General features: G+C 41.8%; 2 protein-coding genes across 4 annotated transcripts; one reads left to right on the top strand and one right to left on the bottom strand.

Annotated features, from left to right (window-relative positions):
• Positions 1 to 36,008: 36,008 nt before the first annotated feature.
• LOC136718534 (deleted in malignant brain tumors 1 protein) lies at positions 36,009 to 112,062 on the bottom strand. Its single transcript, XM_066696285.1, has 53 exons — positions 112,045 to 112,062; positions 110,782 to 111,133; positions 107,740 to 108,087; positions 105,442 to 105,756; positions 104,898 to 104,930; positions 104,615 to 104,653; positions 103,012 to 103,326; positions 101,563 to 101,865; positions 100,906 to 100,977; positions 99,986 to 100,306; positions 99,638 to 99,655; positions 99,164 to 99,307; positions 98,629 to 98,727; positions 98,103 to 98,174; positions 97,725 to 97,811; positions 97,405 to 97,476; positions 97,050 to 97,136; positions 96,562 to 96,690; positions 86,029 to 86,340; positions 75,986 to 76,333; positions 73,704 to 74,018; positions 73,160 to 73,192; positions 72,877 to 72,915; positions 71,274 to 71,588; positions 69,829 to 70,131; positions 69,173 to 69,244; positions 68,253 to 68,573; positions 67,902 to 67,922; positions 67,773 to 67,817; positions 67,428 to 67,571; positions 66,893 to 66,991; positions 66,365 to 66,436; positions 65,987 to 66,073; positions 65,667 to 65,738; positions 65,312 to 65,398; positions 64,783 to 64,952; positions 55,023 to 55,068; positions 54,336 to 54,634; positions 47,318 to 47,678; positions 46,099 to 46,413; positions 45,419 to 45,457; positions 40,729 to 41,043; positions 40,037 to 40,330; positions 39,882 to 39,950; positions 39,486 to 39,803; positions 39,163 to 39,201; positions 38,770 to 38,898; positions 38,558 to 38,656; positions 38,279 to 38,350; positions 37,893 to 37,979; positions 37,573 to 37,644; positions 37,218 to 37,304; positions 36,009 to 36,858 (listed from the first exon to the last, which is right to left on the bottom strand). Exons 1-53 carry the CDS (start codon positions 112,060 to 112,062, stop codon positions 36,683 to 36,685), a joined length of 8,496 nt encoding a protein of 2,831 aa, XP_066552382.1. The 3' UTR covers positions 36,009 to 36,682.
• Positions 112,063 to 120,167: 8,105 nt separating this feature from the next.
• On the top strand, positions 120,168 to 126,484 carry LOC136718228 (GTPase IMAP family member 4). 3 transcript variants are annotated; one of them, XM_066695898.1, is made up of 5 exons: positions 120,168 to 120,477; positions 122,012 to 122,795; positions 123,279 to 124,193; positions 125,143 to 125,358; positions 125,632 to 125,815. In XM_066695898.1, exons 2-5 carry the CDS (start codon positions 122,762 to 122,764, stop codon positions 125,661 to 125,663), a joined length of 1,197 nt encoding a protein of 398 aa, XP_066551995.1. In that variant the 5' UTR covers positions 120,168 to 120,477; positions 122,012 to 122,761; the 3' UTR covers positions 125,664 to 125,815. The 3 variants fall into 3 exon arrangements, with proteins under 3 accessions (XP_066551995.1, XP_066551993.1, XP_066551994.1); XM_066695896.1 differs by lacking the exon at positions 125,632 to 125,815 and adding an exon at positions 125,822 to 126,484 and having other exon boundaries at positions 120,170 to 120,477; XM_066695897.1 differs by lacking the exon at positions 125,632 to 125,815 and adding an exon at positions 125,822 to 126,484 and having other exon boundaries at positions 120,170 to 120,518.
• Positions 126,485 to 144,179: the final 17,695 nt, after the last annotated feature.

The raw sequence follows: 144,179 nt of genomic DNA, 5'->3' as shown, positions 1-144,179 counted from the left end.
TTGATTTGGCCCCCGTGTTCGTCCTCCCTTTGGATCTGTGTATTTGTTCATTATGGTTTTATCCGGGGTATTTGTCATGGCCCGGTCTTCAGTGATTGTGGTCCCAGCACTAAATCTGTATGATTTCACAGCATTGTCCGTGACCCCTCTGTGTCCCACTGCTCGCTCCTCTCAGCGCACTATGTTGCGATTCCGCAGCACTTTCTACCCCCAGATCCTAGACCAACAAGGGGGGCTCATAACACTGTCTAGCAACACACCTGCAGTTCATTATCAAGTGATCAACCACGACCACCGTCACAATTCATGGATAGATATTGAACAATCAGAGTGTTCAGAGATCTGTATAGGTGACCTCCCAATTATGACCAAATCCATTAAAACATCCTTGCTTTAAAAATATGCCTCTCTCTACAACTCTGACAGCTTGACGGAAAATAAATACACTAATTATACCATGGCACCCTGTAGATTTACACCTATATTTTACAATCCAAGTTCTTGATAAATAAAACACCCATTACTTCTACAATATGGAAACAAAAAGGCATCACTCATTTACATCACATTTGATCCAGAAGTATGGTATCAGTAAAGAACAGGATTTAGCATATTTACAAAGAAGACACACCGAGTGTCTGCTTTTTTCTGCAGCTCTTCACAATGGCATTCATTCTGGATTGTCGCATCCCAGTCTCTCAACATTATGTTCACTAGGTGACCTCTCAGATATCAACACATTATACCAATCTCATTCCTGTGTCTCTAACTATCGCCAAGAAATCAATGCTATTGAACTGGAAAACAAACAAACAAACCTCAATACTACACACTGGCAGAATCTAATGACAGATACATCTCATCAGGAAACATGTCTGCACTCCACACATCTCAGATTAGAAATGTTCAATACAACCTGGACACCTGCAGTTTTATATGTGAATGTATCCCTAGATTAATGCCACAAACCCAAGTATGATCATATCAAATAACACAATAAAACAGACCACACAACGCAACACACAAACAAAACGATACGGGTGTATTTCCCTCCTGACTATTCCCAGTTTCCTCCAGCAGATGGCAGTGTTACCCTCGTTTAGTTCCGCTCCCTCCAGACTTGCAGTAAATCAACGAGTCATTTGATTGATTGATTGATTGATGAGCCCACCTGTCTCTCATCACCCGCACATCAGCGCAGATCCAAAGCACAGCGATCATTTTAAAAGCGATATTGAAGAAGCTGCTCTCCAGAGATTGTGCCAGGATTTGGGAGAGTCATTCAGTTGTTGATCAAAAATATACTCATATATCATGTTATATTTAATTTATTTCATCTCATTACTAGACTATATTCAGTATAGGATACAGATGTGTGCATACAATAATAATAAGGTAATATGCTGTGGCCTTTGGTTTGCTAATGATGTAGCCAGCCTGCTGCTGCCACTTTATTGTGACCAGATTGACAATAAGATCCCTACAGACATATGTAAATAAGTAACACTTCTCTAATTAAGATCATGTCCATTTTAACAAGACATGAGTCCAGTGTCATGAGTTTGTGGTGCAGTCAGTTCTGCTGAAGTATTGGGAGGTGGGATCAATGTTTTATGCCAAGATCAGTGAAAGTCAGTCTGACGTTAATGGAGAGAATCTGTGTCTCCTACCTGAACAGATAACTCCGGCATCCACGGTGTGAGGGAACACAAACTTGACTTCAGTTGATCCACAGTCCCTCAGCGCAGACTCTGTCCCACGACAGGAAACCTCATCCAGCAGCACTGATCCAGACCCGCCTCCAAAGTGAGCCCAGCCTGGTGCTGATACAGCAGATCCACAGCCCAGCTGTCTGCACACCACTGCGGCATCATTGACATCCCAGCTAGAACTATAAACTGTCCCCCACTGTCCTTTGTGATGGACCTCCAGTGTCCCAGCACAGGGACTTCCACCCTTCACCAGCCTCACAGCATCACTGCCTGCAGAGAGAGGAGAGAGAGTCACAGGCGGCCAGGGCTGTAAAGCAGCGAAGTACAAATCCTGAGAGGCAGCAGTAGCGGCTTGTTTTGAAAGATAGAGCCGCCCTCGCTTCAGAGCGTCTCCAAAGCCACGCCCCCTCCATCACACATGCGCACACACACAGAGCGGAGTCTCAGCGCCAGGAGGAGAGACGTGCGGGTGGAATCGATCGCAGCAGTTTTGGATTATCGCATGTCTCACTCATAGGTTACACATTACAATAATAACGAACGTAAACATCTTATTTACGGTTATTATGTTTTTAAAAATAGTAGCTGCGGCTCGCTCTGCACAGCGTCAAGGTTCCCGCGCTGATGACGTCTGATTGTCTGCGCGAACAAGTTGCGCGGCGGTATGCAAATACAGATTGACCGACAGGAAGGACATCCTATCATTACATTCGGACCGAATACAATGATTGGTCGATCCTTTTTTAGTCCTCTCCCTTCCACAGAAGATATGAGATATGAGATATATATATATATTTTACATTTAGACCACTTAAATTATTGATTGCTATCAGGATGTGAAGAGACGTTCAACCAGTATAACAAAAAAAAGTTTTCTGGCAAAGATTGCATACTCTACCTTTAAGTACATTTTTCGAGTATCTGTAGTTTACTTAGTATTTTTTATTAGTGGCTACTTTTACTTTTACTCCACTACATTTACCAACAAAATAATGTACTTTTTACTCCATTACATTTACCAACAAAATAATGTACTTTTTCTCCACTACATTTCCCACAGACGACTTGTTACTGTTATTATAATAGCAGAGAGGAATTACATACATATACGTGCAATTAAATGTTTCAGGTTTGCGAGAGACTTGTGACCAATCACGCTGTTTCATAATGAGCAGCGCTGCAGTGAGCCAATCAGTGAGCCGGACCCGCGGCACAGACCCGCCCCTCTGTCGTCATTGGCGCATCAGCTGTTGTTTTCCTGGTCAGAGACGGACTCGAACCCGCGGCCGGAGCGGAGACCCGCACTGAGACACACGCTGTGACCTCAGAGCAGCTCTCTGTTGCTGCAGCCCCAGCAGAGAGAGTATTGATTGCTCTGACATGCAGTTTTTGCGCATTCAGAGGCTGTTTGGGGGTTGAAAGTGATGACATTACATATTAACTGTATTATTCACTTTATGATTTAAATACAGTTGTATATGAGAAAAGGTCCCGAAATCATGTCCATGGTGATGTTTACACTTTATATATATATATAATCAATATAAAATGTGATGTTACGCACGCCATCTTAAACGACGTTTGTTTTTTATAATGAATAAATGATCTTGTAGCCGCACTCTCACATATTAGGTATTTAGCCCTGATGATCACACAGCAGTGTGGAAAGGCGTTGTTATTCAATGAAATGAAACTTTTGTAAAACGAGTACTTTTTCATGATATATTTTGCCTTATTTGGGTCAGCAGCTCATGGCAGTGAAGACGCTGCAGTGCACGGATGATTTCAGTTATATTCACATACAGGCCGTATGGAGCCGCTGCCCCTTTTCATTGCCCTGTCGTTTTTTCCTAAGTGCCCCTGTGTCCCGACCCCCCGGGACCGAAGTGCCCCTTCGTTTGTTTCAGCCACTGCCCCCCCGCCAGCCTGTGCGCCTCACTGTTCAGAGATGGATCATTTTGAGTTTGAGATTCAAACCCAGTGCAATAGATTACATTATAACAAATGTGATCACTACAGGGTACACATTTTATATTGTTTATTTTGTTTTATATTATTATACAGATGTGTGGGATATATGTATATGTGTGTGTGTGTGTGTGTGTGTGAACAGTGTGTTTGCTAAGAAAAACAAATTATTTATATAAACCCCCAATGTTACCCTTTGTTAATACTGAATACACATGAAAGTAATATCCAGATATGAGCCTAATAACATTTCTTTTTGTCGGACTTTGTTTTCTTGAACATAAAATTGAGTAAAAATACCTTGATCATTTATGGAAAATAAAATGTTGGATTAAAACATCAAATGAATCTCTTGTGTGCCCCCTTCATGAGGCTCACACACAAACACTTCCACTTTATTACTAAAATTTACTTTTACTTTTGGTACTATAAAGCCCTATAAAACGTCATGTCTAAAGGACCCCATTCCTCCACAGACAGTGTGAAGAGGAACCTCATGACTGAACAGAGACGCCTCTCAGCACCCAATATTACATCACTGAGAGACACACAGCACCCTCGGGACATGCTGACGCTTCATTAACTAGGTCTTACCTTACTTTCTGTCCTTTAGTTATATGGATTTCTGTATATTTTTATTGATCACATTATTGGTTGTGCTTGCTCCTGTAAGATATTATTTGTTAGAATGTATTTTTCTATGGGAAATTCTATACCATCTGGTTTGGCAGAGGAAACAGACTTCCTTCCTTTTATCTAAGTTCCCTGGTAGCCACTGGTAGCCCCATGTAACCTTATCTGTATGTCCAGAAGACCAAACTGTTACCTGTCTTCTGATTGGCTCCTAGCCAAATTCCAAAGGACCCCAGACTTCCAAATTACATTCGCATAAAGCACCTAAGTCATGGTGGTGGGAAAATGTGACTGGTTGAAAGGAAACCTTATAAAAGGGAAAACAAAGAGAAGTTCAGAGAAGAGACAACAAGACAAGACAGAGCAGGAGAGGAGAGAGAGAGAGAGAGAGAGACACCGCTTCCTGCCTGACCAGATTGACCTAAGCTGTCCTGTGAGAGGACAAAGGAGAAATCAGGTATTATCTGTTTCTTACTGTAATCCAGCAGAAGCTTAAAATTACTTATTTTCAGTTATATAATTGGATGATATTTTTTTTTTTTGTCATAAATAAATGATTATTGCACATCTGTGACTTGACCGCATCTTCCCTCTAAAAAGAATCTTAAAAGAGAAACCAATTGATTCAGTTCAGTAGAGAAATCATTCAAGAAGGTATGGGTTTCGCTCCAACTGATATTAACTGTTTGGTGAAGTTACCTGGCAAAAAGGAGGAATTTGATGTTAGTTTTAGGACTAGTCACTTGTTAGATTTGTGTCACTGGAAGTATATCCAGGAGAATAAACAAGGAATATGGGCAGGGTTCAGGATTACTATCCTATCGGACGCACAGTATAAGATGACTACCATACAGTTTTTTAGTGAGACTGTTTCAGATGAGGATGTTGATACTTGGTTAAGGAGACATTATGGCCTGCTCAAGAGGGTATGGAAGATATGGGATGAAGACGTAATATGGGGAGGAGCGTGGAAATGTCAAATACGATTGAGAATGGATCCCCAAATTAAGGGGAAGGTGTGCCATTTACCCAATACCATACAAATTGGAGAAAACAGGGGTATGATTTTTTTCGAAAGGATGCCAAGATTATGTAGACGTTCCCAGGCAGGTGATCATGTGATAGCTAACTGTACTGCAGTGATTTGTAATAACTGCAGAGGGCAACATAAGACACAAGGTTGTACAGGAGAAATACGCTGTAACCTGTGTGGGACAGATGGTCATACATTTAGGACCTGTCCCAAGTCGTATGCTAATAAAATGAAGCAAGCTTTAGTGGAACAAGCTGAATCAGACCAGGAGTAAAAGAAGACCATCTGCCAGGGAAGGAGGTGTATAGGGGAGAAGAAGAGCAGGGCCATGTTATGGCTCAAGAGACATCTATACCAGGAGATAACCTCAGAAGACAGACTGGTGACACTGAGGAGTAGGCCTGGAAGATAATAAGGGGAAAGAAAAGAACTAGAGAAAATAAGAACGTAGAGGCTGACGGAGAGACTATTCCATCAATAAAGAACAACATCTCTATCTCTCAGAAGAGGGTTAATCAAGATCCCTCTAGAGGTAAGATCACCTTCTGCTCTCTCCCACTAGTAAGAGCTACAGGTGAGGAGGAAGGTTACAGCACCAAAAGCAGACCTAGAAGTATCTAATCAGACCCTTATCAAGATGATTTCAACCAATCTGCCACCTACCAATAGAGAAGAGAGTAATCCCCCCAAAATGGGGGAAGAAGTAATAAACAGCTTAATTGAGACTGTCTCACCAAAGAGAGCCAGCGCCCCCTCCATCAGCGGACGGAGAGAACCTGGAAGGCCAGTTGAAGGTCTGCAGTTGGAGGGAATATTAGACCAAGCCCTAGCCAAGATAAAAGAATGGAGGAACATCACTCCATCTGAACCATCTAATCTAACTGTAGTGGCACAGTCTAATAGTGTACAGAACATACAAATTGAATCCAGAGAGAAAAAGACTATTCAAGATCTATGTCCCATTATCCCTACTATTGTTGCCAGTGTAATCTTAGCCAAAAGTGACAATAAGGAGACCATAAAAGTGGTATTTTTCAGGCCGAACCTCCAAGTGTTCCATACTTGGAGGAAAAGGATGTAGAAAAGTTCACAGAATTAACAGGGGCGAGAGCCTCCTGCCCTGAAGAGGAGCAGTTAAAAAGGTAAAAAGAAAAAGATAGTTAAGGTAAAACACCCCCCTATACTCCCTCCCGATAATCGTCCAGATTTAAGACCGGTATATGATGAAAACAATGAAATATGGTTTTATGTAAGTATAGACAGAGGGAGCTGAAACTGCTACCCCTATAGAGAGAAAAGAGTAATAATGTTGTGAACCTTTCAGAAATTAGCAAAACCCTACCTAGGAATATAAATAATGTGAAGACTAAGGCAATTATACCTGTGCTCCCGGACTGGCCTTGTGTTTCTTTCCCCTGTCTCTGCAGGTTTGCGAGACCTTCGATGCCGGCTGAAGATGCCGGAGAGGGTAGCAGCCTGCAGGGAGGGGGAGGACTGTTGGTTGAAATGGACGTCAGTTTGGAATAAGGACAGAATCCAGAAGACATGGATAACTGCACAGATAAGGAGGAACAAATACTCTTATTGGACTGAAGGACTGTTGTGATCTCTTTTGATGATAATTTAGTATAATTGATGATTTGTTATTGATAATGTACACCTGTGTGTTATTTTAAGTGATGAAAATGTAGAATATATTAAAAACAGTATTATTCCAGATATAGTAAATTCTTAAAAATATTATATTTGTTTAAATAAATACTTTAAATAAATGCAAATTCTCCATTTCGAACAATAAATATGTATTGATATGTATACTCTCCTGTAGCAATCTGGGAGTTGTAATTCTGTTAGATTCAACTAAAGCTTTTACGATTAACAAAATCAAGCTACAAGTTGATACATTAACAAAACGAACATGAATTAAAATAATTGCTGAGAAAAAAAAAACCTTAGACATATTTGTATAATGTTAGATCTCCAAAAAAATATTGTTAATGGTATTCTTTACAAAAACAAATGCAATTTTTAAAAGAATCCTGTTATCAGATATGCAGGAAATCAGAATTAAAATACTTCACAAATAAAATATACTGACATCAAAATTAACTGCGCTCTTTGAATAACCAGGGCTTTCACAGTCCTGAATTAAACTTTTTCATTCATCTAACGTTTTAAATTTTCATTAGTCACAAAAACTTAAGAATAAGATTGTATTAATCCCCTCAGGGAAATTAATTTGTCTAATAATAACAAAATATTTGATTTTAATTTAATTACCAATAGGAAATGAACAACGAATTTAGATCTGTTTCATGTGGACACAGTTAAATATTTTAAGTATTTTAATTTCTACAAATACATTTTTAGTGCTATTTTAAATCAGGAGTTATTCCAGTGTAATAGTTATACTTTAAAATGCAACAGCATCAGACTAGCACAATGAATAGAAGCGTCTCTCCACTAGAAATGCGCTGTACTGAAGACCATGTGCTGTGCAGAGGGCAGCTGAAAGGGTCAATGACTGTCTGGACACTTTGTAATATTTTGGACAACAGTTTACACTCAATACTGATGGAATTGTATGGTTGAAAACTGTATTTTTATCAACACATTAATATACCATGTCAGAGTGGAAAACACCATTGAGACAAATAGGAATGGCATGTCATTCTGCAGGTGATTATTATTATTATTATTATTATTATACATTCCAATCATATTGTAATCCATGACTGCACTGCTATCTGGCCTACAGCCGTGTTCTTGCACAGGGTGACATGAAAGATTCAATTAATGCTATGATATTTATTATAGTCTAGAGAAAACATTATGCAATTTTTAAAGCAATATTATTATAGTTATTATTAGTAATAATCACTTTTATTTCACATTCAACTGCAATTGTTTTACAAACCCAATACACATGCAACACTAATGTCAGATATTCAGTCACTCAAATGTATCCATTGATTTTATACGTTTTTAGTACATGAAGTGCTATCAATTTAATATCCCCAGTAGCCCTCTTAATAATAAAATATAATGACCACAAAAGTAATTGTGCACTTCACAAAGAACCTACAAAACTGTATAAGAAAGATCCATAGCATTTCATCCTGAAATTAAACTTTATCCTTCACCTAACCTTTTATATTTTCAGCAGCCACAAAAAGTAGAACTTAATTAAATCAATTTTAATAATTGTATAGAATTAATATCACAACTTCTGACTGACTTTCATATTCTCAGTATGGATTAGTACACAGTATACTATGTATTGAGACAAAGCAAAACCATGCATTTAAAGTATCACAGATTTTTATCATTACTGATTATGTTAGTATTATTATCAGTTTTCATGTATTATTTTAAAATCCACAGAGACATACATCACACAAAACAATGTTTAAAATTCCACAGTTTCTGATTACAAATAGTACTGCTTGTATTGTATTGTATTGTATAGTGCTGTCTCTGTATTTAATCTCCACAAAAGTGACACTTAAAACATAATGCAGTTATGTGTTCAATACATATAATAATAAAATATGTGATACTAGCTGGTATAAGTGCTGTCTGGAGTCACTGTTCATTCTCCTCTGTTCCCTGAACAGCTGGACTGCCCCCCTGCCCCAGACCATGAGCCCCGGCCCCCGGCTCCCAGTCTCTGAGTGAATCACTGCCTCATCTGTACGAGCTGGAGAGGAGGAAGACTGAGACACTTACTGGCTGTTGTGTGCAGAACCAGGACAGCCAGAGAGAAGATGGACAGGCAGCTCTCCATTGTAGACAGGACAGACGAACCCTCCTCTGAACGCAGCTGAGACCCCTGCCTTCACCCCTGAGCGCACAGGGCAACTGAGCTGCTGCTCCACAGCCCGGACCCCCAGCAGAAACACAGCCCCCCGCCCCGCCAATCACACACAGCATTGCCTTTTCAGACTGACAGCAGGAAACTTTCACACAGGTATGATGACAAATCAAATGGGGCCATTTCAGTTTTGTCCAAATACATCGATAACACATCACTGTTTCTTCTCAGGACGCCTCCTTCACCCTGAAGACGCCACCCAGCAGAGAGGAGACGCGCAGCACCGAGGACAGGGAGGGGTTTTCTCTTTAATAAAGGAGACAGAAAAGCAGCTGCAGAGAGAAGTGCTGCAGTGTGCAAAATGAGTCAGTTAATAAGAGGGATCTGACGTTTATAGTAAAACTAACAAAAACACGGAGGAAAACACTGATTTAGTATATTCTACTTTAATCATTTCATTTACAACTGAAAACTATAACATTTCAATGCTTTGTTTTTGTTGTTCTCCTTAAATGAATGACCACAATAACTATCATATGTGCATACAAAACTATAATTAATAGTGAAATACATTGCAAGGTTCTCCATTATTTAGGGGGGTTCAATTGCACTGTGTTTCAAAGAATGTGTTTAAATGAATATAAACCTGTGGGGTTCAGCACAGGACACAAGAGTCATGAATCAGCTCATCTACAGGAGAGTGCTGGAGTCCATCCTTCACAGAGAGGAACTTCCTCACATCCACACCTGATCACTGTAACACTATTGACTGCGTCCTCTAGTGTCCAAGAGATGCCACTGCCAGCACTGCTATGAAATGTGCTCTTTTTGTGTATATTTACCCCAACTGCGCCTCTGGCCCCTTCCTGACTCCACACAGCCAGCTCTGCCCCAGTGGTGCTGAAGTGTAGACGGGCTCCCCTGCTAATCCTGAAGAAGCCCCTGTGAGGAGCAGCTGGACCCTCTCCAGCTCAGCCCACAGACAACACTGCAGGAGGAACCAGGGGCTCTGCAGCCATGAGGCCTTGTGTTGAACAGGCAGGGAATGAGGCAGAGCTACTGCTACCAGCCACCAGTACCTGGGGGGCTCTTAGTGTGATATGGGTCCACTTATTTAAACTTTAATTATTTTGCACTTTGACTTTGTTTTTACTCTTTGTAAATATTGATTGAGGTGTCTGGAGTGTCTGTAATGAAGGCCGCCTTGTATACCTGTGCAGGTCTGTAAAAGAAGCCTATCCAGACAACATCCTTTCAGCAAGAGAAGAGAAGTCAGCACAAAAAGATGGCGAGGGAAATAGACAGCAATCTGTGAGGCAGAGCCGATCTCCCCTGTGAAATGAAGTCATCCTGGTGATCATCTCCCCTCAGATAATCCTACTCTCACCTTGATGAATGGTGGCCACTGTCAGTCCCTCTTCCTGCTGCTTTCCATTTCGTTTGTAGTTCCCACTGTCCCTGCTGTTGATCCAGTGTCGCTCTCTTGAGGTCTTGGAGAGGAGGCCTGCTGTATCTGATTTACTCTGTTTGAATGAGTTGTTTAACACTGGGATTCACTTTTCCTTTTATGTTTTTGTATCTTTACCTCAGATACACCTCCAAACCCTTTCTGAACCACTCAAGCCTAACACACCTTTCCTGATTTACTTCAGGCTTCTATTTCTAGCTCAATCAGATGCCCCTCTTCAGTATAAGTGTGTGAATAATGCTTCTGCTTCATCTGTGCACTAGCAGAAAGTGGCCACATCCAAGGATAATTTGCTGCTGTCTTATACAAGGTGTGATGGCCATGCAGAGCTCCTGTGTGTCTTGTCCAGGATGAGCAACACATCATTCGTCCATGGCTTGTGTGAAGCTGTGAGCAGTGGCTGGACTGGACTGGGCTGGGCTGGGCTGGGCTGGGATAAGGTCTGTATGTTCAGCAGAGGGATTGCAATCTCTCCACACAGCAGTGGCTCCGGTGGCTGGCCAGGCATCTGCAGGACAGTGTGGTGACTCAGGGTGGCACTGAAACTGCATAGCCAGTACAGCAGTGTTGTGTCAATGTAGGTTTATTAAACATTAACTACTCTATACTATATTCTGTCACTAAAGGCAGAAAGAAAAAGTGTATTTCTTCAGCTGTATTATGAGCCTGGTTGATAGAAGCACTTATGGACGTGCTCAAATGTATTGATACCCTTACAGCTCATTGAAATAATGCATCATTCCTCCCGAAAAGTGATGAAAAGCTATTGCATCATGTATACTTGCATGCCTTTGGTATGCCATAGAATAAAGCAAAGAAGCTGTGAAAAGAGATTCATTATTTGTCATTCTACAAAAATATTCTAAAATGGCCTGGACACATTTGTTGGTACCCCTTAGAAAAGATAATAAATAATTGGATTATAGTGATATTCAAAACGAATTAGTTTCTATCATTAGTATCACACGTCTCCAATCTTGTAATCAGTCATTCAGCCTATTTAAATGGAGGAAAGTAGTCACTGTGCCGTTTGGTATCATTGTGTGCTCCACACTGAACATGGACCAGAGAAAGCAAAGGAGAGAGTTGTCAAGGAAAGAAAGAAAATTATAGATAAGCATAGTAAAGGTAAAGGCTACAAGACCATCTCCAAGCAGCTTGATGTTCCTGTGACAACAGTTGTGAATATTATTAAGTTCAACTCCATGGAACTGTAGCCAACCTATGGAGCTTCCATGGATGAAAACTTTTGAAAGAAAAACATAGAAAAGCCAGACTGGATATTGACAAGCCACAATCCTTCTGGGAGTCAAAACTGGTGCTTTTTGGCGAGTCACATCAGCTCTATGTTCACAGATGAAAAAATGAAGCTTTCAAAGAAAAGAACACCATACCTACAGTGAACCATGGAGGAGGCTTGGTTATGTTTTGGGGCTGCATTGCTGCGCCTGGCACAGGGTGCCTTGAATCTGCGCAGGGCACAATGAAATCTCAAGACTATTAAGGCATTCTGGAGCAAAACGTCCTGCCCAGTGTCAGAAAGCTCTGTCTCAGTCGCAGGTCATGGGTCCTCCAGCAGGATAATGACCCAAAACACACAGCTAAAAGCACCCAAGAATGGATAAGAACAAAACATTGGACTGTTCTGAAGTGGCCTTCTGTGAGTCCTGATCTGAATCCTATCGAACATCTATGGAAAGAGCTGAAACTTGCAGCCTGGAGAAGGAACCTATCAAACCTGAGACAGCTGGAGCAGTTTGCTCAGGAAGAGTGGGGCAGACTACCTGTTAACAGGTGCAGAAGTCTCATTGAGAGCTACAGAAAATGTTTGATTGCAGTGATTGCCTCTAAAGGCATTCTTGTCCATGCCATTTTCATGTGTTTTATTATTTACAATATTATGTTGAAAAACAAAATCAAAAGCAATGTCTGATTTCTATTAAATATGGAATAAACAATGGTGGATGCCAATTACTTTTTTCAGTTTCAAGTTATTTCAGAGGAAATTGTGCATTCTTTGTTTTTTGTGGAGGGGTACCAATACATTTGAGCACATCTGTAAATACTTCAAAATGTCTTTAAATCAACATAGGGAGAGCTATGTCAAAATCCTTACATTAACTCAGTACAAACCTGACCCAAGAGAGGCCAGCAGTAAATAATCTTCTTCCTGTGGTTTCCTATGTGATTGTATACTTGCACTTTAATAAATGTATCTTTCCAGCACATTGATTACATCGGATTCTGTGAAAGAACACTACAAATATATATACACTCACCTAAAGGATTATTAGGAACACCATACTAATACTGTGTTCGACCCCCTTTCGCCTTCAGAACTGCCTTAATTCTACGTGGCATTGATTCAACAAGGTGCTGAAAGCATTCTTTAGAAATGTTGGCCCATATTGATAGGATAGCATCTTGCAGTTGATGGAGATTTGTGGGATGCACATCCAGGGCACGAAGCTCCCGTTCCACCACATCCCAAAGATGCTCTATTGGGTTGAGATCTGGTGACTGTGGGGGCCAGTTTAGTACAGTGAACTCATTGTCATGTTCAAGAAACCAATTTGAAATGATTCGACCTTTGTGACATGGTGCATTATCCTGCTGGAAGTAGCCATCAGAGGATGGGTACATGGTGGTCATAAAGGGATGGACATGGTCAGAAACAATGCTCAGGTAGGCCGTGGCATTTAAACGATGCCCAATTGGCACTAAGGGGCCTAAAGTGTGCCAAGAAAACATCCCCCACACCATTACACCACCACCACCAGCCTGCACAGTGGTAACAAGGCATGATGGATCCATGTTCTCATTCTGTTTACGCCAAATTCTGACTCTACCATCTGAATGTCTCAACAGAAATCGAGACTCATCAGACCAGGCAACATTTTTCCAGTCTTCAACTGTCCAATTTTGGTGAGCTTGTGCAAATTGTAGCCTCTTTTTCCTATTTGTAGTGGAGATGAGTGGTACCCAGTGGGGTCTTCTGCTGTTGTAGCCCATCCGCCTCAAGGTTGTACGTGTTGTGGCTTCACAAATGCTTTGCTGCATACCTCGGTTGTAACGAGTGGTTATTTCAGTCAAAGTTGCTCTTCTATCAGCTTGAATCAGTCGGCCCATTCTCCTCTGACCTCTAGCATCAACAAGGCATTTTCGCCCACAGGACTACCGCATACTGGATATTTTTCTTTCCCTTTTCACACCATTCTTTGTAAACCCTAGAAATGGTTGTGCGTGAAAATCCCAGTAACTGAGCAGATTGTGAAATACTCAGAACAGCCCGTCTGGCACCAACAACCATGCCACGCTCAAAATTGCTTAAATCACCTTTCTTTCCCATTCAGACATTCAGTTTAGAGTTCAGGAGATTGTCTTGACCAGGACCACACCCCTAAATGCATTGAAGCAACTGCCATGTGATTGGTCGGTTAGATAATTGCATTAATGAGAAATTGAACAGGTGTTCCTAATAATCCTTTAGGTGAGTGTATAACACAAGCCTGTAATTCTCTTTCCTTCAGTAAATACTTTCCTCAGTACTATATGTGGAGATAAAGCTCTCTGTACCCACTGTTATTTAAGCAGCTCTGAGCTCTGACAGGAGACGAAGCCAGGCTGTACAGTGAGGCTGTGGGTATCAGTGTGTAGAAGAGAATGGATGAGTGTCACGCGCTAATGTTGGAAATAGCGAGTGGACACAAATGACTACAGTACCTGAGTTTAATAGTTTAAATCCACCAAACCTTTTCCCCGCACAGACGCGGCTCAGGACACCAGGACAAGTTCAGTACAATTTGTTTCTATGCAAATGTGTCATACAGGGCAAGAAGTCTGTACTTGGACACTATAAACGGGGAACAATTTATAAAACCTACCTAAAATGCCTTTAATAGTGTAGAAGGAAAGTTAGACATTCCTCTCTCACAAGGCTTACTACGTGTATACTTAAGAAAGATAAGCTCAAGCCAAGGGTCAGGTCAGAAGGTAGCTTGACGTCTGTTTGAATTTATGATGTGCATCTAGGAGATGATGTCAATCACTGTGATGTAAGTGTCTGCTCCCTAATGTATACATTAGCCTGTGAACTGTCAGCTATAATGATATATCTTCTGCTTAGCTAGCTTTTAAAGATAACATAGAAATTACTTTTTAATTATTACCAGATCTTTGTTGACTTCTTTGTGTATAAAAGCCTCTGACTTTTTGTATGGAGTCAGAGCAACTTTGTAATCTCCTTGATTCACTGTTTCTCTCCACGCTGCATGTAATAAAGGCATTGCAATGATCGCTCTAACTTGATTGAAGGCTGAGATTCTTCCATGTTACCCCAGGTTAAATCCCTATTAAAAAAAATAACTACCCTAACAAATATCAAATGTACAAGTAAAGTCAATAACAATCCTAACAAAACATGGCAAAATGGCTTATCTCTACTTCAGGAGCGTTTCTAGACTTCAAGTGTTAGGGGGGCTTCGAAACGACATCCAAGAATGGTGGTGCTGACAGTGTTTTTTCCTGTGTCAGAGATGGGGGGGGAGGTTACTGACAGTGTTTTGCGGAGTTACTTCTTCATTCTTGGATTCTTTTGTTGTATTATTTTCTGACTGCTTGACTGTTACTTCATAATCATATTATGACCCTAAATAGGATCTAGCAACGCCCCTGCTCTACAGACTCACCACCAGGCAGGGATGGACTGGGAAGGTGGGTTGCTGGTCTGGGATGGGGGGGTGGTGGCGAAGTGCAGTCCAAAAGCGGGATTGGTGCTGCCAATTGACTGGGCCTGCCCACAGATATATATAAAACAAAAAATCGCCCCTGGCCAACAGGACATCCGGCCTCCCAGTGCTCCAGACAGCCAGTCTACTATTGCCACCAGGCGAGTATGGTATCAGGGCTCTGTGGGATTTGTTCCTTGCAAGCTGATTACCTTTAACCCTTTCACTTACCACTGCAGGTAAGCGCCTCCGCCTGATGCTGCGAACCAGGTACTGTACTGTGTCCGGCTGAACTGCAACACTGTTCATCAAGACACTCCGGCTGATGAAGACAGGCGAGTCTGGAACAACAGTCAACACACAATCCAATAATTCAGGAGAAACGTGTCAGTGAAATGTTCAAAACAATAAGTAACCCGTCTTTATCTCACAGGTACTTAAGCAGAGTACACGGGAGGAGCGGACAGTGGCAGCAAAACTAAAAGATGCTCAGCACCTTATCATTCCCCATGCAAAAGCGAAAGCAAAGAAACTGGCGGAAAACTAAAATTGCAGCATCGCAAGCAAAGACAGGGGCTGCAGACGAGTTGTGCTCTCGATTTAATCAAGTTTGTATTCTTTTTTTGGCTATTGATATATCTTTTTTGTTGACAATTCTATACATTTTGCATTCGATTTTTGTTGTTGTTGTTGATCTCAACATCATTTTTTTCTCAAGTTTTCTTGTTTGTTCACAATTTATTTCTTTGAATGCGATACCTATGGGGTAATTTGAGCCCATAGGCACTGTCTTTTCAAGCCCAGTCCACCTGTGTCTTTCTTGAGGACAACTAGCCCGTCACAAGCAGAGTTTGAAGTTGTAAAGTAGTGAAAGTTGCCTGTATGGTAGAATTGAACTGAAGTGCGGTACACATCCGACTGATCACTAGAACAGTCTGCCCCGCAACACCGGACCACTGTTCTGGACTGAGGTGTTCCGCCGCTAAAATCTAATACTGCCGGCTTTGTTCTACATTTGGCAGAAATAGTTCAGTTAATAAACAGAATGTTTTCAATTTTACATTTTCCTTGCATTTTTCTAAATCTTACATCGCCTGTCAGCGTTTGTGCGATAGAGAGCGCTAGACAACAAAGAAGGAGACTTATCAACGGAAAAACTCGGACGATCAAGTAGTGATGTAGCTGTGCATCTATATTGTGTTTAATGTCGTGCCAATTAAATTACATTTAAAATGCTCTGCAACTTACATAAAGTACTTCAATGAATAATGATGTGGTAATCCCTTCTTAATGGATGGTTGGCTGGAAATGGCTCAAAGGAGTTCGCAGTTCCTGCCTCGACCTCCAACAACCCGCAACAACAAGATGCATCGGAACTACAGGGACAGGAGATGAGGCCGAAAATTCACCGTCTTCCAGTGTGAAGGTTAGCCATCGTGTAATTCAAAGTGTTGGAAATGAATGACCATTGCCAGATGAGTCGTTAAACAACCCGAAGCAGCAGGCGGGCTGTTCAAAGAAAGTATGATGAAAGCCGTCTCTCTCGGCTCTACATGGACGGGTCTGAGGATTGTCCTGATGCTCTTTGCGTTGTATGCAAGAAACCTGGCGAAACAGACAAAATAAAGAGACACCTTGAGAGTCAACATCCAGATTTGGTTGCTAAGGATGGGACATTCTTTGCTGGAAAAAATGCAAGGATTAATGCAATGGAGAGCTACAGTAAGTGATGAGTTACTAGAAGCGGCCTATCTAGTCAGCAAGAGAAGAGCGCTGGCAGGTGAACTCACGCCATTGCAGAAAACCTGATCAAGCCCTGCGTGCGGGATGCGAGTGTCGAGCTGAATGAAACCGCTGCACATCAAAGCGACAGTGTTTCTTTGTGCAACAGCAATACTATGGCAAACGATATAAATCGGTGTTATGTTCCCGATTCAAGAGTTGTGATTTCTTTTGCCTTCGGCTCGATGAATCAGCGGATGCAGCAGGGCTTGCAGTGCTTTTAGCGTTTGTTCGCTATTTGCAGAATGGCGAAGTTCAAGAGGATTTGCTTTTATGCAAGTCGCTGCCATCTTGTACAACTGGTGAGGAAATGATTAATATTTTGGATTCTTTTTTTATTGAAAATTCAATGTCATGGCACAAATGTACAGACGGGGCAAAAAGCAGGACTGGTTCGCCAATAAAGCAGGACAATCCAGTACTACTAGCTCAACGAAGAGAATGCGTCAAATTTGACTGACGTATTGTGTAACTGCCTCTCAGCTTTAGTTAAGTTTGTGACTATTTTTTTGGTTCCTACCTAAAATTAATAGGATATCGTAGAGGCGGAACTAATTAGCGCCATCCTTGTGTTCCGCACGTAATTAAAGGGGGCACAACATCTGAAGTGTAGAGCTAAAACATAGCATCGCAAGAGCTCTCCGAGCTAAGTAAATATTAAGAATATAAAGATATCTAAATGTATATTATCCGAGTAAAGAAGACAAGGAAGAAGGCTTTTGAGATTTAGCCCCTCCTAAGTAGGAAGCAGCCTACGAGGTATGTTTCTTTTGTATCCAGTTGTCTGTGATATATTTCATGTGCATAGCTTGTGTTAACTAGTGTGTAACTATAACGGCACAAACTGTATTCAAGACATACATACATGCATTGTATTTATAATTTCCTTTTATTTTTTTTCTCTCTTTCAACCCAGTTCTCACGGGTTGACATGATATGTTGTTGAAATAAAACCCCGTTTTTTAACCAAGACCTCGTGCTTCGTGTTGACTACTGGAGGGAGCTACAGTGAGAGCTCGTCTGCTCCGCATGAGGAGGCGAGGAAGACGGCATCGGAGAGCGCGAGTCGTGGTCGGGCCGAGACATCCGCACATGACAGCGCGAGAAGAGGCAGCGCCCACGGAAGAATCGGGTTTCATAACGCAAATGAAGCTGTAATTCAGAGACATTAAGCGTTCTGGGCAAGAGAATGAGACATTTCTTTGCATTTCCCATTAGTTAATGTTTTGTTTACTTACCTTTTCTCAAATTGAAGTGGATTGATATTGCTACTGTGTTGATATTGTGTCTACTGATGAGTAGGATGTGAATATTAAGAACTATTAGTACCGAGAGTAAAGCAGAATTGGTCATATTTAGACTTAAAAGTGAATGGTTATTACTTAATGTGGTATATGTACAAGTTTAACTAAGAGTTAATATTTTTGGTTTGTTTAATTTCATTTGTGGTAATTTAAGATTTAAATAAGGCCATATATAACTATAACAAGTTATCAGGCAAGAAGACCATAGCTCCATAGATCACAAAGTGAGTGTTACTAGTCTTTGAGTACAGTTAGTACAGTTTTTATTTTGGAAAAAGCAAGTTAATTTAGCTGCAGAGAGTAATTTTTCTCCAAAGTAGTGTCAGTAGCTGCAAGTAATTAAAGGCTGACTATTCACATATCAGAGATTAAAAACAACTACTCAATTGAGCTTAAGCTAAGTTAAACATAACTTAGATTATTGTGAACAAGGTAATTTACTCAACTAAAAAACAAGTTTAGATTTAAACCAAACTAAAGCAAAAAGCATAAACGTTGTTTATGAAGATTTAAGGCACATTGACATTCCCGACCAAGACACACGTCGCAGAGCAGACACCTGCGAAGCAGTAACAAGAACAATCATCCAGACTGCAAAGGCTCTTCTAGACACAAGAGGGGGTGAAGAACAAAGAGTGAAATCAATAGAGTCTGTAATTGAAGCTGCAGCCTCAGACAAAGTAAGCGTCAACTCTCACCGCACCAAGTCGTCTGCTCATTCTCAAACTAACTCAAGAATAACATCCCGTTCAAGCCAGTCTTCTGCAAGACGAGATGCTGCTGCTGAAGTTGCTGCCAATGAAGCCACTTTAAAAGTACTGCTAGAGCAAGAACGTCATATCAAAGAACTTGAAAGACTCGAAACTGAAGCAGCCAATTTACGAGCTAATCAAGAGGCTGAAAATGCAGAAAGACAAAGGGTGCTGGAAGCCAAGCGCAGAGAACTAGAAAGATTGGAGACAATCAAGAAGCTAGAGGCTGCTAAGGCGAGACAGCAAGTATATGAACAAAGTGAATGCTCAGATGAAGAAATATTTGGGCTGCTCCATCAATGTGTCCCTCCGAAGGAGAATGAGGAAGTCAAGCATGAAAGTAGCCTATTGCAACATCGCTCCCCACCTCACTCTCTGACACAACCAAAACAAGAAGACAATACTGCAGCTCTTGTTAGAGCATTCGCAGAGTCCATCAGTGCGAGTCGTCTTCCCGTACCTGAACCAACAACGTTCAACGGCGACCCACTCAGATTTAATGACTGGAAAGTCTCCTTTCAGACACTTATTGACAGGAAAAACATACCAGCTGAAGAGAAAATATACTATCTGCGAAAGTATGTGGGTGGACCAGCCAAAAAGGCCATTGAAAGCTACTTCTTGCTAGGCACAGAGTCAGCTTATTGTGCAGCGTGGACCATCCTAGAAGAGAGATACGGCAATCCATTCCTTATCGCCAAGGCCTTCAGAGATAAGCTTGATACGTGGCCCAAAATAAACTCTAAGGGGAGTGTGGAACTTCAAGAACTCGCTGACTTCCTTCGCAGCTGTGAGGCGGCCATGTCTCAGATCAGAGGTCTTGAAGTACTCAACGACTGCAACGAAAATCAGAAAATACTCTCTAAACTTCCAGACTGGCTGACCTCAAGATGGAATAGGAAGGTGATAGAAGTGGAAGAACAAAGTCACACGTTCCCAAGCTTTAGCCAGTTCGTCAAGTTTCTCACACGTGAAGCCAAAATCGCCTGTAACCCAATAACGTCCCTCCACGCTCTAAAACCAAGTGAAAATGAGAAGATCAAGGTTTCAAAGACAAGAGGTCATGGAGCAAAGGTATTGGCAACCAACTCAGACGAGAAAGCTGTTACCACAAGCTGTGTCTTCTGTGAGAAGGCAGGTCACAGTCTACACAAGTGTCGCAAATTTATGGATGAGACTATTTCAGAGCGAGTCAAGTTTGTTCAAGAGAAGAAATTGTGTTTCGGCTGTCTGAAGTTTGGCCATCGCTCGAAGGACTGTGAAAACAGAGAGATCTGCGATATGTGTGAAAAAAGACATCCAGCTTGCCTCCATGATAATCGCACCAAAGAAGAAAGGATGTCAACACGGCTTAGTGGAGCAGGGAACAGTGGCAAGTCAAGGGAAAGGAAAATAGAGCGGCCACAAGATAGGGCAGCAAGATCATCACGTGAGTCAACATCCAACAGAGTTTTACAGAATGTTAAAGACACTCATACATCCACAGTCATTCCAGTGTGGTTGTCAGTCACAAGTGAGCCAGATCGTGAAGTTCTTGTGTATGCACTCCTCGATACACAGAGCGACACGACATTCATCCTGGAAGAAACGGCAAAGACTCTTCACACAAAGAAGGAACCAGTTCAGCTAAAGCTCTCCACAATGGCTTCAAGAAACACAGTTGTGTCCTGTCGGAAACTGACTGGACTACAAGTGAGAGGATTCTACTCAGACAAGATAATTCCTCTGCCAGTGACCTACTCAAGAGAATTCATCCCTGCAAACAGAGATCATATTCCCACACCAGAGACTGCAAAGGCATGGCCTCATCTGGAACACATCGCAGACGAGATTGCTCCTCAACAAAGCTGCGACGTGGGCCTGCTAATCGGCTACAACTGTCCTCAAGCTCTTGTCCCAAGGCAAGTGGTGCCTGGTAAAGAAAATCAGCCCTTTGCTCAGAGAACAGACCTGGGCTGGAGCGTAGTTGGCTATGGCAACCCATGTCTTGACTATGGAGATGAAATTGGAGTAAGTCACCAGGTCATCGTGAGGCAAGTGATGCCTGGTCTTCAGTCCTCTTCAAACCTCACAAGCGAAGTTCACTATGTCTGTAGAACTCAAGTCAAAGAGGTAGTCTCACCTGCAGATGTCATCAAGGTGCTGGAATCGGACTTTGTCGAAAGGTCTTTGGAGGACAGTCACATCTCTCAAGAGGATCTCCGATTCCTGTCAAAGATGGAAAGAGGCATCAGGCTCAAGGACAATGGTCATTATGAGATGCCACTGCCATTCAAGAATGAAAGACCCAACTTACCAGATAACATGGTGTGCGCCATCCACCGTCTCAGATGCCTAGAACGGAAGCTGAAAAGAAACAAACAGTACTACAAAGACTACAAGACCTTCATGGATGAGATCATAACACGTGGAGATGCAGAAAGGGTCCCAGAAGAAGACCTCAATAAAGCTCCAGCATGGTACATCCCACACCATGGGGTGTATCATCCCCAAAAGCCTGGGAAGATACGTGTTGTCTTCGATTGTTCGGCGAGATTTCAAGAGACATCCTTAAACGACCATCTCCTGACCGGTCCAGAGCTGACAAACACCTTGGTGGGAGTTCTGTGTCGTTTCCGGAAAGGTCCAGTGGCAATCATGTGTGACATTGAACGCATGTTCCACCAGTTCCACGTTAAAGCAGAAGACCAAGATTACCTAAGATTCCTGTGGTGGGAGAATGGAAATCTTGAAGCCAAACCATCCATCTACCGGATGAAGGTCCACTTGTTTGGCGCTGCTTCATCACCTGGCTGCGCTAACTATGGACTCAAGCACCTCGCAGCCGAAGGACACGGACACTTCAGTGAAGCCACCATCAAGTTCATTCAGAAGAACTTTTACGTTGATGACGGCTTGTCAAGCTTAGCGTCTGAAAGCCAAGCTATTCAGTTAGTGAAGGAGGCAAGAGAGCTCTGCAACAAAGGCAAACTCAGGCTGCACAAGTTCATTTCCAACAGCAAGAAAGTCCTAGCCTCAATCCCCAAAGAAGAATGTGCAAAAGCCGCCCAAGACCTGGACATGGCCCTGGGAGAGCTACACGTGGAAAGAGCACTTGGCATACAGTGGTGCGTGGCTTCTGACGAGTTCCAGTTCAGAGTGATTGTGAAAGAAAATCCACTTACCCGAAGAGGAGTTTTATCCACTGTCGCTTCAGTATACGATCCACTCGGATTTGTGGCACCGTTCATCCTGGTGGGAAAACAGATTCTGCAGCAGATGTGTCATAACAAGCTCAGTTGGGATGACATCTTACCTGATGATCTTCGACCCCTGTGGGAGTTTTGGCTCCAAGACCTGCAAAACCTGGCTGGTGTAAAGATTCAGAGATGCTACATTCCATTAAACTTTAAGGTTCAGAGCTACGAGCTCCATCATTTCTCTGATGCCAGCGTGTCAGGTTATGGCGAGTGTTCGTACCTCAGAGCAGTCAGTGCATCAGGTGAAGTCCACTGCTCTTTGGTAATGGGGAAGTCAAGAGTAGCCCCTGCTAAGGTTACCACCATACCAAGACTTGAGCTGTCAGCAGCAGTCGTAGCCGTCCGCACCAGTGACATGCTCAAAAGGGAACTGGAGATAGATTGCCTACAAGAATTCTTCTGGACCGATTCAAAGGTTGTCCTCGGATACATCAGTAACGAGGCCAGGAGATTTCATGTGTTCGTGGCAAACCGTGTGGAACGCATCAAGCAAAGTACGGAGTCTGCGCAATGGAGGTATGTGGCTTCCGAAGAGAATCCAGCAGATCATGCCTCAAGAGGTCTTGCAGCAAAACAACTTGTAGCTTCCAACTGGTTCACGGGTCCAAGCTTTCTTTGGCAGAAAGAGCTGACCAGCGAAGTAGTCAAGGTGGGAGAGATTGCAAGTAGTGATCCAGAGATCAAGAAGGCCCAGGCTCATGACACCCTGGCAAAGGAAATAAGGTCACTGTTAGATTGTCTACGAAAGTTCTCTGACTGGTCAAGAATGGTGAAAGCTATAGCCAGACTAAAGCGGCGTGCAAGGGAAGCGAAAGGCCTCAGGCCAAGGTCCTGGGAAAGCACCAGTTTAGAGGAAAGGAGAGATGCAGAGCTCAGCATAATCAAGATGGTCCAACAAGCAACCCTCTCTCAAGAAATACAGGGCATCCAGTGTCATAAGAACTCACAAATCAAAGACAAGGCCAACAAGTTACACAAGTTGGGTCCATTCCTGGATGACCAAGGTATCCTCAGAGTCGGAGGCCGCTTAACTCATGCTGCTCTTCATCCACATGTGAAGCATCCAGCTGTTCTCCCTAGAGACAGTCACGTGTCGGCATTACTCGTCAAGCACTATCACGAGAGAGTGCACCATCAGGGACGGGGAATGACCATAAATGAGATCCGATCCAATGGTATATGGATCCTGGGATGCAGCAGGGCAGTGTCATCCCATATTTACAAATGCACAACGTGCAGGAAGTTCAGAAGATGCACAGAACAACAAAGGATGGCAAATCTCCCGGAAGATCGAATGGAAACAACCCCTCCATTTACTTACTGCGGGATGGACTGCTTCGGGCCATTCCACATCAAGGAAGGAAGAAAAGAGTTAAAGCGTTATGGACTCTTACTTACCTGCATGTGTTCCAGAGCAGTGCATATTGAAATGCTCGACGACTTGACCACAGATGCCTTCATTAACGCTCTGCGTTCATGCATCGCTATTCGTGGAACAGTACGGCAAATAAGGTGTGATCAAGGGACAAACTTTGTTGGTGCCAGGCGTGAGTTCATTCAAGCATTAAAGGAGATGGATCAAGAGGAACTCAAAGAACTGAGATGTGAGTTCATCATGAACACCCCAGCTTCAAGTCATATGGGTGGCGTCTGGGAAAGACAAATTCGCACTATCAGAAGTGTCTTGACGTCCATTCTAGAACAGTCAGCCAGACAACTTGACTGCTCCTCACTACGAACGTTCCTATATGAAGTTATGGCGGTTGTAAATAGCAGACCTCTGACCACTGATCATCTGAACGATCCATCCTGTCCAGAGCCCTTGACACCAAATCACATCCTGACCATGAAATCCACGATCATCTCTCCACCTCCTGGAAAGTTCGTCAGGGAAGATCTGTACCTCCGTAAAAGATGGCGCAGAGTTCAACTCTTAGCCAACAACTTTTGGACACGGTGGAAAAAGGAATACCTCCTCAATCTCCAACAGAGACAGAAGTGGACCAAAGACCGCAGAAACGCTAAGGTCAATGATATTGTCATTTTGCAAGATGATGCTACACCACGAAACCAGTGGAAGTTAGCAAAGGTTATTGAAGTGTACCCAGGAAAGGACGGAAGAGTGAGAAGGCTCAAGTTGCTTATCGGCGATTCAACTCTGGATGGAAGAGGAAAGCGCATCTCTAAACCTGTTCATTTGGAGAGGCCCATCCATAAGACAGTTACATTGTTGGAAGCAGACTGAAGACTCCAGCATCCTCCAGTCACTCTTTCAACTAGTTCTTAAGTTAAGATAATAAGTAAATAGTTAGTACTTTGAAATTAATATTATGTGCAGTTTATATGCAGTATGTGTGTCTCCAAGCTGTTCTGAGAAATCACTTGTGATTTGGTGGGAGTGTAACTGCCTCTCAGCTTTAGTTAAGTTTGTGACTATTTTTTTGGTTCCTACCTAAAATTAATAGGATATCGTAGAGGCGGAACTAATTAGCGCCATCCTTGTGTTCCGCACGTAATTAAAGGGGGCACAACATCTGAAGTGTAGAGCTAAAACATAGCATCGCAAGAGCTCTCCGAGCTAAGTAAATATTAAGAATATAAAGATATCTAAATGTATATTATCCGAGTAAAAGAAGACAAGGAAGAAGGCTTTTGAGATTTAGCCCCTCCTAAGTAGGAAGCAGCCTACGAGGTATGTTTCTTTTGTATCCAGTTGTCTGTGATATATTTCATGTGCATAGCTTGTGTTAACTAGTGTGTAACTATAACGGCACAAACTGTATTCAAGACATACATACATGCATTGTATTTATAATTTCCTTTTATTTTTTTTCTCTCTTTCAACCCAGTTCTCACGGGTTGACATGATATGTTGTTGAAATAAAACCCCGTTTTTTAACCAAGACCTCGTGCTTCGTGTTGACTACTGGAGGGAGCTACAGTGAGAGCTCGTCTGCTCCGCATGAGGAGGCGAGGAAGACGGCATCGGAGAGCGCGAGTCGTGGTCGGGCTGAGACATCTGCACATGACAGCGCGAGAAGAGGCAGCGCCCACGGAAGAATCAGGTTTCATAACGCAAATTAAGCTGTAATTCAGAGACATTAAGCGTTCTGGGCAAGAGAATGAGACATTTCTTTGCATTTCCCATTAGTTAATGTTTTGTTTACTTACCTTTTCTCAAATTGAAGTGGATTGATATTGCTACTGTGTTGATATTGTGTCTACTGATGAGTAGGATGTGAATATTAAGAACTATTAGTACCGAGAGTAAAGCAGAATTGGTCATATTTAGACTTAAAAGTGAATGGTTATTACTTAATGTGGTATATGTACAAGTTTAACTAAGAGTTAATATTTTTGGTTTGTTTAATTTCATTTGTGGTAATTTAAGATTTAAATAAGGCCATATATAACTATAACAAGTTATCAGGCAAGAAGACCATAGCTCCATAGATCACAAAGTGAGTGTTACTAGTCTTTGAGTACAGTTAGTACAGTTTTTATTTTGGAAAAAGCAAGTTAATTTAGCTGCAGAGAGTAATTTTTCTCCAAAGTAGTGTCAGTAGCTGCAAGTAATTAAAGGCTGACTATTCACATATCAGAGATTAAAAACAACTACTCAATTGAGCTTAAGCTAAGTTAAACATAACTTAGATTATTGTGAACAAGGTAATTTACTCAACTAAAAAACAAGTTTAGATTTAAACCAAACTAAAGCAAAAAGCATAAACGTTGTTTATGAAGATTTAAGGCACATTGACATTCCCGACCAAGACACACGTCGCAGAGCAGACACCTGCGAAGCAGTAACAAGAACAATCATCCAGACTGCAAAGGCTCTTCTAGACACAAGAGGGGGTGAAGAACAAAGAGTGAAATCAATAGAGTCTGTAATTGAAGCTGCAGCCTCAGACAAAGTAAGCGTCAACTCTCACCGCACCAAGTCGTCTGCTCATTCTCAAACTAACTCAAGAATAACATCCCGTTCAAGCCAGTCTTCTGCAAGACGAGATGCTGCTGCTGAAGTTGCTGCCAATGAAGCCACTTTAAAAGTACTGCTAGAGCAAGAACGTCATATCAAAGAACTTGAAAGACTCGAAACTGAAGCAGCCAATTTACGAGCTAATCAAGAGGCTGAAAATGCAGAAAGACAAAGGGTGCTGGAAGCCAAGCGCAGAGAACTAGAAAGATTGGAGACAATCAAGAAGCTAGAGGCTGCTAAGGCGAGACAGCAAGTATATGAACAAAGTGAATGCTCAGATGAAGAAATATTTGGGCTGCTCCATCAATGTGTCCCTCCGAAGGAGAATGAGGAAGTCAAGCATGAAAGTAGCCTATTGCAACATCGCTCCCCACCTCACTCTCTGACACAACCAAAACAAGAAGACAATACTGCAGCTCTTGTTAGAGCATTCGCAGAGTCCATCAGTGCGAGTCGTCTTCCCGTACCTGAACCAACAACGTTCAACGGCGACCCACTCAGATTTAATGACTGGAAAGTCTCCTTTCAGACACTTATTGACAGGAAAAACATACCAGCTGAAGAGAAAATATACTATCTGCGAAAGTATGTGGGTGGACCAGCCAAAAAGGCCATTGAAAGCTACTTCTTGCTAGGCACAGAGTCAGCTTATTGTGCAGCGTGGACCATCCTAGAAGAGAGATACGGCAATCCATTCCTTATCGCCAAGGCCTTCAGAGATAAGCTTGATACGTGGCCCAAAATAAACTCTAAGGGGAGTGTGGAACTTCAAGAACTCGCTGACTTCCTTCGCAGCTGTGAGGCGGCCATGTCTCAGATCAGAGGTCTTGAAGTACTCAACGACTGCAACGAAAATCAGAAAATACTCTCTAAACTTCCAGACTGGCTGACCTCAAGATGGAATAGGAAGGTGATAGAAGTGGAAGAACAAAGTCACACGTTCCCAAGCTTTAGCCAGTTCGTCAAGTTTCTCACACGTGAAGCCAAAATCGCCTGTAACCCAATAACGTCCCTCCACGCTCTAAAACCAAGTGAAAATGAGAAGATCAAGGTTTCAAAGACAAGAGGTCATGGAGCAAAGGTATTGGCAACCAACTCAGACGAGAAAGCTGTTACCACAAGCTGTGTCTTCTGTGAGAAGGCAGGTCACAGTCTACACAAGTGTCGCAAATTTATGGATGAGACTATTTCAGAGCGAGTCAAGTTTGTTCAAGAGAAGAAATTGTGTTTCGGCTGTCTGAAGTTTGGCCATCGCTCGAAGGACTGTGAAAACAGAGAGATCTGCGATATGTGTGAAAAAAGACATCCAGCTTGCCTCCATGATAATCGCACCAAAGAAGAAAGGATGTCAACACGGCTTAGTGGAGCAGGGAACAGTGGCAAGTCAAGGGAAAGGAAAATAGAGCGGCCACAAGATAGGGCAGCAAGATCATCACGTGAGTCAACATCCAACAGAGTTTTACAGAATGTTAAAGACACTCATACATCCACAGTCATTCCAGTGTGGTTGTCAGTCACAAGTGAGCCAGATCGTGAAGTTCTTGTGTATGCACTCCTCGATACACAGAGCGACACGACATTCATCCTGGAAGAAACGGCAAAGACTCTTCACACAAAGAAGGAACCAGTTCAGCTAAAGCTCTCCACAATGGCTTCAAGAAACACAGTTGTGTCCTGTCGGAAACTGACTGGACTACAAGTGAGAGGATTCTACTCAGACAAGATAATTCCTCTGCCAGTGACCTACTCAAGAGAATTCATCCCTGCAAACAGAGATCATATTCCCACACCAGAGACTGCAAAGGCATGGCCTCATCTGGAACACATCGCAGACGAGATTGCTCCTCAACAAAGCTGCGACGTGGGCCTGCTAATCGGCTACAACTGTCCTCAAGCTCTTGTCCCAAGGCAAGTGGTGCCTGGTAAAGAAAATCAGCCCTTTGCTCAGAGAACAGACCTGGGCTGGAGCGTAGTTGGCTATGGCAACCCATGTCTTGACTATGGAGATGAAATTGGAGTAAGTCACCAGGTCATCGTGAGGCAAGTGATGCCTGGTCTTCAGTCCTCTTCAAACCTCACAAGCGAAGTTCACTATGTCTGTAGAACTCAAGTCAAAGAGGTAGTCTCACCTGCAGATGTCATCAAGGTGCTGGAATCGGACTTTGTCGAAAGGTCTTTGGAGGACAGTCACATCTCTCAAGAGGATCTCCGATTCCTGTCAAAGATGGAAAGAGGCATCAGGCTCAAGGACAATGGTCATTATGAGATGCCACTGCCATTCAAGAATGAAAGACCCAACTTACCAGATAACATGGTGTGCGCCATCTACCGTCTCAGATGCCTAGAACGGAAGCTGAAAAGAAACAAACAGTACTACAAAGACTACAAGACCTTCATGGATGAGATCATAACACGTGGAGATGCAGAAAGGGTCCCAGAAGAAGACCTCAATAAAGCTCCAGCATGGTACATCCCACACCATGGGGTGTATCATCCCCAAAAGCCTGGGAAGATACGTGTTGTCTTCGATTGTTCGGCGAGATTTCAAGAGACATCCTTAAACGACCATCTCCTGACCGGTCCAGAGCTGACAAACACCTTGGTGGGAGTTCTGTGTCGTTTCCGGAAAGGTCCAGTGGCAATCATGTGTGACATTGAACGCATGTTCCACCAGTTCCACGTTAAAGCAGAAGACCAAGATTACCTAAGATTCCTGTGGTGGGAGAATGGAAATCTTGAAGCCAAACCATCCATCTACCGGATGAAGGTCCACTTGTTTGGCGCTGCTTCATCACCTGGCTGCGCTAACTATGGACTCAAGCACCTCGCAGCCGAAGGACACGGACACTTCAGTGAAGCCACCATCAAGTTCATTCAGAAGAACTTTTACGTTGATGACGGCTTGTCAAGCTTAGCGTCTGAAAGCCAAGCTATTCAGTTAGTGAAGGAGGCAAGAGAGCTCTGCAACAAAGGCAAACTCAGGCTGCACAAGTTCATTTCCAACAGCAAGAAAGTCCTAGCCTCAATCCCCAAAGAAGAATGTGCAAAAGCCGCCCAAGACCTGGACATGGCCCTGGGAGAGCTACACGTGGAAAGAGCACTTGGCATACAGTGGTGCGTGGCTTCTGACGAGTTCCAGTTCAGAGTGATTGTGAAAGAAAATCCACTTACCCGAAGAGGAGTTTTATCCACTGTCGCTTCAGTATACGATCCACTCGGATTTGTGGCACCGTTCATCCTGGTGGGAAAACAGATTCTGCAGCAGATGTGTCATAACAAGCTCAGTTGGGATGACATCTTACCTGATGATCTTCGACCCCTGTGGGAGTTTTGGCTCCAAGACCTGCAAAACCTGGCTGGTGTAAAGATTCAGAGATGCTACATTCCATTAAACTTTAAGGTTCAGAGCTACGAGCTCCATCATTTCTCTGATGCCAGCGTGTCAGGTTATGGCGAGTGTTCGTACCTCAGAGCAGTCAGTGCATCAGGTGAAGTCCACTGCTCTTTGGTAATGGGGAAGTCAAGAGTAGCCCCTGCTAAGGTTACCACCATACCAAGACTTGAGCTGTCAGCAGCAGTCGTAGCCGTCCGCACCAGTGACATGCTCAAAAGGGAACTGGAGATAGATTGCCTACAAGAATTCTTCTGGACCGATTCAAAGGTTGTCCTCGGATACATCAGTAACGAGGCCAGGAGATTTCATGTGTTCGTGGCAAACCGTGTGGAACGCATCAAGCAAAGTACGGAGTCTGCGCAATGGAGGTATGTGGCTTCCGAAGAGAATCCAGCAGATCATGCCTCAAGAGGTCTTGCAGCAAAACAACTTGTAGCTTCCAACTGGTTCACGGGTCCAAGCTTTCTTTGGCAGAAAGAGCTGACCAGCGAAGTAGTCAAGGTGGGAGAGATTGCAAGTAGTGATCCAGAGATCAAGAAGGCCCAGGCTCATGACACCCTGGCAAAGGAAATAAGGTCACTGTTAGATTGTCTACGAAAGTTCTCTGACTGGTCAAGAATGGTGAAAGCTATAGCCAGACTAAAGCGGCGTGCAAGGGAAGCGAAAGGCCTCAGGCCAAGGTCCTGGGAAAGCACCAGTTTAGAGGAAAGGAGAGATGCAGAGCTCAGCATAATCAAGATGGTCCAACAAGCAACCCTCTCTCAAGAAATACAGGGCATCCAGTGTCATAAGAACTCACAAATCAAAGACAAGGCCAACAAGTTACACAAGTTGGGTCCATTCCTGGATGACCAAGGTATCCTCAGAGTCGGAGGCCGCTTAACTCATGCTGCTCTTCATCCACATGTGAAGCATCCAGCTGTTCTCCCTAGAGACAGTCACGTGTCGGCATTACTCGTCAAGCACTATCACGAGAGAGTGCACCATCAGGGACGGGGAATGACCATAAATGAGATCCGATCCAATGGTATATGGATCCTGGGATGCAGCAGGGCAGTGTCATCCCATATTTACAAATGCACAACGTGCAGGAAGTTCAGAAGATGCACAGAACAACAAAGGATGGCAAATCTCCCGGAAGATCGAATGGAAACAACCCCTCCATTTACTTACTGCGGGATGGACTGCTTCGGGCCATTCCACATCAAGGAAGGAAGAAAAGAGTTAAAGCGTTATGGACTCTTACTTACCTGCATGTGTTCCAGAGCAGTGCATATTGAAATGCTCGACGACTTGACCACAGATGCCTTCATTAACGCTCTGCGTTCATGCATCGCTATTCGTGGAACAGTACGGCAAATAAGGTGTGATCAAGGGACAAACTTTGTTGGTGCCAGGCGTGAGTTCATTCAAGCATTAAAGGAGATGGATCAAGAGGAACTCAAAGAACTGAGATGTGAGTTCATCATGAACACCCCAGCTTCAAGTCATATGGGTGGCGTCTGGGAAAGACAAATTCGCACTATCAGAAGTGTCTTGACGTCCATTCTAGAACAGTCAGCCAGACAACTTGACTGCTCCTCACTACGAACGTTCCTATATGAAGTTATGGCGGTTGTAAATAGCAGACCTCTGACCACTGATCATCTGAACGATCCATCCTGTCCAGAGCCCTTGACACCAAATCACATCCTGACCATGAAATCCACGATCATCTCTCCACCTCCTGGAAAGTTCGTCAGGGAAGATCTGTACCTCCGTAAAAGATGGCGCAGAGTTCAACTCTTAGCCAACAACTTTTGGACACGGTGGAAAAAGGAATACCTCCTCAATCTCCAACAGAGACAGAAGTGGACCAAAGACCGCAGAAACGCTAAGGTCAATGATATTGTCATTTTGCAAGATGATGCTACACCACGAAACCAGTGGAAGTTAGCAAAGGTTATTGAAGTGTACCCAGGAAAGGACGGAAGAGTGAGAAGGCTCAAGTTGCTTATCGGCGATTCAACTCTGGATGGAAGAGGAAAGCGCATCTCTAAACCTGTTCATTTGGAGAGGCCCATCCATAAGACAGTTACATTGTTGGAAGCAGACTGAAGACTCCAGCATCCTCCAGTCACTCTTTCAACTAGTTCTTAAGTTAAGATAATAAGTAAATAGTTAGTACTTTGAAATTAATATTATGTGCAGTTTATATGCAGTATGTGTGTCTCCAAGCTGTTCTGAGAAATCACTTGTGATTTGGTGGGAGTGTAACTGCCTCTCAGCTTTAGTTAAGTTTGTGACTATTTTTTTGGTTCCTACCTAAAATTAATAGGATATCGTAGAGGCGGAACTAATTAGCGCCATCCTTGTGTTCCGCACGTAATTAAAGGGGGCACAACATCTGAAGTGTAGAGCTAAAACATAGCATCGCAAGAGCTCTCCGAGCTAAGTAAATATTAAGAATATAAAGATATCTAAATGTATATTATCCGAGTAAAAGAAGACAAGGAAGAAGGCTTTTGAGATTTAGCCCCTCCTAAGTAGGAAGCAGCCTACGAGGTATGTTTCTTTTGTATCCAGTTGTCTGTGATATATTTCATGTGCATAGCTTGTGTTAACTAGTGTGTAACTATAACGGCACAAACTGTATTCAAGACATACATACATGCATTGTATTTATAATTTCCTTTTATTTTTTTTCTCTCTTTCAACCCAGTTCTCACGGGTTGACATGATATGTTGTTGAAATAAAACCCCGTTTTTTAACCAAGACCTCGTGCTTCGTGTTGACTACTGGAGGGAGCTACATATTGGATCAAGTTGTTAAGATAGTCAATTTGATCAAATCCAGACCTCTGAAAGGCAGACTTTTTTCTATCATTTCTGATGATATGGGAAGCCTCCATACTTCATTACTGACGCACGGCTGTCCGCTGGTTGAGCAAAGTGCTCGTCTGTGTCCCAGTTAATTGAAATGACGTGTTTTTTACTTTGTCTTACCGACTGCGAGACGTTATGTGGCCGCAAAGTCTGTCAAACTTGGCAGATATATTTACTAAAATGAAAGAGTTAAACCTGAGCCTTCAAGGAAAAGACATTACGGTTTTCTCTGCTCGGGACAAAATCGCAGCCACAAAAAGAAAACTTGAATTGTGGTGCTCAAGTGTTGGAAAAGGCCAGCTCAGTTGCTTTCCCACCCTGGACAACTTCCTCTCTGAAAGAAATGTCAAGATTGATGGTACAGTGAAGAGTGATGTTATACTGCACATGCGCGGACTCCAAACTGCATTCAATGAGTTTTCCTATTGAAACTGGGAATTGTGACTGGATTCGCAATCCATTTAACAGCTCAGCCCCTGAATTCACCAATAAAGAAATGCAGCAGTATATTGAACTGGCGTGTTATGGACATTTACAGTTGGACTTTTCCAGTGACAATCTGATCAAATTCTGGGCAAAAGTGCAGCGAGATTTCCCAGATATCGCAACACAAGCTCTCCTTAAAATCCTGCCCTTCGCTACCACCTACCTATGCGAAACTGGATTTTCCAGCTCTCTCCACAAAAAACAAAATACAGGAAAAACTGAATGCAGAGCCAGAGATGTACATAAGTTGTCAATTATCACACCTGATATCAAGCGTCTTTGCTCGTAGGCTTGTGTTTTTTAATGTTCAATGTGATATAATACAGATATGAAGTACATATATATTTTTCAAAAACTGAGACTGTGCATATAAGATTTAATAAATTCCACTAGTATTAGTTGTTCCTAGTTCATATGATAGCATTTAATATATAACATTGTTATGGTGTTCCGCAAAGACAATCATTACTTCTAGGTGCTCGGCGACCTGAAAAAGTTTGAGAACCACTGCACTAGAACAACACAGACAACTGTGCACTTTGTGCTTTAACTCCAAGTCACCAACTTGTAGATAAAAGTAAAAGTTAATAACCTGACATGTTTGACAATGAAACTGTGAGTAAGAGTAAATCAGTCTCAGACGGAGGACTGCAGGACTTGTAAACTGTTAAAATGCTTTGCAAGAGTTAAGCTGTGAGCTTCCTTCAGTTTGGATTCCCTAATTTTGAACACCACAGGGACTGGGTTCACTGTACTTGTGTTCGTATTTTGTATTCATGAACCCTCTCCTAATACAGGGCCTCTTTCCTCATGACATCACTGGAGTGTGAGATCAGGCTCTGTACCGACTCTGTGGTTTGAGCTGCTCTGAGCTCTGACAGGAGAGGAAGCCAGGCTGTGCAGTGAGGCTGTGGGTGTCAGTGTGTAGAAGCTGCGGAGAGCTGTGCTGTACAGGGAGACGGCACAGGGAGGCCAGGTGTTCACAGCTCTAGTGACATGAAATACAAGATTCATGTATAACAAATAATACAAAAATAATAATTCAATATATTATTTGTAGATAATAAACATTGGTAAGCATGATTGTCTGAAGTGTAGATCCAGTGTCTGAAGTCGTCCCTCTCAGCAGTCGGGCTGATGTCTCTCCAGGGTCCTGACTGACTCCCTCCATGCAGTGAAGCCTCAGTCCTATTGGCTCAGTGTGCTGATCTCCTGTGCTACACAGGGAACGCTCCCTCTGCTGCTCTTATCAACACTGACAGCCTGGTCTCAGCTGGGACATCCTGCTGCTTCTGTACACTCACAGCTCCTCTAATACAGCCCCTCTCAGATCAGGCTGCTTCAGTCCCCTCACAGGAACCCTAACACACTCAAACCACATTTACAACATCAATAGGATGAATTAGTAATCAGGACTACATCACACATTCCTGTTAGCTCAGCTTTGCTTGCTGACTGTAGTATTATGGTATCCATAAACTTGTAAGCCCCAGGTGTCAGTCCAGTTTAGGACACATGGGAAATACATTTCTGGCTCCTGGTTGTTCCTCCATTGGCCGTTCTCATCCTCCTCACACAGTCCTGTCAGTGTGGCTGAGGACAAGCCAGGGCTGAACACGAGGGGGCTGTTCCTGTCACAATGGAGGTTGACCTGCACAGCTCCAGTATGAATATTATGGGAGTCTCTCACAGCTGACTGTCCCCAGTGACTCTGAGCCTGAGTGTCCATGAACACTGAACTCCTCAGCAGCTGATCACAGGCTAATTACAGCTCCTGTGGTGACAGTGCGGCTCAACACCTGCACTTTCTATACATGTGCTTTGTCTCCCCTTCTCATCTCTCTCCGCTTGTCATTATCTCCCCATCTCTTGCTTTCTCACTTTCTTCCTCATCTCTTCCTGTGTGTTTTCACATTCAGTGACAACCTGATATTTCCCAAGTTTACACCCTCAAACACAAACAATGATTGAATGATTATATGTTATAAAATGTAAAGTAATATCCAGTGAGGTCGGCCCCTACTGGCCATCACAGAGCCTTAAACGGTCCCCTCAGGGCCTGTGTGACTGGGGGAGCCTCAGTGCTGGAGGGCAGGGCAGGGAGCAGGAAGGGGTTGAAGCCCAGGCTGTTGGGCCCTGTCCTCCTCATGAGACACTGAGATCAGAGAGCTGCTCCTCTTCATTTCCACACATCAGCTACTGGTTCCTCCCAGGCAGCAGCCGCCTCACAACACAGAGCAGCTGCTGGAATATGGGATCATTCGTCTATGAAGGACCAGACCTTTTGTTCTGTTGCTTTCCAGATCAACACCCTGTACTCAGATACAACACACTGCAGGTATTGCAGCTTTCTAGTTTGATCGTATTTGAAAATAAATTACCTTTATTATAACTGAAATATTGTGTTGAGTTTGGGGGTTTATTATTAGTATTTAGTATTATTTTATGTATTTATTTTGTGACCCAATATTCTTACTGGGTTGAGGGGTGTTTGTGATATTTGTGTGGTATTTTAGTTGTTTTGTTTGCTGGATTTCCTGGTAGAGAGCTGTGTCTCTAGCCACCCACCTCTCGGTACAGCTGTGATCTGAAATAAAGCCAAGGCTTACCTGTATTTTCACCACACCTGTGTCTTGGGTTTCATTGAAGGGGAATTGAGACAAGCAGCCTGACCTGTAAAAGCGTCTGTGAGGGTGTGTGCATGACGCATATAGCTAACTTGTGTAGCTGGGCTAGTGTACTCCCCAGGGTCCTGGGTGCTATAGCCTTGGCTTCTGTGTCTAGGTGTTACATATTTACCATGTACATAGACTGTAGTTAATCTGAAAAATTTGTTCTGGTCAGTTAAATAGTGATGCAAAATAAAAACTTTATTGAAATTCATATTAAAATATTAGCCCATTCAAAGGGGTACATTGAAGTCTATACATTAATATATTCAATTTTCAGCAAAGCCAAACATATAAAAGTATAAGAGGAATACAGACATAAAGCAGTTATGAGATCTGGGTTTCCAAGAAAGCATTATGTTCAAATACCTACAGCAACATTTACAGTGATGGCAAAATATCAAATTCAGAAACAATGAGACAGTTCTGTGAAAGTCTAATATGAATGAAGTTCAGAGTCAGAACATTTCAACTAAGGAATATGAATGGGATTATTTCCAGTATTTATTTTCTCCTGATTTGCAATGTGTTTTTTTACAACTGTATACACAGTGTGTATTCTTATTTACATCTGCGTACATCTTCTCAGTTTATTTAAATGTATTGTACCATGAGCATCCTAACTACTGCTGACTACAATAACATCTCATCTCTGATGGGAATCCATTACAGACATTGAACAGGTTGCTCTTACTTTTGCTTTCCTGGCGATAACACTATATTAATATATTGATAATGCTTTTATATGTTGTTATTCATGATCAATTAATATAATACAGATTGCTTATTAACTGCTCTGGATGTACCCTGACCAAAAAGTGTGAACTGACACTCTTCTGTAAACACTTGTGTGTCTAGACCTGCAGGTGGAGCCTCTTCCAGACGCCTCTGTCAGCATCACAGCGCCCGTCCTCTCCCAGAGACTCATCCCCGACATCATCGTAGTCAGGCCTGTCAGGGGCCGGGGGTCCTCCTTCAGAGGGCAGTGTGGCCAGGACAGTGTCCACTGCAGGAGCAGCGTGTGGGACACCTGCAGAGACGCACAGTGTCAGGGACAGGAAATGGATGGGCTCAAGAAGAGACTCAGGATCTAAAAATGAAAGTCAGGCCTCAGTCTAGCAGCTGTGATGAGCAGGAGATGAAGGTGTGAAGACCTCGGGGAGTGTGGGACAGAGCACCAGTGCAGGTGAACAGCAACATGAAACACTGTGCTGACATTTATACCTCAGAGACCCTGAGCTGATAATGGATAGAGCCGACACAGTCGTAAAGCTACAGGATTGGGATTGGTTGGTGACGGGCAATAGACAGGGACAGGGAGAGGCCTGTTGACAGCTGGTCCTGGTCAGAGAGAGCCCTGGGAAACAGGAGATTCATGTCATAACTCACCTGGCAAACCATCTGGCCTCTTGGTCACAGGGGCGGCATCATCACAGTCCTCTGGGGCCTCTTCTCTCACAGGGGGCCTAGATTCACCTAAACCAGGCAGAGAGGCATTGATTATACATCAGGACCAGCACTTACTTTGGCCATAGAAATAGCTGTTCACACTCATGCTTTACTTTAATCAGTTAATTAAAGAACATACAAGTTAGCAAAAGATTTTACAACCTATTACCTTGCCTAATTGAATTGACTAATGACTTCCACATCTGCTGTAGTCTTTATCTCTCAGTGTGATGAGGGATCAGACCCCTGACCCCCCACACCTGCACTGAGCTGCACTGACTCCAGCCCCTCTTACCTGTGACGGGGTCTCCCTCACTGCCCCCCACATCATCATACACAGTGGGCAGCTCATCAGGAAGGACACTCCCTGTGAACACAAGAGCAGTTCAATCACAAATATCATAATTTTCTACTTGAGACGTTTTGTTTGAGGTATTTAACATCTTTAACCTCTTTAGGTGCATTTAATAATATGATTATCTTACATCAAGTATATGTTTTGAATTGTTAAGAGGTACATTTCAATTTTTGGTGCATCAGTATACATTAATGTCATCCCATATATTCTTAAATCAGTATTTTCTGGGAAACGGGTGATTTCTTGTAATAACTCACCTGGCAAACCATCTGGGCTCTTGGTCACAGGGACGGCATCATCATAGTCCTCTGGGGCCTCTTCTGTCACAGGGGGCCTGGATTCACCTAAACCAGGCAGAGAGGCATTCAGTTCACACTGCGGCACTGACTTACCCTGGACAACTGGACTGAACCTGTTCTTAATAAGGATCCCTTGCTTTATCAACACAAACACAGTTATAAAACAGGTCTCCTGAAACACAATAGTGTGTGTAATTTAAGTCACTATGGATTGTACAGCTCCTACTGAGTGCTTTAACTCTTTAACTCTGTCTGATATGGGACCAGAGTGAGCCCTGGGCTGACGTCCCCATCCCTGACCCCCCACACCTGCACTGAGCTCCACTGACTCCAGCCCCCCTCACCTGAGATGGCGTCTCCCTCACTGTCCTCCACATCATCGTAGTCAGAGGGCAGCTCGTCAGAGAGGAGTCTCCCTGTGAACAGAGAGCAGGTTAGTCATATCTGCAATCATTAGAAATGAAACATTATATTTTCCATAAGAATAAGCTTTTCTGCATGGATTTTTGTATGTAGCAGAGCTGCTTTCACAGTCTTTAACATATGGAACATATGGTGATAATCAGTCATTAAAATGAGAATCCGCTTTTCATCGATCACATCTGAAGACTCTCTCCTCTCACCTCTCCTGGGGGCGCTGTAGGTTCCCTCTCTGGCCAGTTTGTACTCAATCTCCTCGTAGACGGCTTCATGCAGGGGGCCGACCTCCACCTCAGATAAGGCTGTGAGAGGAAATGCACACAGAGACACACAGTCACATCTCTCACTCGGCAACAAGTGCAGACTTTGGTGTAGTGTTTTATTTGAGTAGTGGGGACAACATTGATATGCCCACCTTTCTTCAGCTTCCTGTTCTGCAGCAGCTGCCCAACCAGTAGGGCCAGCACTACGAACAGCACAGCGCACAGCACCAGGAAGACCAGCGCTGGGATGTTGACGCCCTCCAGCAGTGGCTTTGTGTCAGCTGACAGACGAGAGAGAGGACAGTGAGGAGAGACGCAGAGACATGTTATACAGCACATATAAACCTCTCTCATCTGTGCTGCTGGGCTGTCACTTCTGTCACAAAGAAGACTAGACAGTGATCCCCCACTCCCATTATTACTGCCCTCTTCCAGACTGCCAGTGAAACACAGAGGAAAGGGAAAAGAGCATCACATCTTTATTGGGGATCGGAAGGGATCTCAGTACAGGGTGAGTCTATAAGAAGGATGGCTGTTTTATTTACCGTTTACCACTGTTGAGCTGATTGTTGCATTTGGCAAGCCTGGGGAATAAAAGGAAAACTTTAATTGACATATTTCATTCTGTAGGACACCCAGCATGAAAAGCAGATGTTTGAATACATTTACGCAGATCTTTAACTGTGCAATTCATTCAGTTGTTGTGTAGTGTAACGGTCAACATCACATTGTTGTGACAACAGTCAAAACTACAGAACTGCAAGGAACTGACAACTGGGCCATATTTAAACACAATCAGTTGGAAACTGTATGAAGGTGAGGTCAGTAGTGCTGTGGACAGCTGGGATCTGCTGCTCCTCCCTCTCACCTGCACAGATCACCCCTGCATCCTCCTTGTGCCGGCAGTCGCTCTGGTTCAGGGGAGAGTGACAGCAGTCCCACAGGTGGCGCTCACTGCCCGTGCAGGTCACCTCGTCCAGCCAGATGGCACCGCTGCCTCTCCCGAATGAAGAGTTTCGTTCTGTCACGATGCTCATCGCATCCCCACAGCCCAGCTGCCTGCAGACCACCTGGGCATCCTGCAGGTCCCAGGAGTCATCACAGACTGTCCCCCAGGAGCCCTCATAGCGCACCTCCACCCGGCCAGAGCAGTTATCGGGGCCAGTCAGCCGCAGCTCCAGGGGCTCTGGAAGAGAGCAGTGAGGTCACTGAAGGCCCTCAGCTCAAGGCTCTGAGTGACTGACAGTGTTGACCCTGAACTCACCTGGGCAGTGCGGCAGAGGCTGCTCTTCCTGAGATGGCACAGAGGGTCTGAGGACATCTTTCTTTTTAACTGAAAAGTAAACAAGGTATGAAGAAAACCTATACATATCTGTTTTGATGTTAAAATGGCTATTGAATTCACAGTAAGAGTGTTACCTGAGCAGCTGATCTCAGCTGCTTCTTCATCTGTGCAGTCATTCTGACCCCAGGCAGCAGAGGGGCACTGCCACAGTGTGGAGTCGTGTCGACGGCATTTAACTAAATCCAGCCATTTGACAGCAGTGCTGGACACATCCTGAACACGAACGCCGTCTCCACAGCCCAGCTGGCGGCAGATTACCGACACGGTTTCTTTCTCCATGCCATTGAAGCAGACGCTGCCCCAGGTGCCATTGTAGTAAACCTCTGCCAATCCAGAACAGCCTTCAGACAGTCTCAGTTGTTTGTGCTCTGTCAAGGCAGTGGGGAGAGTGACAAGATGAACAATACTTGATGACAACTATTCACATCATACAGAAAGGTGATATTGTTTTATCTGACTTATAAAAATGCAATTTCAGAGAGAGGATGATAAAAACCCCCTGTGGCAACTCTGTATCTCTGTAAAATTAGCTTACGTACCAATTTCAATAACAAAATAATTTACAAAATATGTAAATGCTGATAATAGTTAATCAAAAACATCTACCACATATGAAACCATTACTGCAATTTAACAAGCTGTAAAGAGTATCACATGAATAAACTTAAGCAGCAAGTTGGTTTTAAAATCTAAAAGATTTCATTTAACTTTTTACTTAACTTTCTTTTACTTCTTTATTTCCCAGTAACAGAGGCATCAGCTGTACCTGAACACAGGATTGTCACATCCTCCTTGTGTCCACAGTCATGTTGTCCCCACCCTGCTGAGGGACACTCCCACAGAGACGACTCGTTCCCCAGACAGCCCACCTCGTCCAGCCAGATGGGTCCAGTTCCCTGGCTGAGGGAGGCTGGCACTGGGGCGCTGAGGGCCATCCCACACTGGAGCTGCCTACACACCACCTGAGAGTCTGCCAGGTCCCAGGAGTCATCACAGACCGTCCCCCAGGAGCCACTGTGATACACCTCCAGCCTCCCAGCACAGGGACCTCCTCCCCCAGCCAGCCTGATGAGCTCGTGCTCTAATGGGGATGATTAAAGTGTCGCAGATTAATATGACAATCAGGGACTACAGATCAGGATACAAATCTAAAAACCTGCACAGCCTGAAAAATCAGTCCCATAAAGTGTTTTTTAACACAGAATTTAATGGAAGTGATCTGCAGCTGCCCATCGAGTCCGAGTGTTGAAATTGAGGCTTGTCTGCACTTTTGAGCAAAACTCCTCAGCTACACAAGCTGTTGACCATATTGTAATTAAGATGACTAATCTTGTAGGAGAAGGTAGAGAAGGAGTCTACTCCACGGAGCAGTCTCCCCACGGTTGTACCGCCCGCTCTATCCTGGGATCTCGACCTCTGTCGGCAGATTTTAATCCGTTCGACATGCCGAAAACAGCTCTCGACACCGAGCTTGTCGATCCCTTGATGTTGTCGACATCTTCCAACCCCACCGATCCCTCGACCCTTCCGTTGACACTGATCGACCTCGGCGATCCCCCGACCATGCTGTTCACATCGACCTAACTCAACGATTCCTCGACCATCGACCTCTTGACGAGCTCACGTTGACAACCTCGACTTGATCATCGAGGGGGACAGTCTCAGAGCAGAGGAGTTTTGGTGAAGTGCTTCTACCACGAGAGCTGTCGATATACTTGAAGGGTCTGGACGTGGATGATCTAGAGATGAACCTTCTCACAGGCATGAAGCCGAAAGGGGCTTTCCATCGCTGTTCCGGACGCCAGGGCAAGCTGTACTCGGACGATGGACACGATCTGTGCGTGCATTGCCTAGGAGAGGAACACGCCAGGAATGCGCTGACGGGAGAAGACGACTGTATACATTGTGCGGCTTTTACTTTTACAACGCGCTGTAGGAGGGCTAGAAACTCCCCGTCTGCCAGCTGTCACAGCAGAAGCTCCGCTCACCACTCCTCTGTGGGCTCTGCTCTGCGAGGGACTGTAGCGAGTGCTTCTCCAGGGCAGAGACCCTTGTCCTCATCTCGCTCCTCTTCAGCGAGAGTGCAGTCAGCTTTCCCCATCTCTATCTCCACCTCCACCTCCACCTCCTCACAGATGCACCCGAGAGGAGAGCACGCTCTCCAGATCCCCGAGGGCGAGACGCTCCCGCTCCTGATCGGCGAGGCACTCCGCGCCGCAGGAGACAAGAGACTGAAGGGATTGCGTCACTGATCAAAACAGTCGGGGTGCTGGCGGACAGCCTGGACTCTCAACAACAAATACTGAACACAACGGTGGCCCGTCTTCCGACTGGAGAGGAAGCGTCCCTGAAGGGGCGTGGCCACCATCGCCAACCCCCCCCCCACCCAACAGACTGACTGGACTCTGTCCTGTCTGGGCTTTGGGGTGCTATATGCGAAGGACTGTGCAGAGCCGCAAATCCGACCAGCTGTTTGTCTGCTACAGTTCCACCACCAGAGGGAGGGCGGTTTCAAAACAGCGACTGGCACATGGGGGACAGATGTGATCCGCCTCACCTATGAGACTGCTAATGTTCCCATGCCTGAACACATCTCAGCGCACTCAACGAGGGGACAGGCCACATCGTGGGCTCTTTTTCACGGTGCCACACTACAAGAACTGTGCAATGCTGCAACCTGGTCTGGCCAACAGACCTTCACAAGGTTCTACCGCCTCAACGTGGCGGACCAGCTGCGCCCAAGCTTGGGCTCCCAGGTACTTCAAGCTGCTAGCCCTCAGGTGCCGTGAGGCTCTGCTTTCCTTGTCATTGTGGGTTTAGGCTTAGTCAGGTGTCTGGACTCACGACAGCTCTGGTATAGTCTTCCCATTAGGTAATGGCTGTCTTTTGAATTGAAAGGGAACGATAGGTTATTATCATAACCCCGGTTCCCTGAAAAAGAAAGACAGCCATTACTCTTTAGGGGTTGCTCGGCCAGAAGACCTTCCTGATGAAGACATGGCAGGGAGCTGCAGTCAGGAGGAGACTTTTCACAGACGCTGGGAGCGGGTCTCTCCTGACAGCAGGGCCCCTATTGGGCAGCTTTGGTACATGTTTTCAATGATTGGCAAGGCAGAAGGCTCTTCCCATTAGGGAATGGCTGTCTTTCTTTTTCAGGGAACCGGGGTTATGATAATAACCTATTGTTTTCACATAAATTGAAACATTGTTATTACTAAGAAATTATTATTTAGTAAGCATGCACCAAATAACTGTGATTTAACTATAATTCAGCTATAGTTTGTAAATGCAGAGTAATTCAAGATAATGTTTTATTTAATTAGTTCACCGCAACCAGACTGGAAGAAGCGGTTATTGAAAACGGATGGATAGGTGGATTTGCTTAATTTTTTATGTTTAATTTACAAGTATTCAGACATAACCAGTTTTGTTTTAATTATTATATACATGTAGCGTTATGTTGGGTGTATTTGGATAAGAGCATTTGGGCTCTGAGCTGAAGCACTGATCTAAAGAAGACCTCTCCCCCCCCAAAGTTATCAGATTTCCTTAGCTCATCAGCTTGGAACAGGTTTGCATCAAAGTGACAGTTTTGGGGAGGATGGCACCGAGAAGAGGCCAAATAGTTTGGAATTCTGCTATGAGATGTCTGGAGAAAGGGGCCTGTAGGTGATAAAAACTCTTTGAAGTGGATGAGAGCCGAAATCCCGACATAGAGCTACGAACCCAGGCCAACCGGCATTTCCAAAAGATGGCATGGATTGACATCAGTCATAAATCAAGCCCCCCTCCAATAGGACACTGGGGGCTGAAACCGAAATCCAATCTCAAGAACTCAGGGACCAATCACCTATTGATCTGACAGACTATAAGGAACAGTGGACAGTCTTTCTATCTCTCTTTCTCTCTCACCTGAACCAGTAACTCGCTGCCACAGCTCAACCTGTAGCTCTGTTGCCCGAACCGGAACCAGAAACCAACCAAGTCTTTGCCGGCAACAGAAGAGTTAAACTGGGAGAAGGAGATTGAGCCGTACGAAGAATTCTTTTAAAGGACTTTATTAAATAAAGAACTTTACAGACTGCGCTGCCCGCCTGTGCCCACCTGATCAGTGGAGTTTTACAGCTGGACAATTGACTAAGTCGACTGTATACGAAAGTGTCAGTCATTTAAATAGCTATTTGAGTCTTAAGAAACTTGACCCTTGGAACAAACAGGGCCCTGCTTTCCTCAAAGACTTTGTCTTCAAGTAACTACGGTGGAACCCTGCTTACAAAGAAGATTTTGTGCACAACCTTGGAGCCTTCAAACCAGTGGAAAATCTGTTTGGAAAAGACTCTACTTTCGCGAAACCCCAACTTCCAGGTGCATCGACTGAGTGGAAGTTCTTGGACAAAGCCGAACCGGACTGCCTTTGTTCCAAACCACACGGACCTCGTGCCGTGTGCTGTTATCTGAGCCCGAAGCCAGAGAGGCCTCTCTGCGACGAAGTTCAGATAAGTTTAACAGTTTGGAGTTCATGATTCATGACATTTGAGAAATCAATTAGAAATGTTAATCTGTGATTCATAACTCTAGAATGTGTAATATCATTTAGTTTTCTTAAATATAAATGTGTGTTGCATTAAACTGTTTTGTTGATAATTTTAGAAATAAAATCTGTCAACGCCGAGAAATATCTTCTCATTCCTGTTTAACTGTTTAGTCTGAAATTGACACAAGTTAATAGACATTAGATTATTGGTGGCCCTGCCTATCCTTAATCATTGAATAATAATCAGTTAAGGGAAATTGTGGTAACAAGTAATGATAGGATCTTTCTCGGCACCTAAACGTAAATGAGACTGATATATATATAACGAGAAGTTACCTGACATAAATACTAACCTGCGTAGTTATTTAATGTCTGACTAATACTACTAACGAGAGACTCACCTTCGTCTTACTAACCAGTATTGTAATCAATGTGTTTATAACCTTTTTTGTTTAACGATTTGTGTTATCATATGCGATCCCATGGTCTTTGATTTGGTCACGGAAGTGATTCGTCTTTTTTTTCTAGTTTTTCCCTTTTGTATAATTAGTGTAGTGCTACATTTAGTCTTTGTTTTGAATAAATTTGACAATTTATATCTTTGGAATTGGTGTCTGCGTCCAATTATTACAGAAAATGAGTTCTACAAGATTCCAGGATTCGTGATAAGGTGATACTATAAATTCACTTCTTTCATTGAAATTTATAAGTGTACCTTACGCTACATACATACAATTCAAATTATACACTTATGATACAAACTGTTGTGTTCTTGCATCCCGTGTCTCACAATATTCATACGTAGACAGGAGTGAATGTGTCTGTGGCATCACAGGGGTGTGACTGAGCCATTCGACTCCTGTAACACAGAGCATTACACACCTTGAAAACTGGAATAGTACAAAAGGGTGGGATGTCCTACCTGCTTCTACTGAAGAGGTAGAAGTTGGAGATGGAAAACCTGGAACATGAATATGAAAAAAATATAATTTTAACATGCTGGCTGAGAAAGAAGCATCACAGTAAATCTGTAAAATACGAGCGTGTTTACATCTAATACACCCCACAATTATCTGAACTTTACGAGTGTAGTTTAGGTGAACACATTAGATATAATGTATTTTATGCCATACAACATCTATAAAAAGCACCTTCAATAAAGAAAATACAATACAAATATGTTAAAAAATAGCTACTCCTCACATTATTGCCTTTGGGGAATGTTTACTTTAACCTTCTTTTCATGAAGTAAAATGTTATTGCTAATGTTTGAGGCTGTGAAATGAAACAGAGAATGCATTTAATTTCCATACATTGGAGTGATGTAATTTGCATAAATAACAAGCCGCAATATATAAAATATTGCATATTAATCAGACCTGGATAATTAGGTGGAAGTAGATACAGGAGAGAAGATGTAAGAACTACACAGTAATGAAACTGTTATATTCTATTAGTGTGTATAAGTACTAGTCATTCAAACCTGAAACAAAATAAGACACAATGTCTTAAATCTCAACACGCAAACACTGCTTAAGTCAGATCAAATATAAATGACAATTTCTCCCTGTGTGTGTCAATGTTAAAGGTGGACGTTCTCACCAGAACAGATGACTCCTGCATCATCTCCATGGGCACATCTGGCTCGCCCCCATGAAGAGATAGCACAGTGTGACAGACGTGTCTCATTACCCTGGCACTCAAACACATCAGCCCATACTGAGCCACTGCCTTCTCCAAACCTGGCCTGTCCTGGAGCCGCTACAGCAAACCCACAGTTCAGCTGCCGGCAGAGAGCGCTGGCGTCTCTCAGATCCCAATAGTGACCACAGACTGTCCCCCATTCACTGAGGTACTGCAGCTCCACTCGGCCAGAGCAGGAGTCGGTGCCATTCACCAGCCTGAACCCTGTGTACCCTGAACACAAGAAAACCAGAATGAAGGACTCTCCAAAAGGAAGTTAAGAACACACTTAATTGCTTTATTTTGGAGTGATGAGATATTTAACCTTGTAGATCTGCATTTTTCCATCTTTCTTTTGTGAACACAAGGGACACAGCGATGTATTATTTGTCTTCTAGTTTCTATGAAGTAGTTTACACAACATCAACACTGACATCAGTCATGTATTCAGGCCATAATAATGTATAGACTAAATACAATAAATGCCTAGTTTCTTAAAGGACTTCAAATTACATACATTCTGAAGACTTTTCAGATTTGTCTTTATAGAAACCAAACACAGAGTCTCCCTCTTATCCTAAACCTGGTCCCTCAGAAACCACCACCTGTCTTTGACAAACACTAATTAAAGACAAAGCAAACCCTTAATTGAAAGCAGGTATTTCTGAGAAGGGCTCAGCTTGTCATTAAAAAAACAACAAAAAACAAAATGTTGCCTTCTGAGACATGTAGTCTATGATGACAGCTTCACAAAGCTACAACCAACACGATATTGGTTGAATTTGGTTTGAAAAGAGCAAAACAATCCAAATGCAGTTAACTTATCAACCAAAAGTCATCTGGTATCATATTAGTTTCTCAAACAAATTGCAGGATTTAGCATAAATATAGTGTATTATATGAAGTATCGTAACACAATATGGAGTATTAAAGATTAGAGATAATTTACAAATTGTGATATTTTTACACAGTATATTGTGTATTGTCAGGGTTAACTGAAATACATTTTCTTTCTCATGTATTGATAAAAATACTGCAGTAATTTGTAAATATTAATTTAGCTCTTCCATACTGTATCCCTCCAAGAATAACATTTACAGTTTCCTTGTTATAAAAGTAAAGAGGACTATGGTCCCACCAGTACAAGTGAGCCCCACATCACTGCTGTGTGAGCAGCTCTGCTTTGACCCGGCTGAAGTGGAGCAGCTGTGGAGCAAGGACTCCTGTCCCTGACACTGGAACTGCTTTGACCAGATTGAGCCCTGGCCCTCTCCGAAATGAGCCCCCCTGTGGATCGCTGCAGGAACTCCGCAGTCCAGCTCCCGACAGACCACCTCAGCATCCTGCCAGTCAAAGTCAGCGTCACACACGGCGGTCCAGCCATTAGTGGGATAGACCTCCACTCTCCCAGAGCAGAGACTTCTCCCATTCACTAGCCTCACAAAACCTGGAATCACAAAACTCCAGACTGTTAGTGTAGGACTACATGCACATGGTACCTGTTTAATTGATTTACTTTACATTGAAGAATGAGCGTTACAGATGCATGCTCACAATATGTAAAGCATAGACACAAGTATTACAGTATTACTTGAGCTGTTACATTTTCCACAGGATGCTGTTGAATCCAAAAGGATCCTGTAGTGAATCCTTGTGTTCCTCCTATAGGTAGAGTCTTGCATTTTCCTTCAATTGTTTTTAACCTGTAATTGATTAGTTATCCTACATGTGTCTTTGTAGCGGTGATGTTCTGCGTCATATGCAGTTTCAAGTGTTTCAGCATTTCCTATGACAGTAAGGTTAGTTGGAAAAGGTGTTGTGTAGTTGCGAGGTAACGGGCAGTTAGACTACGGTACGGATTGCTAGCATGAGCGCAACGTCAAGCGTCTGGTCTGCCCTTCTCTCTCTCCCGTCTTTCTGTTGGCAATATTAGCCTCTCCAGTTCAACTAACTAGAAAAAGAAAACAATTATGATTATTTGTGCCCATTCAGTAATTGATTCATTTAAAGAAAAGCTCTATTTGTGACTTTATATTAACCATGCATAAATATAGGATCCCATTATATCAGGGGTTTTCAAACCGGTCCTGGAGTAACCCCTGCCCTGCTGGTTTTTGTTCCAATCTAGATCTTAATGGCTTCATTGAATGGTATATTGCTCTGTTAGGGCAATTAAGGATTCGATTAAGCAATTAAGACCTCAGTTGGAACACAAACCAGCAGGGCAGGGGGTATTCCAGGACCGGTTTGAAAACCACTGCATTATATTATTACAATACATAATATATACCATATTTCAACGTGGGTTATTGTAAAAGCTCTTCCATACTTTTGTAAAATATATAAAAGGACCTAGAGGAAATATGTGGCCATGATCATTAACAAATGGTTTCTGCATAAATAAGACATATTACAGTTAAGCCACCAAGTCTCCTCATGGGACAGAATCATAATAGACCTTAATCTGACAACCAATCCAACAGTCTGTGTTACAATGACAAAGAAAACATAGAGGCAGTTTAATAAGGTTCAGTCTGTCCAAATGTATTAAAAAATGTATTGAAGAAACAACTATTTTCTTACACAATTTAAAAAGTAAATTCTAAGCAGATTATTACTTCAATTAAGGTTCAGTTAAGTAATTGAGAGCTCGGTTGGAACAAAAATCAGCAGGGTAGGGGGTCTCCCAGGACCAGTTTGGGAACCACTGCCATAGCGCATAAATATTACGCAGGAGTCACAGTCACTGGTGTCCTTGTGGCTATAAAGATCCAAAGCATATCGGAGGGGTGAACCAGTGGGGACCATTGTGGAGGGGGTTAAACAGATCACACTCGAACCTTACACTGTCACTCTGTGCTGGACTCCGTCTCAGAGGTACTGAGCTGAGACTCAACAGCACAAGCTTTCCTGTTTGTTACACATCACAGGCTGGAGCTGCTCTCAAACCTCACCTGCGTCACTGCAGGCTGTGGCCTCATTGTTAACGGTTTAGTGCTCTGTGCCCTACATTTCAAGATTCACCGTGCTTCACTGGTATTTTAACAAATCTGGTTCAGTTAAAAATATTTAAAACGGTGCAGTTATAATGCCCAGCTGTACAATCACAGAGAAATCTGAGCCTGGATTCTGTTCATCTTCTTGTTTCAGGAGCGTTAACTTTCACCACAGACAGTTACTTAAACGGTGACGCTGCTTCGTCAGATATAATGTTTTAAGAAACACACCAACTGAAATGCACTTCTCCAAGTAGGAACTGTGAGTCAGAACTTCAAACTAAACCAGAAACAATGCCGACACAAACAGCTCAAGATCCAGAAATGTCACCACCTGGAACTGCAGTGAAACCATCAAACAATACATGAATGACTTTGGTCTGGTGACAGTGAGAGACTTCAAAACCCATCAGCAAAATTATACACATATTTCTCACAACAAACTCCAGCTAATACTAAATGTCACCATACTACTATATCTGACCATGCACCGATTAGTTTTGATTTATTAAGTTTCATTCGAGGGCCGCATACAGATGTGCTCATCCTATTTATAATTCACTGTCAATTGAACACTCAATGTTAAAGTTATAATTATACTGATTTTTTAACCTTTACGATTATTCAAAACACACATCTGACCGGACTGCTGCTCTGAGGGCCTTGCTTTGTGTAGGAGACCTGACTATGCGGTCAGTGTGCGGTGTGATGTGCTGTGTGCAGATCTTCAGTGTGCGCTTGGACGTGCGGAGCTTCATCACTGACGCAGCTGGTCAGCAGGTCTGCGCTTCTCACACAGAGGACCGGCAGCGCGCAGGCGCTCTGTGTACCGGCACTGTAATAAGGGCGGCCACTGCAGCGCCACCGGACCTGAACTCCGCCTTCAGCGCGTCATTGATCACGACTGGATCAATTAAAACGACCTGCACACTGCGATCTCCGAGGTCTTGTTAAGAGCATGCAGGTTATCCTGTTGTAATTGCACAGCGAGCAGCAGTCTTAATCAACGCAAAAGAATAATCGAAAATAGCAGTTTAAACCGAACACACTAATGGTAAAATATAATCAATCATACGTGAAATCAATCACCGCTAAACTCTCCTTGCAAACGAGGCATGCAGGTTTGAAACTCTGCTCCACACACAGATATTCCCACTCCCAGCTTTCCTCAAATACTCTACCTTCCTTGTCGATTTTTCTTTCTTGGACATTTTGAGTTGAGTTTATGCAGATGATATTACACTTTACCTTCAAAACCCCTTTCCTCTCTGCAGGAAGTGTTTAAGGTTATGAACACATTCTCTCTCATATGTGATTATTCCATGAACTGGACTAAATCAGCGGTTTTACCCATGACCAGTCAGAGCTGGAGTCGTGCACTTCAGACACAACTCACAGTGCCTTTATCCTCTGGTAATATCACATCTGTATCAACATCTCAACCAGGCTATCAGAGCTCTTTCATCTCAACTGTATTCCTCCATTAATGTCCGAAGAAGAACTGAAACACTGGGTGAATCTTCCCATTTCCCTTATTGGATGAATAGCTGCCATTAAAATGACCATCCTCCCTAAAGTAAATGAGCCGTTTCAAATGACCGGTACAGCCAGCATCACACTGGTTTTACAATTTCAACTCCATCATTACAAAATATAACTGGAAAAATAAATCTCCTCTTATCAAATTGGCAACATTACAAAAACACAAATCCTGTGGAGGACCTGATGCACCAATTCTGATTTATGATTGTCTTCCTTGGTTGGTGAAGCGACGGTCGCTTATCTAGGTGCAGGTTGGGCGGCTCAGGTTCGTCCTCTTGCCGCTCAGGTCTCCGCTATCACGGCTTGTCCTGCACCCACCACCCGGCGTGAGCGGCGCAGGGTTCAGGGATGACTGGATATTACCGCCGTTTGTGCGGGACCTTTTCCACCGTGTTGCCCCTCGGACTAATTTACTCAGCGCGTCTCTTTCTGCTGCTCAGATGAAGGTCAGTGAGCTTTTGCAGCTGCAGGCGCTGCTTTGTTCTCCGCTTCTCTCTGCCCCAGACTTTTCTAAACCATTGAAACTGCAGGTCGATGCGATGTTGGTGCTGCTGCTGTATTGTTGCAGGAAAATGTGGACGGTCTTGATCACCCTGCCTGTTGGTTTTGGCGCAGATGTAATAGCGGTCAGTCCCGTTACTGCACTATTGAACAGGAGACTCTTGCCGTATTGCTCGCCTTACAACATGTTGAAGTGCATGTTGGCTCTGGCGTTGTCCCAGTCGTTATTGTTATACCTGCGGGTTTCGTGTGTATTGTTTGTGCGCATCTTCTCTGTGTCGATCCCACTGTCACATCCCTGTAGTCAGCCTGGGGAGGCCGAGGTAGGTAGGTAAGACCCCAGGGCCGACATATTCATCACGCAGGGTTGGGTTTTGTCGAGACACAGCAGCCTAGTCCATCGCAGGGAGCCGCAGTGTGTGTTTGTGGGCTAGACTATGTGGCTGCTGCCGTAAGGGCTTCAATAGCTTGGGTTTGTTCATTTCTTTGATTTGGCCCCCGTGTTCGTCCTCCCTTTGGATCTGTGTATTTGTTCATTATGGTTTTATCCGGGGTATTTGTCATGGCCCGGTCTTCAGTGATTGTGGTCCCAGCACTAAATCTGTATGATTTCACAGCATTGTCCGTGACCCCTCTGTGTCCCACTGCTCGCTCCTCTCAGCGCACTTTCCCCATCGCTTGTGCGGCGCGTTATGTTGCGATTCCGCAGCACTTTCTACCCCCAGATCCTAGACCAACAAGGGGGGCTCATAACACTGTCTAGCAACACACCTGCAGTTCATTATCAAGTGATCAACCACGACCACCGTCACAATTCATGGATAGATATTGAACAATCAGAGTGTTCAGAGATCTGTATAGGTGACCTCCCAATTATGACCAAATCCATTAAAACATCCTTGCTTTAAAAATATGCCTCTCTCTACAACTCTGACAGCTTGACGGAAAATAAATACACTAGTTATACCATGACACCCTGTAGATTTACACCTATATTTTACAATCCAAGTTCTTGATAAATAAAACACCCATTACTTCTACAATATGGAAACAAAAAGGCATCACTCATTTACATCACATTTGATCCAGAAGTATGGTATCAGTAAAGAACAGGATTTAGCATATTTACAAAGAAGACACACCGAGTGTCTGCTTTTTTCTGCAGCTCTTCACAATGGCATTCATTCTGGATTGTAGCATCCCAGTCTCTCAACATTATGTTCACTAGGTGACCTCTCAGATATCAACACATTATACCAATCTCATTCCTGTGTCTCTAACTATCGCCAAGAAATCAATGCTATTGAACTGGAAAACAAACAAACAAACCTCAATACTACACACTGGCAGAATCTAATGACAGATACATCTCATCAGGAAACATGTCTGCACTCCACACATCTCAGATTAGAAATGTTCAATACAACCTGGACACCTGCAGTTTTATATGTGAATGTATCCCTAGATTAATGCCACAAACCCAAGTATGATCATATCAAATAACACAATAAAACAGACCACACAACGCAACACACAAACAAAACGATACGGGTGTATTTCCCTCCTGACCATTCCCAGTTTCCTCCAGCAGATGGCAGTGTTACCCTCGTTTAGTTCCGCTCCCTCCAGACTTGCAGTAAATCAACGAGTCATTTGATTGATTGATTGATTGATTGATGAGCCCACCTGTCTCTCATCACCCGCACATCAGCGCAGATCCAAAGCACAGCGATCATTTTAAAAGCGATATTGAAGAAGCTGCTCTCCAGAGATTGTGCCAGGATTTGGGAGAGTCATTCAGTTGTTGATCAAAAATGTACTCATATATCATGTTCTATTTAATTTATTTCATCTCATTACTAGACTATATTCAGTATAGGATACAGATGTGTGCATACAATAATAATAAGGTAATATGCTGTGGCCTTTGGTTTGCTAATGATGTAGCCAGCCTGCTGCTGCCACTTTATTGTGACCTGATTGACAATAAGATCCCTACAGACATATGTAAATAAGTAACACTTCTCTAATTAAGATCATGTCCATTTTAACAAGACATGAGTCCAGTGTCACGAGTTTGTGGTGCAGTCAGTTCTGCTGAAGTATTGGGAGGTGGGATCAATGTTTTATGCCAAGATCAGTGAAAGTCAGTCTGACGTTAATGGAGAGAATCTGTGTCTCCTACCTGAACAGATAACTCCGGCATCATAGCTGTGGGAGCCCATCTAGTTGACTACAGTCGTATCAGAAATCTCAGTATTATACAGACTCCGGGGGGTGGACTAACACTTTCTGTGAAGGGTCACTAAAGTTGGGTTACCCACTAAAATGGGTTACAGACAAGAAATGCACATTAAAATACAACTTCTGTGCTGTAAATATGATCGTACCCCTAATACGATTATAAAACCAAACCGACACTTTCGGAAAGATATTACAAATAGGTAAACAAGCACTTTTTACAATTCAATATGATTTCTAAGCATTTCTGCCCCGAGTTTCTTCTCCGATTGTAAAACAGACTAGAGAACATATCAGTGCTGCTGTCGGACTGTGTCTGTGTCTCTTGTGTCTCTGAAACTCATTTGAAATACCGGATACCCAACATCCTCAGACTTCTTTGGTTAGGGGAGTAAACAGGGAGAGCAGAGACAGCTGCAGGACAGTGAGCATTAGAGAAGCTCAGACCCCCCTCTCTAATCTGTGTGAGAAACAAACCGAACCACTCCCGAACAACTGGTTTAATGAACTAGATTTACTCGAACTACAGTATTTATTTTCAAACTGTTCAATATGAACATCACAGTTTTTAAGGAGTGCACTGGGCGCAGGTCGTGCCCTGACTGTAAACCAGTGTAATGTAATGGAGGAGAGCGCAGACGGAACCGGTTGTCCTCTCTGTGTCCTGTGTTTCAGTCACGCTGCTGCACAAGAACCGCCATCCTGTTTGATGAAGCTGTATTTGAAGGGGATTTCGTATTGAACTAACTGTTAATACAGAGGGTATAAATACACTAGTGCATGAATGTGTGATTAAATAAATAAATGCACCGTTACATTTGCACGTATATTATAATTACAAAACACGTAAATGTCTGGCTTACCAGAGCAGATCACTCCAGCATCCTCATAGTGACCACAGTTTTCATTGCCCCATCCCGGTGATCCACACTCCCTCAGAGCAGACTCCTGCCCTGTACAGGAAACACGATCCAGCCATGTTGGTTCAGCCCCTTGTCCAAAGTGAGCTAAGGGTAGCGCTGATAGAGCAGCTCCACAGCCCAGCTGTCTGCACACCACTGCAGCATCCTCTATATCCCAGCGATCATCACACACTGTCCCCCAGCGTCCTTCATGCACAATCTCCACTCTCCCAGCACAGGGGCTGCCACCGTCCACCAGCCTCACATCAGCGCCTGCAGAGAGAGTCCCCAGTCACACAATCACAGTCAGTCCAGAGATATAAAGAGATGCACTACTCTTACATGAACACAGACACCAAAGACAGGCTTGAGGAAGAGCAGGCGCTGGATGGAAGAGGATCAGTGGGACAGTATGAACAGACAGCAAGATCAAGACAGAGGTGCTACAGCAATCAATGGGGATACAGGCACCGAGTTTGGAAATTGCCACCGTCAGATAAAATCACTAATATTAAAACAGCTGCTTTTATTTTATAGCTGCATTCTAGGCCAGGGTTCGTCATAATTAGCAGACGCTGTTTTCTCCGGTAAGAGCGCGGGGGCTGACGGCGCAACTAAACGCACTATATTGTTTGCGGGAGAATTGATCAACGCAACTAACGGGGACCCGGGGCGTCGTTAGACCTGCGCTTCCGGGCCTTTTTGTACTAGAACCCAGGGCAGAAGAGCAGACTCGGCAGCTGATGCGTAATTTACTATCGATGTAAAACAGGTGCAAATAACACCTGTGTTACTAACGGAGGAAGTAGTGCATGGAAGAGCTGGCGGTCCGGATTTTCTTCCCTTTCAGGTGCACCGAACAAGATCAATCAAATCACATTTCACAGCAGTGTTTCATTTACTGAGCCATCAGGAGCCAGTAAGACACCGCTTATTGTAATTATGATTGACAGGCTCCTTAGAAAATAAAACGGCAATGAAGTGGCTAAAAACATCATTAAACATGAAAGGAAACTTAATGAAGGAGGAAAAAAAAACTAAAATCATGAAACCATTTTGTGACCGGGTGTTACATCTATATAAAATACATTACATTAACTGCACTGGAGTATATGACTGGGACTCAGACCTTACAGGCTGTATCTTCCAACTTTTGTACTATCAGACCATTCATTTATTTAGCTTGTCTTTTTAATTATGTTTCGTAGGTTACTGTACATTGTTTTCTGTTTATTTTAAGTTACATGTAATATCTTAATGTTTCAGTACATCCAGGCCAATATATAGGATAGTTATCTGTAAACTAATTTAGAGTGAAAACTAGAAGGGCATTGGCTGCTTTAAAACAATTAGCTTTCAGATTAACTGTTTAATGATGATTTTGGACATCAATGTGATGCCAAGACAGCACTGACATCACTGTGTCTCCCGTTACACCATCACAGCACAGACCCCACACACCTCCAGTCAATACAGCTTGGGCCCGTCGCAACGCCAAGCATTACACCACTGACCATTACAGCACCAGCCCTTAATCACACAGCCCATTCACCAGGACACACAATACAGAGCAACCCTAGTAAAAAGCAACTGATTGTGAATTTATTTATTAATGATTCTTTTTCTTAAGAGTTTTTCACTTGCAGCTTAATTAAGTGTATACAAATATATCAGTTCAGTCACCTTTTATCTAGCAATGCACCAGTTCACGTTTATTTATTTGTTTGTATGTTTATGACAGATACCTGAATTCTGAATTGGATAATTGTATCTCAATTAACACCACTCGCTAATCATCAAACAAAAAAAAGAACAAAGAATATCAAATGACGGCATAAATGCTTAAGTTACAGAAATAGAGAATAAACCAAAAATATACAGCCATATTAGTTACAGGTCTATGATGTCAAGGCATTTTGATACGTGGATTGTTTTGTGTGATAATATAAAAGCATTTTAATTCAGTCTGTACCAAGTCAGTATATGTACTGTATATAATATACTGTATATAAAAGATAGTGTATATAGAGTACATAGTGCCTGCCTGTTCAAGAAAAGACAATTACATATAAAATGTCAGCCCTCCAAATTTTGGCAAGCAAATAATTAACTCACTTATGACAAACCTGGGGCACTTCTCCATACTACAAAGATTTAAAAAAGCAAACAAAGAATAACCTCCAACAAATATTTGTTCATGTTTTGCAAGTCAGCTAACCTCAACTTCAATATATATTTCTGCATTATATGTATTTGTGGATTGTATGTAATACAGTGCTTCATACCATTAGCATGAAAACCAGATAAGCATTATCATGTCTGGGAGCTCACTGGCCTGCACTGTCCTGAGCTCTGCATGTATATGTGTGTGTATGCGTGAATACGTGTGAGTGAGTGTGTAATTAAATGTAATCCTTTGCTAATGAACCTCGTACGTCTGTGCTGTGTGCGCTGAATTAGTCACTTTATTTGCACTTTCTAGACATTTTCGGCACCAACAAACAAACAATGATCATCAAGTTATGAATTGACACCAAATGAGCACGTTAGGTCGATTGGCCTCCTCTCGTTTGTAAACTTTCTTAGGTTTCTTATGTTTCTTACAGGTTGTTTCAACAGCACATTGTTGTTTTCTTCCAAAACATTTTTACTACAAAGAACAACATTTACATCACTAAATCTAATCTCAGCTCAGGACAGCAGGCAGCCAGGACGACCTCGTGGCACACCAGGGATAGGACTTTCACTATAATTAGCTGTTTGGGACGTCTCAAAATATATCAGTTCAAAACTACCCATCTTTTTAATACTAATTTACTGAGTTCAGGACAATGCGGGGGCAGCCAGCGCAGGCCAAACACTACACACATGACAAACCACACATGAACACAGGATAAATTAGAAATGAGTGGACAGTTGTCCCCTAAATTAATATATATACTTATGTTCATGTACATTGACATTCTGCACAAAAAACATATTTAGCACATTTATTGAGAAACTGTATTGCATGTTCATTGCTGTCATACAGATTGGGATTTGTTATTAAGAAGTGAATTACACATGTAGGATATTAATTTCATTCCAAAATTATTATTTTGTTGATGTTTTACAAATATTTATTTTCTATTTTAAAAATGTGTATAATATATGCTTAATTAATTACTGAGATAACTGTAAGTTAAAGGTAAGCGTGTCTGCTAATAAATTAAAAATAATACATTTATTTTTCAATTAGTGCCAGAGAAACCTATATCTAGACTCTGGTAAAGTTATCTGTATCTCACAGACAATAATAATAATAATAATAATAATAATAATAATAATAATAATAATAATAATAATAATAATAATAATTGGAGATTGGAAGATTTGTACTTCAATAACACATTGCTATTAGCTTATATTGAAAGCATTTGCATTAATTGGGAGATGTATGGATGTAATCAGTAATTACTTATGTAGATACAATGTATTTATATGTAGTTAAAATGCATGTAATATATATAACTTTACATCCATTGAATGTAAAGTATTATTGTATTTTATTTGATATCCTGAGCAGTATTTATAAACAAAAATAAACATTTCACATGTGTTAAAAAAACAGCAGCAATTACAATATTTAGAGATACATTTGCAACTTGATTCAGTAACTTAGACGCACATGTTTTCATTGTTCACCCCCAAAACCCCAGAGTAACCCATTCAATTCTATACATTTTTTAAATTATTAAAATCTGAGGCTTGTGTGTCACAATGTAAACACTTTAAACACACTATCCTAAAAACAAAGCACCCTGTGTGCCAGTTCTGTAGCCATGCATCCCTAAGCTTATCTCTGAGAACCCAAGCTATAGAGCTCAGAGTGTTCGAGTCCATCGGGGGGACATTTATCCAAAAGTACATTTACAGTAAAAAAGCAGCTGTATTTCAAATAAGGACAGATACTAGCTGAATACTTCTGTAAGTCTCCCCCTGTTCCCTGAGCAGCTGGACTGCCCCCCTGCCCCAGACCCTGAGCCCCGGCCCCCGGCTCCCAGTCTCTGAGTGAATCACTGCCTCATCTGAACGAGCTGGAGAGGAGGAAGACTGAGACACTTACTGGCTGTTGTGCGCAGAACCAGGACAGCCAGAGAGAAGATGGACAGGCAGCTCTCCATTGTAGACAGGACAGACGAACCCTCCTCTGAACGCAGCTGAGACCCCTGCCTTCACCCCTGAGCCTACAGGGCAACTAAGCTGCAGCTCCACAGCCCGGACCCCCAGCAGAAACACAGCCCCCCGCCCCGCCAATCACACACAGCATTGCCTTTTCAGACTGACAGCAGGAAACTTTCACACAGGTATGATGACAAATCAAATGGGGCCATTTCAGTTTTGTCCAAATACATCGATAACACATCACTGTTTCTTCTCAGGACGCCTCCTTCACCCTGAAGACGCCACCCAGCAGAGAGGAGACGCGCAGCACCGAGGACAGGGAGGGGTTTTCTCTTTAATAAAGGAGACAGAAAAGCAGCTGCAGAGAGAAGTGCTGCAGTGTGCAAAATGAGTCAGTTAATAAGAGGGATCTGACGTTTATAGTAAAACTAACAAAAACACTGAGAAAAACACTGATTTAGTATATTATACTTTAATCATTTCATTTAAAAGTATAAAATGTCAATGCTTTGTTTTTGTTGTTCTTTTTAAATGAATGACCACAATAACTACTGTATGTAAAAAACTATAATTAATGGTGACATACATTGCAGTCAAGGTTCTCCAATATTTAGGGGGTTCAATTGCACTGTGTTTCAGAATGTGTTTAAATGAATATAAACCTGTGGGGTTCAGCACAGGACACAAGAGTCATGAATCAGCTCATCTACAGGAGAGTGCTGGAGTCCATCCTTCACAGAGAGGAACTTCCTCACATCCACACCTGATCACTGTAACACTATTGACTGCGTCCTCTAGTGTCCAAGAGACGCCACTGCCAGCACTGCTATGAAATGTGCTCTTTTTGTGTATATTTACCCCAACTGTGCCTCTGGCCCCTTCCTGACTCCACACAGCCAGCTCTGCCCCAGTGGTGCTGAAGTGTAGACGGGCTCCCCTGCTAATCCTGAAGAAGCCCCTGTGAGGAGCAGCTGGACCCTCTCCAGCTCAGCCCACAGACAACACTGCAGGAGGAACCAGGGGCTCTGCAGCCATGAGGCCTTGTGTTGAACAGGCAGGGAATGAGGCAGAGCTACTGCTACCAGCCACCAGTACCTGGGGGGCTCTTAGTGTGATATGGGTCCACTTATTTACACTTTAATTATTTTGCACTTTGACTTTGTTTTTACTCTTTGTAAATATTGATTGAGGTGTCTGGAGTGTCTGTAATGAAGGCCGCCTTGTATACCTGTGCAGGTCTGTAAAAGAAGCCTATCCAGACAACATCCTTTCAGCAAGAGAAGAGAAGTCAGCACAAAAAGATGGCGAGGGAAATAGACAGCAATCTGTGAGGCAGAGCCGATCTCCCCTGTGAAATGAAGTCATCCTGGTGATCATCTCCCCCCAGATAATCCTACTTTCACCTTGATGAATGGTGGCCACTGTCAATCCCTCTTCCTGCTGCTTTCTGTTTCGTTTGTAGTTCCCACTGCCCCTGCTGTTGATCCAGTGTCGCTCTCTTGAGGTCTTGGAGAGGAGGCCTCCTGTATCTGATTCGCTCTGCTTGAATGAGTTGTTAAACACTGGGATTTACTTTTCCTTTTATGCTTGTGTATCTTTACCTCAGATACACCTAATTACTTTTTGTGAATCACTCAAGCCTAACACACCTTTCCTGATTTAATTCAGTTTTAGTGGGTGAATAATGCTTCTACTTCATCTGTGCACTAGCACATAGTGACCACACACTATCCGAGAGATTGTTTGCTGCTGTCTTATACAAGGTGTGATGGCCATGCAGAGCTCCTGTGTGGCTTGTCCAGGATGAGCAACACATCATGGGTTCATGGCTTGTGTGAAGCTGTGAGCAGTGAGCAGTGACTGTGCTGAGCTGAGCTGGGCTGAGATAGGGTCTGTACTTTCAGCAGAGGGATCGCTGTCTCTCCACACAGCAGTGGCTCTAGTGGCTGGCCAGGCGTCTGCAGGACAGTGTGAGGCGATCCTGTCCAGCAAGGTACAGCAAGGTAGGTTTATTAAGTTAATTAATATCTACTATATTCTACCTAGAAAGGCAAAAAGAAAAAAAAATGTAGTCCAGCTGTGTAAAGAGCCTGGTTGATAGGAGCACTTAAACACTTCAATATTTCTTAACATCAACATGATAGAGCTATGTCAAAATCCTTACATTAACCTGACCTAAGAGAGGTCAGCAATAAAATAATCTTGTTCGTTCCTGTGTGATTTTATACTTAATTCATGTATTTTTCCAGCACATTGATTACATTGGATTCTGTGAAAGAACACTACAAATATATAAAACACTTGCATGTATGTATCATTAAATTAGAAAGGCACATTTCCTCAGTACTATTCCTGGAGATGAAACTCTCTGTACTCACTGCTCACAAGCTCTGAGCTCTGACAGGAGAGGAAGCCAGGCTGTGCAGTGAGGCTGTGGGTGTCAGTGTGTAGAAGCTGCGGAGAGCTGTGCTGTACAGGGAGACGGCACAGGGAGGTGCAGTGTTTATAGCTCTAGTGATTGATGGGGAGAGAGAGATGAGAATGGATGTGTTCAATGTTATGTTATGGCACATGATTGTGAGAGAACTCGATGGAAATCAATACATTGACATGTTCTCAGTTATTAGAGTATTAGTACAGTGTTTTCTGACATATTGAATGGCCCACTTTAACGGCTTTAATTAATGTCTTCTTATAGTATAGGCAAGTGCATAGAAAATATTTGAATGATTTTGCCAGTGACTTTGCGAAGTCAGTAGAAATGATTCAGTTATCAATAAGATAGGGACCGAATTTGAACCTTAAACAATACTGAACCTTTTCTAAGCCACTCTACACTAGGTTACGTTTGAACTTTGTAAATAAATAAAAAATGATTACAGGCTCAATACAAACCAAAAGCAAATCAAAATATTGGGACAGATACTTCTGATATTCTGCATGAAATAAACATTGCTGGGTGACTGTCCTACATTGGGAGAATCTGGACTAGTGAAGCCCAGTTTAGCTCATCAGTGAAATGTGCTCTCAGCTCCTGGTTTCTCCACTGGTCATCACTGTACATCATTCTTCTTCACTTTGGATTATTAGATTGTTACTACACAATATTAGTTTATCTTTGGACACGATGGGGTCTGAGGACTCCATGAGGGGAACTTTCTGTTTTCTTTGTGGCCGTGAATGGTCCTGTGAATAATTAAGCACCAGTAGGCACTGTCTTTTCAAGCCCAGTCCACCTGTGTCTTCCTTCAGGACAGCTAGTCTGTCACAAGCAAAGTTTGACATCCGCCATTCTTTGGTTAGTTTTAAATCTGCAAAAGTTGCTTGTATGGTAGAATTGAACTGTAAGACTCAGACTGAGGACTGCAGGACTTGTTAGCTGTTAAAACAGTGAAGCTGTGAGCTTCCTTCAGTTTGTGTTCCCTAAGTTTGAATCCCATGGGGACTGGGTTCACTGTACCAAGACAATGTGTTGAATTGCCTTCATGTGTGTTCGTATTTTGTATCCATGCCCCCTCTCCTAATACAGGGCCTCTTTCCTCATGACATCACTGGAGTGTGAGATCAGGCTCTGTACCGACTCTGTGGTTTGAGCTGCTCTGAGCTCTGACAGGAGAGGAAGCCAGGCTGTGCAGTGAGGCTGTGGGTGTCAGTGTGTAGAAGCTGCTGAGAGCTGTGCTGTACAGGGAGACGGCACAGGGAGGCCAGGTGTTCACAGCTCTAGTGACATGAAATACAAGATTCATGTATAACAAATAATACAAAAATAATAATTCAATATATTATTTGTAGATAATAAACATTGGTAAGCATGATTGTCTGAAGTGTAGATCCAGTGTCTGAAGTCGTCCCTCTCAGCAGTCGGGCTGATGTCTCTCCAGGGTCCTGACTGACTCCCTCCATGCAGTGAAGCCTCAGTCCTATTGGCTCAGTGTGCTGATCTCCTGTGCTACACAGGGAACGCTCCCTCTGCTGCTCTTATCAACACTGACAGCCTGGTCTCAGCTGGGACATCCTGCTGCTTCTGTACAATCACAGCTCCTCTAATACAGCCCCTCTCAGATCAGGCTGCTTCAGTCCCCTCAACCCTAATACACTCAAACCACATTTACAACATCAATAGGATGAATTAGTAATCAGGACTACATCACACATTCCTGTTAGCTCAGCTTTGCTTGCTGGCTGTAGTATTATGGTATCCATAAACTTGTAAGCCCCAGGTGTCAGTCCAGTTTAGGACACATGGGAAATACATTTCTGGCTCCTGGTTGTTCCTCCATTGGCCGTTCTCATCCTCCTCACACAGTCCTGTCAGTGTGGCTGAGGACAAGCCAGGGCTGAACACGAGGGGGCTGTTCCTGTCACAATGGAGGTTGACCTGCACAGCTCCAGTATGAATATTATGGGAGTCTCTCACAGCTGACTGTCCCCAGTGACTCTGAGCCTGAGTGTCCATGAACACTGAACTCCTCAGCAGCTGATCACAGGCTAATTACAGCTCCTGTGGTGACAGTGCGGCTCAACACCTGCACTTTCTATACATGTGCTTTGTCTCCCCTTCTCATCTCTCTCCGCTTGTCATTATCTCCCCATCTCTTGCTTTCTCACTTTCTTCCTCATCTCTTCCTGTGTGTTTTCACATTCAGTGACAACCTGATATTTCCCAAGTTTACACCCTCAAACACAAACAATGATTGAATGATTATATGTTATAAAATGTAAAGTAATATCCAGTGAGGTCGGCCCCTACTGGCCATCACAGAGCCTTAAACGGTCCCCTCAGGGCCTGTGTGACTGGGGGAGCCTCAGTGCTGGAGGGCAGGGCAGGGAGCAGGAAGGGGTTGAAGCCCAGGCTGTTGGGCCCTGTCCTCCTCATGAGACACTGAGATCAGAGAGCTGCTCCTCTTCATTTCCACACATCAGCTGCTGGTTCCTCCCAGGCAGCAGCCGCCTCACAACACAGAGCAGCTGCTGGAATATGGGATCATTCGTCTATGAAGGACCAGACCTTTTGTTCTGTTGCTTTCCAGATCAACACCCTGTACTCAGATACAACACACTGCAGGTAGTGCAGCTTTCTAGTTTGATCGTATTTGAAAATAAATTAGCTTTATTATAACTGAAATATTGTGTTGAGTTTGGGGGTTTATTATTAGTATTTAGTATTATTTTATGTATTTATTTTGTGACCCAATATTCTTACTGGGTTGAGGGGTGTTTGTGATATTTGTGTGGTATTTTATTTGTTTTGTTTGCTGCATTTCCTGGTAGAGAGCTGTGTCTCTAGCCACCCACCTCTCGGTACAGCTGTGATCTGAAATAAAGCCAAGGCTTACCTGTATTTTCACCACACCTGTGTCTTGGGTTTCATTGAAGGGGAATTGAGACAACCAGCCTGACCTGTAAAAGCGTCTGTGAGATGTGTGTGCATGACGCATATAGCTAACTTGTGTAGCTGGGCTCGTGTACTCCCCAGGGTCCTGGGTGCAATAGCCTTGGCTTCTGTGTCTAGGTGTTACATATTTACCATGTACATAGACTGTAGTTAATCTGAAAACTGACCAGAACAAATTTAAATAGTGATGCAAAATAAAAACTTTATTGAAATTCATATTAAAATATTAGCCCATTCAAAGGGGTACATTGAAGTCTATACATTAATATATTCAATTTTCAGCAAAGCCAAACATATAAAAGTATAAGAGGAATACAGACATAAAGCAGTTATGAGATCTGGGTTTCCAAGAAAGCATTATGTTCAAATACCTACAGCAACATTTACAGTGATGGCAAAATATCAAATTCAGAAACAATGAGACAGTTCTGTGAAAGTCTAATATGAATGAAGTTCAGAGTCAGAACATTTCAACTAAGGAATATGAATGGGATTATTTCCAGTATTTATTTTCTCCTGATTTGCAATGTGTTTTTTTACAACTGTATACACAGTGTGTATTCTTATTTACATCTGCGTACATCTTCTCAGTTTATTTAAATGTATTGTACCATGAGCATCCTAACTACTGCTGACTACAATAACATCTCATCTCTGATGGGAATCCATTACAGACATTGAACAGGTTGCTCTTACTTTTGCTTTCCTGGCGATAACACCATATTAATATATTGATAATGCTTTTATATGTTGTTATTCATGATCAATTAATATAATACAGATTGCTTATTAACTGCTCTGGATGTACCCTGACCAAAAAGTGTGAACTGACACTCTTCTGTAAACACTTGTGTGTCTAGACCTGCAGGTGGAGCCTCTTCCAGACGCCTCTGTCAGCATCACAGCGCCCGTCCTCTCCCAGAGACTCATCCCCGACATCATCGTAGTCAGGCCTGTCAGGGGCCGGGGGTCCTCCTTCAGAGGGCAGTGTGGCCAGGACAGTGTCCACTGCAGGAGCAGCGTGTGGGACACCTGCAGAGACGCACAGTGTCAGGGACAGGAAATGGATGGGCTCAAGAAGAGACTCAGGATCTAAAAATGGAAGTCAGGCCTCAGTCTAGCAGCTGTGATGAGCAGGAGATGAAGGGGTGAAGACCTCGGGGAGTGTGGGACAGAGCACCAGTGCAGGTGAACAGCAACATGAAACACTGTGCTGACATTTATACCTCAGAGACCCTGAGCTGATAATGGATAGAGCCGACACAGTCGTAAAGCTACAGGATTGGGATTGGTTGGTGACGGGCAATAGACAGGGACAGGGAGAGGCCTGTTGACAGCTGGTCCTGGTCAGAGAGAGCCCTGGGAAACAGGAGATTCATGTCATAACTCACCTGGCAAACCATCTGGCCTCTTGGTCACAGGGACGGCATCATCATAGACCTCTGGGGCCTCTTCTCTCACAGGGGGCCTGAATTCACCTAAACCAGGCAGAGAGGCATTGATTATACATCAGGACCAGCACTTACTTTGGCCATAGAAATAGCTGTTCACACTCATGCTTTACTTTAATCAGTTAATTAAAGAACATACAAGTTAGCAAAAGATTTTACAACCTATTACCTTGCCTAATTGAATTGACTAATGACTTCCACATCTGCTGTAGTCTTTATCTCTCAGTGTGATGAGGGATCAGACCCCTCACCCCCCACACCTGCACTGAGCTGCACTGACTCCAGCCCCTCTTACCTGTGACGGGGTCTCCCTCACTGCCCCCCACATCATCATACGCAGTGGGCAGCTCGTCAGGAAGGACACTCCCTGTGAACACAAGAGCAGTTCAATCACAAATATCATAATTTTCTACTTGAGACGTTTTGTTTGAGGTATTTAACATCTTTAACCTCTTTAGGTGCATTTAATAATATGATTATCTTACATCAAGTATATGTTTTGAATTGTTAAGAGGTACATTTCAATTTTTGGTGCATCAGTATACATTATTGTCATCCCATATATTCTTAAATCAGTATTTTCTGGGAAACGGGTGATTTCCTGTAATAACTCACCTGGCAAACCATCTGGGCTCTTGGTCACAGGGACGGCATCATCATAGTCCTCTGGGGCCTCTTCTGTCACAGGGGGCCTGGATTCACCTAAACCAGGCAGAGAGGCATTCAGTTCACACTGCGGCACTGACTTACCCTGGACAACTGGACTGAACCTGTTCTTAATAAGGATCCCTTGCTTTATCAACACAAACACAGTTATAAAACAGGTCTCCTGAAACACAATAGTGTGTGTAATTTAAGTCACTATGGATTGTACAGCTCCTACTGAGTGCTTTAACTCTGTCTGATATTGGACCAGAGTGAGCCCTGGGCTGACGTCCCCATCCCTGACCCCCCACACCTGCACTGAGCTCCACTGACTCCAGCCCCCCTCACCTGAGATGGCGTCTCCCTCACTGTCCTCCACATCATCGTAGTCAGAGGGCAGCTCGTCAGAGAGGAGTCTCCCTGTGAACAGAGAGCAGGTTAGTCATATCTGCAATCATTAGAAATGAAACATTATATTTTCCATAAGAATAAGCTTTTCTGCATGGATTTTTGTATGTAGCAGAGCTGCTTTCACAGTCTTTAACATATGGAAAATATGGTGATAATCAGTCATTAAAATGAGAATCCGCTTTTCATCTGCTGGAGATATCAGATAGAAAACAAACATGTCTGTCATTTCATGGTTGTAACATATATTCTGTATTTTAATGATACTGTATTATTTTGCATTACTATGTTGAGAATGTGATAATCTGTGTTCAGTGTGTGCAGTAGTCATTCATGTTGAGTGTCTTGATCGGCTGTGGGTCTCTGCTGTGGGTACAGATCCTCTCCTGTGAGTGGGCGCTGTGGGCTGTGTGCCAGTGTGCCGTGTGTGTGGAGGGCCGATCACATCTGAAGACTCTCTCCTCTCACCTCTCCTGGGGGCGCTGTAGGTTCCCTCTCTGGCCAGTTTGTACTCAATCTCCTCGTAGACGGCTTCATGCAGGGGGCCGACCTCCACCTCAGATAAGGCTGTGAGAGGAAATGCACACAGAGACACACAGTCACATCTCTCACTCTGCAACAACTGCAGACTTTGGTATAGTGCATGTATTTTAATAGAGGGGACATATTAAACATTTTCAATGTGAAACCATCAACATGGAATGCATACAGCAGATATTTTGATCATGATTGTTCTGTTCCTTAAAGGCTACATTAGATCTTTATCAAATATAAAATCTATTTCTTAAGTGTAATGTTTGAATAAATGTGTCCATGTCAAGCTGTTAATGTAAAATCCTCTGCAAAGTGTTAATATGCATTTTTGAAAATAATGTCTCGTCTTGCTGCTGGTGTACGTGTTGAACTCATGTTCCCCCAAGAAAATAGTAAACACAGCACTGTAAAGTTGCAGCAAAAACAAATGCTGTCTGATCAAGTCTGTGCACAACATTGATATGCCCACCTTTCTTCAGCTTCCTGTTCTGCAGCAGCTGCCCGACCAGCAGGGCCAGCACTACGAACAGCACAGCGCACAGCACCAGGAAGACCAGCGCTGGGATGTTGACGCCCTGCAGCAGCTGATTCTGTACCGGCGGCCCGTTGTCAGCTGACAGAGGAGAGAGAAAACACGTCTGTCAGTGCAAATATTAAAATAGCACATTCATGATTGTATGATAGTGTTAATGAAGCAGTCCCACAGAGAATAAATTAGTAAATCACTAGGAAGTCAAGAATTCAAGTACCAACAACACATGAAGTGTATTATACTCTATTGTATACACATGAGTGTAAAAGTTTAAAGTTTTACCTGCTTTTGTTGAAGATGTGGTAGTTATTAATGGTGTAACTGTAACTAATAAACATACGAATTAATACATAAATACACACATTAATATTATTATTATTAATATTTACACGTTTTTTAGAATTTTCTTACCTGTTGTTACTGAAACCCAACCTGAAACACAACAGACATGGGTCTCATTAGCGATGTAGGGTGGTGATGAGAGGATCAATGCATAACAATTTAAAAGCCCAATTTCTATGTGGATATTTACAGCAGATTTTGCAGATTAAAGAGGAATAATGACAGAATCACTGATCAATCATCACATATTTCTCATACAAGCTTCCTGTATTGGGCAGGAGGGTTTTTTCTACAGTGTCTGTCAAGGGCAATTATGTTTGTGTGACATCTCTATGAAGCAGCTTTCCAATTCCTACCTGGGAGGAACCCTAACAAACACACAGACTAATCCACAGCCGCAGTCCAGCTGCCCAGACTCACCTGCACAGATCACCCCAGCATCCTCTTTGTGTTTGCAGTCGCTCTGTCCCAGGGGAGAGTGCTGGCAGTCCCACAGGTGCAGCTCACTGCCCATGCAGGTCACCTCGTCCAGCCAGATGGGTCCACTCCCTATTCCAAATGAAGGGTTTCCCTCTGTAACTGTGCTCACTGCGTCCCCGCAGCCCAGCTGCCTGCAGACCACCTGGGCATCCTGCAGGTCCCAAGAGTCATCACAGACTGTCCCCCAGGAGCCATTGTGGAAAACCTCCAGCCTCCCAGAACAGTCACCGTTTCCCCCAGTCAGTCTGAGGGGCATGTGCTCTAGTGTCCAGAAAAAGCCGATTACCAACCAGTGCTATAGAGAACACATCGAGTCTACCTTGTGCTCTAACACTTTGATGTAATGATAGATTCATGTATTAATACAAAAAAGTATCTTATTGTAGTAAAGTAAAACAAGAGCAAAGTATTCAACCATACAATAGCAGTTCACATAACCTCAAATAAAATGAAAATAAACAAATAGAATGAGTCCATTCAAGTGCATGTAACAATAAAGGCTGGGACACAGCAACATAACCTTCTCACTCATAGCAAAGTGAATGGCTTTTGATGTGAGTAACAGACTATTACCCCAGTATTGTAATGTTTTAAAGAGGGAGGATTGCAGAGGTAATTACAATGTAATACAGATTTTAGTACTCATGGGAAATATCTATTTCTCTCTATTACTATTATTTATACAATTATTTTAGTAGTACAACTACAATTACTAGTATTATAATATACATTTGAAAAGTAAAGAAGCTGAGAATATATTTTCAATATGACTGCAGGCATTGTAACCTATGATTTTTAATGTTGTTATTTGGTTGCACTTGGTATCAAACAAGAACATTGACAGTTCAATCTGCACTTACTCGAGCACACTCTCTGGTTGGGGACTGAGGAACAGGAGATGAAGCTTCGGGGGACATGGCTTTCCTCTGCTCCTTTAAATTAAAAATGCACTTTAACATTAGTTCAGTATACTGCATTGTTATTTCATATCACAGAACCATTCATTGGAAATAGAGTACATGGAGAGATGTGCATTACTCTACCCACCCATGCACCCACATGTGCAACAGGTATAATAGGAATTATTACCTTCCAACTTTCAGTCATAAAAGATCCTTGAATTTGATCAAATCTGGAATGTCAATCATGTGTATATAATTGATTGATTGATTGGTTGGTTTGTTTTTTAACAAAAGTATTTATAAACTTGGCTATGTCTGATAATTGACTGTAAATGGCAGATATTCACTCTTTTTTTATTTTTCCAGGCGAGTGTTTCAGTGTCTGATCAACTAATGAGTAACTATTCACCAACTGCAACAAATTATATATTTTTTAATAGTTCAATCCATTAACTGTAAAATAATGTCAGTGTATTTAATCATTTGGTTTTTAAAAATAATTTTATCTTTGACTGTAACTAAGAATCAACTGACAGACAGACTGAGTGTCAGCCCAGTGGTTGCCTGGCTTTTTGGGGATAGTTGCAATACAGAGATGAAACACAGTGCTTTACCTGAGCAGGAGATCTCAGCCACTTCGTCACCTGTGTCCCGATTCTCACCCCAGTGAGAGGACTTACACTGCCACAGGGTGGAGTCGTGTGGGCGACACTGAAAATGATCCAGCCAGTTAGGAGCAGACGCCCGCCTGGGAAACACATTCACAACACGACCACTCTTTCCACAGTTCAGCTCCCGACATATGAAACTCGCTGTGTTCGGCTCCATACCATTGAAGCAGACATTGCCCCAGGTGCCATTGTAGAAAACCTCTAAGTGTCCAGAGCAGCCTTTAGCGAGTCTCATCTCCTTGAACTCTACAACAACAGTAACAAGAGTGAGAAAAATAACTGACCAGACCTGGGTATCAATAATAATGAATAACAAAGGCTTTGTGCACAATCTATACTTTGGCTCCTTACAATACTGGAATATAGCAAAATCTGGTGTGTAGTCAGAGTTAATCTGATTCAATGAATATATATATATATATTAGACATAAAAATAATATCTACATAACTCTCTTAACATTACTTCACACATTAAAATATAATACTCACACTTCTTGTAACCTGAGACACTTCAGCTTGCTCACGTTTTACCGAGTCAATGGTTAAATGTGATCATCTTGACTAAATAAGGCCATTATTGTGTCAATTATGGAACTGAGAACTGAGCTGGACTCAATTCCAGAAGACCCTGCTGCCTCAAATGACGAGGTTGGGGAGTCACTCTAGAGCAGTGGATCGCAAACGCCAGTCTGTGGCACATTTGTGTGAAGTACTGAAGTCAAAACAGCAGAGTCTCTGACCTCCTTCTGGAGATTACTCAAGACACATCTTTTCAGACAGTACTTGTAATTTAGTCATTAACTCTCCTGTAAGATTGCACTGATACATCGTTTTGTCATACTTCTTGCTTTGCATTTCTAGTACTCGTATTGTTTATATTGATTTCGCTCTGTGCTCCCTTTCCCTTGTCCCTTGACTGTGACTTAACATCTTGTCTGCACTTATCCACTTTACAATCTAGGATTTAAGACCTTATATAGTGTTCACTGTATATCTCATATACACTTGTGTAAACTGGAATCTGTAAAATTATTATGCCCTGAACTGCGCTGTATTATTGCACTTTGTATTGCTCTTATATTTTGTAAGTTGCCCTGGACAAGGGCATCTGCTAATAAATAAATATAATAATAATATTATTATTATTAATTATAGAAACCGCAGCTCTAGATTATTACAAGACATTCGATTAGTTGCTTTTTGCTACAGTTGTGATAAAATAAATTACATTTCAGGAATTCAATATTCTTGGAAGTCCAATTTTATAGTTAAGTCTTTCAGAAGCTGCATAGCTGGATGCCAGTTCAAGCACCCAGGTGAATTAACATCCTAAGCAGTCTGCTTTGATCTCTCACGACCTCTGTTGTGTGAATATTGTGGTTCTCTACCTGAACACACGACCCCAACATCCTCCTTGTGTCCACAGTCATGTTGTCCCCACCCTGCTGAGGGACACTCCCATAGAGACGACTCGTTCCCCAGACAGCCCACCTCGTCCAGCCAGATGGCTCCAGTTCCCTGGCTGAAGTAGGCTGGCACTGGGGCCCTGAGGGCCGTCCCACACTGGAGCTGCCTGCACACCACCTGAGAGTCTGCCAGGTCCCAGGAGTCATCACAGACCGTCCCCCAGGAGCCACTGTGATACACCTCCAGCCTCCCAGCACAGGGACCTCCTCCCCCAGCCAGCCTGATGAGCTCGTGCTCTAATGGGGATGATTAAAGTGTCGCAGATTAATATGGCAATCAAGAACCTGCACAGCCTGAAAAATCAGTCCCATAAAGTGTCTTTTGTAAACAACAGAATTTAATGGAGGTGATCTGCAGCCGCCCATCAAGTCTCAGTGATGAGATTGAGGCTTGTCTGCACTTTAGAACAAAACTCCTCAGCTACACAAGCTGTTGGACAAATTGTAAAAAAGACTAATCTCAGCATAATAAATCCCTGTATTTTATATGGGTAATGCGCACTTGCCATTAAAACCTGAATAATTAATATTCACATTTCCTACATAACTACTTGAAAGCAAGAATTATATTTAATGTTTCAGAGTTCTAGAATTGTATACAAATCATTTAAAACAAAACTATCTGCACAAATTGTTAGTAACAGTAAAAGTCGGTTTACTCATATACATTTAAACATTGTCATTGCAGAGAAATTGTTAATGTAAACCCTATACACTAGCAGAAAAAAGTAAGCATGCACAAAATAACTGATTTAACTATAGTTCAACTGCAGTTTGTAAATTGTCTCGCAAACAGAGTCTGGGATGATGGACCCAAGTGCGGACTGAAGGCTAAGTCAGTAAACGGGCAAAAGGTCTGGGGCCGGCTAACACGGTTTTGTAGGAGATCCAATAGTCAGAGTCAGGAGGTCAAGAGATCAGGCTGACTAGGCAACGAAGGCAATCCAAAAATCGATGATCGAGAAAGAGTAAGCAAGGGTCAGGAACTAGGAAAGTAACACGGAGTAGAAAGGCTCAGAAATTATGCTAAGATGGCAAAACAAGACTTCCCAAAGAAGTCTTCAAACAGGAATATATACGGAGTGGAGGGAAGAGGAAACTGGGGACAGGTGTGAGTTAATTGATCAGGGGATACAGATCGATTATTCAATGATAAGGTGTGGGACTGAGAGAAAGAGAGAGAAAACGGATGTGATAGTGGTGAACTGGGGGTGAACATGGGAACTGCTAAGCAGAAGACATTACATAAATGCACATTAATACAAAAGTGTTTAATTTATCGAGTTCACTGCAACCAGACTGGATGAAGCAGTTCTTGAAAATAGATGAATACATGGATTTATTTATTTGTTTAATCCTCTGTTTTACTTTTAATTGATATATTGTTTAACAATTATGGAAAGGGGCAGATTTTTATTTGCAAACTAATGTATTTACACAGAAACTGAGTTGTAATATTACTATATCTCTACATTTGAACACATCTGCAACACTGGAATAGTCACAAAAGGGTGGGATGTCCTACCTGCTTTTACTGAAGGGGTAGAAGTTGGAGATGGAAAACCTGGAACATAATTATGAAAGAATGATCATTTTAAGATACAAGCTGAGAAAGAAGAGTAAATCTGTAGAATAATACATTTCAAAATTATCTTATCTTCACAAGTGTAGTTTAGGTGAGCACATTAGATATGATGTATTTTAAGCCATACTACATTTATAAAAAGCACCTTCAATAAAAGAAATACTGCAATAGCTACCGTTTACATATTTGCTTCGGGGAATGTTTAATGTTTAATTGTATTTACCTTCTTTTGATGAAGTCTTGCTAATGTTTGAAGCTGTAAAACAAAAATGAACACAGAGAATGCATTTAATTTCCATACATTGGAGTGATGTAATTAGCATAATCCCAGCAATAGGTCACATTTGCTTTACATATAAAATATTGTATATTAATCAAATCCAGAAATTACGTGGAGGTAGATACGGGCCAGAAGATGCGAGAACCTTATTTAGAAAAAGACGCAGCACAATTATTTACAAATTAATCATGTCTGGTGAACTGGAAGAGCCTGACGGCCCGGAAAGGGATCCTCTCATCTATATAGTTTATTAAGGTATTAGGAAATTGAAATTTTAATTCCATGAACATTCAACCATACAGTAACAAAACGGTTATATTCTATTAGTGTGTATAAGTATCAGTCATTCACACCTGACACACACAGCTCTTCTTAAACAAAAGTAAGATGCAATGTCTTAAATCTCAACAGGCAAACACTTCAGTCAAATCAAATATAGTGACATTTTCTCCCCGTGTGTGTCAATGTTAAAGGTGGACGTTCTCACCAGAACAGATGACTCCTGCATCATCTCCATGGGCACACCTGGCTCGCCCCCATGAAGAGATAGCACAGTGTGACAGACGTGTCTCATTACCCTGGCACTCAAACACATCCGCCCATACTGAGCCACTGCCTTCTCCAAACCTGGCCTGTCCTGGAGCCGCTACAGCAAACCCACAGTTCAGCTGCCGGCAGAGAGCGCTGGCGTCTCTCAGATCCCAATAGTGACCACAGACTGTCCCCCATTCACTGAGGTACCGCAGCTCCACTCGGCCAGAGCAGGAGTCAGTGCCATTCACCAGTTTGGCCTCTGTGTACCCTGCATTTCAGAAAATGTACCAGTTACACATTCACTAGTGTACAATACATACACACACACACACACACATACAGTGAGGGAAAAAAGTATTTGATCCCCTGTTGATTTTGTACGTTTGCCCACTGACAAAGAAATGATCAGTCTATAATTTTAATGGTAGGTGTATTTTAACAGTGAGAGACAGAATAACATCAAAAAAATCCAGAAAAATGCATTTCAAAAAAGTTATACATTGATTTGCATGTTAATGAGGGAAATAAGTATTTGACCCCTTCGACTTAGTACTTGGTGGCAAAACCCTTGTTGGCAATCACAGAGGTCAGACGTTTCTTGTAGTTGGCCACCAGGTTTGCACACATCTCAGGAGGGATTTTGTCCCACTCCTCTTTGCAGATCCTCTCCAAGACATTAAGGTTTCGAGGCTGACGTTTGGCAACTCGAACCTTCGGCTCCCTCCACAGATTTTCTATGGGATTAAGGTTTGGAGACTGGCTAGGCCACTCCAGGACCTTAATGTGCTTCTTCTTGAGCCACTCCTTTGTTGCCTTGGCTGCGTGTCTTGGGTCATTGTCATGCTGGAATACCCATCCATGACCCATTTTCAATGCCCTGGCTGAGGGAAGGAGGTTCTCACCCAAGATTTGACAGTACATGGCCCCGTCCATCGTCCCTTTGATGTGGTGCAGTTGTCCTGTCCCCTTAGCAGTAAAACACCCCCAAAGCATAATGTTTCCACCTCCATCTTTGACGGTGGGGATGGTGTTCTTGGGGTCCTTCCTCCTCCTCCAAACACGGCGAGTTGAGTTGATGCCAAAGAGCTCGATTTTGGTCTCATCTGACCACAACACTTTCACCCAGTTCTCCTCTGAATCATTCAGATGTTCAGTGGCAAACTTCAGACGGGCCTGTACATGTGCTTTCTTGAGCAGCGGGACCTTGCGGGCGCTGCAGGATTTCAGTCCTTCACGGCATAGTGGGTTACCAATTGTTTTCTTGGTGACTATGGTCCCAGCTGCCTTGAGATCATTAACAAGATCCTCCCGTGTAGTTCTGGGCTGATTCCTCACCGTTCTCATGATCATTGAAACTCCACGAGGTGAGATCTTGCATGGAGCCCCAGACCGAGGGAGACTGACAGTTATTTTGTGTTTCTTCCATTTGCGAATAATCGCACCAACTGTTGTCACCTTCTCACCAAGCTGCTTGGCGATGGTCTTGTAGGCCATTCCAGCCTTGTGTAGATCTACAATCTTGTCCCTGACATCCTTGGACAGCTCTTTGGTCTTGGCCATGGTGGAGAGTTTGGAATCTGATTGCTTCTGTGGACAGGTGTCTCTTATACAGGTAACGAGCTGAGATTAGCACTCCCTTTAAGAGAGTGCTCCTAATCTCAGCTCGTTAGCTGTATAAAAGACACCTGGGAGCCAGAAATCTTGCTGATTGATAGGGGATCAAATACTTATTTCCCTCATTAACATGCAAATCAATTTATAACTTTTTTGAAATGCATTTCTCTGGATTTGTTTGTTGTTATTCTGTCTCTCACGGTTAAAATACACCTACCATTAAAATTATAGACTGATCATTTCTTTGTCAGTGGGCAAACGTACAAAATCAGCAGGGGATCACATACTTTTTTCCCTCACTGTAGGTCAACCTGCACTATTCTGTCCTTTATTTATCTTTATGAATACTTGTATTTTGCAGTCACTCTCTTCATGTATCTTGAACTAAACGAGCAAAATTAACAATCCAAATCAAAGCATAGAAGGCTTGAAATGTATATATAATGCCACATTTTGTAAAGGCACACAAATATTCATCATATATCCCATAAGCAGAATCTCTCGCTATGTAAACTGTTAACTGGAAATGTATTTTAAAGTTTGATGTGATGAAAATAATCAAGAAACAAAGCACTGCATGTCATTCTTCACAGTTTAGGTTGTAAAACATGGTGCTCTTACCAAAACACACCAGTCCGGCGTCACTCTCATGGCTGCAGCCTTGTTTCTGTGTTGTTGAATTGGGGCAAAATAAAATTTGAGATTCGTTTCCTCGGCACTGGAACACATCTGACCAGACCGGGCTGCCCCCCTGTCCAAAACGCCCCGCCCCCAGCACCTCTGAGGGAACTCCACAGTTCAGCTGCCGACAGACCACCTCCGCGTCCTGCCAGTCAAAGTCAGCATCACACACTGAGGCCCAGGTCTCTCCACGCTGCACCTCAACCCTCCCAGAGCAGAGAGAGCTGCCGCCCACCAGCCTGACATCCCGATGACCTGGAATTTCATTGAACAGTAAAGAGTGACGATCTGGATACACAGCAGTGAGCTGTACACAATAAAAATAAAAAAACACCACGAATCTGAAGAATATTTTAATGAATTAATCTCAGGTAAATATAAAACATTATCTAGCATTCACATGACCAGACTTATTCAATTGTATCTAAAAGCATTCACACCCTTCAATAATGTAATATGGTTACTGACTTAGTTTAATATTACATAAATCCAATCATCCTATTGTGGAGAGATAGGGGCAAATTATTGGTAGAACTGGTTCATAAGTACATTCAAAAAGGCACAAAATACAACGTTACAGAAAAAGCTGGACATATAAAATTGGGGACAAAATACCCAGGGTATGTTTCCAGGAGAGTCACATCATTCAGAGGTTTCAGAAATTCTCAAGATATACCATCGAAGAAGTAACACATGTATTATAAATAAATACATACAGGTTAACCTGGTGATCTCCGTCAAATCCCCTGTCTGACACTTCCCCGCCCCCACTAGATGTCACCATTGCTCTGTGGCACAGTATTGCCAGCTGATTATTGAATCATTGCTTCTACCCACCTGAGCTAATTACCACACCTGACCCTCGTCTCCGTGCACTGCCTCCTCTCCATATAAACCCTTAGAAACCTTAGCTATAAGCCATTTTGTGCAAAGTATTGTTTACCGTTCAGTACCAATGCCAAGCTTTGACAGTCTATAGTTGCCTTAGTGTTACCAACCTTGCTTTTCCCTCCTCGACTCTTGATCTTTGGATTACCTATCTTGTTCCGTTTGCCTGATCCCAAACACCTCGCCCATCTCCTTGACCAAGCCTTTTGCTTTGATATCATTGCTTGACGGCCATTGACCTCTCAACTGTTCCCTGGATTCCCCACGCTCTGCATCTGGGTCACCCACCTACAGTAGTCACCCCGTTACAATCTCCGCTCACATGAAGATGAGAACTAAGAACTCTCACCCTGGAACAGAGGAGACTACGTGGGGACTTGATCCAAGTCTTCAAAATCATGAAAGGCATTAACCACATCAAACCAGAGGAGCTTTTCCAGATCAGCAGGGATGCACACAACCGGGGACACAAATGGAAATTGGGCTTAAAGGCATTCAAGATGGAAAGCAGGAGTCTGGAACAAACTCCACAGCGATGTGGGTGAAGCTGAAAATCTGGGAACATTAAAAAAAAACCACCAAAAAAAACTGGATAGGATCCTTGGATCACTTAGTTATTCATGGACATCAAAAGAGAACGATTGATTGAATGGTCTCATTCCTTTGTAAACTCCACTAACAACCTCACTCCAGTTAGAAGCAACTCCTCTAATCGACACCCTCCGTTTCCTATACATCAACCAGTTCATAATCCATACTTCATCTACAGCTTCCAATTAGAGGATCAGTCTTAGGTGTGGAACCTTATCAAAATCTTTCTGAAAATCTAAGTACAGTGGGGGAAAAAAAGTATTTGATCCCCTGCTGATTTTGTACGTTTGCCCACTGACAAAGAAATGATCAGTCTATAATTTTAATGGTAGCTGTATTTTAACAGTGAGGGACAGAATAACACCAAAAAAATCCAGAAAAACGCATTTCAAAAAAGTTATACATTGATTTGCATGTTAATGAGGGAAATAAGTATTTGACCCCTTCGACTTAGTACTTGGTGGCAAAACCCTTGTTGGCAATCACAGAGGTCAGACGTTTCTTGTAGTTGGCCACCAGGTTTGCACACATCTCAGGAGGGATTTTGTCCCACTCCTCTTTGCAGATCCTCTCCAAGACATTAAGGTTTCGAGGCTGACGTTTGACAACTCGAACCTTCAGCTCCCTCCACAGATTTTCTATGGGATTAAGTTCTGGAGACTGGCTAGGCCACTCCAGGACCTTAATGTGCTTCTTCTTGAGCCATTCCTTTGTTGCCTTGGCTGTGTGTTTTGGGTCATTGTCATGCTGGAATACCCATCCACGACCCATTTTCAATGCCCTGGCTGAGGGAAGGAGGTTCTCACCCAAGATTTGACGGTACATGGCCCCATCCATCGTCCCTTTGATGCGGTGCAGTTGTCCTGTCCCCTTAGCAGAAAAACACCCCCAAAGCATAATGTTTCCACCTCCCATGTTTGACGGTGGGGATGGTGTTCTTGGGGTCATTCCTCCTCCTCCAAACATGGCGAGTTGAGTTGATGCCAAAGAGCTTGATTTTGGTCTCATCTGAGACCACTTTCACCCAGTTCTCCTCTGAATCATTCAGATGTTCATTGGCAAGCTTCAGACGGGCCTGTACATGTGCTTTCGTGAGCAGGGGGACCTTGCGGGCGCTGCAGGATTTCAGTCCTTCACGGTGTAGAGCGTTACCAATTGTTTTCTTGGTGACTATGGTCCCAGCTGCCTTGAGATCATTAACAAGATCCTCCCGTGTAGTTCTGGGCTGATTCCTCACCGTTCTCATGATCATTGAAACTCCACGAGGTGAGATCTTGCATGGAGCCCCAGACCGAGGGAGACTGACAGTTATTTTGTGTTTCTTCCATTCCCGAATAATTGCACCAACTGTTGTCACCTTCTCAGCAAGCTGCTTGGCGATGGTCTTGTAGCCCATTCCAGCCTTGTGTAGGTCTACAATCTTGTCCCTGACATCCTTGGACAGCTATTTGGTCTTGAGCATGGTGGAGAGTTTGGAATCTGATTGATTGATTGATTGATTGCTTCTGTGGACAGGTGTCTCTTATACAGGTAACGAGCTGAGATTAGGAGCGCTCCCTTTAAGAGAGTGCTCCTAATCTCAGCTCGTTACCAGTATAAAAAGACACCTGGGAGCCAGAAATCTTGTTGATTGATAGGGGATCAAATACTTATTTCCCTCATTAACATGCAAATCAATTTATAACTTTTTTGAAATGTGTTTTTCTGGATTTGGTACAAACTTCAATAAATAAGTAATGCTTGAATATTCACTCAGTATTCTCCCACTGCTAAATAGGGGAGTTGAGTTAAAGGGAAGTCTGGGCCTGTCTGAGAAGAGGAGAGAGCAGCTGAGCTCTTCACACACAGGAAGACACAGGAAGAGGGTTAAGAGCTTCAGCAACTAAAGTATCTATATATTTGAACATTTAAACATTTTCTTCTGACTTGCCTTTTTGCATTTTATTTTACCACAACTTTAATTAGATCTTCACAAGATTTTCCCACCGCTTAGATTTTAATTTTGGCAAACTTTGGTAGTTACTGAGCAAGTATGAATTCAATTAATTCAATAATTCAAGTAATATTCTGGAAAAATAGTTCATAATCTAATTTACTAAATAATGTAAAAACTAACCAATTAACTAAATACAAAACAAGCAAATACATCTCCTTTTCATACATCATGTGTTTTGCGATATGCCATTGTGAACTTGCGAAAACATCCTATTATACATATTTTGTTTGTAATAAGCAGTAAGGTCAGGCCCTGTGGAGATTAAACACTCAGAGGTCCGAATGAGCCCTTCCACACGCATGTCTTCATGCAAATTGAGCATCTTAAAAATGGCACGAATCACCCCCCATATAGTACATGCTTTCCTGTTTGATACAGCAGTCCATACTGTCCTTTAGGGTCTGCTCTCTATCTTGTCCATGGGGGAGATTAAGGGATCAATTACATAAAAATGGAATACAATTTAAAATAATGAATCAATTATTACAGCTCTACTGAGTGGAGTAGCGGTCACAAAGAATACTGCTGTGACATCACAGGCTGGAGCTGCTCTCAGACCTCACCTGCGTCACTGCAGGCTGCGGCCCACATGTCATGCAATAAAGCATCACTGGTAACTTTAAAGTTCTCGGTGTCCTTAAATAAGAATGCACATTAAGGGGTTTATCCCCTTCTCTAAAATATCCAATACGAAATTTCACCATGTTATCTTATCTTATTCAATTAGTTTTGATGTATTAGACTGTCACACCCAAAGACCTAACACCAGATGGCACTTCTATGTATCTTTGTTAAAGGACAGACTTTTTTAAGAGAGAGAGGGCATCCTTTATGGACCTAAACGACTCTCCAGACATTTCACCAATATTACTATGGGAAGCAGCTCAAGTAGTACTGAGAGGGAAGATATCATTCTCATCATACAAAAAGAAAAAAGATCAAGAGACAATATAATTTGGAACAAAAGATACATTACAAGCAGCAAATCCAACAGAACAAATAAATAGAGATTTAAGAGAAGCAACTTTTCAATTGAACAACATAATAAATTCAAAAAACACAATTTAATTTAAAGAGCAAGACGTAATTAATTAAACCTACTTATAAGACACAAAGATAATTCACTGATACCCAGGGGTTAAACCGTCACATAGGCTTACTACTTTCCTCGTACATTTTCAACAATATAGGCTATATATTTTTTGTACACCTTTCTCGTTCTCGGTATTTCAAGCAATGATTCAAAAGCGTTGCCTTTGTAGCACATAATCAATGAGATCCGCCCCTAAAGTTTACAAGATTATGTCAGCGCTTTTCCACCGACAAGGAGCCGGTGCTGGTGCCGGTGCTGGAGCCGGAGCCGCTGCTCGGCCTGGGAAGCAGCTGATCTTTAGTGAACCGGCGCGCTTTTCCACCGGTTTTGGAACCGAATGCTGACGTCACTAGTGTGGGCGTTCCCAAGCGCGGAGTAGAAGAGAAACACAGCAGTAATGATCAGCACCGAGGACTGTGACTTTATACCCTATTATACATCACAATCAAACTCACTCAGCGTCACACACAGCAGTAATGATCAGCACCGAGGACTGCGACTTTATACCCTATTATACATCACAATCAAACTCACTCAGCGTCACACACAGCAGTAATGATCAGCACCGAGGACTGCGACTTTATACCCTATTATACATCACAATCAAACTCACTCAGCGTCACACACAGCAGTAATGATCAGCACCGAGGACTGTGACTTTATACCCTATTATACATCACAATCAAACTCACTCAGCGTCACACACAGCAGTAATGATCAGCACCGAGGACTGTGACTTTATACCCTATTATACATCACAATCAAACTCACTCAGCGTCACACACAGCAGTAATGATCAGCACCGAGGACTGCGACTTTATACCCTATTATACATCACAATCAAACTCACTCAGCGTCACACACAGCACAGATACACTGTAAAACACAGAAACGAAAATACAACTATACGAATATGCTAAGATAACTCAGCCTTTTATTTGTATTGGTGCATTAAGGGATTTACAACGATTCGCTATTTCAGACACTTTTACTGTATTGAAAAAAATACAAGTCAGAGTTAACATGCATTGGTCACCGCGCACCCAGTTCACATTTTCATTCATTTGTGGCGTATTTTTAGTTTTTGACTTATTCATCCCGAGCAAACAGGCTTCATCAAAGGCAGACATTCATCCAGTAAAGCCGTCGTCTTTTCAATCTCATAACACAACACAATAATATAAATGCAATCACTGTCACTCGATGCAGAAAAAGCCTTTGATCGAGTCACTTGGCCTTTTCTCTTCTCAATACTACAGAAAGTTGGGTTTGGAGAATCATTCATTCACTGGATCAAAACACTGTATTCATCACCTATGACTGCAGTCATAACGGTATAACATCCAAAAGATTCAAACTCCAAAGAGGAACACAACAAGGATGCCCACTTTCTCCATCACTATTTGCCCTTTTCATTCAACCACTGCCATCAGACAGAACAGTAATATTATGGGAATTCAAACACTTAATTCAACTCATAAAATCAGCCTCTATGCAGATGATATTACACTTTACCTTCAAAAACCCCTTTCCTCTCTGCAGGAAGTGTTCAAGGTTATGAACACATTCTCTCTCATATGTGATTATTCCATGAACTGGACTAAATCAGCGGTTTTACCCATGACCAGTCAGAGCTGGAGTCGTGCACTTCAGACACAACTCACAGTGCCTTTATCCTCTGGTAATATCACATCTGTATCAACATCTCAACCAGGCTATCAGAGCTCTTTCATCTCAACTGTATTCCTCCATCAATGTCCGAAGAAGAACCGAAACACTGGGTGAATCTTCCCATTTCCCTTATTGGATGAATAGCTGCCATTAAAATGACCATCCTCCCTAAAGTAAATGAGCCGTTTCAAATGACCGGTACAGCCAGCATCACACTGGTTTTACAATTTCAACTCCATCATTACAAAATATAACTGGAAAAATAAATCTCCTCTTATCAAATTGGCAACATTACAAAAACACAAATCCTGTGGAGGACCTGATGCACCAATTCTGATTTATTATGGTCTTCCTTGGTTGGTGAAGCGACGGTCGCTTATCTAGGTGCAGGTTGGGCGGCTCAGGTTCGTCCTCTTGCCGCTCAGGTCTCCGCTATCACGGCTTGTCCTGCACCCACCACCCGGCGTGAGCGGCGCAGGGTTCAGGGATGACTGGATATTACCGCCGTTTGTGCGGGACCTTTTCCACCGTGTTGCCCCTCGGACTAATTTACTCAGCGCGTCTCTTTCTGCTGCTCAGATGAAGGTCAGTGAGCTTTTGCAGCTGCAGGCGCTGCTTTGTTCTCCGCTTCTCTCTGCCCCAGACTTTTCTAAACCATTGAAACTGCAGGTCGATGCGATGTTGGTGCTGCTGCTGTATTGTTGCAGGAAAATGTGGACGGTCTTGATCACCCTGCCTGTTGGTTTTGGCGCAGATGTAATAGCGGTCAGTCCCGTTACTGCACTATTGAACAGGAGACTCTTGCCGTATTGCTCGCCTTACAACATGTTGAAGTGCATGTTGGCTCTGGCGTTGTCCCAGTCGTTATTGTTATACCTGCGGGTTTCGTGTGTATTGTTTGTGCGCATCTTCTCTGTGTCGATCCCACTGTCACATCCCTGTAGTCAGCCTGGGGAGGCCGAGGTAGGTAGGTAAGACCCCAGGGCCGACATATTCATCACGCAGGGTTGGGTTTTGTCGAGACACAGCAGCCTAGTCCATCGCAGGGAGCCGCAGTGTGTGTTTGTGGGCTAGACTATGTGGCTGCTGCCGTAAGGGCTTCAATAGCTTGGGTTTGTTCATTTCTTTGATTTGGCCCCCGTGTTCGTCCTCCCTTTGGATCTGTGTATTTGTTCATTATGGTTTTATCCGGGGTATTTGTCATGGCCCGGTCTTCAGTGATTGTGGTCCCAGCACTAAATCTGTATGATTTCACAGCATTGTCCGTGACCCCTCTGTGTCCCACTGCTCGCTCCTCTCAGCGCACTTTCCCCATCGCTTGTGCGGCGCGTTATGTTGCGATTCCGCAGCACTTTCTACCCCCAGATCCTAGACCAACAAGGGGGGCTCATAACACTGTCTAGCAACACACCTGCAGTTCATTATCAAGTGATCAACCACGACCACCGTCACAATTCATGGATAGATATTGAACAATCAGAGTGTTCAGAGATCTGTATAGGTGACCTCCCAATTATGACCAAATCCATTAAAACATCCTTGCTTTAAAAATATGCCTCTCTCTACAACTCTGACAGCTTGACGGAAAATAAATACACTAGTTATACCATGACACCCTGTAGATTTACACCTATATTTTACAATCCAAGTTCTTGATAAATAAAACACCCATTACTTCTACAATATGGAAACAAAAAGGCATCACTCATTTACATCACATTTGATCCAGAAGTATGGTATCAGTAAAGAACAGGATTTAGCATATTTACAAAGAAGACACACCGAGTGTCTGCTTTTTTCTGCAGCTCTTCACAATGGCATTCATTCTGGATTGTAGCATCCCAGTCTCTCAACATTATGTTCACTAGGTGACCTCTCAGATATCAACACATTATACCAATCTCATTCCTGTGTCTCTAACTATCGCCAAGAAATCAATGCTATTGAACTGGAAAACAAACAAACAAACCTCAATACTACACACTGGCAGAATCTAATGACAGATACATCTCATCAGGAAACATGTCTGCACTCCACACATCTCAGATTAGAAATGTTCAATACAACCTGGACACCTGCAGTTTTATATGTGAATGTATCCCTAGATTAATGCCACAAACCCAAGTATGATCATATCAAATAACACAATAAAACAGACCACACAACGCAACACACAAACAAAACGATACGGGTGTATTTCCCTCCTGACCATTCCCAGTTTCCTCCAGCAGATGGCAGTGTTACCCTCGTTTAGTTCCGCTCCCTCCAGACTTGCAGTAAATCAACGAGTCATTTGATTGATTGATTGATTGATTGATGAGCCCACCTGTCTCTCATCACCCGCACATCAGCGCAGATCCAAAGCACAGCGATCATTTTAAAAGCGATATTGAAGAAGCTGCTCTCCAGAGATTGTGCCAGGATTTGGGAGAGTCATTCAGTTGTTGATCAAAAATGTATTCATATATCATGTTATATTTAATTTATTTCATCTCATTACTAGACTATATTCAGTATAGGATACAGATGTGTGCATACAATAATAATAAGGTAATATGCTGTGGCCTTTGGTTTGCTAATGATGTAGCCAGCCTGCTGCTGCCACTTTATTGTGACCTGATTGACAATAAGATCCCTACTGACATATGTAAATAAGTAACACTTCTCTAATTAAGATCATGTCCATTTTAACAATACATGAGTCCAGTGTCACGAGTTTGTGGTGCAGTCAGTTCTGCTGAAGTATTGGGAGGTGGGATCAATGTTTTATGCCAAGATCAGTGAAAGTCAGTCTGACGTTAATGGAGAGAATCTGTGTCTCCTACCTGAACAGATAACTCCGGCATCATAGCTGTGGGAGCCCATCTAGTTGACTACAGTCGTATCAGAAATCTCAGTATTATACAGACTCCGGGGGGTGGACTAACACTTTCTGTGAAGGGTCACTAAAGTTGGGTTACCCACTAAAATGGGTTACAGACAAGAAATGCACATTAAAATACAACTTCTGTGCTGTAAATATGATCGTACCGCTAATACGATTATAAAACCAAACCGACACTTTCGGAAAGATATTACAAATAGGTAAACAAGCACTTTTTACAATTCAATATGATTTCTAAGCATTTCTGCCCCGAGTTTCTTCTCCGATTGTGAAACAGACTAGAGAACATATCAGTGCTGCTGTCGGACTGTGTCTGTGTCTCTTGTGTCTCTGAAACTCATTTGAAATACCTGATACCCAACATCCTCAGACTTCTTTGGTTAGGGGAGTAAACAGGGAGAGCAGAGACAGCTGCAGGACAGTGAGCATTAGAGAAGCTCAGACCCCCCTCTCTAATCTGTGTGAGAAACAAACCGAACCACTCCCGAACAACTGGTTTAATGAACTAGATTTACTCGAACTACAGTATTTATTTTCAAACTGTTCAATATGAACATCACAGTTTTTAAGGAGTGCACTGGGCGCAGGTCGTGCCCTGACTGTAAACCAGTGTAATGTAATGGAGGAGAGCGCAGACGGAACCGGTTGTCCTCTCTGTGTCCTGTGTTTCAGTCACGCTGCTGCACAAGAACCGCCATCCTGTTTGATGAAGCTGTATTTGAAGGGGATTTCGTATTGAACTAACTGTTAATACAGAGGGTATAAATACACTAGTGCATGAATGTGTGATTAAATAAATAAATGCACCGTTACATTTGCACATATATTATAATTACAAAACACGTAAATGTCTGGCTTACCAGAGCAGATCACTCCAGCATCCTCACGGTGATCACAGTCTTCATTGCCCCATCCCCTTGATCCACACTCCCTCAGAGCAGACTCCTGCCCTGTACAGGAAACTTCATCCAGCCATGTTGGTCCAGCCCCTTGTCCAAAGTGAGCTCCTCCTGGCGCTGATAGAGCAGCTCCACAGCCCAGCTGTCTGCACACCACTGCAGCATCCTCTATATCCCACTCATCATCACACACTGTCCCCCAGCGTCCTTCATGCACAATCTCCACTCTCCCAGCACAGGGGCTGCCACCGTCCACCAGCCTCACATCAGCGCCTGCAGAGAGAGTCCCCAGTCACACAATCACAGTCAGTCCAGAGATATAAAGAGATGCACTACTCTTACATGAACACAGACACCAAAGACAGGCTTGAGGAAGAGCAGGCGCTGGATGGAAGAGGATCAGTGGGACAGTATGAACAGACAGCAAGATCAAGACAGAGGTGCTACAGCAATCAATGGGGATACAGGCACCGAGTTTGGAAATTATTGGATAAAATCACTAATATTAAAACAGCTGCTTTTATTTTATAGCTGCATTCTAGGCCAGGGTTCGTCATAATTAGCAGACGCTGTTTTCTCCGGTAAGAGCGCGGGGGCTGACGGCGCAACTAAACGCACTATATTGTTTGCGGGAGAATTGATCAACGCAACTAACGGGGACCCGGGGCGTCGTTAAACCTGCGCTTCCGGGCCTTTTTGTACTAGAACCCAGGGCAGAAGAGCAGACTCGGCAGCTGATGCGTAATTTACTATCGATGTAAAACAGGTGCAAATAACACCTGTGTTACTAACGGAGGAAGTAGTGCATGGAAGAGCTGGCGGTCCGGATTTTCTTCCCTTTCAGGTGCACCGAACAAGATCAATCAAATCACATTTCACAGCAGTGTTTCATTTACTGAGCCATCAGGAGCCAGTAAGACACCGCTTATTGTAATTATGATTGACAGGCTCCTTAGAAAATAAAACGGCAATGAAGTGGCTAAAAACATCATTAAACATGAAAGGAAACTTAATGAAGGAGGAAAAAAAAACTAAAATCATGAAACCATTTTGTGACCGGGTGTTACATCTATATAAAATACATTACATTAACTGCACTGGAGTATATGACTGGGACTCAGACCTTACAGGCTGTATCTTCCAACTTTTGTACTATCAGACCATTCATTTATTTAGCTTGTCTTTTTAATTATGTTTCGTAGGTTACTGTACATTGTTTTCTGTTTATTTTAAGTTACATGTAATATCTTAATGTTTCAGTACATCCAGGCCAAAATATAGGATAGTTATCTGTAAACTAATTTAGAGTGAAAACTAGAAGGGCATTGGCTGCTTTAAAACAATTAGCTTTCAGATTAACTGTTTAATGATGATTTTGGACATCAATGTGATGCCAAGACAGCACTGACATCACTGTGTCTCCCGTTACACCATCACAGCACAGACCCCACACACCTCCAGTCAATACAGCTTGGGCCCGTCGCAACGCCAAGCATTACACCACTGACCATTACAGCACCAGCCCTTAATCACACAGCCCATTCACCAGGACACACAATACAGAGCAACCCTAGTAAAAAGCAACTGATTGTGAATTTATTTATTAATGATTCTTTTTCTTAAGAGTTTTTCACTTGCAGCTTAATTAAGTGTATACAAATATATCAGTTCAGTCACCTTTTATCTAGCAATGCACCAGTTCACGTTTATTTATTTGTTCGTATGTTTATGACAGATACCTGAATTCTGAATTGGATAATTGTATCTCAATTAACACCACTCGCTAATCATCAAACAAAAAAAAGAACAAAGAATATCAAATGACGGCATAAATGCTTAAGTTACAGAAATAGAGAATAAACCAAAAATATACAGCCATATTAGTTACAGGTCTATGATGTCAAGGCATTTTGATACGTGGATTGTTTTGTGTGATAATATAAAAGCATTTTAATTCAGTCTGTACCAAGTCAGTATATGTACTGTATATAATATACTGTATATAAAAGATAGTGTATATAGAGTACATAGTGCCTGCCTGTTCAAGAAAAGACAATTACATATAAAATGTCAGCCCTCCAAATTTTGGCAAGCAAATAATTAACTCACTTATGACAAACCTGGGGCACTTCTCCATACTACAAAGATTTAAAAAAGCAAACAAAGAATAACCTCCAACAAATATTTGTTCATGTTTTGCAAGTCAGCTAACCTCAACTTCAATATATATTTCTGCATTATATGTATTTGTGGATTGTATGTAATACAGTGCTTCATACCATTAGCATGAAAACCAGATAAGCATTATCATGTTGGAAAACCTTCCCCAAAACTGCTACCCTCAGTCTGGGAGCTCACTGGCCTGCACTGTCCTGAGCTCTGCATGTGTATGTGTGTATGCATGTATATGTGTGTGTATGCGTGAATACGTGTGAGTGAGTGTGTAATTAAATGTAATCCTTTGCTAATGAACCTCGTACGTCTGTGCTGTGTGCGCTGAATTAGTCACTTTATTTGCACTTTCTAGACATTTTCGGCACCAACAAACAAACAATGATCATCAAGTTATGAATTGACACCAAATGAGCACGTTAGGTCGATTGGCCTCCCCTCGTTTGTAAACTTTCTTAGGTTTCTTATGTTTCTTACAGGTTGTTTCAACAGAACATTGTTGTTTTCTTCCAAAACATTTTTACTACAAAGAACAACATTTACATCACTAAATCTAATCTCAGCTCAGGACAGCAGGCAGCCAGGACGACCTCGTGGCACACCAGGGATAGGACTTTCACTATAATTAGCTGTTTGGGACGTCTCAAAATATATCAGTTCAAAACTACCCATCTTTTTAATACTAATTTACTGAGTTCAGGGCAATGCGGGGGCAGCCAGCGCAGGCCAAACACTACACACATGACAAACCACACATGAACACAGGATAAATTAGAAATGAGTGGACAGTTGTCCCCTAAATTAATATATACACTTATGTTCATGTACATTGACATTCTGCACAAAAAACATATTTAGCACATTTATTGAGAAACTGTATTGCATGTTCATTGCTGTCATACAGATTGGGATTTGTTATTAAGAAGTGAATTACACATGTAGGATATTAATTTCATTCCAAAATTATTATTTTGTTAATGTTTTACAAATATTTATTTTCTATTTTAAAAATGTGTATAATATATGCTTAATTAATTACTTAGATAACTGTAAGTTAAAGGTAAGCGTGTCTGCTAATAAATTAAAAATAATACATTTATTTTTCAATTAGTGCCAGAGAAACCTATATCTAGACTCTGGTAAAGTTATCTGTATCTCACAGACAATAATAATAATAATAATAATAATAATAATAATAATAATAATAATAATAATAATTGGAGATTGGAAGATTTATACTACAATAACACATTGCTATTAGCTTATATTGAAAGCATTTGCATTAATTGGGAGATGTATGGATGTAATCAGTAATTACTTATGTAGATACAGTGTATTTATATGTAGTTAAAATGCATGTAATATATATAACTTTACATCCATTGAATGTAAAGTATTGTTGTATTTTATTTGATATCCTGAGCAGTATTTATAAACAAAAATAAACATTTCACATGTGTTAAAAAAAACAGCAGCAATTACAATATTTAGAGATACATTTGCAACTTGATTCAGTAACTTAGACGCACATCTTTTCATTGTTCACCCCCAAAACCCCAGAGTAACCCATTCAATTCTATACATTTTTTAAATTATTAAAATCTGAGGCTTGTGTGTCACAATGTAAACACTTTAAACACACTATCCTAAAAACAAAGCACCCTGTGTGCCAGTTCTGTAGCCATGCATCCCTAAGCTTATCTCTGAGAACCCAAGCTATAGAGCTCAGAGTGTTCGAGTCCATCGGGGGGACATTTATCCAAAAGTACATTTACAGTAAAAAAGCAGCTGTATTTCAAATAAGGACAGATACTAGCTGAATACTTCTGTAAGTCTCCCCCTGTTCCCTGAGCAGCTGGACTGCCCCCCTGCCCCAGACCCTGAGCCCCGGCCCCCGGCTCCCAGTCTCTGAGTGAATCACTGCCTCATCTGAACGAGCTGGAGAGGAGGAAGACTGAGACACTTACTGGCTGTTGTGCGCAGAACCAGGACAGCCAGAGAGAAGATGGACAGGCAGCTCTCCATTGTAGACAGGACAGACGAACCCTCCTCTGAATGCAGCTGAGACCCCTGCCTTCACCCCTGAGCCTACAGGGCAACTAAGCTGCAGCTCCACAGCCCGGACCCCCAGCAGAAACACAGCCCTCCACCCCGCCAATCACACACAGCATTGCCTTTTCAGACTGACAGCAGGAAACTTTCACACAGGTATGATGACAAATCAAATGGGGCCATTTCAGTTTTGTCCAAATACATCGATAACACATCACTGTTTCTTCTCAGGACGCCTCCTTCACCCTGAAGACACCACCCAGCAGAGAGGAGACGCGCAGCACCGAGGACAGGGAGGGGTTTTCTCTTTAATAAAGGAGACAGAAAAGCAGCTGCAGAGAGAACTGCTGCAGTGTGCAAAATGAGTCAGTCAATAAGAGGGATCTGAGGTTCATAGTAAAACTGACAGAAACATGGAGAAAAAAACACTGATTTAGTATATTCTACTTTAATCATTTCATTTAAAAGTATAAAATGTCAATGCTTTGTTTTTGTTGTTCTTTTTAAATGAATGACCACAATAACTACTGTATGTAAAAAACTATAATTAATGGTGACATACATTGCAGTCAAGGTTCTCCAATATTTAGGGGGGTTCAATTCCACTGTGTTTCAGAATGTGTTTAAATGAATATAAACCTGTGGGGTTCAGCACAGGACACAAGAGTCATGAATCAGCTCATCTACAGGAGAGTGCTGGAGTCCATCCTTCACAGAGAGGAACTTCCTCACATCCACACCTGATCACTGCCAACACTATTGACTGCGTCCTCTAGTGTCCAAGAGATGCCACTGCCAGCACTGCTATGAAATGTGCTCTTTTTGTGTATATTTACCCCAACTGCGCCTCTGGCCCCTTCCTGACTCCACAGAGCCAGCTCTGCCCCAGTGGTGCTGAAGTGTAGACGGGCTCCCCTGCTAATCCTGAAGAAGCCCCTGTGAGGAGCAGCTGGACCCTCTCCAGCTCAGCCCACAGACAACACTGCAGGAGGAACCAGGGGCTCTGCAGCCATGAGGCCTTGTGTTGAACAGGCAGGGAATGAGGCAGAGCTACTGCTACCAGCCACCAGTACCTGGGGGGCTCTTAGTGTGATATGGGTCCACTTATTTAAACTTTAATTATTTTGCACTTTGACTTTGTTTTTACTCTTTGTAAATATTGATTGAGGTGTCTGGAGTGTCTGTAATGAAGGCCGCCTTGTATACCTGTGCAGGTCTGTAAAAGAAGCCTATCCAGACAACATCCTTTCAGCAAGAGAAGAGAAGTCAGCACAAAAAGATGGCGAGGGAAATAGACAGCAATCTGTGAGGCAGAGCCGATCTCCCCTGTGAAATGAAGTCATCCTGGTGATCATCTCCCCTCAGATAATCCTACTCTCACCTTGATGAATGGTGGCCACTGTCAGTCCCTCTTCCTGCTGCTTTCTGTTTCGTTTGTAGTTCCCACTGCCCCTGCTGTTGATCCAGTGTCGCTCTCTTGAGGTCTTGGAGAGGAGGCCTCCTGTATCTGATTCGCTCTGCTTGAATGAGTTGTTAAACACTGGGATTTACTTTTCCTTTTATGCTTGTGTATCTTTACCTCAGATACACCTAATTACTTTTTGTGAATCACTCAAGCCTAACACACCTTTCCTGATTTAATTCAGTTTTAGTGGGTGAATAATGCTTCTACTTCATCTGTGCACTAGCACATAGTGACCACACAATATCCGAGAGATTGTTTGCTGCTGTCTTATACAAGGTGTGATGGCCATGCAGAGCTCCTGTGTGGCTTGTCCAGGATGAGCAACACATCATGGGTTCATGGCTTGTGTGAAGCTGTGAGCAGTGAGCAGTGACTGTGCTGAGCTGAGCTGGGCTGAGATAGGGTCTGTACTTTCAGCAGAGGGATCGCTGTCTCTCCACACAGCAGTGGCTCTAGTGGCTGGCCAGGCGTCTGCAGGACAGTGTGAGGCGATCCTGTCCAGCAAGGTACAGCAAGGTAGGTTTATTAAGTTAATTAATATCTACTATATTCTACCTAGAAAGGCAAAAAGAAAAAAAAATGTAGTCCAGCTGTGTAAAGAGCCTGGTTGATAGGAGCACTTAAACACTTCAATATTTCTTAACATCAACATGATAGAGCTATGTCAAAATCCTTACATTAACCTGACCTAAGAGAGGTCAGCAATAAAATAATCTTGTTCGTTCCTGTGTGATTTTATACTTAATTCATGTATTTTTCCAGCACATTGATTACATCGGATTCTGTGAAAGAACACTACAAATATATAAAACACTTGCATGTATGTATCATTAAATTAGAAAGGCACATTTCCTCAGTACTATTCCTGGAGATGAAACTCTCTGTACTCACTGCTCACAAGCTCTGAGCTCTGACAGGAGAGGAAGCCAGGCTGTGCAGTGAGGCTGTGGGTGTCAGTGTGTAGAAGCTGCTGAGAGCTGTGCTGTACAGGGAGACGGCACAGGGAGGTGCAGTGTTTATAGCTCTAGTGATTGATGGGGAGAGAGAGATGAGAATGGATGTGTTCAATGTTATGTTATGGCACATGATTGTGAGAGAACTCGATGGAAATCAATACATTGACATGTTCTCAGTTATTAGAGTATTAGTACAGTGTTTTCTGACATATTGAATGGCCCACTTTAACTGCTTTAATTAATGTCTTCTTATAGTATAGGCAAGTGCATAGAAAACATTTGAATGATTTTGCCAGTGACTTTGCGAAGTCAGTAGAAATGATTCAGTTATCAATAAGATAGGGACCGAATTTGAACCTTAAACAATACTGAACCTTTTCTAAGCCACTCTACACTAGGTTACGTTTGAACTTTGTAAATAAATAAAAAATGATTACAGGCTCAATACAAACCAAAAGCAAATCAAAATATTGGGACAGATACTTCTGATATTCTGCATGAAATAAACATTGCTGGGTGACTGTCCTACATTGGGAGAATCTGGACTAGTGAAGCCCAGTTTAGCTCATCAGTGAAATGTGCTCTCAGCTCCTGGTTTCTCCACTGGTCATCACTGTACATCATTCTTCTTCACTTTGGATTATTAGATTGTTACTACACAATATTAGTTTATCTTTGGACACGATGGGGTCTGAGGACTCCATGAGGGGAACTTTCTGTTTTCTTTGTGGCCGTGAATGGTCCTGTGAATAATTAAGCACCAGTAGGCACTGTCTTTTCAAGCCCAGTCCACCTGTGTCTTCCTTCAGGACAGCTAGTCTGTCACAAGCAAAGTTTGACATCCGCCATTCTTTGGTTAGTTTTAAATCTGCAAAAGTTGCTTGTATGGTAGAATTGAACTGTAAGACTCAGACTGAGGACTGCAGGACTTGTTAGCTGTTAAAACAGTGAAGCTGTGAGCTTCCTTCAGTTTGTGTTCCCTAAGTTTGAATCCCATGGGGACTGGGTTCACTGTACCAAGACAATGCCTTCATGTGTGTTCGTATTTTGTATCCATGCCCCCTCTCCTAATACAGGGCCTCTTTCCTCATGACATCACTGGAGTGTGAGATCAGGCTCTGTACCGACTCTGTGGTTTGAGCTGCTCTGAGCTCTGACAGGAGAGGAAGCCAGGCTGTGCAGTGAGGCTGTGGGTGTCAGTGTGTAGAAGCTGCTGAGAGCTGTGCTGTACAGGGAGACGGCACAGGGAGGCCAGGTGTTCACAGCTCTAGTGACATGAAATACAAGATTCATGTATAACAAATAATACAAAAATAATAATTCAATATATTATTTGTAGATAATAAACATTGGTAAGCATGATTGTCTGAAGTGTAGATCCAGTGTCTGAAGTCGTCCCTCTCAGCAGTCGGGCTGATGTCTCTCCAGGGTCCTGACTGACTCCCTCCATGCAGTGAAGCCTCAGTCCTATTGGCTCAGTGTGCTGATCTCCTGTGCTACACAGGGAACGCTCCCTCTGCTGCTCTTATCAACACTGACAGCCTGGTCTCAGCTGGGACATCCTGCTGCTTCTGTACACTCACAGCTCCTCTAATACAGCCCCTCTCAGATCAGGCTGCTTCAGTCCCCTCACAGGAACCCTAACACACTCAAACCACATTTACAACATCAATAGGATGAATTAGTAATCAGGACTACATCACACATTCCTGTTAGCTCAGCTTTGCTTGCTGACTGTAGTATTATGGTATCCATAAACTTGTAAGCCCCAGGTGTCAGTCCAGTTTAGGACACATGGGAAATACATTTCTGGCTCCTGGTTGTTCCTCCATTGGCCGTTCTCATCCTCCTCACACAGTCCTGTCAGTGTGGCTGAGGACAAGCCAGGGCTGAACACGGGGGGGCTGTTCCTGTCACAATGGAGGTTGACCTGCACAGCTCCAGTATGAATATTATGGGAGTCTCTCACAGCTGACTGTCCCCAGTGACTCTGAGCCTGAGTGTCCATGAACACTGAACTCCTCAGCAGCTGATCACAGGCTAATTACAGCTCCTGTGGTGACAGTGCGGCTCAACACCTGCACTTTCTATACATGTGCTTTGTCTCCCCTTCTCATCTCTCTCCGCTTGTCATTATCTCCCCATCTCTTGCTTTCTCACTTTCTTCCTCATCTCTTCCTGTGTGTTTTCACATTCAGTGACAACCTGATATTTCCCAAGTTTACACCCTCAAACACAAACAATGATTGAATGATTATATGTTATAAAATGTAAAGTAATATCCAGTGAGGTCGGCCCCTACTGGCCATCACAGAGCCTTAAACGGTCCCCTCAGGGCCTGTGTGACTGGGGGAGCCTCAGTGCTGGAGGGCAGGGCAGGGAGCAGGAAGGGGTTGAAGCCCAGGCTGTTGGGCCCTGTCCTCCTCATGAGACACTGAGATCAGAGAGCTGCTCCTCTTCATTTCCACACATCAGCTGCTGGTTCCTCCCAGGCAGCAGCCGCCTCACAACACAGAGCAGCTGCTGGAATATGGGATCATTCGTCTATGAAGGACCAGACCTTTTGTTCTGTTGCTTTCCAGATCAACACCCTGTACTCAGATACAACACACTGCAGGTATTGCAGCTTTCTAGTTTGATCGTATTTGAAAATAAATTAGCTTTATTATAACTGAAATATTGTGTTGAGTTTGGGGGTTTATTATTAGTATTTAGTATTATTTTATGTATTTATTTTGTGACCCAATATTCTTACTGGGTTGAGGGGTGTTTGTGATATTTGTGTGGTATTTTAGTTGTTTTGTTTGCTGGATTTCCTGGTAGAGAGCTGTGTCTCTAGCCACCCACCTCTCGGTACAGCTGTGATCTGAAATAAAGCCAAGGCTTACCTGTATTTTCACCACACCTGTGTCTTGGGTTTCATTGAAGGGGAATTGAGACAAGCAGCCTGACCTGTAAAAGCGTCTGTGAGGGTGTGTGCATGACGCATATAGCTAACTTGTGTAGCTGGGCTAGTGTACTCCCCAGGGTCCTGGGTGCTATAGCCTTGGCTTCTGTGTCTAGGTGTTACATATTTACCATGTACATAGACTGTAGTTAATCTGAAAACTGACCAGAACAAATTTAAATAGTGATGCAAAATAAAAACTTTATTGAAATTCATATTAAAATATTAGCCCATTCAAAGGGGTACATTGAAGTCTATACATTAATATATTCAATTTTCAGCAAAGCCAAACATATAAAAGTATAAGAGGAATACAGACATAAAGCAGTTATGAGATCTGGGTTTCCAAGAAAGCATTATGTTCAAATACCTACAGCAACATTTACAGTGATGGCAAAATATCAAATTCAGAAACAATGAGACAGTTCTGTGAAAGTCTAATATGAATGAAGTTCAGAGTCAGAACATTTCAACTAAGGAATATGAATGGGATTATTTCCAGTATTTATTTTCTCCTGATTTGCAATGTGTTTTTTTACAACTGTATACACAGTGTGTATTCTTATTTACATCTGCGTACATCTTCTCAGTTTATTTAAATGTATTGTACCATGAGCATCCTAACTACTGCTGACTACAATAACATCTCATCTCTGATGGGAATCCATTACAGACATTGAACAGGTTGCTCTTACTTTTGCTTTCCTGGCGATAACACCATATTAATATATTGATAATGCTTTTATATGTTGTTATTCATGATCAATTAATATAATACAGATTGCTTATTAACTGCTCTGGATGTACCCTGACCAAAAAGTGTGAACTGACACTCTTCTGTAAACACTTGTGTGTCTAGACCTGCAGGTGGAGCCTCTTCCAGGCGCCTCTGTCAGCATCACAGCGCCCGTCCTCTCCCAGAGACTCATCCCCGACATCATCGTAGTCAGGCCTGTCAGGGGCCGGGGGTCCTCCTTCAGAGGGCAGTGTGGCCAGGACAGTGTCCACTGAAGGAGCAGCGTGTGGGACACCTGCAGAGACGCACAGTGTCAGGGACAGGAAATGGATGGGCTCAAGAAGAGACTCAGGATCTAAAAATGAAAGTCAGGCCTCAGTCTAGCAGCTGTGATGAGCAGGAGATGAAGGTGTGAAGACCTCGGGGAGTGTGGGACAGAGCACCAGTGCAGGTGAACAGCAACATGAAACACTGTGCTGACATTTATACCTCAGAGACCCTGAGCTGATAATGGATAGAGCCGACACAGTCGTAAAGCTACAGGATTGGGATTGGTTGGTGACGGGCAATAGACAGGGACAGGGAGAGGCCTGTTGACAGCTGGTCCTGGTCAGAGAGAGCCCTGGGAAACAGGAGATTCATGTCATAACTCACCTGGCAAACCATCTGGGCTCTTGGTCACAGGGACGGCATCATCATAGACCTCTGGGGCCTCTTCTCTCACAGGGGGCCTGAATTCACCTAAACCAGGCAGAGAGGCATTGATTATACATCAGGACCAGCACTTACTTTGGCCATAGAAATAGCTGTTCACACTCATGCTTTACTTTAATCAGTTAATTAAAGAACATACAAGTTAGCAAAAGATTTTACAACCTATTACCTTGCCTAATTGAATTGACTAATGACTTCCACATCTGCTGTAGTCTTTATCTCTCAGTGTGATGAGGGATCAGACCCCTCACCCCCCACACCTGCACTGAGCTGCACTGACTCCAGCCCCTCTTACCTGTGACGGGGTCTCCCTCACTGCCCCCCACATCATCATACGCAGTGGGCAGCTCGTCAGGAAGGACACTCCCTGTGAACACAAGAGCAGTTCAATCACAAATATCATAATTTTCTACTTGAGACGTTTTGTTTGAGGTATTTAACATCTTTAACCTCTTTAGGTGCATTTAATAATATGATTATCTTACATCAAGTATATGTTTTGAATTGTTAAGAGGTACATTTCAATTTTTGGTGCATCAGTATACATTAATGTCATCCCATATATTCTTAAATCAGTATTTTCTGGGAAACGGGTGATTTCCTGTAATAACTCACCTGGCAAACCATCTGGGCTCTTGGTCACAGGGACGGCATCATCATAGTCCTCTGGGGCCTCTTCTGTCACAGGGGGCCTGGATTCACCTAAACCAGGCAGAGAGGCATTCAGTTCACACTGCGGCACTGACTTACCCTGGACAACTGGACTGAACCTGTTCTTAATAAGGATCCCTTGCTTTATCAACACAAACACAGTTATAAAACAGGTCTCCTGAAACACAATAGTGTGTGTAATTTAAGTCACTATGGATTGTACAGCTCCTACTGAGTGCTTTAACTCTGTCTGATATGGGACCAGAGTGAGCCCTGGGCTGACGTCCCCATCCCTGACCCCCCACACCTGCACTGAGCTCCACTGACTCCAGCCCCCCTCACCTGAGATGGCGTCTCCCTCACTGTCCTCCACATCATCGTAGTCAGAGGGCAGCTCGTCAGAGAGGAGTCTCCCTGTGAACAGAGAGCAGGTTAGTCATATCTGCAATCATTAGAAATGAAACATTATATTTTCCATAAGAATAAGCTTTTCTGCATGGATTTTTGTATGTAGCAGAGCTGCTTTCACAGTCTTTAACATATGGAAAATATGGTGATAATCAGTCATTAAAATGAGAATCCGCTTTTCATCTGCTGGAGATATCAGATAGAAAATAAACATGTCTGTCATTTCATGGTTGTAACATATATTCTGTATTTTAATGATACTGTATTATTTTGCATTACTATGTTGAGAATGTGATAATCTGTGTTCAGTGTGTGCAGTAGTCATTCATGTTGAGTGTCTTGATCGGCTGTGGGTCTCTGCTGTGGGTACAGATCCTCTCCTGTGAGTGGGCGCTGTGGGCTGTGCCAGTGTGCCGTGTGTGTGGAGGGCCGATCACATCTGAAGACTCTCTCCTCTCACCTCTCCTGGGGGCGCTGTAGGTTCCCTCTCTGGCCAGTTTGTACTCAATCTCCTCGTAGACGGCTTCATGCAGGGGGCCGACCTCCACCTCAGATAAGGCTGTGAGAGGAAATGCACACAGAGACACACAGTCACATCTCTCACTCTGCAACAACTGCAGACTTTGGTATAGTGCATGTATTTTAATAGAGGGGACATATTAAACATTTTCAATGTGAAACCATCAACATGGAATGCATACAGCAGATATTTTGATCATGATTGTTCTGTTCCTTAAAGGCTACATTAGATCTTTATCAAATATAAAATCTATTTCTTAAGTGTAATGTTTGAATAAATGTGTCCATGTCAAGCTGTTAATGTAAAATCCTCTGCAAAGTGTTAATATGCATTTTTGAAAATAATGTCTCGTCTTGCTGCTGGTGTACGTGTTGAACTCATGTTCCCCCAAGAAAATAGTAAACACAGCACTGTAAAGTTGCAGCAAAAACAAATGCTGTCTGATCAAGTCTGTGCACAACATTGATATGCCCACCTTTCTTCAGCTTCCTGTTCTGCAGCAGCTGCCCGACCAGCAGGGCCAGCACTATGAACAGCACAGCGCACAGCACCAGGAAGACCAGCGCTGGGATGTTGACGCCCTGCAGCAGCTGATTCTGTACCGGCGGCCCGTTGTCAGCTGACAGAGGAGAGAGAAAACACGTCCGTCAGTGCAAATATTAAAATAGCACATTCATGATTGTATGATAGTGTTAATGAAGCAGTCCCACAGAGAATAAATTAGTAAATCACTAGGAAGTCAAGAATTCAAGTACCAACAACACATGAAGTGTATTATACTCTATTGTATACACATGAGTGTAAAAGTTTAAAGTTTTACCTGCTTTTGTTGAAGATGTGGTAGTTATTAATGGTGTACCTGTAACTAATAAACATATGAATTAATACATAAATACACACATTAATATTATTATTATTAATATTTACAAGTTTTTTAGAATTTTCTTACCTGTTACTGAAACCCAACCTGAAACACAACAGACATGGGTCTCATTAGCGATGTAGGGCGGTGGTGAGAGGATCAATGCATAACAATTTAAAAGCCCAATTTCTATGTGGATATTTACAGCAGATTTTGCAGATTAAAGAGGAATAATGACAGAATCACTGATCAATCATCACATATTTCTCATACAAGCTTCCTGTATTGGGCAGGAGGGTTTTTTCTACAGTGTCTGTCAAGGGCAATTATGTTTGTGTGGCATCTCTATGAAGCAGCTTTCCAATTCCTACCTGGGAGGAACCCTAACAAACACACAGACTAATCCACAGCCGCAGTCCAGCTACCCAGACTCACCTGCACAGATCACCCCAGCATCCTCCTTGTGTTTGCAGTCGCTCTGTCCCAGGGGAGAGTGCTGGCAGTCCCACAGGTGCAGCTCACTGCCCCTGCAGGTCACCTCGTCCAGCCAGATGGGTCCACTCCCTATTCCAAATGAAGGGTTTCCCTCTGTAACTGTGCTCACTGCATCCCCGCAGCCCAGCTGCCTGCAGACCACCTGGGCATCCTGCAGGTCCCAAGAGTCATCACAGACTGTCCCCCAGGAGCCATTGTGGAAAACCTCCAGCCTCCCAGAACAGTCACCGTTTCCCCCAGTCAGTCTGAGGGGCATGTGCTCTAGTGTCCAGAAAAAGCCGATTACCAACCAGTGCTATAGAGAACACATCGAGTCTACCTTGTGCTCTAACACTTTGATGTAATGATAGATTCATGTATTAATACAAAAAAGTATCTTATTGTAGTAAAGTAAGACAAGAGCAAAGTATTCAACCATACAATAGCAGTTCACATAACCTCAAATAAAATGAAAATAAACAAATAGAATGAGTCCATTCAAGTGCATGTAACAATAAAGGCTGGGACACAGCAACATAACCTTCTCACTCATAGCAAAGTGAATGGCTTTTGATGTGAGTAACAGACTATTACCCCAGTATTGTAATGTTTTAAAGAGGGAGGATTGCAGAGGTAATTACAATGTAATACGGATTTTAGTACTCATGGGAAATATCTATTTCTCTCTATTACTATTATTTATTCAATTATTTTAGTAGTACAACTACAATTACTAGTATTATAATATACATTTGAAAAGTAAAGAAGCTGAGAATATATTTTCAATATGACTGCAGGCATTGTAACCTATGATTTTTAATGTTGTTATTTGGTTGCACTTGGTATCAAACAAGAACATTGACAGTTCAATCTGCACTTACTCGAGCACACTCTCTGGTTGGGGACTGAGGAACAGGAGATGAAGCTTCGGGGGACATGGCTTTCCTCTGCTCCTTTAAATTAAAAATGCACTTTAACATTCGTTCAGTATACTGCATTGTTATTTCATATCACAGAACCATTCATTGGAAATAGAGTACATGGAGAGATGTGCATTACTCTACCCACCCATGCACCCACATGTGCAACAGGTATAATAGGAATTATTACCTTCCAACTTTCAGTCATAAAAGATCCTTGAATTTGATCAAATCTGGAATGTCAATCACGTGTATATAATTGATTGATTGATTGGTTGGTTTGTTTTTTAACAAAAGTATTTATAAACTTGGCTATGTCTGATAATTGACTGTAAATGGCAGATATTCACTCTTTTTTATTTTTCCAGGCGAGTGTTTCAGTGTCTGATCAACTAATGAGTAACTATTCACCAACTGCAACAAATTATATTTTTTTTAATAGTTCAATCCATTAACTGTAAAATAATGTCAATGTGTATTTAATCATTTGGTTTTTAAAAATAATTGTATCTTTGACTGTAACTAAGAATCAACTGACAGACAGACTGAGTGTCAGCCCAGTGGTTGCCTGGCTTTTTGGGGATAGTTGCAATACAGAGATGAAACACAGTGCTTTACCTGAGCAGGAGATCTCAGCCACTTCGTCACCTGTGTCCCGATTCTCACCCCAGTGAGAGGACTTACACTGCCACAGGGTGGAGTCGTGTGGGCGACACTGAAAATGATCCAGCCAGTTAGGAGCAGACGCCCGCCTGGGAAACACATTCACAACACGACCACTCTTTCCACAGTTCAGCTCCTGACATATGAAACTCGCTGTGTTCGGCTCCATACCATTGAAGCAGACATTGCCCCAGGTGCCATTGTAGAAAACCTCTAAGTGTCCAGAGCAGCCTTTAGCGAGTCTCATCTCCTTGAACTCTACAACAACAGTAACAAGAGTGAGAAAAATAACTGACCAGACCTGGGTATCAATAATAATGAATAACAAAGGCTTTGTGCACAATCTATACTTTGGCTCCTTACAATACTGGAATATAGCAAAATCTGGTGTGTAGTCAGAGTTAATCTGATTCAATGAATATATATATATATATATATTAGACATACAAATAATATCTACATAACTCTCTTAACATTACTTCACACATTAAAATATAATACTCACACTTCTTGTAACCTGAGACACTTCAGCTTGCTCACGTTTTACCGAGTCAATGGTTAAATGTGATCATCTTGACTAAATAAGGCCATTATTGTGTCAATTATGGAACTGAGAACTGAGCTGGACTCAATTCCAGAAGACCCTGCTGCCTCAAATGACGAGGTTGGGGAGTCACTCTAGAGCAGTGGATCGCAAACGCCAGTCTGTGGCACATTTGTGTGAAGTACTGAAGTCAAAACAGCAGAGTCTCTGACATCCTTCTGGAGATTACTCAAGACACATCTTTTCAGACAGTACTTGTAATTTAGTCATTAACTCTCCTGTAAGATTGCACTGATACAACGTTTTGTCATACTTCTTGCTTTGCATTTCTAGTACTCGTATTGTTTATATTGATTTCGCTCTGTGCTCCCTTTCCCTTGTCCCTTGACTGTGACTTAACATCTTGTCTGCACTTATCCACTTTACAATCTAGGATTTAAGACCTCATATAGTGTTCACTGTATATCTCATATACACTTGTGTAAACTGGAATCTGTAAAATTATTATGCCCTGAACTGCGCTGTATTATTGCACTTTGTATTGCTCTTATATTTTGTAAGTTGCCCTGGACAAGGGCATCTGCTAATAAATAAATATAATAATAATATTATTATTATTAATTATAGAAACCGCAGCTCTAGATTATTACAAGACATTCGATTAGTTGCTTTTTGCTACAGTTGTGATAAAATAAATTACATTTCAGGAATTCAATATTCTTGGAAGTCCAATTTTATAGTTAAGTCTTTCAGAAGCTGCATAGCTGGATGCCAGTTCAAGCACCCAGGTGAATTAACATCCTAAGCAGTCTGCTTTGATCTCTCACGACCTCTGTTGTGTGAATATTGTGGTTCTCTACCTGAACACACGACCCCAACATCCTCCTTGTGTCCACAGTCATGTTGTCCCCACCCTGCTGAGGGACACTCCCATAGAGACGACTCGTTCCCCAGACAGCCCACCTCGTCCAGCCAGATGGCTCCAGTTCCCTGGCTGAAGTAGGCTGGCACTGGGGCCCTGAGGGCCGTCCCACACTGGAGCTGCCTGCACACCACCTGAGAGTCTGCCAGGTCCCAGGAGTCATCACAGACCGTCCCCCAGGAGCCACTGTGATACACCTCCAGCCTCCCAGCACAGGGACCTCCTCCCCCAGCCAGCCTGATGAGCTCGTGCTCTAATGGGGATGATTAAAGTGTCGCAGATTAATATGGCAATCAAGAACCTGCACAGCCTGAAAAATCAGTCCCATAAAGTGTCTTTTGTAAACAACAGAATTTAATGGAGGTGATCTGCAGCCGCCCATCAAGTCTCAGTGATGAGATTGAGGCTTGTCTGCACTTTAGAACAAAACTCCTCAGCTACACAAGCTGTTGGACAAATTGTAAAAAAGACTAATCTCAGCATAATAAATCCCTGTATTTTATATGGGTAATGCGCACTTGCCATTAAAACCTGAATAATTAATATTCACATTTCCTACATAACTACTTGAAAGCAAGAATTATATTTAATGTTTCAGAGTTCTAGAATTGTATACAAATCATTTAAAACAAAACTATCTGCACAAATTGTTAGTAACAGTAAAAGTCGGTAAACTCATATACATTTAAACATTGTCATTGCAGAGAAATTGTTAATGTAAACCCTATACACTAGCAGAAAAAAGTAAGCATGCACAAAATAACTGATTTAACTATAGTTCAACTGCAGTTTGTAAATTGTCTCGCAAACAGAGTCTGGGATGATGGACCCAAGTGCGGACTGAAGGCTAAGTCAGTAAACAGGCAAAAGGTCTGGGGCCGGCTAACACGGTTTTGTAGGAGATCCAATAGTCAGAGTCAGGAGGTCAAGAGATCAGGCTGACTAGGCAACGAAGGCAATCCAAAAATCGATGATCGAGAAAGAGTAAGCAAGGGTCAGGAACTAGGAAAGTAACACGGAGTAGAAAGGCTCAGAAATTATGCTAAGATGGCAAAACAAGACTTCCCAAAGAAGTCTTCAAACAGGAATATATACGGAGTGGAGGGAAGAGGAAACTGGGGACAGGTGTGAGTTAATTGATCAGGGGATACAGATCGATTATTCAATGATGAGGTGTGGGACTGAGAGAAAGAGAGAGAAAACGGATGTGATAGTGGTGAACTGGGGGTGAACATGGGAACTGCTAAGCAGAAGACATCACATAAATGCACATTAATACAAAAGTGTTTAATTTATCGAGTTCACTGCAACCAGACTGGATGAAGCAGTTATTGAAAATAGATGAATACATGGATTTATTTATTTGTTTAATCCTCTGTTTTACTTTTAATTGATATATTGTTTAACAATTATGGAAAGGGGCAGATTTTTATTTGCAAACTAATGTATTTACACAGAAACTGAGTTGTAATATTACTATATCTCTACATTTGAACACATCTGCAACACTGGAATAGTCACAAAAGGGTGGGATGTCCTACCTGCTTTTACTGAAGGGGTAGAAGTTGGAGATGGAAAACCTGGAACATAATTATGAAAGAATGATCATTTTAAGATACAGGCTGAGAAAGAAGAGTAAATCTGTAGAATAATACATTTCAAAATTATCTTATCTTCACAAGTGTAGTTTAGGTGAGCACATTAGATATGATGTATTTTAAGCCATACTACATTTATAAAAAGCACCTTCAATAAAAGAAATACTGCAATAGCTACCGTTTACATATTTGCTTCGGGGAATGTTTAATGTTTAATTGTATTTACCTTCTTTTGATGAAGTCTTGCTAATGTTTGAAGCTGTAAAACAAAAATGAACACAGAGAATGCATTTAATTTCCATACATTGGAGTGATGTAATTAGCATAATCCCAGCAATAGGTCACATTTGCTTTACATATAAAATATTGTATATTAATCAAATCCAGAAATTACGTGGAGGTAGATACGGGCCAGAAGATGCGAGAACCTTATTTAGAAAAAGAAGCAGCACAATTATTTACAAATTAATCATGTCTGGTGAACTGGAAGAGCCTGACGGCCCGGAAAGGGATCCTCTCATCTATATAGTTTATTAAGGTATTAGGAAATTGAAATTTTAATTCCATGAACATTCAACCATACAGTAACAAAACGGTTATATTCTATTAGTGTGTATAAGTATCAGTCATTCACACCTGACACACACAGCTCTTCTTAAACAAAAGTAAGATGCAATGTCTTAAATCTCAACAGGCAAACACTTCAGTCAAATCAAATATAGTGACATTTTCTCCCCGTGTGTGTCATTGTTAAAGGTGGACGTTCTCACCAGAACAGATGACTCCTGCATCATCTCCATGGGCACACCTGGCTCGCCCCCATGAAGAGATAGCACAGTGTGACAGACGTGTCTCATTACCCTGGCACTCAAACACATCCGCCCATACTGAGCCACTGCCTTCTCCAAACCTGGCCTGTCCTGGAGCCGCTACAGCAAACCCACAGTTCAGCTGCCGGCAGAGAGCGCTGGCGTCTCTCAGATCCCAATAGTGACCACAGACTGTCCCCCATTCACTGAGGTACCGCAGCTCCACTCGGCCAGAGCAGGAGTCAGTGCCATTCACCAGTTTGGCCTCTGTGTACCCTGCATTTCAGAAAATGTACCAGTTACACATTCACTAGTGTACAATACATACACACACACACACACACACACATACATACATAAATACAGTAGGGGAAAAAAGTATTTGATCCCCTGTTGATTTTGTACGTTTGCCCACTGACAAAGAAATGATCAGTCTATAATTTTAATGGTAGGTGTATTTTAACAGTGAGAGACAGAATAACAACAAAAAAATCCAGAAAAATGCATTTCAAAAAAGTTATACATTGATTTGCATGTTAATGAGGGAAATAAGTATTTGACCCCTTCGACTTAGTACTTGGTGGCAAAACCCTTGTTGGCAATCACAGAGGTCAGACGTTTCTTGTAGTTGGCCACCAGGTTTGCACACATCTCAGGAGGGATTTTGTCCCACTCCTCTTTGCAGATCCTCTCCAAGACATTAAGGTTTCGAGGCTGACGTTTGGCAACTCGAACCTTCGGCTCCCTCCACAGATTTTCTATGGGATTAAGGTTTGGAGACTGGCTAGGCCACTCCAGGACCTTAATGTGCTTCTTCTTGAGCCACTCCTTTGTTGCCTTGGCTGCGTGTCTTGGGTCATTGTCATGCTGGAATACCCATCCACGACCCATTTTCAATGCCCTGGCTGAGGGAAGGAGGTTCTCACCCAAGATTTGACAGTACATGGCCCCGTCCATCATCCCTTTGATGTGGTGCAGTTGTCCTGTCCCCTTAGCAGAAAAACACCCCCAAAGCATAATGTTTCCACCTCCATGTTTGACGGTGGGGATGGTGTTCTTGGGGTCCTTCCTCCTCCTCCAAACACGGCGAGTTGAGTTGATGTCAAAGAGCTCGATTTTGGTCTCATCTGACCACAACACTTTCACCCAGTTCTCCTCTGAATCATTCAGATGTTCAGTGGCAAACTTCAGACGGGCCTGTACATGTGCTTTCTTGAGCAGCGGGACCTTGCGGGCGCTGCAGGATTTCAGTCCTTCACGGCATAGTGTGTTACCAATTGTTTTCTTGGTGACTATGGTCCCAGCTGCCTTGAGATCATTAACAAGATCCTCCCGTGTAGTTCTGGGCTGATTCCTCACCGTTCTCATGATCATTGAAACTCCACGAGGTGAGATCTTGCATGGAGCCCCAGACCGAGGGAGACTGACAGTTATTTTGTGTTTCTTCCATTTGCGAATAATCGCACCAACTGTTGTCACCTTCTCACCAAGCTGCTTGGCGATGGTCTTGTAGGCCATTCCAGCCTTGTGTAGGTCTACAATCTTGTCCCTGACATCCTTGGACAGCTCTTTGGTCTTGGCCATGGTGGAGAGTTTGGAATCTGATTGCTTCTGTGGACAGGTGTCTCTTATACAGGTAACGAGCTGAGATTAGCACTCCCTTTAAGAGAGTGCTCCTAATCTCAGCTCGTTAGCTGTATAAAAGACACCTGGGAGCCAGAAATCTTGCTGATTGATAGGGGATCAAATACTTATTTCCCTCATTAACATGCAAATCAATTTATAACTTTTTTGAAATGCATTTCTCTGGATTTGTTTGTTGTTATTCTGTCTCTCACGGTTAAAATACACCTACCATTAAAATTATAGACTGATCATTTCTTTGTCAGTGGGCAAACGTACAAAATCAGCAGGGGATCACATACTTTTTTCCCTCACTGTAGGTCAACCTGCACTATTCTGTCCTTTATTTATCTTTATGAATACTTGTATTTTGCAGTCACTCTCTTCATGTATCTTGAACTAAACGAGCAAAATTAACAATCCAAATCAAAGCATAGAAGGCTTGAAATGTATATATAATGCCACATTTTGTAAAGGCACACAAATATTCATCATATATCCCATAAGCAGAATCTCTCGCTATGTAAACTGTTAACTGGAAATGTATTTTAAAGTTTGATGTGATGAAAATAATCAAGAAACAAAGCACTGCATGTCATTCTTCACAGTTTAGGTTGTAAAACATGGTGCTCTTACCAAAACACACCAGTCCGGCGTCACTCTCATGGCTGCAGCCTTGTTTCTGTGTTGTTGAATTGGGGCAAAATAAAATTTGAGATTCGTTTCCTCGGCACTGGAACACATCTGACCAGACCGGGCTGCCCCCCTGTCCAAAACGCCCCGCCCCCAGCACCTCTGAGGGAACTCCACAGTTCAGCTGCCGACAGACCACCTCCGCGTCCTGCCAGTCAAAGTCAGCATCACACACTGAGGCCCAGGTCTCTCCACGCTGCACCTCAACCCTCCCAGAGCAGAGAGAGCTGCCGCCCACCAGCCTGACATCCCGATGACCTGGAATTTCATTGAACAGTAAAGAGTGACGATCTGGATACACAGCAGTGAGCTGTACACAATAAAAATAAAAAAAACACCACGAATCTGAAGAATATTTTAATGAATTAATCTCAGGTAAATATAAAACATTATCTAGCATTCACATGACCAGACTTATTCAATTGTATCTAAAAGCATTCACACCCTTCAATAATGTAATATGGTTACTGACTTAGTTTAATATTACATAAATCCAATCATCCTATTGTGGAGAGATAGGGGCAAATTATTGGTAGAACTGGTTCATAAGTACATTCAAAAAGGCACAAAATACAACGTTACAGAAAAAGCTGGACATATAAAATTGGGGACAAAATACCCAGGGTATGTTTCCAGGAGAGTCACATCATTCAGAGGTTTCAGAAATTCTCAAGATATACCATCGAAGAAGTAACACATGTATTATAAATAAATACATACAGGTTAACCTGGTGATCTCCGTCAAATCCCCTGTCTGACACTTCCCCGCCCCCACTAGAGGTCACCATTGCTCTGTGGCACAGTATTGCCTGCTGATTATTGAATCATTGCTTCTACCCACCTGAGCTAATTACCACACCTGACCCTTGTCTCCGTGCACTGCCTCCTCTCCATATAAACCCTTAGAAACCTTAGCTATAAGCCATTTTGTGCAAAGTATTGTTTACCGTTCAGTACCAATGCCAAGCTTTGACTGTCTATAGTTGCCTTAGTGTTACCAACCTTGCTTTTCCCTCCTCGACTCTTGATCTTTGGATTACCTATCTTGTTCCGTTTGCCTGATCCCAAACACCTCGCCCATCTCCTTGACCAAGCCTTTTGCTTTGATATCATTGCTTGACGGCCATTGACCTCTCAACTGTTCCCTGGATTCCCCACGCTCTGCATCTGGGTCACCCACCTACAGTAGTCACCCCGTTACAATCTCCGCTCACATGAAGATGAGAACTAAGAACTCTCACCCTGGAACAGAGGAGACTACGTGGGGACTTGATCCAAGTCTTCAAAATCATGAAAGGCATTAACCACATCAAACCAGAGGAGCTTTTCCAGATCAGCAGGGACGCACACAACCGGGGACACAAATGGAAATTGGGCTTAAAGGCATTCAAGATGGAAAGCAGGAGTCTGGAACAAACTCCACAGCGATGTGGGTGAAGCTGAAAATCTGGGAACATTAAAAAAAAACACAAAAAAAAAACTGGATAGGATCCTTGGATCACTTAGTTATTCATGGACATCAAAAGAGAACGATTGATTGAATGGTCTCATTCCTTTGTAAACTCCACTAACAACCTCACTCCAGTTAGAAGCAACTCCTCTAATCGACACCCTCCGTTTCCTATACATCAACCAGTTCATAAACCATACTTCATCTACAGCTTCCAATTAGAGGATCAGTCTTTGGTGTGGAACCTTATCAAAATCTTTCTGAAAATCTAAGTACAGTGGGGGAAAAAAAGTATTTGATCCCCTGCTGATTTTGTACGTTAGCCCACTAACAAAGAAATGATCAGTCTATAATTTTAATGGTAGCTGTATTTTAACAGTGAGGGACAGAATAACACCAAAAAAATCCAGAAATAAATAAATAAAAACACAATTTAGTTCAAAGATCACACCATAATCAATTAGAATATAGTAATAAATCTTACAAATTTCTGGTTAACCTACATAAGAGACAAATATAATTCACTGATACCCATGATAAATGATTCAGAGGGTAATGTCATACAGACCTTGGAAGGCATTTATAACACATTCAAGATATCACACCCAGTGCATCTTATTCACTCTTTTTTAGAAAGTATTAAACGTCAACAATTAACCAAAGAACAATCAGCATTAATTGAAAGATCACTCAAAAACAATGAATCAGAAGATGCAATGAAATCAATGTCAAATAACAAGGTGCTGATGGTTATCCTGATTCATTTTATGAGCACTTCTGGGAAATATTATCACCTCTAACACATATAAAGAATACTTTGATTATTCCATCTCACATGAATACAGCTCTAATATCAGTACTACTTAATCAATAAATCACATATTTATAGAGCACATTTAAAAACTAAAGTGCTGTACAAAACATCAAATACAAATAAATAAGTATATAAAACAACAAATACAGAACACTATACACATGACATAACATACGACATGACAGACATTGTAACACCGCTGCCCTTATGCAGACTCGCAGACAAAGGAGAAGAGATGGGTCTTACACTTCACCATCAAAACCCCTCTCCTCAGTTTAAAAGCGATATTGAAGAAGCTGCTCTCCAGAGATTGTGCCAGGATTTGGCAGAGTCATTCAGTTGTTGATCAAAAATGTACATATATCATGTTATATTTAATTTATTTCATCTCATTACTAGACTATATTCAGTATAGGATACAGATGTGTGCATACAATAATAATAAGGTAATATGCTGTGGCCTTTGGTTTGCTAATGATGTAGCCAGCCTGCTGCTGCCACTTTATTGTGACCAGATTGACAATAAGATCCCTACTGACATATGTAAATAAGTAACACTTCTCTAATAAAGATCATGTCCATTTTAACAAGACATGAGTCCAGTGTCACGAGTTTGTGGTGCAGTCAGTTCTGCTGAAGTATTGGGAGGTGGGATCAATGTTTTATGCCAAGATCAGTGAAAGTCAGTCTGACGTTAATGGAGAGAATCTGTGTCTCCTACCTGAACAGATAACTCCGGCATCCCCTCTGTGAGTGAACCCACGCCGCTTGACTTCATCTGATCCACAGTCCCTCAGCGCAGACTCTGTCCCACGACAGGAAACCTCATGCAGCAGCACTGATCCAGACCCGCCTCCAAAGTGAGCATTGACTGGTGCTGATACAGCAGATCCACAGCCCAGCTGTCTGCACACCACTGCGGCATCATTGACATCCCAGCTAGAACTATAAACTGTCCCCCACTGTCCTTTGTGATGGACCTCCAGTGTCCCAGCACAGGGACTGCCACCCTTCACCAGCCTCACAGCATCACTGCCTGCAGAGAGAGGAGAGAGAGTCACAGGCGGCCAGGGCTGTAAAGCAGCGAAGTACAAATCCTGAGAGGCAGCAGTAGCGGCTTGTTTTGAAAGATAGAGCCGCCCTCGCTTCAGAGCGTCTCCAAAGCCACGCCCCCTCCATCACACATGCGCACACACACAGAGCGGAGTCTCAGCGCCAGGAGGAGAGACGTGCGGGTGGAATCGATCGCAGCAGTTTTGGATTATCGCATGTCTCACTCATAGGTTACACATTACAATAATAACGAACGTAAACATCTTATTTACGGTTATTATGTTTTTAAAAATAGTAGCTGCGGCTCGCTCTGCACAGCGTCAAGGTTCCCGCGCTGATGACGTCTGATTGTCTGCGCGAACAAGTTGCGCGGCGGTATGCAAATACAGATTGACCGACAGGAAGGACATCCTATCATTACATTCGGACCGAATACAATGATTGGTCGATCCTTTTTTAGTCCTCTCCCTTCCACAGAAGATATGAGATATGAGATATATATATATATTTTACATTTAGACCACTTAAATTATTGATTGCTATCAGGATGTGAAGAGACGTTCAACCAGTATAACAAAAAAAAGTTTTCTGGCAAAGATTGCATACTCTACCTTTAAGTACGTTTTTCGAGTATCTGTAGTTTACTTAGTATTTTTTATTAGTGGCTACTTTTACTTTTACTCCATTACATTTACCAACAAAATAATGTACTTTTTACTCCATTACATTTACCAACAAAATAATGTACTTTTTCTCCACTACATTTCCCACAGACGACTTGTTACTGTTATTATAATTGCAGAGAGGAATTACATACATATACGTGCAATTAAATGTTTCAGGTTTGCGAGAGACTTGTGACCAATCACGCTGTTTCATAATGAGCAGCGCTGCAGTGAGCCAATCAGTGAGCCGGACCCGCGGCACAGACCCGCCCCTCTGTCGTCATTGGCGCATCAGCTGTTGTTTTCCTGGTCAGAGATGGACTCGAACCCGCGGCCGGAGCGGAGACCCGCACTGAGACACACGCTGTGACCTCAGAGCAGCTCTCTGTTGCTGCAGCCCCAGCAGAGAGAGTATTGATTGCTCTGACATGCAGTTTTTGCGCATTCAGAGGCTGTTTGGGGGTTGAAAGTGATGACATTACATATTAACTGTATTATTCACTTTATGATTTAAATACAGTTGTATATGAGAAAAGGTCCCGAAATCATGTCCATGGTGATGTTTACACTTTATATATATATAATCAATATAAAATGTGATGTTACGCACGCCATCTTAAACAACGTTTGTTTTATATAATGAATAAATGATCTTGTAGCCGCACTCTCACATATTAGGTATTTAGCCCTGATGATCACACAGCAGTGTGGAAAGGCGTTGTTATTCAATGAAATGAAACTTTTGTAAAACGAGTACTTTTTCATGATATATTTTGCCTTATTTGGGTCAGCAGCTCATGGCAGTGAAGACGCTGCAGTGCACGGATGATTTCAGTTATATTCACATACAGGCCGTATGGAGCCGCTGCCCCTTTTCATTGCCCTGTCGTTTTTTCCTAAGTGCCCCTGTGTCCCGACCCCCCGGGACCGAAGTGCCCCTTCGTTTGTTTCAGCCACTGCCCCCCCGCCAGCCTGTGCGCCTCACTGTTCAGAGATGGATCATTTTGAGTTTGAGATTCAAACCCAGTGCAATAGATTACATTATAACACATGTGATCACTACAGGGTACACATTTTATATTGTTTATTTTGTTTTATATTATTATACAGCTGTTTGGGATATATGTATACGTGTGTGTGTGTGTGTGTGTGTGTGAACAGTGTGTTTGCTAAGAAAACTCCAAATTATTTATATAAACCCCCAATGTTACCCTTTGTTAATACTGAATACACATGAAAGTAATATCCAGATATGAGTCTAATAACATTTCTTTTTGTCGGACTTTGTTTTCTTGAACATAAAATTGAGTAAAAATACCTTGATAATTTATGGAAAATAAAATGTTGGATTAAAACATCAAATTAATCTCTTGTGTGCCCCCTTCATGAGGCTCACACACAAACACTTCCACTTTATTACTAAAATCACAATTTACTTTTACTTTTGGTACTATAAAGCCCTATAAAACGTCATGTCTAAAGGACCCCATTCCTCCACAGACAGTGTGAAGAGGAACCTCATGACTGAACAGAGACGCCTCTCAGCACCCAATATTACATCACTGAGAGACACACAGCACCCTCGGGACATGCTGACGCTTCATTAACTAGGTCTTACCTTACTTTCTGTCCTTTAGTTATATGGATTTCTGTATATTTTTATTGATCACATTATTGGTTGTGCTTGCTCCTGTAAGATATTATTTGTTAGAATGTATTTTTCTATGGGAAATTCTATACCATCTGGTTTGGCAGAGGAAACAGACTTCCTTCCTTTTATCTAAGTTCCCTGGTAGCCACTGGTAGCCCCATGTAACCTTATCTGTATGTCCAGAAGACCAAACTGTTACCTGTCTTCTGATTGGCTCCTAGCCAAATTCCAAAGGACCTCAGACTTCCAAATTACATTCGCATAAAGCACCTAAGTCATGGTGGTGGGAAAATGTGACTGGTTGAAAGGAAACCTTATAAAAGGGAAAACAAAGAGAAGTTCAGAGAAGAGACAACAAGACAAGACAGAGCAGGAGAGGAGAGAGAGAGAGAGAGAGAGAGAGAGACACCGCTTCCTGCCTGACCAGATTGACCTAAGCTGTCCTGTGAGAGGACAAAGGAGAAATCGGGTATTATCTGTTTCTTACTGTAATCCAGCAGAAGCTTAAAATTACTTATTTTCAGTTATATAATTGGATGATATTTGTTTTATTTTGTCATAAATAAATGATTATTGCACATCTGTGACTTGACCGCATCTTCCCTCTAAAAAGAATCTTAAAAGAGAAACCAATTCACCTATGAGTTTTCAGTTCAACTATTTATTTAGAATGATTGAAATAACAATAACAATTACTTGATTGATTTATGGGTTTGTTATGTAACACATTGGTTGGGTGGAGGCAGCTGTTGTAGTCTTTTTAAAAAGGCAATAAGCTCAACGAAAAGGGAAGATAGAGCAAAGAGAGAGACAGAAGACAGAGCAGGTGGGAGAAAAGCAGAGAACAGGGAAAATGAAAGAGTGACAGATGCATTGTTAAATACTGACCTCACTGTAAGGTTATAGATTAGGTAGAATGAATGAATGCTGAATGAGGAAGGGAATTATATAGTGTTGAATCGAGTGGAGAGGGAGCTGGTCAGAGATTGACTGAGTCCTTTGTTCCCCCCACGGCCGGTTATAGACATTTGGAGGCCCTTGACAAAATTTATGTTGGAGGCCCCCGGTCTTGATTGGTGGACTGATAGTGAGCGAATAGGGATGGTATGGTTATGGAGGCCCCGCCTTCAAGCCCGAGGCCCTAGACAATTGCCTACTCTGCCTATACGCCGGCCTTGATTCCCCCTCCCTTCTCTGTATAGTATTTTCCTGACTAAGGTCAACTTTTTGTATATGCTTTTATGTGGCCTTTTGTATTTTCTGATGCTGAAATTCAGATTTTTATGTGGAGTTCCATTTTTTTCTCCACAAAGAACGTTTTGTCTTTTTAAATTGTTGTAACGAAACCCGATTGATATAATCCAGTTGCTCCTCAGTGTTTTTTGCATGGAAGAGGACATTCTGCCCATTGTTGGACACTTATGTAGGGGGCATCAGAAATGACTAGGGGGCACAAGTATTTCACAGGTCTTTGATGAGCGTTGGCGTTGGGGGTGCGCACGTAATCTTTTTGGGAAATGCGTGAGATTTTAGAAACAATGCGTGAGGTGGAGCCTCGACGATAACACAGGATTGATCACATCGATAGCACAATGACACTCGGACGCAGCTGCGCACTCTCTCTCAGATCAATACTCACTTCTCTGCGCCGATTGCGTGGAGCGGGTGTCCGTGTCCTTGTGTTTCTGCCAGAACTCATCAGACTCACTGTCACGACACAGTTTTTCACGCAGTTGTGAGCACTGCTACACTGTTCACTTTGCCCACTAATTATTCATGGTAGATATATTTGTCATGCAGCTGCGCGGTGAAACTTGTTTTCTCGTTGTGTGCATAGGTAACTTTGAAAGTCAAATTAAATAGTCAAACTGACTACCGACGCTGGGAGTTAAAGAATGACGCATATAGCCGGTTTAATATTAATATGAATGAGCTGCCGGGAGTGAGCGCTGTGTCTGAACACTTCAGGTTTGATGTTATTCTGAGCCGCTATACACAGCGCAGTCATCAGCGCAACTGATCCAGTGAGCATGACTGAGGGGCAAAGTGTAGGACAGAATAGGGATACACAACTGAGGGGCACGATATAACAACTGAGGGGCACGATATAACAACTGAGGGGCACGATATAACAACTGAGGGGCACAATATAACAACTATGGGGCACGATATAACAACTGAGGGGCACAATATAACAACTGAAGGGCACAATATAACAACTGAAGGGCACAATAACACAACTGAGGGGGTACAATGTAACAACTGAGGGGGCACAATATAACAACTGAGGGGGTACAATGTAACAACTGAGGGCACAATATAACAACTGAGGGGGTACAATATAACAAATAAGGGGCACAATATAACAACTGAGGGGGCATTGCCCACTTTTGACCCCCATGGCGCTGGACCTGCACTTATGGGTTCAAAATATAACAGTTTGTGCACATATTTTTGCATGTTTGTATTCACAGATTGAATTTAAATATTATGTGTTATTCCAGATATTGTAAATACATTTATACATATTGTTGTTTTTTAAATAAATACTTCAATAAATGTTCATTCTCCATTTTGAAAAATAAATATCGATTGTCTAAATTGTTAGCTAAATCCTAAATATTGGCTTTACAAACTAAACATTTAACATTTAAATACATATTTCACTTAAATCTTAACCCACTGAGTCACAAAACAAATATATAGCTTTTAAATAAATATGATATGTTAATGTAAGTGTAAACCCATAGACCCTGAGCCCTGCTGCGGAGAAGAGCCAGGAGCTGCCGGACGCAGCGCAGAAGGCTGAGCGCCTTCTGTGGCGACGGAGTCTAGAATGGGGAAGCGCCGATGGACACCCCAGACTCAGCACCAGAGAGCGGCGTGGACTGACCGCTGGACACCGGTGTCTTATAAAGGGTTATTGATACTTTATAAATGGCATTATGAACGCTTTCTTACTGTTTTATAAACCATTCACCAGTAATTTATTAAGGACACCGTAATTTAAAGTGTTACCACAATAATTGCTCAGCTGGATCAAATTCATTATAATTCATGGGGTAGAATCATCTGTAAGATTATTTTGATTAGATTCAGTATATAAGTAAATCAATGTATTGGTGTTGGCCATGTTTGATTCTACAATTATATAATTGTACAGACATTAATATTTTAACAATATATGCATCAAACAGACATGTGTCGACATGTATGTAATTATATGCACAATTCTGAGAATCACAACAGTATACAAATCTTATATTTACACAATATAGGCTACTAAAAGCAACACAAAATTAAATGGAACTGAACCCAAGCATTCCTGATAGAAATACTAGATTGAGCAAACATGGAATTAGGATAATTAATATATATTGAGAACAAAATTAATTGTGCACTTTGAATACCCAGTGCTTTCACAGCTTTAAATTAAACTTTTTCATTCACTTAACATTTTAAATTTTCATCAGTCACAAAAAGTCTAATTTAAGACTACAATTGTATTAATCCCCACAGGGAAATTAATTTGTCTAATAATTTAAAAAAATGATTTTTTAAAATTACCAATAGGAAATGTACAATGAATTTAGTTATGTTTTATGTGGACACAGTTAAATATTTTAAGTATTTTAATTTGTACAAAATATTTTAAGTGCTATTTTAAATCAGGAGTTATTGCAATGTGACACTTTAAAGTTATACTTCAAAATGCATCACCATCAGACTAGCACAATGAATAGAAGCGTCTCTCCACTAGAAATGCGCTGTACTGAAGACCATGTGCTGTGCAGAGGGCAGCTGAAAGGGTCAATGACTGTCTGGACACTTTGTAATATTTTGGACAACAGTTTACACTCAATACTGATGGAATTGTATGGTTGAAAACTGTATTTTTATCAACACATTAATATACCATGTCAGAGTGGAAAACACCATTGAGACAAATAGGAATGGCATGTCATTCTGCAGGTGATTATTATTATTATTATTATTATTATTATTATTATTATTATTATACATTCCAATCATATTGTAATCCATGACTGCACTGCTATCTGGCCTACAGCCGTGTTCTTGCACAGGGTGACACACAAGATTCAATTACTGCTCTGATATTTATTATAGTCTAGAGAAAACATTATGCAATTTTTAAAGCAATATTATTATAGTTATTATTAGTAATAATCACTTTTATTTCACATTCAACTGCAGTTGTTTTACAAACCCAATACCCATGCAACACTAATGTTAGATATTCAGGGGCTCAAATATAGCCATTGATTTTATAAGTTTTTATTACATGAAGAGCTATCAGATTAATATCCCCAGTAGCCCTCTTAAGAATAAAATATATTGACCACAAAAGTAATTGTGCACTTCACAAATAACCTACAGAACTGTATAGGAAAGATCCATAGCATTTCATCCTGAAATTAAACTTTATCCTTCACCTAACCTTTTATATTTTCATCAGCCACATGAAGTATAACTTAATTAAATCAATTTTAATAATTTAAAATAATTAATAGCACAACTTCTGACTGACTTTCTTCTGCTCAATATGGATTAGTACACAGTATACTATTGTATTGAGACAAAGCAACACCCTGTATATAATGTATCACAGATTTGTATCATTACTGATTATGTTAGTATTATTATCAGTTTTCATGTATTATTTTTAAATCCACAGCGACATACATCACACAAAACAATGTTTAAAATTTCACAGTTTCTGATTACAAATAGTACTGCTTGTATTGTATTGTATTGTATAGTGCTGTCTCTGTATTTAATCTCCACAAAAGTGACACTTAAAACATAACGCAGCTATGTGTTCAATGCATATAATAATGAAATATGTGATACTAGCTGGTATAAGTGCTGTCTGGAGCCACTGTCCATTCTCCCCCGTTCCCTGAACAGCTGGACTGCCCCCCTGCCCCAGACTCTGAGCCCCGGCCCCCGGCTCCCAGTCTCTGAGTGAATCACTGCCTCATCTGTACGAGCTGGAGAGGAGGAAGACTGAGACACTTACTGGCTGTTGTGCGCAGAACCAGGACAGCCAGAGAGAAGATGGACAGGCAGCTCTCCATTGTAGACAGGACAGACGAACCCTCCTCTGAACGCAGCTGAGACCCCTGCCTTCACCCCTGAGCGCACAGGGCAACTGAGCTGCTGCTCCACAGCCCGGACCCCCAGCAGAAACACAGCCCCCCGCCCCGCCAATCACACACAGCATTTCCTTTTCAGACTGACAGCAGGAAACTTTCACACAGGTATGATGACAAATCAAATGGGGCCATTTCAGTTTTGTCCAAATACATCGATAACACATCACTGTTTCTTCTCAGGACGCCTCCTTCACCCTGAAGACGCCACCCAGCAGAGAGGAGACGCGCAGCACCGAGGACAGGGAGGGGTTTTCTCTTTAATAAAGGAGACAGAAAAGCAGCTGCAGAGAGAAGTGCTGCAGTGTGCAAAATGAGTCAGTTAATAAGAGGGATCTGAGGTTCATAGTAAAACTGACAGAAACATGGAGAAAAAAACACTGATTTAGTATATTCTACTTTTAATTTCATTTAAAACTGAAAACTATAAAATGTCAATGTTTTGTTTTTGTTGTTCTTTTTAAATGAATGACCACAATAACTGCTGTATGTACATAAAAAACTTAATTAATGGTGACATACATTGCAGTCAAGGTTCTCCAATATTTAGGGGGTTCAATTCCACTGTGTTTCAGAATGTGTTTAAATGAATATAAACCTGTGGGGTTCAGCACAGGACACAAGAGTCATGAATCAGCTCATCTACAGGAGAGTGCTGGAGTCCATCCTTCACAGAGAGGAACTTCCTCACATCCACACCTGATCACTGCCAACACTATTGACTGCGTCCTCTAGTGTCCAAGAGACGCCACTGCCAGCACTGCTATGAAATGTGCTCTTTTTTTGTATATTTACCCCAACTGTGCCTCTGGCCCCTTCCTGACTCCACACAGCCAGCTCTGCCCCAGTGGTGCTGAAGTGTAGACGGGCTCCCCTGCTAATCCTGAAGAAGCCCCTGTGAGGAGCAGCTGGACCCTCTCCAGCTCAGCCCACAGACAACACTGCAGGAGGAACCAGGGGCTCTGCAGCCATGAGGCCTTGTGTTGAACAGGCAGGGAATGAGGCAGAGCTACTGCTACCAGCCACCAGTACCTGGGGACGCACAACACCTGCGTTTTAATCAGACAGTGTCGTTTACATATGTCTGTGTCTGCAGCTTATAAGGACAGGAAAGGTTATATGTAGTTCAAATACTGAAGATCCATCAGCAAAAAGTGTACGAGGTGTAAGATTGATGAAGCGCACTAACTGTGTATATGAATAACCTCGAAACAAACACATATTAAAGGCGTTTATGGTATGGCGGCTGAAGTGCATTCATCACATCTGACAAGCACAGAGCGCAGTGATATAGAGACCCTGCAACACTGAGACACTTCACTTGTATAAACACCAGATCCAGTGTCTGTGCTGTGAGTCTCAGGCTGGCTCTCACTGTGTTGAGTCTCTCCCAGTCTGTCCAATCAGCGCTCTCAAGCTGTTGACCAATGACGCCGACCCATAAAGCTAGAACCCGCCCCTAGCAGAATGGGCGTGGCTTGGTCAGAACTGCGTCAGAAACACAAATCGCGCTGCTGGGACTTGTAGTGAGTGCGGCGGCGCAGGCGCTGTGGAAGCGGCCAAAATCAATTGAAAACTCATGTCATTGCACGGGCCAGATAGAAATGTGCAGAAATGTGTGTTTGACATATGTGACCTAGACACTCATCCTAGACAGTTAGCACTCCAGTCAACGGGGGCAGTATTGATCCTACTTCTACTGATTAGAACAAAGTGAAAGTGAAAGTGCTTTTCTCAAGAAGTTCAGAAGATCTGGTTTACTTGGGCAACTTTGATGGAGAAACAGGGATAGATTCACTGTTTTCACAAAAATATGTTTCAGACCTGAACTGCCGCAGGAAGAGAGAATCTAGCAGCGATATGAAGAGGAGGAGGTGATATTCTTCTTATTGCGGTTTTGAGAGAGAAAAGTCTGGTTCGTGGTTTTCTAAAAATAAGTAATACTTCCTCATTCCTTATTTCCGATCTAACGAAAAATAATTAATGGTTACTTATTTCTTACGTGTGTTTCCCAGTTAAAAAAAAAAAGTAATGCGTAATCATTTCTTATCCCGTATTTTACCTATTTCTTCCCTGTGTTTCTTGGTTTTAACTAAATAAGTAATGGTTACCTTTTCCTTCAATCACTCCTTCACTACTACTTTATTTAGTGCCAGACTTCCTTGCTCAAACCTATGTTAAGCCCTCCTGAAATATGTGAAATATGAAATAAGTAACCATGACTTATTTCTTGAAAAACTGTAGTAGATACAAATAAGTAACCATTAGTTATTTTTTGAAAACCGTGGATCAGAAATAAGAAACAACTATTAGTTATTTTGTTGAAAACAGGAAACAGGAATACGAATTAGGTAGCCATTACTTACTTCATGAAAAAACTAGAAACAGAAGAAAGTAACAATTATTATTTCCTGACAAACGGGAAACAAATTAAAATAATCATTGCTTTTTTATACAGAAAAAACGGTAATAATAACCATATATTCTCTCTCTCTCTCTCTCTCTCTCTCTCTCTATCTCTCTCTCTCTCTCTCTCTCTCTCTCTCTCTCTCTCTCTCTCTCTATATATATATATATATATATAGTTACTTATAAAAATAAAAACGGAAAAAGTAATCAACTTCACAAAGGTAAAAATAGTCTCCCTCTACACCAAAAACCCTAATCTCTAGCCCACTCTCCTTTAGCATTTGATAGAATTAATTCTGACTTAAATTCCAATTCGAAATAAAAATATACAAAATATGTTTTACTCAAACTAGGTGACAAATCATTATGACACTATGTGAATCTGTTTACCACCTGTAAACATATAGTAAGGTATTAACGATGATGATGAACTATTATTTGCATAGTAAATGGTTTATACATACAATTCCCACAGTTCATTTCCTGATTCCTGCACAGACATCAGTGCACGCAACAGCTTCCTTGAGCTATCATGATACAGTTTTTTTGGTCATGTTCAATATGTGTATGATTTTTAATATGCTAGAGCTAAAGCTGACTGCATACAAATGGTATGAGAAAATTATGAGAATGTAATGTGAAAATCAAATCTTCATGTCTGTATTGCTGTCCTCATTGTCCTGTTCTTCACTGCATAATAGTGAATGTCCTGGGGTTTCCTTTATTTTTCTATGCCCTGTGTACAGTACCGTACTGTCCTGAAGGCCCTGGCTGTCCACTGTCCATTTTTATTTGTATCTAAATATATATTTACTATGCTGTCTTCTGAGTATTGGTATAACTGCCTGTCAGGAAATGTCTGTCCGGTACTTTCCTGACTTCCCAGTTTAAATGTACTATCTGTGTATTTCAATTCCACTGTGTTTATCTCAGCCACTCTTGACACTGAAGCCCATAGACTGATTACCTGACCGATCATATCTGTTTCTTTCTATTCAGAGTGTGGTCTGACTGTTCCAGCAGATCCTGTCTTTGAGGGTTGGTGCCAGATCGAGAGGCCAGAGAGAAAGGACATCAGAACAGAAGAGGAGAACAGAACACCAGAACAGAAAATTTGAATGTAAAAACTATGTGACACTGAATAATACAATATCATTAGAGAGTCCAGGAATATGCTTGTCTCTAGATTTCCTGATCTTTTAAAAACATGAGGAGAGGAGAAACAAATCACAAACTGCAACAGAAACAAGATACATTTTCTCTCTTTAAAGGATCAGCAAGGCTGTTTCAACAGGCCCATCAAAAATATTTGAAACATTCAGGAAATCTATGCAATCTGTTTTGCTCATTGGGTTGCATAATATGCAAATCAAGGTCTCATAAACTCTCCTTTATTAGTGTTCTAAAATAATAGTTGAGAGTTTTTAAACATGTATTTGACATTAATGTCACATTTTAGTGGCTATAGGAAATCAGAATGATTGTACTGTTATAATGTACAGATATGGTGGCCCTATCACTCAGGAATTTACAGATGCTACAGAACCACATGAGAGACCCGATGAGGAGCCAATGAAATTCCTAGATCTGATCTAGAGTTTCACTTGTTTTCTGCAATGATTTAATAATAGGTCTCTGAGGATCTGGAGCCCATTTTTGTCTTTTACCATTAAACGGGAAAGTACATGCTGAATCTGATAAGATTAGGGAGAGTAAGGAGACGTGTTCTCTATGGGGGATGTGAAGTGAATGTTCGCAGAGATGGCAACCAGAGGAATAGGAGGTGAGTTATAGGACCATATTTCTATTTTCTGTACTACTGAATTACTGTCCCACAAGTTACATTTACTGCTTCCCAGTATGTCTACCTCAACTGGAGACAACTTAATTTATTTCGAGAAAATGGAAGAGATCAATAGACATACACTGCAGGGCAGAAGACCCTGTGAATTAAGGATATTCCTTCAGTAGATTACTGATATGTTTAATTTCCCACCCATTGTCATTAAGGCCTGTATTTCAGGATGGGATGTTGCTGAAGGTACATGTCACTGTTAATTTGAAAAATAATCCGAACAACTGGGCAGTGGGATGTGGTATAGTCTCTGAATTGAACAAAACACCTCTCTGGTAACACACATATCATGACAAAAGCGCAACTGCAACCACATCACCTCATCCAGTAACACACAGCTAGAGCTCCCTCCCAATCACAGTTTGTGATTGAATTTGTAAAGATAACAACTGTGTCCCTTTTGTTTAACAGGGGAGAGAGAGATTACTTCACACCATCTCTCAGATCTGAGGCTTGTGCTTCTGGGTGGTGAATCAACCGGAAAGAGTTGCTCAGGAAACACCATCCTGGGCAGAAAGGAATTTCAGACTGGAATTGGAACTAAAGAGTGTGTAAAGAGCCAAAGTGAGGTAGCTGGGAGGCAGGTCACTGTGGTTGACACACCAGGCTGGGCGTGGTGTTTTATCCTGCACTCTGTAGAGCAGCTAGAACAAAAGCTTGTGCGTAGTCTGTCTCTGTGTTCCCCTGGACCCCACGCTCTCCTCCTGGTGATTCCTGTGGGCTATGTCACAGAAGATGATAGGAAAGCAGTTGAAGAACACTTGAAACTTTTCAGTGAGACGGTCTGGAGACACACAATAGTGCTGTTCACCAAAGGGGACAGACTTAAACAGCGGACCATTGAGCAGCATATTGAGCAAGAAGGAAGGGATCTACAGCAGATTGTTGAAAAATGTGGGAACAGATATCATGTTTTCAACAATGAGAACAAGGGAGATTGCACTCAGGTCACAGAGCTCCTTCAGAAAATAGAGCAGATGGTGGCAGCCAATGGTAGCAGCTACTACCTCAATAAGATGTATCAAGTGATGGAGGAAATCATTAGACTGCTGGAAGATACATTGAAAGAGAGGAATGATGATGGAGACAGAGAGAAGATTAAGAAGTGGTATGAGAAAAGAGAAGAGGAAGTCAGACAGAGGTATGAGGAGATGGACAGAAAGAGAGAACATGAGTTGAAGGAAAAGTTTGAGGAGGAATGGAACCGGAGAGAGAAGGAGCTCATGGAGAAGAGAAATACATTGAAGCAAGTGGAGCAGAAGAAAGAGAAGGATGAATCCGATTTGTCTGTCAAGAGCAGGAACGGCATGGACCCCACCATCCTCAGTGAGTCTGATAATGAAAGTACAGTCTAGTGTTCTCCCAAGGAATTTTGGGGAGTGGGGAGAACTGGGTGTGTTAGTGCATGGGAGGCAGTGGGTCCTGGGAGATGTGATAGTAACATTATCCTTAGAATTATTGAATTCAGAGTAATATTTTTGGATGTAGTGTTGTGATCATTATGGTCAAATGGAGCAGACTATGCAGAATCTGCAGTAAGAAAGTAGAAAAGAATGAACTAGTGCTTTTATTGAGTGTAGTTAACGTGCACTCCTAGGTCTTTGTTAGTTTTACAGCCCCAAGCTTAAGAAAATGAATAGGAGATATGTCCTTTTCTTATCAATTCCCAAAAGCTTGGAGAGTTTTCCCATGACCTGAAAATCTGTTTGATAATATCAAACTCTGGATATAAAGCCGTCATAAGACATTTTCTTAAACTTTTTTGCCAGTGCTTCAGCTTCACTCCCCATTGATATAACAGTGTTGTGTTTGTATGTACAGCAGGACCATCTAGTACACAAAGCCTTGGCCTCAGAGTGGGTTAATTTCCTGTATAAATAATAATAATTATAATGTTTAATTTACAACATAAAATATACATCTACAGTACTTTATTATTCTAGATTCTGACATTAGCAGGGTTATATATGGGTGACACATGAAAATCCTTTAAACCTAATTCTCTCTCACCTGATACATCCTGAAAAGTGTGTGGCAGAGAAGAAGTACTGGCAATACATTAAATGTACACAGTGGATCAAGTACATGATGGTATAGCTCATTAGAGAGACAACACCCCAGATACACCTTTTGTGGAACAGGAATAGTCGGCAGTGTTCGCTGGCTTATCGTAACAGACAGCTTTATCCTTTAAATGTCCTTCCTGAACTTTGGAGAGGAGCTGGGGTTGTTGCATTTGAAACTCACTGCTACTGTGGTTCTGTTCTCTTTGCAGTGTCTGAATGTGATGGAGCAACTCCTAAGAGAGAAGTAGGAGAGACTGCCATAGAGAAACAAGAGCTGAAACAGATGGCTGAGGAACCACTCAAAGAGAAGGAAGACCTGAGGTTGAATATTAGAAAGTCACTGCAGGAAGAAGAGTTGGAGAAAGAGATGGAGCACCACAACCTCCTTGTCAATGGGAGAATCAACAAACATGGTTCCACTGCCAGTGAGTCTTAACCATTTTGTATTAAGTAACTTTTCTCACAAGCTCTCCTGCTTAGTCTGTATAACTGAAATATTCATCTTGTTATCTCTGTTCCTGAGTCTGAATTACTGTGTTAGTGAATATACTGACAGCCTCTGTGGCTTTATTTATTAACCCCAGAAAATATAACCAGAGACAGGAATTAAACATGGTTATATCAGAATTCATCCATTAATGGGTGGATTCATCCATCTTCTTAAATACACAGTACTGAAAATGTACCTTTGTTTTCAGTATATGATGTCTCTATAAGCAACGTCCTGTGACCAGAGAAAATACAGAGAACAGCTGGGGTAGGGCTTCTAAGCAGGACATCCCAGTATCATACTGTATCATATCATACTCTACTATGATTCATTTCCAAGTAGAACCTTTTCTGAATTAAATTAAAAAGGACAAAACCAGTTTTCTTGATCTCTGACAGGGATGACACAGATTGCTTCTGGTGAGCTGAGGATTGTGCTGCTGGGGGGGACAATGGACGGAAAGAGTTCAACTGGAAACACACTCCTGGGCAGAGATGAATTTAAAGCTAACATTGTTGGAGGAACTAAGGAGTGTGAGAAGAGACAGGGTGAAGTATCCGGGAGGCAGGTCATTGTGGTTGACACACCTGGCTGGAGCTGGGATTCTATAAATCTCACACCAATATGGGTTAAAGAGAAGATTGTACAGAGTGTATCTCTGTGTCCCCCAGGCCCCCACGCCCTCCTCGTGGTGTTTCCTGTGGACTATGTAAGAGAAACAGACAGGAAATCAATGGAGGAACACCTGAATCTACTTGGCGAGAGAGTCTGGAAATACACAATATTGTTGATCACCTGTGGGTACAGACTGGGGAACACATCCATTGAGGAACATATTGAGAAATGGGAACCCCTCCAGCAGTTCATTCAGAAATGTGGAAACCGATATCATGTTCTGGAGAACAAGAACGGGGGTAATTGTACCCAAGTCACAGAGCTCCTTGAGAAAATTGAGGATATGGTGGCAGGGAACAATGGCAACTACTACTGTAATGATATATAACAGAATGTCGGAGACCAGATTATGCAGAACGAAAAAGAAGACAGACTGAGAGCAGAGACAGTGGGAGTCAGGGAAGGGAAGAGGAGGTCTAATGAGAGTACCAACAGGCTCATATGGATTTCTGTGTTGCCAGCATCAGTAACACTAGGAGCAGGTGTAGGAGCAGTATTAGGGGCAATAACAGGAGCACTGAGTGGACCATTAGGGACAGCAGTAGGAAGTGCTATAGGAGCTGTAGCAGGAGCTCAGGTGGGAGCTTTAATGGGAGGGGAAGCCAGAGCAGTATTGAGAGAGCCGTAGACACACAACACTCTCTTTACAGCAGCAGTAGTGATGGACACCGTGACAATTAAAGAGAGCACAGTACTTTGGTAAGGGGTTAATCATTTCTTGAGATACAATCCCCGGTGAGGGAAATTCATTTTCATTTTTTGGTGAAGAATTAAAGGTGAACGTCTACTCTGAATAGAGTGATACTGCTATAAAGCATATGCTGTAACTGAAAATATTAATATTTAACAGTTTCACATTATCTAAACTGTAAATATATAAATATTTTTTGTAAATTGTACATTTTGCAAGATTTTAAAATAAATTTTGTGAATGGTAAAAGTCTGGATTCAGTATTGTTAGTTTGGCAAATTTCACATTTATTTATTTTTCAGTGTTCTATTTCAATTATACTATACTATACCCATAGTCATTGCTGTCTACTTGTCCATCTGTGTTCTGTTTCAGTGTCTTTATATCAGCACTAACAAAAACAGTTTACCCACTATGTTGTTATTCATTTTGATATTTTAAGGTCAATACTCGGACTGCACAAGAATAATAAGTGAGAGTCACTGTGAGATCTTTTTCTGTGTCCTTCTGATCCAGCTCTCTTCCAGGATGGCTACATGGACAGGTGACTATGGCTAGGTAAATTAGACTCTCTGGAATGTGGCCCTCGGTGGCTAGAGGGATTGCTATTGGCAGAACAGAGTGATGGACAGTTATATACTCATCCTATGATTGGTGCTCAGAAAATCCTTAATCTCTGATAGGAGGGAGAGCCTCCAGTACACTCTTGGAACTCAAGAAGCAAATCTGCTTGTTGTTATCATTTATTGAGCATTGACATTATTTAGCTTGTAATCGAGTTTTTAAAGGACAACTGTCACAGTCAAAAAGTATTGGGGTATATGTCCTCATGTGTTAGTAGTAATGTATGAATAAAATATTTGTGATTTTTCTGTTTAGTTTTACCATATGAGTAGCTTCTAACACTTACAAGTGTAACCTTGACTAGAATCATGGCTGGCTCACTCCCTCTTCAAGAGGCTGACATCCAACACCCCTAGAAATGACTTTGTTTTAGTTCTCTGTCTTTGCTGCTGCTGTTCAGTCATGTAACAAGGCTGAGACTTTTGAAGAGCATTCAAAGGACCAATCACATCAGAGGACTGATGTGCAAGTTCAGGTGCTGAGATGTGGGCCTTAGACTGCTCTTCCAATCTGAGCAAAATGTAATAACTATACTCTGATTGCTCAAGTTACAAAAAACAATTAGGGCACACTTGGCCAACTTCACGCAGTGTTAAAATTGTAACAGTGATGATGATGCAATTGTGCAGCAATTGTTTCTGGTGATGTGACAAATGGCTTTGATCTTGTCATGTTTGACATGTCTGGTCTCTATGAACCCACTAAACCAGGATATGGCTCCTCCCTGCACACAGACACACACAGAGATACAGTCAAAACAAGGAAAGGAAAACGACTGCACTACTGGACACACACACATTGACACTTAACTATTGGACACACACAAATACTAACACTCAACCATTAGACACAAACACACTGCACTACTAGACACTAGACTAGAAGTGCGCTGATAGAGCCCATTAAGATAAGCACATATGTCGGAGTTTGTACAGACAGTGCCAGAAAGATGACAGGCCGGCATAGTGGTGTAGTTGCCCAGATTAGCGAGGTCGCTCTGGATATGAAGTGGACGCACTGCAGCATCCACCGCGGCGAGGCACTGGCAGTCATGAACATGCCTGATTTAAAATCTGCGCTAGACTCTGCTGTTAAAGTAGTGAATTTTATCAAAGCCCGACCAATGAATTCACGTCTGTTCAGTGTGCTTTGTAATGAAATAGGCAGTGAACTTATACTACATACTGAAGTGAGATGGTTATCAAGGGGCAGAGGCTCACGGGGCTCTTTGAACTGCACTCCAAGGTACAGATGTTTCTGCATGACCAGAAATCTCCTTTGGCAAGTCTATTTGATGATCCAGTATGGCTGGCACAATTAGCCTACCTGGCTGATATATTCTCACGTTTGAATGAGCTGAATATGGGACTGCAGGCTCTCTTTAACAATTTTTGATGTGTTTGACAAGATCACTGCTATGAAGAAAAAGCTGCAGCTTTTTGTTAATAAAATCTGCACACATATGTTGTGGCACTTGATGCTGCAGTTTGTGATGTGATTGTTGTGCACCTCTTATCATTGGAAGAACAGTTCTGATGTCACGGGAATACCCGAGGATCTGTCCTATGCAGGAGAAGTGGATTGAGTTAACATCTGATGATACTTTAATGTCAGAATTTAAACAACTGTCACTGTTGAACTTCTAGATCCAAAGACAGAGTGACTACCCAGCCCTCTCATTAAAGGCTGTGCGGTTTTTGATGCCTTTTGCTACTACCTATCTTTGGAAGAAAGATTTATCTGATCTTACTGCAATCAAGACAAAGTATCGCAACAAAATTAATGCTGAGCCAGATCTGCGTTTGAAGCTCACTGCCCTCGTCCCTGACATTGCAAGGCTTTCCTCGGCTAAACAGGCTCACCCCTCTCACTAAAATGGTAAGAGTTCAGTGCTCTTTTTATTATTTGTGCAGGTGCGTGCGTGCATGTTGGTCATTGAGATTTTCTGTGGTTCCTATGAGAAGGTGACTTGTAGGTGGTACTTGGATGCTTTGGTTTGATCAGGGGTGGTACTTGGTTAAAAAAGTTTGAGAACCACTGTTCTAGAATAACAATGTAATTACACTTTATAAAACTGTAATAATATATCTGTAGTATAATTGTTTCTCATGGTGCTGTAATATTGCCTTCATTAGTAAAGCTGTAATTTTACATCAACCTTGTTGATAATACTGTCTATAATACCCCTGCCTATAAAACCCTGACTGGTTCTCAGTCACATTGCCATAGAAATCCAGCTCTTCTGTAATGGACTGTGTGTCAATCATCACCAGCTCATTCTGCCTTTGGTGCAGAAGCCCTGATTAGAACAGGTGCAATCTTAGTGGTAAAGTAAGAGGCAGTAGTGTTGAGTAGTGGTTTGGGCTCTGGACTCTGTAGTGGAGGGTTGTGGGTTTAATCCCTGGTGTGGGCACTGCTGTAGTACCCTTAACAAGGTACTTCACCTAGATAGCTCCAGTAAATGCCCAGTTATATTCTGTTTTCCATTGCTGGAAAAGAAAATCTAATCTTTTTTACTTTATTGCACATTTGCCACTTATAATATATAATATAATCATATAATACATACTGCATTATAAGTACATAATACATGCACACATGCATAGCTGAAGCTGTTCTGAATCCATAGATACCACATACATAGCAATAGCATCCATTATAGCTGAATTATAAGTCTCTCTCTCTCTCTCTCTCTCTCTCTCTCTGAAATTAAAATTAAAATTAAAATTGCTTTATTGGCATGACAGTTGTACATTAGTTTTGCCAAAGCATTATCAGAACAAGAAAACAAAAACAACAATGTAACAGTATTTAAACAATACAGGAAATACACATATTTATATTTCACTCCCCACCCTCCACCCTCATACAGCACAAATGCAAACAGAACATGTTCCCTTCCGCCCCCTCCTTCTTCATGCAGGCATGGTGTCTATATACTGTATCCTGTCCCTCAGGCTGGTGTCACGCCCTGTCCCTCTGGCTGTGACAGGTGGACACATATTGGGCAGCCAGTTGGGCTGTGTGTCCCTCTCCCAGCATGACCAGTTTTTCTGTGTTTGTCAATTTTTGGGAATTGTGGGATGGAGAGAGTGATTTTATTAATACAATTGTCCCGTGTTTGGGAGTATTTTTCACAGGTCAGGAGAAAGTGCATCTCTCTCTCTCTCTCTCTCTCTCTCTCTCTCTCTCTCTCTCTCTCTCTCAATTCAAATTCAAATTTCTGGCTGGCTCAGTGTCTGTAATCCGACTACTCTTATCAGCACAATGTGATCAAGATTGAATTCCACAGCAAAGTGCAACTTCAGCAGTTCCAAATGTTGCAGCCGCTGCTTTATAAATTGCATAATTTCATCCTACAACAATAAAGAGACCTTAAACATACCAAAAGACATTAATTCTAGTAATTTTCTTAGATTGTAAACCTTTTAAAGTTAAAATAAATTAAAAAATCCTTCTTCTCACCTGTCTGCCTTTTCCACTTTTTGGGCTTTCTCTGCACCTCACTGGGCAGCTAGACTGCTTCCAGTAAAAATGTGGAAAATAAGCAAAGTTATTTTTTATAGTCCAAGAAACAACTATTTTTGTTTTGTTCTTCCCTTCCATGTGAGAGACAATAGTGATGGATAGTCTGTGCCTTAAACAGAGGCGCAACCTTGTTAATGGCTTCCACTTCCTTCAGGAATAAATTACTGTTGATTGTCTTTCACAAGCTATCATCCATCCGAAATTCCGTTGTTTTTACAAAAAAAAATCTGTCAGCTGTGGTTGCCAGAATAATTTTGAAAAAATTTAAGTAATTGTAAAAAAAAAAATACTGTAAAATGTATGGTGATTTACTGTGAAATACAGACATTTTAAGTATATTTAAACAAAACAATCCTGTTGTTTTTACAGAAACAATCTGGTAGCTGTGGTTGCCAGAATAATTCCGTAAAAAATACATTAAAAATGTAAACAACTTAACAGTTAAAAACTGTACATTTTAATATAAAACTGTTTTAATTTAAAAAAGCACATTTTAAACTAGTAAATCCAACATCCCTTTTCTGCTGAATTAGCATGACCACACTGTTATTAAACTAATTCTCTAAAAGTATTTTTGCTCAGTGAAAATAGAAACTGTTTCTATACATTACAGGCAGATTGAACATTTATATGTTAGACAATTTCATTTAAACTGCACCACCCTAAAGACCTTTGACTTTTACTAGAAATGTGAAGAATATAACCCAGTGTACACAGATTAGGCATCTAAATACTGAAAAGCAAAGCTAGATATGCCTTAAGAGAAAATCCAATAATAACTTGCATTTTGAAGAATGTATTTATTAACCTCAAAGCAGTGAACAAATTCATAATATTTACTTTGTTTACAAACAATACAATAGAGAGCATATGACAGATTTATGATCATCTTATTGGAACTGAAAGAGGAAAGATGGAGGAAAGAGATGGAACGAAACAAAGATGAGAGAGAGTTAAAAATAAAAATAGGAGAAAGAGCGTGCGAGAAAGACGAAAATACTTTTCTCTTAAAATGGTTAAGAACAATTAAGAGGTTTTTATTAATAAAAGTAAGATTTTTTAACACTCTTTAAGGATTACTGCATTTCCTTATTAGAAGCAATAGAACAAATTTACCAATATCTACAAATACGCTCTTCAAATTGAGGTATAGGAATGCAAATCAGAAAATATAAGAGCAATAAATCTCTGTAACAGTTGTATACAAACTCGTCTGTAACAGTTTCATCTGAAAAATGTACTTGCTTCTTAATCTTGAAGAACTAAGCATAGGAGCTGAAACAAACCTTCAAGCTGGGAGTGTGGCGTATCATTACTAAAAAAAAAAAACACTGTTGGGAATCGATAAATTGGATTTTTAAATGGGAGCCAGTGTAAAACAGTGGGCCTCACCAAAACTACTATGAATTACCCTGGGCTTAATCTCCTCAGAACTCTGGCAGAGAGAATTAGCAGCAATTTGTGACAGCATTGTGAAAGTGTGTGTGTGGGTTTGTGTGTGGGTGCATGTGTTTGTGTATGTTAGTGAGCCCATATGTCAGTTGTTAGTCTTTTTTTCCAGTGTAGATATGAATGTTATCAAGGACATCAGTATCTATGATACAAAGGTAATATAAATAGTGCTTCTTACTGGCATCTGTAAATGTTCAATCAAATGTTTTGCAGGACATGTCCTGTTTCGTTAATGGTTCAACTGCCAAATGTCATTGCAGTACAAACAAACAGGCCTGTTTTTATCCATGTTTGTATAATACTGTTAAAATACATTGTGAGTCTAATAGTCCCCTTCACTAGTAGAAATTAAACTGCTAATTTGTATCCTCATTGTTTACAGAACCAGTAGCCATTAAAGCAGTGGTTCCCAAAACTAGTCAGGCAGTTAGATGGTGCACAATAATCTGAGAACTGGAGATGTCCTTGATGTTGACAGCAGCCCTCCTATCATATCCGAGGTTCTAAATGCCATCAAATCCTTAAAGAATGGAAAGGCATGTGGAGTAGATTTAATCAATGCAGAGATGTTAAAATCAGACATCCCCACTGCTGCCAAGTTTCTGACAGACCTCTTCCATAACATCTGGACCACAGACAACATACCCGATGACTGGTCTAAAGGGCTCATCACTGAAATACCAAAGAAAGGCAACCTTAAGAACTACAAGGAATCACCCTACTATCCATTCCCAGCAAGGTCTTCTGCAGAGTTCTCCTAAGTAGGATGGAGATCGCCATTGACAACAGCGAATTCAGAAGAGGAAAAGTGTGTATTGATAGATCTTTACTCTTCACAACATAATTGAGCAGTGCCTGGAATAGAACACAACTCTGTTTATAAACTTTGTGGACTTCAAAAAAGCCTTTGACAGTGTGCACAGGTATACCCTTTGGAAGATAATGAGCTTTGGAATCCCTTCCAAAATTATTACCATCATAGGAAAGTTCTATGAACACTTTGAATGCAGTTTTATCATCGGCAACAACCTCTCCAAATGGTTCCCGTCTCAGTTTGGACTAAGACAAGGCTGCATCATCTCAAGTATCCTATTCCTCCTCGCCATAGATTGGATCATGGTTGACACCCTATCAGACAATCACAGAGGCATCTAGTGGACCCTGATCAGCCAACTAGAGGACTTGGACTTTGCTGATGACCTTGCTGTCCTTCCCACCACTGTAACCTGCAGGAGAAAACAGATAGATTGATTAACTTAGCTGAGCAAACAGGGTTGTACATCAACGCCTCCAAAACTCAAGTGCTGTGTATCAAAACACACCTATTGAAAGCAGACAAGAAGAAGATCTAGGCTTTCCACAATGGATGCCTTAGAAATATCTGTTGTATATTCTGGCCAAAAGAAAGCCAGGGAGGCCTAAAACTACTGTTTCAGTAATCTTATAACACACTCATATACACTCACCTAAAGGATTATTAGGAACACCATACTAATACTGTGTTTGACCCCCTTTTGCCTTCAGAACTGCCTTAATTCTACGTGGCATTGATTCAACAAGGTGCTGAAAGCATTCTTTAGAAATGTTGGCCCATATTGATAGGATAGCATCTTGCAGTTGATGGAGATTTGTGGGATGCACATCCAGGGCACGAAGCTCCCGTTCCACCACATCCCAAAGATGCTCTATTGGGTTGAGATCTGGTGACTGTGGGGGCCAGTTTAGTACAGTGAACTCATTGTCATGTTCAAGAAACCAATTTGAAATGATTCGACCTTTGTGACATGGTGCATTATCCTGCTGGAAGTAGCCATCAGAGGATGGGTACATGGTGGTCATAAAGGGATGGACATGGTCAGGAACAATGCTCAGGTAGGCTGTGGCATTTAAACGATGCCCAATTGGCACTAAGGGGCCTAAAGTGTGCCAAGAAAACATCCCCCACACCATTACACCACCACCACCAGCCTGCACAGTGGTAACAAGGCATGATGGATCCATGTTCTCATTCTGTTTACGCCAAATTCTGACTCTACCATCTGAATGTCTCAACAGAAATCGAGACTCATCAGACCAGGCAACATTTTTCCAGTCTTCAACTGTCCAATTTTGGTGAGCTTGTGCAAATTGTAGCCTCTTTTTCCTATTTGTAGTGGAGATGAGTGGTACCCGGTGGGGTCTTCTGCTTTTGTAGCCCATCCGCCTCAAGGTTGTACGTGTTGTGGCTTCACAAATGCTTTGCTGCATACCTCGGTTGTAACGAGTGGTTATTTCAGTCAAAGTTGCTCTTCTATCAGCTTGAATCATTCGGCCCATTCTCCTCTGACCTCTAGCATCAACAAGGCATTTTTGCCCACAGGACTGCCGCATACTGGATGTTTTTCCCTTTTCACAACATTCTTTGTAAACCCTAGAAATGGTTGTGCGTGAAAATCCCAGTAACTCAGCAGACTGTGAAATACTCAGACCGGCCCGTCTGGCACCAACAACCATGCCACGCTCAAAATTGCTTAAATCACCTTTCTTTCCCATTCAGACATTCAGTTTGGAGTTCAGGAGATTGTCTTGACCAGGACCACACCCCTAAATGCATTGAAGCAACTGCCATGTGATTGGTTGGTTAGATAATTGCATTCATGAGAAATTGAACAGGTGTTTCTAATAATCCTTTAGGTGAGTGTATATTAAGTATATACAAGACCATTAAAGACACATTAGGTGGTGAGCCACGACCAAGAGTGGATTCCTGAAATATGCGTGATAACTGCAGCCTTCTACAAAGATGAAAGTTATGATAAGATAGCTACAACAAAACCCTGGAAATGTTAATTAAGTGATTAGTTGGTGTTTTTGTTTATCACAAACTACTAATTTTCTTTACTTCGATTATACATTGTAAATATAATTAAACAAATAACAGACCAAATGGAATGTATAAGGCAAGCTCAATCTGAAATCTAAGATATTAATTCACAGTTCAATAAGTACACATGGTGGTTGTCACAATGACACACCTGCTCTAGGGGAAAAAACAAGATACATGTTGAAATTGAACATTTTACATTTTTCAGTTTCTATAGTTTGATACTAATTTATCTTAGTATTGCTCAACACTGCTTCCAGAGCTACTACATGCCACTTCTTGCTGAAATGTATACTCTCCCTTTAGTTTTTTAAATGTTTCTTCATCATCATCATCATCATCATCATCATCATAATAATAATAATAATAATAATAATAATAATAATGTTAATAAAACATTTAAGTCTGTAATGCTTGTTTGTATGTATAATTGTATATTAAATTAACTGAAATCCTACTGTCTTTATTCGACTACACCACCCTCTTATTACAGCCCACAGGTGAGGGAATCCATTAGATTTAATTAAAATGTTCTTCTTTCCTGGTTGTTTCAATTTAATGAAATATGGAGAGGTGGTATAAGGTTGAAAAAAGGCTCACAGGACAGGATTTTATTTTTTAGATAAATATGTATGCATGTTTATATATAAAGAGACAAATAACCACAATCAAATTACCATTCTGGTTCACAACCTATTATAAAATAAATCTTAACAGCTGAATTAAGGACTGGGCTAAGAATGCACAGGGTACTGGGTGATAGTTCCCCTTCTCCAGATCCAGGTACTTTGCTGTGTACAAACTGCAAGTGAAAGAATATGAACAAGTAAAACTGAACTAATGCTACTCACCAAAATAATATAGAATTAACATAAAATTATAATTGTGATAATAATACCCCACACACATGCAATGTATATTAAAGTAAATAATTAAATAAACTATGACACAACCCAGGTCCTCAGCACCTACTTGGGTTGGGTGCACACCCAGCAAACTAGCTAATGTCTGATTAAATAAATCAATGTAAAGTCCCCCACAGAACATATGAAGCTATCCTGCACTTTACACACACACAGACTTACAAATGGATACAATCTGAAGTTAAAAGAATAATAAAAACAAATCGTAACACTTTATTTTAGGGTTTACCTATTATGCATGTATTAGCCATTACAAAATAGGATATTTATTGGCACAGATTAAGGCCTTACAATGACCTTATTTCACATGTCCCTTATTAAGTACTAATTGAGTTAATAAAATATTCGTAAGCCCTATTCTGACATGAAGACCATATTTGGCCAAAGTAGCAGTTTATAAGATGCTTGTAAATTATCAATATTGTAATAATTAAACAATCAATCACAGTGAACTGAGAGAATGTTTTGGCGGCATACATACATAGGTTATTGGTCGCCAATTAAGCCTTTTCCAGACTATATTCTGAAGTGAAGACGATATTATCAAGATTTTATTAAGAGGTTATTGGTCTATGTATATACTGAACCAAAATTAGCTTTTAGTATGTATGGAAAATATCTGGGATCTTTAATTTCAGCTCATGAAACTAAGGGGACCAACACTTTACTTTAAATATTTTTGTTCAGTATAGGTTATAAATGTATAGTTAAAACAATATTGTTGTACTATTTCATATACATAAGGAAAGCTTCAGTTAAATACTAAGAATACGATGCAAAACATTACAATATAACTTTAATAACATTAGCTTTTTTACCATCAATCTTTATTTTGAATTTTGTCCAAGTATAGTCATTAAACTTTAACTTTTTGGTTCAAAACAAATCTAATATTTAATTTTAATACTGGCAATGGAGGCAAAACTGTAACAACAGGAAGTGAACATTAGATTACTTGTTTCACAAATGCTGCAGAAAACCGTGTATCTTTATTTTTTGCGTATCTTTGCTTTTCTTTATTTGTTTTCATTTTTAACAGTGACATAATGAAATTCCACACAGGAATACTAAGAGGGCTGAGAACTCTGGAATATGAATCTCAAGATTGTATATACTGTAATACAATTAGAATTACTGAACTGCAAATAAAATGTCACAGATATACATTTTCCTCCTAAACAGTAGTCTATAGCAACCAATCACAAGGGCCTTGGTATTTGAACAACAAAAAGTGTACTGTTTTCAATTAGAGGCAGACATGCACTGCTTCACTGAGTTAATTAATAGTACAAGTAGTAACTCCACCATAATTTAAAGTGTTTTATGGGCTCTATATAACATAAATTCCATATCTGAAATTAAAGGAGAATTGAAAATGCAACAGATTTATCCTGGAGGGTTAGATTAAGAACAGCCTGAAAAGCACCAACATAAGACAATGGGACAGCACTAAGCCAGGGCTGCCCATCTCCAGAACAGCAAAGTTTACAGGTCTCTTGTCTCTTGTTCCAGGCCTGTCCCACAGATATGTGAGTTGTATTAGTTGGCTTATTTTCTTGTAAAATGTGATACAGTTACTCTAAATCTTCCACGGCAAGTGTAACAATAACATGTTCTCAGAACTGTCTAATGTCTGGCTTGTCTGTTTCTTGACTTGAGATTATATCTGAAGCCAAATTTGTGATTTTTTCCTTCTATTAATTTCAAAGGAGAGTAATTCTTTGTTGCAGAAAATTGGACATTACTAGAATTATGGTTCTAGATTTGTTTTTAGAACTGTATTAATGAGTGTAGTTTCTAAGCAGTTTGTGTTCTATAGTCCTTTAGGAAATCTGTCATTGTATTTTAAATCATGACTCAGCAGCATTGTCTAGGAAACATAAAATATAGGTATATTGAATAATGATGTGGCTGTCCTTAAATACTGTTCAGTGGATCCTGTCATAATGGATAGCATGAATAAAATAGATTTAGAAAGTAAACACCCAATACAACATCTTGTAGTAATGTAATAATTAGGAATAGTCAAATCCATCGTGGAGCTAAAGAGATCAAAGTAAAATGCATCAATTTCATCCAAAAGTACATAATTCCAGTCAATTTGTGGAAAGCCGACTTAGGTGATGCCAGATACCGTCAAGGCAAACTGTCATTTATAGTTTAAATTATACATCTATATCAAAATAGTTATGACTCATTAAGCTATTATTTTTCAATAAAGATTTAGCCAAAAATATATTGAAAATATATTGAAAATGAATCATAAAGGAATGGGGGGGATACTTTAAAATTAATGTTTAAATTATTTCAGAAGTAAAATAAAATGGCAAACTGGGCCAGTTTACAATTAAAATGCCAAGGCCTAATTCAATGTTTTTAATCCTTGGTTTTAACACCCACTTCCTTTCCATAAACTTCAGTGATAACGCAGCCAGTCCATCCTTGCCATTCCTCTCACACAGAGATTGCAATGCTCTGTGAAGCAGCCTGATCTGAGAGGGGCTGTATTAGAGGAGCTTTGAGTGTACAGAAGCAGCAGGATGTCCCAGCTGAGACCAGGCTGTCAGTATTGATAAGAGCAGCAGAGGGAGCGTTCCCTGTGTAGCACAGGAGATCAGCACACTGAGCCAATAGGACTGAGGCTTCACTGCATGGAGGGAGTCAGTCAGGACCCTGGAGAGACATCAGCCCGACTGCTGAGAGGGACGACTTCAGACACTGGATCTACACTTCAGACAATCATGCTTACCAGTGTCCATTAATTACATAAATATATTAATTATTTACTTTTATTTCCTCACTAGAGCTGTGAACACCTGGCCTCCCTGTGCCGTCTCCCTGTACAGCACAGCTCTCCGCAGCTTCTACACACTGACACCCACAGCCTCACTGCACAGCCTGGCTTCCTCTCCTGTCAGAGCTCAGAGCAGCTCAAACCACAGAGTCGGTACAGAGCCTGATCTCACACTCCAGTGATGTCATGAGGAAAGAGGCCCTGTATTAGGAGAGGGTTCATGAATACAAAACACGAATACAAGGAAGGTTATACAACACATCAATTAAAACAGCGATTGTCTTAGTACAGTGAATCCGGTCCTGTGGTGTTCAAACTTAATGACCTAAATGTGAAGAAGACTCCCAGCCTCACTTTTGTTAAGTATTATAACAGTTTACAGTTTTTGCGGATTGTGTCCAAGACTGATTTACTCTTTACTGTCAATCATGTCATACACAGGAGCCCCTGCTGTGTGGAGACAACACTCCTCTGCTGGTCATAGTTGTTGTGATCACCATGTGGTTAGCTGAGTGATAATTGCGTTATGTAGGTGAACTACACCAGTGAGAGAATAACACTTAATCCCAGTTTTAAATGTCAAACCCAGTGAATCAGATGTGGAAGAGTTTTGTCTCCAAGACCTCAAAGAGTGGCAGTAGAGCAGCAGAGGGTGCAGACCATGGCCATCATTCATCAAGGGAAGAGCAGGATCATGCAGGGAGAGGTGATCACTTTACTTCGCAGAGGGAAATCTGGTCAAAGTGTAAATAAGTGGACCCATCTCACACTAAGAGCCCCCCAGGTACTGGTGGCTGGTAGCAGTAGCTCTGCCTCATTCCCTGCCTGTTCAACACAAGGCCTCATGGCTGCAGAGCCCCTGGTTCCTCCTGCAGTGTTGTCTGTGGGCTGAGCTGGAGAGGGTCCAGCTGCTCCTCACAGGGGCTTCTTCAGGATTAGCAGGGGAGCCCGTCTACACTTCAGCACCACTGGGGCAGAGCTGGCTGTGTGGAGTCAGGAAGGGGCCAGAGGCACAGTTGTGGTAAATATACACAGAAACAGACAACCTAAAACATGCTTTAAAAGATTACACTGTAAGAGACTGCATCCTCTCAATTTAATAGAACAGTAGGATTTGTTTCATACTATAATTAGATTGGAATTGAGTTTAACATGTTATTGAAAAGATGCCTCCTGGGTCATTGCTGTGGTATATAAGGGATCAGAGGGAAGAGTGACATTTACTGCTGCTACAACAGCACTTCACTGACAATGAGGAGAGTTAACATCCTTTCCTAGATTTACAGCAGTGTGTCCTTACTGCACTGTTTAATCTGGCAAACCTAATCGTATTGCCCCCCTGTAGTGTTTAAACTAGCATATCCCACCACACTTCCCTCTGGTTATGTGCACTGCCCTCTGGTAAGACCTGACCTTCTAACTGACTGAATGCATTTATAAGTAATTAATTTAAGATGACTCTCCACTCTGTAATGTGCTTTTATACAGAAATGTTCATAGCAGTGCTGGCAGTGGCATCTCTTGGACACTAGAGGACGCAGTCAATAGTGTTACAGTGATCAGGTGTGGATGTGAGGAAGTTCCTCTCTGTGAAGGATGGACTCCAGCTCTCTCCTGTAGATGAGCTGATTCATGACACTTGTGTCCTGTGCTGAACCCCACAGGTTTATATTCATTTAAACACATTCTTAAAAACACGGTATCTCTCCTTAGTTTAAATACAGCTGCTTTTTATTTTTTTACTGTAAATGTACTTTTGGCTAAATAGTTAATACCTCAACACTGTAGTGATTGGTTTGTGTTTTGGTCTTCAACAACTCTGAAGCAAAATGCAATGTGTATTGTTTATTAAAAATAAGAAATTTGGGAAAACCATGTAATTCTTTAAATTTAATCTTATTTCATGGTGACTATTTGTGTGTTAATTTTCCATCTCCCTGGATATGGTTTACAGACTGGTGATAGGACTTGAAATCTGTGTGCATAACATATTTTATCTCCTAATTTTGGAGAAATCTATAGTGTAGTATGTGTATTCATGAGTATATTTATTTGACAGTCTGTGGCTGCAAGTGTGTTTTAGTTTTACTAGTAGTTGTTTTCAGATACATGAAGTGCAGTGCATTTATAGATCCTTAAACATGTTTTCAACCTTAAGTTGAATGTCCCTGATTGTGGCTTTACATAATTTCTCTCCTTGATCCTGTGTTTCTGTCCTTTGAAATTAGCTGTAGAACGAGCTCTTTCCCAAGTGAGACGGAGTAGCACCACCAATGGACACGAACACACTGAGCTCTACAACTTGTATTTCTCACAGAGATGAGCACAGGGAATGATTTGTTTATAGGAATGTTTTTTTCTAAATTAAAAAAAATACATATATCTAAAGGAATATTTCAAAATGTTGTGCCAATCTGTCTAAGGTAGAAAGGATATTGGTAAAATTCTTCACAACGTAGGTTTCAGAGTGTTTGAAGTATGACACCCAAGGCTGGGAGTTGTAGTACAAATCTTTCAGTCTTCTATTATTAATAATAGAAAATATTATCTGTGAGTTCACTATACCAGAGTTCAGCTATAGCTCTGGCACAATTTTTTTTTTTTTTTATTGGAATATCCTACGTGTGTGTAATTCAATATTAAATCTCAGTCTTTATGACAGAAAAAAACATACAATACAGTTTCTTAATAAATGTGCTAAACATTGTCATATTAAAATGGGCTTGAATGTTTTAGGTTTGATTTTTAGTGTAGAATTTCAATGTACATGAACATAAGTATGTATATATATTAATCTAGTGGTAAACAGGGCACGTGTTTCTAATTAATCCTCTGTTCATGTGCGGTTTGTCATGTGTGCAGTGTCTGGCTGGCGCTGACAGCCCCTTTGTTGTCCTGAACTGAGTTACATTAGTTGTATTAGAGAATGTGTGTAGTTTTTAACTGATATATTTTGAACTCCAAAACCGCTAATTATAATGAAAGTCCTGTCCCTGTTGTGCCTCATGGTCATCCTGGCTGCCTGCTGTCCTGAGCTGAGATTGGGTTTAGTGTTGTAAATGTTGTTCTTTATAGTTACAATGGTTTTGGAAAAAAAAAACACAATGTGCTGTTGAAAAACACAGCTTTGTCTGTTGATGTCCAGAAAGTAGGCAGGCGCAACAAAACAATGCAGTGACTAATTGTTAATTGCATGTAGCATCTCAGTAGCTTCAAAGTAAATTAATTTGAAATAAATACATTCAAACAAAGTCAGCAGACACCACAGAAATACTTCATTATAAAGGTTCATTATAAAAGACTTATGCATACACACACAAACCCAGCTCAGAGCAGTGCAGCCCAGTGAGTATAGTAGTTTATGGGAAGGTTTTCCAACATGTTAATGATTAATTAGTATTCATGGTTATAGTAGGAAGCACTGTATTACTCTGTGCTGGACATACAATCCATTCATACAAAACATATTTGAATTTGTTCACAAATAAATCATTTAAAATATGGCAGACTGAACAAATATTTGTTGGGCTTATCCTTTTAAATCAAACTGATTTTGTAAATGTATCTTTTTAGTACAGAAAAGTGTCCCAGGTTTGTCGTAAGTGAGTTGATTTGCCTGCCAAAATTTGGAGGCCTGATAATTTATGTGATTGTCTTTTCTTGAACAGGCAGGCACTGTATACAATATGTATAGTACATACTGTATATACTGACTTGTTTTGTATTCTTACATTGACATTATAGACCTGTAACTAATATGACTGTATATTTTTGGTTTATTGTCTATTTCTATAACTTAAGCCTTTATGCTGTCTTTTTTTCTTTGCGTGATGATTAGCAAGTGGTGTTAATTGACATGCAATTATCAAATTCAGAATTGTACAGGTATCTGTCATAAACAAACAAACATGAACATGTGAACTGGTGCATTGCTAGACATTAAGTAACTGAACTGGTACATTTAATTCTACACTTAATTAACCTGCAACTGAAAAACTGTAAATTATATATATGAATCTTGAATAAATTCACAATTGGTAGCATCAAAAGGTGTTTTGCTTTTTACTAGGGTTGCTCTGTATTGTGTGTCCTGGTGAATGGGCTGTGTGATTAAGGGCTGGTGCTGTAATGGTCAGTGGTGTAATGCTTGGCGTTGCGACGGGCCCAAGCTGTATTGACTGGAGGTGTGTGGGGTCTGTGCTGTGATGGTGTAACGGGAGACACAGTGATGTCAGTGCTGTCTTGGCATCACATTGATGTCCAAAATCATCATTTAGGGGGATTGGGGCAGATAATTTGGGGATCTGAGCCAGGAGCATCTTCCATTCATGTTAGTGGTGGCTTCTGGAGTCACAGGTTAACCCCATGTGGGAACAGCAGGGGAGCAGTAATTGGGGATGGAGGATCCCGGGGGCAAAGGGATATATAGGGGTGTCCCAGTACCCGCAGGGCAGACAAAGAAGAGGCGGAGAGTAGTGCTGTGTATGTAAAGGCTGTGTTGCTCTGGGAGAAATAAATGTGTTGCATCAACCATCGAGATAGACCAGGTAAAACTGAGTATCATTAGGCCTATATACAGTATGTATGCCATATTCATAATCCTATGATTTCATTTGGAGAAAAATCTGAAGTGTAATGCAGAGGTTACATTTTATTACTTGTCACATTTATCAACCGGGGACTGTTAGGGGACATATAAACATATTTTGAGCTTTTTTTCGATTTTTATTTTATTGTTTTCTTACAAGTTGCAGGTATAACTTCAGGTAGAATACACAGAAAAGAGAACAAATATGCCATCTTAATTAAAATAATAATAATCATGTTATGCAGATAAAAAGACAAACAAATCTTATGGTCACCATGCTCTAATACAGAAAATTATCCACAAAGTTCTAATAATTAACAACTTGTTTTTAACAAGTTATTCGGTCGCACTTCAAAATAAGGTACCGTGATTCCTCATGAATTAATATATGAATGCCACAGGATAAACATATGAATATGTGAGTTCTTATGTTAATCACATGTAAAACAGTATTAGGCTTAGGGTAAGTGCACGTTCATGTGCTCAAAATCAGATGTATTGACGTTTAAATCCTATCATATTTATATATTAATTCATGAGGAATCACGGTACCTTATTGTGAAGTGTTACCAGTATTCAATATAGCTTCTCTAGCAGGTGGGACCTTTAAATGAGTGT

This window comes from Amia ocellicauda, chromosome 22 (genome assembly GCF_036373705.1).
Source record: "Amia ocellicauda isolate fAmiCal2 chromosome 22, fAmiCal2.hap1, whole genome shotgun sequence".
Classification (NCBI taxonomy): Eukaryota; Metazoa; Chordata; class Actinopteri; order Amiiformes; family Amiidae; genus Amia; species Amia ocellicauda.
This window is presented reverse-complemented; position numbering and strand designations above follow the sequence as displayed.

Excerpts from the sequence above, each read along its gene's own strand:
- LOC136718534 (XM_066696285.1), bottom strand. Across the intron at positions 66,992-67,427 it reads GAACAGGAAGCTGAAGAAAG|CCTTATCTGAGGTGGAGGTC; the intron begins GTGGGCATATCA and ends TTCCTCTCACAG. Across the intron at positions 37,645-37,892 it reads GAGCCCAGATGGTTTGCCAG|GGAGTGTCCTTCCTGATGAG; the intron begins GTGAGTTATTAC and ends TTGTGTTCACAG.
- LOC136718228 (XM_066695896.1), top strand. The coding sequence starts at position 122,762 with ATGTTCGCAGAGATGGCAACCAGAGGAATAGGAG. Across the intron at positions 122,796-123,278 it reads GGCAACCAGAGGAATAGGAG|GGGAGAGAGAGATTACTTCA; the intron begins GTGAGTTATAGG and ends TTTGTTTAACAG. Across the intron at positions 124,194-125,142 it reads CATGGACCCCACCATCCTCA|TGTCTGAATGTGATGGAGCA; the intron begins GTGAGTCTGATA and ends TTCTCTTTGCAG.